General features: G+C 39.7%; 1 protein-coding gene and 1 pseudogene across 6 annotated transcripts; both read right to left on the bottom strand.

Moving 5' to 3' along the window:
* Positions 1–13371: 13371 nt before the first annotated feature.
* On the bottom strand, positions 13372–34805 carry LOC308607045 (ATP-binding cassette sub-family A member 10-like; annotated as a pseudogene). The gene is made up of 18 exons: positions 34572–34805; positions 34119–34222; positions 31915–32130; positions 27532–27673; positions 27009–27115; positions 25200–25903; positions 24868–25115; positions 23126–23206; positions 22301–22421; positions 21305–21422; positions 20844–20929; positions 19631–19839; positions 19322–19397; positions 19166–19260; positions 18493–18617; positions 18158–18304; positions 14559–14638; positions 13372–13644 (listed from the first exon to the last, which is right to left on the bottom strand). The product of its transcript is annotated as an ATP-binding cassette sub-family A member 10-like (transcript).
* A 14931-nt stretch (positions 34806–49736) lies between these two features.
* On the bottom strand, positions 49737–114431 carry ABCA5 (ATP binding cassette subfamily A member 5). 5 transcript variants are annotated; one of them, XM_081220467.1, is made up of 40 exons: positions 111159–111210; positions 110405–110505; positions 103144–103263; positions 101863–102067; positions 99900–100061; positions 98916–99004; positions 96927–97156; positions 94865–95006; positions 93341–93529; positions 91766–91913; positions 89715–89883; positions 88302–88360; positions 86985–87095; positions 85414–85589; positions 84774–84893; positions 83575–83713; positions 82299–82389; positions 81971–82110; positions 80911–81030; positions 77952–78153; positions 75528–75697; positions 73077–73204; positions 72546–72683; positions 69739–69852; positions 68224–68394; positions 66892–67005; positions 66371–66505; positions 64878–64952; positions 64017–64108; positions 58260–58386; positions 57836–57953; positions 57643–57734; positions 56441–56616; positions 55995–56070; positions 55316–55410; positions 54258–54377; positions 53016–53165; positions 52546–52625; positions 51210–51265; positions 49737–50686 (listed from the first exon to the last, which is right to left on the bottom strand). In XM_081220467.1, the coding sequence occupies exons 3-40, from the start codon at positions 103243–103245 to the stop codon at positions 50579–50581; spliced, it is 4929 nt and encodes a 1642-aa protein (XP_081076593.1). In that variant the 5' UTR covers positions 103246–103263; positions 110405–110505; positions 111159–111210; the 3' UTR covers positions 49737–50578. The 5 variants fall into 5 exon arrangements, with proteins under 5 accessions (XP_081076593.1, XP_081076592.1, XP_081076594.1 ...); XM_081220466.1 differs by lacking the exons at positions 110405–110505; positions 111159–111210 and adding an exon at positions 114349–114431; XM_081220468.1 differs by lacking the exons at positions 110405–110505; positions 111159–111210 and adding an exon at positions 103397–103429.
* Positions 114432–139999: the final 25568 nt, after the last annotated feature.

Below are 139999 nucleotides of genomic sequence, written 5' to 3' on the forward strand. Positions count from 1 at the left end.
CAATTGCATTAAGATTCACAACTACAATATGAACAATTAGTTAAATATATTTTACTAGTTTTACTTCTTGTCATTATTTCTTGTGTATTCTTTTTATTCCTCTTTCTTGACTCCTTTACCCTGATTTATTTTTATTTTAGGGGCTATTTTCCTTACTTAAACCCAAGGATTTCCCCAGAAATATGACCGAATATGATAAGGAAGTGCCTGCCCTCCAGCTAGAAGCACATTGAAATAGTGAGTAAAATACATCTAACACAGATGTTCAGATGTATAACCAACTTTAAAAAGGAAGAAGAAAAAATAAAGGAGAAAAAGGAAGAATCAATGGAAGAAACAGAGAGAAATGAAGGCACATTGCCAGAAGCTAAAACTGAAAAGAGAAATTAAAGCCAGAACTATGAGTGCTATGTCAGAAATACAATAGTCCAAAGAGGTATTTCAATACCCGATGACCAGGACTTGGTCCTTGACAGGTTGTAAAGCTGGGCTTCATATCTCTGCATGAATCCAGAAGCTTCACAGAACTGTTCAGTGCTAGAAAGAGAAACTAGAAAAACCTCACCTACTACCCAAAGGAAAAGTAGGGATATGTATTCTTTGCCCAATCTCTGGGTTAAAAAAAACAAGTTTCCTCCATAGAAAATGAGAATCCCGAGTATATGTCACACATGTCAGGTACAGGAAAGAAATCTGAATTTACTGTCCCTGCACAGCAATGTGTCTGAGAACAGTATCATAGCAGTTAGTGTTACATACTCTGGAGCCAAGCTCGGGTTTGAATTCTGGCTCTGCCATAGCTGTGTGACCTTGCATAATCTATTTAACAACAGCCCCTCAGGTTTTCTCATCCATAAAAATGGAGATAACACTGTGTGTGCGTGTGTGTGTGCATACATTATGTACATGTGTGTGTATATATACAGTTAATAATATATATAGTAAATAATATATATAGTTAATAATGTATATAGTTAGTAATATAGTTAATAATATATATAGTTAATATTACATATAGTTCATATTATATATATAGTTCATATTACATACATATATATATATATAGTTGGGGGGGAATTAAATTCATTAGTATAAGTAAAGTTTATAGAACAAGGCCTGATCTAACAATTCCACTCCTGGGTATACGTTTGAAGAAAACAAAAACACTAATTCAAAAAGAGACATGCACCCCAGTGTTCATAGCAGCATTATTTCCAATAGCCAAGACATGGAAGCAATCTAAGTGTCCATCAACAGATAAATGGATATAGAAGATGTGGTATATATATTCAATGGAATATTACTCAGCCATAAAAATGAATGAAATTTTTCCATCTGCAACAACATGGATGGACCTGAAGGATATTATGCTTTGTGAAATAAGTCAAACAGAGAAAGACAAATACTGTATGTTATCTCTTGTATGTAGAATCTAAAAAATAAAACAAACTAAAAAAAAGAAGAATGCCTGGAAAATCATAAAAGCTCAAAAAATGTTACTTGTTGTTGCTGATATTCTTTCTTTCCTCCTCCTCCTATTATCCTGGAGCCCCAGAGAGAAGACACGAATAATTCTATAGAAATATGTCCAGAATTCAGGGCACAAAGCAAGAGAGGTAAAAGTAAATATTCCTCCTGGAAGCTAAACTCACCATCAAAATCCACCATGAAAGAGAATCAGCAGACCAAAAAAAAAAAAAAAAAAAAAGGGGGGACTATTAGCAATCTCAAGTACTGAAGATAATAAAAATTATGATAGAGATTATAAAATATATAACTAAAAGGTTAAAGAAGTAATATAGGTTAGTTAAAATAGGAGACAATGAAAAGGAAGACTAATAGGAAAACAACCCATTATAATTTAAAGACACTTACAGTGATTAATAACAGTTAAGATTAAAAACTTACAGATAAGTTTTATAGCAGATTAGAGACAGCTAAACAGAAAATTAATAAATCAGAAATACCACTGAAGAAATCATATGAAATTTAGTGCAAAGACAGGACAAGATGGAAAAATATTGAAGAGAGATTAAAAGACATGAAAGACAGAATGAGGGTGTCCAGCACATCTAATAGGCATTTTATTTTATTTTATTTATTTATTTATTTATTTACTTTTTTGCGGTATGCGGGCCTCTCACTGTTGTGGCCTCTCCCGTTGCAGAGCACAGGCTCCGGACGCGCAGGCTCAGCGGCCATGGCTCACGGGCCCAGCTGCTCCGCGGCATGTGGGATCTTCCCGGACCGGGGCACGAACCCATGTCCCCTGCATCGGCAGGCAGACTCTCAACCACTGCACCACCAGGGAAGCCCTAATAGGCATTTTATAATAAGGAAAATAAAGGGAATAAATAAGAGGAATTGTTCAGAGATAAAATGTATGAGATTTTTGAGGAAGACATGAGTCCTCAGATTAGAAAATCAATGTATCCTGTGCAGAGTTAAAAACAAACAAAAATCCAACAACTATGTTGCAGTAAGATTTCAAAATATGGGATAGAAAGAAAGAGGAGAAGGGGAAATATTAAAAAATAATAAAATAGAAAAAGACAGATTATCAACCCAGGATCAACAGCCAAAAGATGTCATAAAACAATAGAATAATACCCTCAAAGAGCTGAGAGAAAATGAACCATTAACCTCAAATTCTGTACCCAGCTAAATATGCATGAAATAAAGATATCTTTATAGCTCATTTATCCTGTGCAGCAGGCTGAAAGAATACTAAAGGAGATACTGTAGTTTAAGATAAAATCATAGTTTTTTAAAAGTAAATTGAACTCAGACAGAAAAAGCTGAGTGTCAGAGGGTTTGACAGATAAATTGCCAAAACTAGGTATTCATTTACTGTAAACAATTTTGTGGAAGAGGAAGCAGAACTTCCTGTCATCCTACACGTTTCTTCAGCCTCTGCTGATGAATCTTCGAGATTTCTATGATTTTGTAGAGCTTTAATTGCTAGTTGAGAACACAGATGGACTTGGCATGGGAATGGATAATATTAGGGTTTTCACATGTGTATTATGCCACTGTTTTCCTCAGAGTTTGTTGTAAGGGGCTCAAAGTTATCTGGATTACTGTCTTCATCTATTTGTCACTAGAAATCTTCCATTTCACCTAAAAAGCAGCCCTTGTGAGCCCCTGTGGGAGGGCAGGCGTTTGACAGAGCGTATCCTTGAGTGGGGTGGGGGGATGGTGGTAGAATCAGGAGCACAGGTGTGGATTTTGGCCTTATAGAGAAGAATGTTATTCATTCACACTAACGGGAATTAAATTCACATTAATGGGAAGAAAGTCAGAGTCTATGGGTCCAATGAAACCTGGTTGGTTGCCGAAGTTGTGAAAGCTTATGAAGACATTCTCTTTTAATTGCTTCAATTTCACAGTCAAGTGGAAAGCAATGTCTTCTCCTGAGAGTGAAAGAAAAGAATGAGGTGTTCAAGTGTGAGAAGCAATATACTTGACTGTCATTTAATTAGTTATTCAATCCAGTGAAAGAGTGAATATATTAGGGAGACATAGTGGAGTTGGCAGGCAGAAAACCATGGCTCCACTTGAAGCCAGTGTTCATTCATGTAAAGTGAGACTTTACGTTCATTTTGTTCACGTGTGTCTTCTACCAGTGTTGATCTCCCTAATACAGGTTTAATGAAAGTTGGGGTCTTCCCAGGCAATTACGATGAAGGGTGAGAGGGTCAAGCATTGAATGTACACATGATGGAGGGGCTCCTGGATGAGGACCCCTAAGTGGAGATGGTAGATACCTCTTCTTTCTTGCCAACTTGATTTGGTCCACTGGCTCCTAGATTATGTTTTCAAGTCCATGGTAAGAGTGTGTTCTCCCTGTGTCTGGAAAGATGGTGAACTTTGGGTGGCTTGGCTGTCCAAGGTTACATGCAAGCTTTAATGAGGTAAAACAAAATATGTGGTCATGATTCACCTTCTAAATAATGAAACTTTCAAGTAAACTAGAACTTAGCAGTTTAGCAGCATATCAGAGCTAGCCACAAGTTTCCTGGAATTTTAGCTGCAGCAGGATCTTTAGCCGTCTATTTCTTCTTTTGCATGTTTTTCTCTTACAAGCTTCTGTATTTTGCTTATCTGCTTTATGAAGAACATATACAGATATCCATCTGTGGCCAGAATGACCAGGATTAGATATCAGGATTATACCAGCATTGCCCTAGGACAAAATGTCAGCCCCAGGGGTTTGTAGATATCTCTGTAGAGCTGCCCCAGCTGCAAGCATGTCAGTGCTCACTCAGACCTCTGGGACAGAGCGCGAACGAGCTCGTCTGGGTTTGGCACTGCTCTGGCTCCAGTCTGTTGTTATCCTTAGTTTGGAGGCACATGATGTAGGTGCAGCTGTTAGAGGTCCACCCCGTGAGTCTGCCAAAAAGAGATAAAGCTGTCCCCAGAAAAGGGGAAATTGTTGTGAGCTTGGCAAGCACTTCGAAATGTGACTCATATAGAATTCTAAATAGTAGTACTTTTTAAGAACTTCCCTGTTTCTGCAGTTAACTGTGTTACTTTTTTAGAGCACCTTGCTGATTATTCTACTAAGGTTCAATCTTTCTATAGTTGAATTCTCCTCATCTGGGCAATAATTTTTTCCATTAATGGCCCATATTACAGAGGTCTAGATTGCCCAGCATGATGGTCAGTTGTTGTGGACACTCTTGGCAACTGATTAGGTCAATGTTACTCTTCTTTTTTCTTTCTTTTTCTTTTTTGTGCAGCGTTCATAATGTACTACGTGGTTATCACCGTGATGGTGTTATCTGGTGAGACACATTTTTCTCTGCTACAGGGATAAGCCCTGCCAAGCCAATGATGTAGCACAGATAGACCGTAGACAGACCAGTCTCCCCAGGCGCAAAAGAGAAACCTAGTACTTTCATTACAATTCTTTATAGGTTGAAGTTTACAGTCTGGTTTACACTGAATGCATTTCAGGTAAGTTCTTCCCTAATGACATATGGAAAAGCAGAATAATCAGATGCATAAGCTGCTTCCAGATCCAACTTCTAGGGCTGGCCTGCGGACTGAAATGTAACTGATGGAAGTTAGACACTAATGACGTTTAATTCCAAAGTGCCTGGGTATCCTTGACCTTAACTTTTTGATCTTTTTCTTCCAGTACTACCACTGTACTCATCTTATTGAAGTCTGCGGCATTGCCCACTAAGCACAAAAACTAGACATGAACATTTTTAGCTGCATTATGTGCCTAGCACAGAGGCTCATAGGGTAGGTGGTTAAATATATGGTGAAATGAAGTAAATTTTAAAATATATCTGCTTCATCAGAAAGTATTTTATTTTTTTAAGACACAGGAAAAAATCTTTTAAATTGTATTAAAAAGGAAATTATAGGAACAGCCTCTCAACTCTATTGCTGATCAGTTCAAAAGCTCACAAGGGCTTTAGGTTATAACATAATAGGTAGTCCCCCCTGCCCCCCTCGGATCTCTGATAGCCTCTTTCAGTGTCATAAAATATTCACTATCAGATGAAACCTCTTGTCAATTTTCAAAGCTGTGAAGTCCTGTATGTCAGCTTCCACTATAAAATAATGACCTTCGGTAACCTTTCTTTCTTTTTTTTTTTTTTGCGGTACGCGGGCCTCGCACTGTTGTGGCATCCCCCGTTGCGGAGCACAGGCTCCGGACGTGCAGGCTCAGTGGCCATGGCTCACGGGCCTAGCCGCTCTGCGGCATGTGGGATCTTCCCGGATCGGGACACGAACCCATGTCCCCTGCATCGGCAGGCGGACTCTCAACCACTGCGCCACCAGGGAGGCCCCGGTAACCTTTATCAGTAAATCTGTGATAGGGATTTCTGGCCACAGAACTCATAGACTTTGTTGGTTGATGTAGGCTCTTATATTTACTAACTACTGCCTTGTTGGTTTCTTTACTAACATCATTAATTTGAAAATAGGATAAGCGAGATTTCATACATGCAGGAATACCACTGCAGAAGTTATAAATGGCGTTCTTTAACACAGTATTCACAGCACTCCTTTGTTCTTTGGGGAACTTCTTTGTGAGTGTAGATTCTTCGATTTTGGTTCTTCTGTGTCAAGATCATGTCCCTAATAAAGCTTTAGGTTACTCTTACTTGAGGCAAACAGGGAGGACTCTTTTCTTTCAGATGTTCCACATTTTTATAATCTTCTTCAAGAGATTCATAGTGGTCTTTGAGTGAATTGTTAGTTTTTTTTTTTTTTGCGGTACGCAGGCCTCTCACTGTTGTGGCCTCTCCCGTTGCAGAGCACAGGCTCCGGATGCGCAGGCTCAGCGGCCATGGCTCACGGGCCCAGCCGCTCCACGGTATGTGGGATCTTCCCGGACTGGGGCACGAACCCGTGTCCCCTGCATCGGCAGGCGGACTCTCAACCACTGCACCACCAGGGAAGCCTGAATTATTAGTTTTTCATACTGAATTTCCAATTCTAATTTATTTAGAAGTTCATTCGCTACAATGATCTCATCTCCATATTACTTCATATAGTCTTTAAGGTAGGTTCTTGGCCACAGTTTCTTAATGACAGTTTTTAAAAAACATATTGCCAATCTTATCATTAATATGCGAGCATAATTGTTTCAGATCTGAGGTCATCCTTTACGCTTCTCATAAAGTCTAGTAGCAAAGGCCAATGTTATTTTTTTTTTTTTTTTTTTTTTTTTTTTGCGGTACACGGGCCTCTCACTGTTGTGGCCTCTCCCGTTGCGGAGCACAGGATCCGGACGCGCAGGCTCAGCGGCCATGGCTCACGGGCCCAGCCGCTCCACGGCATGTGGGATCTTCCCGGACCGGGGCACGAACCCATGTCCCCTGCATTGGCAGGCAGACTCCCAACCACTGCGCCACCAGGGAAGCCCTATTTTTAAAAAAAAACATTTTTCCTTTTTGTTTTTCCTTTTTTCGGAGGTTGGTAAGCTAACCCCTCTCTTTGCCTTCCCCTCCCTTTCTCTCTGTAAAATGAGTAAATACAAGATTCCTCAAAACAGAATTAAATTGCACTTCACTTAAACTGCAACCACAGCCTGGGGATGGCTTTAGCTGAGTATCCAAAGTCCTTCCTAGTATTTTTTTTTCACTCTATGTGATCCTCAAGCTGGCTCTGAGGAGGGAAAAATACAACAATATGGTGGTCCCCGGTAGAACAAACATTTTCGTCCTCAGACTAACCTCTGCCATCTCTTCAGTGCTAGATGAGACTTTCCTTTAGCTTGATCGTGCTTCTAGGACTCCCCCCACCCCACTGAGGAGGGAGAACAGAATAGGGGCTTTCAAATTCTGCTTCACTTTTTACTAATCTCCTTGCTCATCCATTGGAGAAGTGTATGTGTGCTGACTCCTGGTATCTTCCTTTTAGTTCAGTAAAGGATGTTTGGGTTGCTTACAAAATTATTTGGGGTTTATAATGAGAGTCTGGGACCTTTTGTAGTCCCATTATAGATGTATATTTCTGCCATCTTTTTTGTTTTTTTTTGTTTTTTTCATTTTAGTAAATAGAGTAAGGGTACTCTGGAAATGGGCACTTGACTTGTACTGATGTCCAACAGTCTCTAATTCCTTCCTTTCTTGGGAGATTCCTGCTTTAGAGGAGCTGACTTTCACGTAGAGTCAGGGACCTGGCTGCAGTGTACCGGGAAACTCCTTGGAGATTCCTGTGTTGAAAGCCTAGGCATGTACAGAACCTTTGACCCAGTCATTCTAGGAATGTACTCCAAGTGATTAGGTAGAGAATTGCCAAAGACCTACGTGCAACATTCTTAGTTGCAGCATTGTTTACAAAAGGGATGTTTAGAAAGAACCTATATATCTTTCAATCAATTTTCAACTAAAAAATGTTGGGTACATCCAAACACTGAAATAATACACAAGCATCACAAAAAATGACATAGATATATAATCAACTGTTAAGGTGTGATGTTCACAGTATGCTGTTAAATAAGACAATTACGAAACAGCAGATATGCTATTATCCTGCATGTATAGGATAGAAAAATGTATTAGCTAAGCAAGAGAATTTTCATACTTCAGACCGGTTTAACTTTGTATGATTTTTTATAGCAATCATGCATTAAGTCAGAATTATTTTAAATTATCTTTTTAAAAATCAAAGGGATTAAATTTGCCATTGTAACTATTTTTAAGTGTACAATTCAGTGACATTAATTACATTCCCAATATTGTGCAACCATCATCACTATCTGGTTCCAAAACTTTTTCATTATCCAAAACAGGAAATCTGTGACTATTAAGCAATAACTCCCCATTCTCCCCTCCCCCAGCCCATTATAGCCTCTATTTTTCTTTCCACTTCCATGAATTTGCCTATTCTAGATATTTCATATAAGTGTCCCTATTCAGACAACACCTATGTTTAGTTTATTTCAAGAAAATCATGTTATATGTATATTTACAACAATTAAAAAAATCAAATAGATTGAGACATTGAGAATTTCTGGGCAATAAATGCCCATTGATTTTGTTTGTAACCATGAGTATTTTTAATCCAATCCGGAGCCATCCCACTAGGTCTTCTGAGGCACTGGCTTTTGTATTCATCCCATCTGCATCGTGCACTGCTGTGCTTCAAACGCCCACATGTTGCACGCATTCAGGCATCAGGAACTGCCTTTGGGCTCTGCTTCCAGCCCGGCATCTCACTGCTGCTTCTCACTCCTTTCAGGGTGGCTTCTGCATCAGTTGGTTCTCCTGCCACGTCGGGGACAAGCCACATTTTGCAAAGATCTTGTTTGCCTGAGCTCCTGTTCCTCCTCGGTGCTCCACAGATCACTTTTAGGCTGACTTTCTCCCCAGCTTTATTGTAAGTTTAAGGTATACAAAGTGTTGATCTGATACACTCCTATATGGCAAAATGATTACTGTGTGTTAGCTGACACCTCCATCACGTCACGTAACCATTTCTTCTCTGTGGTGAGAAGATTTAGGATCTACTGTCCTAGCAACTTTCAAGTATATAATACAGTACTGTTAACTACGATCATTGTGCTGTATACTAGATCCCCAGAACTATTCATCCTATAACTTGAAGTTTATACCCTTTGGCCAATATCTCCACATTTCTCCGACCCCCTGGAAACCACCACTCTACTCTGTTTCTGTGAGCTCAGCTTTTTTTGACTCTACATTTAAGTGAGATCATGCAGCTTTTGTCTGTCTCTCTCTGACTTATTTCACTTAGGGTAATGCCCTCAAGGTCCATCTATGTTGTCACAAATGGCAGGATTTCCTGCTTTCTTGTGGTTGAAAAATATTCCTGTGTAAGTGAGTATGTGTGTCTATGTGTGTGTGTGTGTGTATGACCTTCTTTATCCATTCACTTGCCAAAGGACGCTTAGGTGGTTTCCACATCTTGGCTATTGTGAATAATGCTGCAAAGAACATGGAAGGGAAGATAGCTCTTCAATATCCTGTTTTCAGTTCCTTTGGATATACACCCCCTAGTAGGGTTACCGGATCATATAATTATTCTGTTTTCAACTTTTTAAGGAACCTCCGTACTGTTTTCCACAGTGGCTGCACCAACTTACACTCCCACCAGCAGTGCACAGTGTTCCCTTCTCTCCACATCCTCGCCAAAACTTGTCACCTCTTGTCTTTCTGATGATATAGGCTGACTTTTTCAGTTGGGATTCCCGGACCACATGGATAGTATAAATTCTTGCCCTGCTGCTTAAGCATAGCTCAGACCTTTCTTTTTTACAGCCGGTGTCTGGAACAGCTTCTCCAGGCGGTAGGCACTGCCTCTCATATCCCCTGTCCCAGCCTGGGCAGCCTTTCGTAGAGGCTGGTTTCATGCAGCAATCATTGTTCTAAGTCCTCAACGCCAAACCACGGCTCCTCATGTGGGCACACAAATCCCAGCCTCAGTCTTAATGGTTGCCATCCAGGTACAACACAATACTGGGCCACTGCAACAGAAACTGAAGCTTTTTGCTCTCATGGTATTTAAGTGGCTTTGTCTTATTTTACCCGGAATTTCATGCATTTGCAATGGGAGGAAGGTCTGTGTGAAAGGATAAAACTCTATGTAGGATTTAAACTCCACATGGGTTTTATTGAATATGACAAGCATGGTGCTTCCCAGCTGCATGGCTGCTTCATGGGAACCTGCCCTCCTGACGGATGAGGCCAGGGTTGTTCTTAATGGAAGGCTGACCGTCATTTGTATCGTGGGCCCAAGACCACAGCGCGTTTAGCCTATATGTTGTTCGTTGTAAAAACCTCAGCTCAAATAGAGGCAAAGGCAGTCACAACCTTGGCTCTCTGGGATTTGAACTGGAAAATGCAGAGGAAGATTAAAGATGCCCGCAGAGGCAAGGAGGCGGGAGGGACAAAGGAGGCCAAGGGGTAAGTTAATACTCGAAGTAAACAAAAACTTTCAGTAAAAGCAGGAGGAGCAGGCTGAGCAAAGACGTAGCGAGCAATGCGCGCCGCAGCCAGTTAGCTGGGAGGAGAAGTAAGCCTGTCACGAAGCACAGCCGGGTTGAGGACACCAGTGAGGTTGCACAATGTCCGGGTCACGGACATTCCTGGTGCATCTTGAATCTACAAGGACCTTCAAGCTGGCTCTTTCAGTCCTGTTCTTATTCTTAGATAAGCCTGGGATTACAACAAGCCCCTCCTTCCCTGAGCTAACATGTGTGAGTCTATTCCTTGCAACTGGAGACACCCTGGGAGCCCAGAAAATACTACCAGGAATATAGAGATTTGTGAAATAGGAAATCACCAAGAATGTGGAGATTTTGTAATTAGTTAAGACATAATGGCTGAAAGCACTGAGAATGTTCTACCTATTCCAAAACTGTGTCTTCTTGGTAGTCATACCATGACTTCTTTGCGGCCATGGGCAAGAGCTGCAAAGCGACAATTTTAAGGGTGTAAGGAAAGAAACCGAGCAGAGTTACATGCTTTTCATCTATAGCAGTAGGAAATTTACAAAGTTAAAGTCCAGGGTGCCCTACTCAAAGCAGCTAAAGAAATCTGTTAAAGGAAGTGCTTTTATCCGGCAGCCGACGGTGTTCATTGGCAAATAGCTAGCTGTATCAGAAGAAATCACAAAACCTGTTGCACCTTTCTTGGCCATTTCCTGTTTGACAGGAATGAGAACATTTGTGGAAAGTGGAAGGTGTTATTTTTCACCGAGCCCCTCATTTTAACCAGTTATGAGAATCCATCACAAGTATGAAGCAAACCCTCCCCCTAGTGTCCTCCCACCCATCTCTGCCCCCATCCACATTAATTTGTGTTAACGTGGAGTTAATTGTAAATGCTAAATGCTTTATTTTCATTTCTGTTCATTGATGTTCTCGGTATATGACTTTGTCCCATACTTCAAGGGCTACTAAGGACAATGTCTTCACTCTTTGTATCTTCAAGGACATATTTTATCCATGAGAAAACATATAATGTATATAAAATAATATTTGGCTTGAAATGTAAGTCAAATTTTTATGCACATTTTAAGCATTCTTATAAGTTAGGAGGACTTGTGTTTTTAAAGTGGAAGGTGTTGGGACTTCCCTGGTAGAGGAGTGGTTAAGAATCCGCCTGCCAATGCAGGGGACACGGGTTCCAGCCCTGATCCAGGAAGATCCCACATGCCATGGAGCAACTAAGCCCATGCACCACAACTACTGAGCCTGCGCTCTACAGCCCGGGAGCCACAGTTACTGAGCCCATGTGCCACACCTACTGAAGCCCTTGTGCCTAGAGCCCACGCTCTGCAACAAGAGAAGCCACCGCAATGAGAAGCCGGCACCTCAGGGAAGAGTAGCCCCTGCTCGCCGCAACTAGAGAAAGCCCACGCGCAGCAACAAAGACCCAACACAGCCAAAAATAAACAAATAAATTAATTAATAATAAAATATTAAAAAAGACAAATGGAAGGTGTTACTTTTCACTGAGCTCCTCTTTTTGACTGACTGTGATAAGCCATCACAACTATGAAACAAACCCTCTCCCTGCTACCTGTGGAAAGAGTCATTTGTAAGAATCAAGGTAAGGGGCCAAGTCTTACCTTTAAATCAATGCCAAGGTGGAGGTAAAGGAACTGACCACAGAGCAGATAACAGAGTTCAGCTGATGAGCAAAGTCAGAGTCAAGAACGAGCCTGAGATGAAAAGTTCCTGGGGGGAATTGAGAAGCTTAGGATGGACACTGAATTTTTCTATGGGTCAGAGGACAAAGTTAGCAAAATTTCATAGAGCAGCAAGCCAGTAGTTGATATCCAAGCTACTTACCCTAAGACTCTAACAAAGAAGACATAGGAGAATCTCATCACTGCTTTATTTATAAGAGATAAATGTGCATGTAACCAAATGTCAGGCAACAGTAAAAAGGTTAAGCAAAAACCACAGTAGTACATCAGAGGAATGCCATGGAGCCATTACAGAATACAGAAAGGCTATAATGACAAGGGAAAGTTCATGAACTATTAAGTGAAAAAATATAAAAAACTACTGTGCTCACTGATGTCAACTTTGAAAAAGTACTCACAAAAAGCACGTTGAATATAGGTCAGCCAAAATATTTACTGTGGTGTTTTACTACAGATTACTGTTATCTTCATCCATATAATTTCTATATATCCTGAAATTAGCAAATATTTATTTTATCAACAGAATACATAATAATTGGGCTTCCCTGGTGGCGCAGTGGTTGAGAGTCCGCCTGCCGATGCAGGGGACACGGGTCCGGGAGGATCCCACATGCCGCAGAGCGGCTGGGCCCGTGAGCCATGGCTGCTGTGCCTGCGCGTCCAGAGTCTGTGCTCTGCAACGGGAGGGGCCGCAACAGTGAGAGGCCCGCGTATCGCAAAAAAAAAAAAAAGAATACATAATAATTATATCTAAAGGTTATACTGTGTAATTTCATCTATCAGCTTATTAGATCTTCTGACAGTCCATGTCACATTAAGTTGGTCTTTAAGCAAATCATGCTTTAAAAAGATGATATACTTAAAGTTTAGGTTTAAAAAAACCTACAGTGTTTTATTTGTAAAATGTGCTCGGCGGTCAGTCTTACTGATAATAACAAAAAACTTGTCTAACATTTGTGATTTTTGAATGAATGTTAAGCACAAAATAGGCCTATATTAGTGATTAATATAATGTCTGGTTATGTTAATTTTGTCTGCTACCTTTTCCTATCTTTGCCTCTTCCCTCCATTCTAAAATTTTAAAAACCACTTAAAACCTTAATCACTATTGGATGTTTAAACTACTGAATGTTTTGTTAATTGCAGTAATAACGAAAGATTATTCTAGAATTATGGAAACTAAGAATGTAGTAAGACCTAAAATCTAATATTAGGAGATTCAGGGTTTTAAGGCTCTTCCTGCAGGAGAAGTTTCCATCTAACTCTTGTATCAACTTCATCATCAAAATTTCCCAGCTCCTGCTGTTTGGAGAGTTCTAAGAATACCTAAGTAGGAGAAAATAAATAAGAAAACGAAAATGTCAAGGTGTTTCTGAAAGATGGTTGCACCCAGAGATTCACACAAAGTTTACCTGGATTGATGCTCTCTGGTTTAAAAACTCACCTGTTCCCAGGTAGCCTGAGAGAGGCTGTATTCTTCCAGGTCAAAGGTCTGTTTCACTGCATTTAATGGGACTGACGTTAGTGGCTCACAAATTTTTCACCAAAAGTATTTTCAAAGTAGGCAACATAAATGGTGACTTCAAATCCATGAGGTACTTTAAGATATAGGCCAAGTAATTAAATTTTCTTGAAGGATAAATTAGAATGCTGATACGGATAATCAAAAGATAGCAATACATTCATGTATAAATTACCTGTAAGCTTTCTTGTTAAGGAGTACCTTGTGTCCTATTATTTCAGTATTTAGCCTTTTGATTCTCTGCACATGTACGTTTTGGACTCCAGATCAATTGTTGGGTATTCCTTTAGTCTACATTTATAAAACCATGGAGTATACTCCATGCTGGTCCCCTTTTAATGAATCCCATGCTTCTTACATGTCAAGACCTCGTAAGTATCTAGCGTGCACTCTAGTCAATGTCTCTGGAACTAGTTCAGAACCCCCTCATCAATCCTGACTTCTCATCCCTCTGTATTTTCCATGTAGTTCCAGTACTAATATAAACAAATGGATCAATGGGGTAAAAGAGAGTATTGACAGACTGAGTCCATGGTCCATAGTCTTGCTCCTTGAGCCTCTGACTTTGACAAACATGGAGATGCCAGAAGCTCTCCTTGGTGTTCTTTGGGCTATCACGCTGATAATTATGCTCCAACAGTATGCAATGGAAGCAGGACAGAATATTCTGACTTATTTGCAGCTGGGTTTCCTCATTAGCAGAGGGGAAATCAGTTGGAGGAAAGCCAAGTCAAGGGGCACCAATACATTCCCTTCAAAATTTTTAAGACTATTCCAGTGGAAATTTTCCAAGGTTTGATTGATGTTGTAAGTTTTCTACTTGAAGTTATCTAATATGTATTCCACGTGAAAATATGCACCGTACATTAAGTCTTAATATGTCTAAACTTACCTGCCTCTAATTTGGAAAAGGCCTGAGATAGAGGGTGAACATCCTCGACAGGTAATTTAAATGCCATCATGGAGGAATACCTGGGAGGAGGAGAGAGTGAGGGTTACTGTGGTTTTTTTTGTTTGTTTTTTTACATCTTTATTGGGGTATAATTACTTTACAATGGTGTTAGTTTCTGCTTTATAACAAAGTGAATCAGTTATACATATACATATGTCCCCATATCTCTTCCCTCTTGCGTCTCCCTCCCTCCCTCCCTCCCTATCCCACCCCTCTAGGTGGTCACAAAGCACCGAGCTGATCTCCCTGTGCTATGCAGCTGCTTCCCACTAGCTATCTATTTTACATTTGGTAGTGTATATATGTTCATGCCACTCTCTCACTTTGTCACAGCTTACCCTTCCCCCTCCCCATATCCTCAAGTCCATTCTCTAGTAGGTCTGTGTCTTTATTCCTGTCTTACCCCTAGGTTCTTCATGACATTTTTTTTTCTTAAATTCCATATATATGTGTTAGCATATGGTATTTGTCTTTCTCTTTCTGACTTACTTCACTCTGTATGACAGACTCTAGGTCCATCCACCTCATCACAAATAGCTCAATTTCGTTTCTTTTTATGGCTGAGTAATATTCCATTGTATATATGTGCCACATCTTCTTTATCCATTCATCTGTCGATAGACACTTAGGTTGTTTCCATGTCCTGGCTATTGTAAATAGTGCTGCAGTGAACATTTTGGTACATGACTCTTTTTGAATTATGGTTTTCTCAGGGTATATGCCCAGTAGTGGGATTGCTGGGTCATATGGTAATTCTATTTGTAGTTTTTTAAGGAACCTCCATACTGTTCTCCATAGTGGCTGTACCAATTCACATTCCTACTGTGCTTTAATGTTACAATATTGGAAAGAACTTGACAGCTAAAATAACCAAAGAATTTTTCAAGAAGTTTCCTTTAGGGACTTCCCTGGTGGTCCAGTGGCTAAGACTCCACGCTCCCGATGCAGGGGGTCTGAGTTCGATCCCTGGTCAGGGAACTAGATCCCACATGCTGTAACTAAGAGTTCGCATGCTGCAACTGAAGATCCCGAATGTCACTACGAAGATCCTGCATGCTGCAACTAAGACCCAGCACAGCCAAATAAATAAAAAAGTCTCCTTTAAATAAAAAGGTAAATAGTTTAAATTTGATAAAGCATGAATCTGAGCCAAAATATTTGTCTTTAGTCATAAAAATTTGATTACAACAAAAATCTGATTGTCCCAAATTTAATGTCCAAGATAAATTCTTAAAAATAGCTCTGATAATCTTTCTTACTCAGCCTGTGGTATCTTTCTTTTGTGTTATAGTTCTTACTCTCAAAAGCCCATCTTTCCATGCTCCCTGGGACCTTTTTATCAAATTATTTTCTCTGCATTTAATTTTCAATCTCTTATACAAGAATTAAAACCTGTTGAACTCTCTCCTATTAAAAAAATTCTTTCTTGACCTCTAGCCCTCCCGCCTCCAAATAAGCTCATCCAGGACCACCATGTTGCACAATTCAATGAACATTCTTTGGTCCTTATTTTTTAGGCTTCTCAAAAGAATTAAATAAAATTGTACACACCCTCCTTAAAACTCTCTCTCTTCCTCTCTCTCTCTCTCAGAGCTTCTTTTATAATTTTCCTTCTAACTTTCTAGACCAGCTCTGTTTAATATGTTAGCTAATAGCTACACATGGTTATTTATATCTAAACTCACTAAAATAAATAAAATTTAAAATCTGAAGTGCTCAGTAGCCACATGTGGGTATTGGCTGCCATACTGGACAGCACAGATATAGGACATTTCCATCATCACAGAAATTCTCTTGTTCAGGGCTGTTCCAGACATGCTTTGCACACTTTAGTATTTGTCCTTATGGTTGCTGCTGAGGTGGTGGCAGTTTCCCCTTCAATCCACTCTCAATACTGAGAGTTCCTGGGGTCCATGCTAGACCCTCTCCCCTTTCCATCTCTTTTTTGACCTTATCCATTCTCCTAGCTTAATGGGCTTATATCTGTGTGTTAAAGATGCCCCACTTTGTTTATTGACAGACCTGATCTCTCAATGACCTTTCCCTTCTCTTCTGAGCTACAGGCCTACATCTTTGTATATTGGCATCTCCATTTGGATATCTCTTTATACATCATGGATATAAGCTTTCTTTCCATCCTATGCACGTAGAGCTCATTCTTGACTTAGATTCTTTTTTAAAAAAATTTATTTATTTATTTATGGCTGTGTTGGGTCTTCGTTTCTGTGCGAGGGCTTTCTCTAGTTGTGGCAAGCGGGGGCCACTCTTCATCGCGGTGCGCAGGCCTCTCACTGTCGCGGCCTCTCTTGTTGCGGAGCACAAGCTCCAGACACGCAGGCTCAGTAGTTGTGGCTCACGGGCCTAGTTGTTCCGCCGCATGTGGGATCTTCCCAGCCCAGGGCTCGAACCCGTGTCCCCTGCACTGGCAGGCAGACTCTCAACCACTGTGCCACCAGGGAAGCCCTGATTTAGATTCTTTACACGTGACGTTTTCTCAAAAGAGTGACTCTTATCCCCATTCTTCGACTGGCCAAACCCTGCTCAGTCTTAAAGTCCTACCTTAATGTCATTTCCTCATTTGCATCTTCATTTGCTTAACACCCTTGCCTCACAAAGAAAGCAAGCACCATAAGAACCTTGTCTATTTACTGACTACTCTATACACAGTCTCCAGCACATGGTAGGTGCTCGGTAAATATTGTTTTCAAAAATGAGTAGAAGTAGTATATAAGAAAACTGTACATCTTTCAGTTAAATTCAACCTTATTCTGCTATTCACGTGGATTTGGTTATCCTTACTTGTAACTCATAGCTGACCTCATACAACTTTAAAGGAACCATTGGGAGGATCAAATGATTTATAGTCAATTAATTTAGGATAGAGTCAATCTTTCTGAAGCATGCGAGGCTATTTGAACTCTTGGGGCAATTTTTATTATTATTTTTTATTTATTTATTTATTTTTTTTTTGCGGTAGGCGGGCCTCTCACTGTTGTGGCCTCTCCCCTTGCAGAGCACAGGCTCCGGACGCACAGGCTCAGCGGCCATGGCTCACGGGCCTAGCCGCTCTGCGGCATGTGGGATCTTCCCAGACCGGGGCACGAACCTGTGTCCCCTGCATCGGCAGGCGGACCAACCACTGCGCCACCAGGGAAGCCCTATTGGGGCAATTTTATATTTGATAAAATGCTATAGGCTGATACAGAATTTTCATTGTCTATTTAAAACACCATTAAATTGATGGGTATATTTGTTTGTACTTCCTAACTCTGTCATTCCACCATTTACACACACACACACACACACACACACACACACACACACACACACACTCCATGCATCTATTCTCAGTATGAAACACTCACTGAAAATAACTTTTCGATTGCTGTCTTTCTTCTGTACTTCCTAGTGACCCCCAAACAACTTGTTTCATAATAAACAAGCAGCTGAGGCTTTCTTCCTGTCCGGACCAGTGTAAGACTAAGCCATGCGTGCTGGAAAGTCCTTATACCTGTCACCCAAGCCAAAAGCATCCTCACCTTTCCTGCCGAGCAGCCTGTGGAAAAAGCTTCAGAATCTCTGTGTGGAGAGGCCCCACCTGGGTGAGTTCCTTTACTTTTACTTCTAGTAAATAATCTTTACCAAACTTGCTTTGCTTTTTCAGATGTTGAATGGAACCAATACAACTAGTCCAGGGAAGAGAAAGAAGAGCTGAAAGAAAAAAATACGTGTCTCTTCATTTCTCCCTCAATTGCAGATGCAGAGGAAGGTGTCTGATCATAGATCAAGGAGCTAAGAAGCATCAGCTGTTCACAGTGAACAGACACTCTCTCTACAGGAACTTGGGGGTCGGGTGCTGGCTCTGGAGGGGAACCAACTCAGCCTTCCGGATACCACGACGGCCACGCAGTCACACATGGCCTCGGCCTTGGCCGCGTAGTGGGTGGTCAGGAGGGCATCCCCCTCTCAGTGTGTTTAACCATGGCCCGAATTGCCAGCCTAAAGATGAAGTAGGGATTGTTTGAAAGTAATTTGGGAAAAATAGATGAATGGGAATGAAAAAGAAGCCTAAACAGAAAATGTTTGATTTGGTTACAAGAAAAAAGAAATCTTTGCTCTAGAGAGAAAGAAGAAAAATTGTACCACATTACATAATTATATCATCACATCAATAGGCCTCACAGAATGAAAAGTAGCTGCCTGAAAATTGAGTAAAATAGTGTTTGTTAAAAAAAAAAAGTTGAAGTACAGAGAAACACCACACTGTAGGATTTTCAATAACTGAAAAATAAAACAGAAGAAGAATGAGGCAGGGGGAAGAGCAGCAAGAGGAAGAAAATTCAGTCGAATACATTCCAGAGGCCACGTGGTTCTTAAAATGTCTATTTTTCCTCCCCTGAGGAATTCTGAATACTGTATCAAGTTTCACTGAATCAAGTAATAGAGGGTGTGGGTCTTAAAGGTTAATGGAGCAAGACTAAAAACTAAATGAGTCATCACTGTAGACTTATACTATCGACTTGGGCACTTCACATGAAGCCCCTCACCACATGTGCAGCTGCCCCTCAGGGTCCATCCCTGTCGATGGCTCGTCCTGAAGCGCCACCGCTGGGCTCCCCAGGATGCTCAGCGCGCAGCATAGCTGGAACGAGAGGAACCACGTCTGGCACCGACCTGGGGGTGGACCCCAAGCCCCGTCCTACCTTTCCCTTCACTCCCTCGGAAAGGCCTTGGGGGGAGCTTCAGCTATAGTCCTGCAGCTTCAGTGCATCCACCAACCTGCAGGAAACACTGATATGTCCCTACCTAACACACTGCAGGTAACCCTAGCATTTTCAATCTGAAAAGAGTACACTAAGCCCCATTCACATTGTCCCAAATAATAAATCTTATGATTGGGTTCTTATTCAGATTTTCAACCACTTTATGTGCATGAAAAGTAAAGACATTGTTCATCAGCTCCTTTCCATATTTAATGAGCAATTTCTATATCCCTCCCTTCCTCCAGCTACAAATAGTGTGAAGGAGGCTTCTCTCTGTACCTTGAAATACTAAGAGCAGCATTCTCTTCGCCCAGTCCTTTCACTGCCGAACACAACTCCAGGTGTTCTTTGACTGTAAGATGGGGCCACAAGGAGTTCTCCTGGGGACAGTACCCCAAACACCTGATGACATCATCTTCCTGTTGCTTCCGAGGTGTTCTGCTGCCATTTAAAACCACCTACATCGAACACTGAATGTCAGATTCACATCTGGCTTTCACTCCAATCCTCCTCCTTCTAAGGGAGATAAAAATGGCCATTCAGCTGCAATCTTTTTTGAGCATGCAAGAGATATTTTATAAATTCTTTCATCTGTTTATCCTTCTTATTTAAAAAAAATCATTTCATGCTGGAGAGGGTGTGGAGAAAAGGGAACCCTCCTGCACTGTTTGTGGGGATGCAAGTTGGTGCAGCCACTGTAGAGAAGTTTGGAGGTTCCTCAGAAAATGAAAAATAGAGCTACCATATGATCCTGCAATCTCACTCCTGGGTGTATATCTGGAGAAAACTCTAATTCAAAAAGATACATGCATCCCAGTGTTCACTGCAGCACTATTTACAATAGCCAGCACATGGAAGCAGCCTAAATGTCCACTGACAGATGAATGGATAAGGAAGGTGTGGTATATTTATACAAAGGAGTATTACTCAGCCATAAAAAGAATGAAATAATGCTATCTGCAGCAACATGGATGGACCTAGAGATTCTCATATTGAGTGCAGTCAGACAGAGAAAGACAAATATCATATGATATTGCTTATATGTGGAATCTACAAAAAGGCTACAAATGAACTTATCTACAAAAGAGAAACAGACTCATAGACATAGAGAACAGACACGTAGTTGCCAAGGGGTAGCAGGGCATGGAGAGGGGTGGACTGGGAGTTTGGGGTTGGCAGGTGCAAACTATTACATTTAGGATGGATAAACAACAAGGTCCTACTGTAGAGCACAGGGAACTATATCCAATCTCCTGGGATAAACCATAATGGAGAAGAATATTTAAAAAAGAGCATCTGTATGTGTAACACTGAGTCACTGCTGTACGGCAGAAACCAGCACAACACTGCACATCAACTATACTTCAATAAAAGAAAATCATTTGACTGACTGCTCGGAACACTGATATTTAAGAGGACATCTCCCCTGGCCATGAGCTTGGCCCCCTCCCATGCCATGTACCCCTCCCGCGGTGGGCTTTGTTTCTCCAGCTATCATTTTAATAGATGTACTTCTCCCAGCTCCATTGTGTCCCAGCAAGCCCAACGCTTCACGTGGGGAAAGGTTCCCCATCACTATTTGTACTGTGGAGGTCAACTAACCTAAAATCACTTAGCTCAGGAACGTTTTGAAACAAAATAACATTTCAAACTGCACCTTCATCATTTTCTATATTACGGAAAGACTTTGGATTTACACCAGAGAATTTGGTCTTCTGGATCCAAAATCGGTTGGTTTTCTTGCCATTTGATTTGAGACAGGATTTGGAAGTAAAAACGTTTCTCTGCTGACATGTCAAGTGGTTTTCTAATCACATGTTAACCAAGATATATGAACAGACTCAAAGAATGGAAAATTATTTCCTTCATAGTCCTAAGTAAAGAGAATAAAGAACATTCTAATAGAGGAAACGTTATTGAAACCTTTGTCAACACAGAAGGAAACATTCCAAATGGCTCTTTTCTTCCTTCTTGTTGAAAAGCAACTTTTCTTTTTCTCTTTGTATTCCTTGTGTAAACAGCTTGCCATTATTACTGGTTTCTGAAAAACATGAGAAAGCATGATTTTCCTGTTAAATGTCACATATTTTGTGCACTCATGTTTTATCTTTCATTTCCTAGGCTATGAATTTAACCAGATTTTGTGTTAATAGTAATTCAGCCTCTTTTTTCAAATAAAACACCCAAATGTATGTTTATGAACGAGGACTTCTCTGTCAACTCCTTCTAAAAGTAATTCCTAATCAAATATGTTCCCTTTTTGTTATGCTAACCTTGCCTTTTGCATTAACTCCATGTCTAGCCCATTTGTTATTGATTTTCATACAGGGTAAATTCACTTGCTCTTTTTCATACGTTATTTAGAGTTGTTGACGTTTCAATATATTGCAAAATGAAATTGAAACTCTTGAAAAAGATGTGGGATTTTGTTAAAAGCTGATAAAAAAATATAAGAATTCTTGAATTGTACTGATGAATGAGGATTAAAACCCACAAAGTAATGGAAGAAGAGAAAATTAAAGGAGTGATGACAGGGTAAGTACTCCCAAAGATAATGATTTGAATATGACCTACACATGGAAGTATTACAGAAACAAAAGCAAATTTTCACGCTAAAACCAACAGTTTGGGTTTCTCTGGTGGCGCAGTGGTTGAGAGTCCGCCTGCTGATGCAGGGGACACGGGTTCGTGCCCCGGTCCGGGAAGATCCCACATGCCGCAGAGCGGCTGGGCCCGTGAGCCATGGCCGCTGAGCCTGCATGTCCGGAGCCTGTGCTCTGCAAGGGGAGAGGCCACAACAGTGAGAGGCCCGCGTACCGCAAAAAACAAACAAACAAAAAAAAACGAACAGTTTATCCACTCTACAGGACAAGCTAACTATCCCATTATTTCATCAGGGGTTGAGTCACTTGTTTTCACCTCATCCAAGTGGGAAGTAGTGAGTGCACTTGCAGTTTTCACTCGTTCAGTTTGAACATCTTCATCTTCTTCTTCTGGCTCTTCTGGATTTGGATAATTTTCACTTCTTCTTGGAGAGATTCTACAGAGAAAATCAAATAACATTAAAATGAAATTCTATCTGTAGAGCAGCTACCAAGAGAATGTTGCTTCCATTATTAACTCATTATTCTTTGCTTTAAGAGAATATAAATGATTAATTTATTACCTACAAGGTTCCCCTGGACAGTAATAACCCACTCAAGTAGCCAAGTCCCGTGAAATACTCTTTGACCATTTATTCTCTTTAAAACCTTTTATCCCATCGGTCAACCAGCTCTCTAAATTCTCTCAAATACAGACTTATCAGTCTTTTTAGTCTGTTTGCATCCAGATCATCATCACACTACATCATAAATGATCACCTTAACTGGCTTCTCTTGCCTTTTCAAAACATTTCACAACAAACTCATTCTTCATTATTGTGTCTTCTACTCAGAGACCTATACTTGCCACAAGCAGGAGAAAAACAAGCTTTGATGCTTAACCACTGCATATATAGTTCACAAGATAAATACTCAACTTGCCTAAAATCAGTAAGATCCATGACTTAGAAACTATATATCACTGCATTCAGTGTAATCCCCAATTTTTGTTTTTATTTTTGTTTTGTTTTTTCAGAATAACACTGTCCAGTGGGCTTAGCCAAGAGGTGGATAGTAAATCCATCCTAATAAAATGATGTTCAATGTACTGCTGTAAACATTAAATATTTAAATTATATTCAGATGTTAATGTTCTCCCAACCTGAAAACTGGATCTTTCCTCATTGTTTCTTTTCCATACTTCATTTCCAGACACCTTATTAACAAAAAGGAAACTGATGCTCTGAAGTTACGGCTAAAGGCAAAGAAAAAAATAGAATTAGCGTCGTTATGGGACTCAAACTCCATGGGTAATATATGCCTTCTGCCATAGAAGATTTTATCATTTTCTTATAAATTTGATACAAATCTTAAAAAATACTTCTCACATGGAGACGTTTATTCAAACCAACCCATATATGTGCTGCCTACAAGAGACTCGCTTCAGATCTAAAGACACACACAGACTGTAAGTAAGGGGATGGAAAAAGGTATTCCATGCAAATGGAAATGAAAAGAAAGCTGGGGTAGCACTACTTATATCAGACAAAATAGACTTTAAAACAAAGACTGTAATAGGAGACAAAGAAGGACATTACATCATGATAAACGGACTGATCCAATAAGAAGATATAACAATTGTAAATATATATGCATCCAACATAGGAGCACCTCAATACATAAAGTAAATATTAACAGACATAAAAGGAGAAATTGACAGTAATACAATAAAAGTATGCGGGGGGGCTCCCCTGGTGGTTCAGTGGTTAAGAATCCCCCTGCCAATGCAGGGGACACGGGTTCGAGCCTGGTCCCCACATGCCACGGAGCAACTAAGCCCGTGCACCACAACTACTAAACCTGAGTTCTAGAGCCCGCAAGCCACAACTACTGAGCCCAACTGCTACAACTACTGAAGCCCGCGTGCCTAGAGCCCGTGCTCCGCAACAAGAGAAGCCACCGCAATGAGACGCCTGCGCACCGCAACAAAGAGTAGACCCCACTCGCTGCAACTAGGGAAAGCCCGCGCGCAGCAATGAAGACCCAACGCAGCCATAAATAAATAAATAAATAAATAAATAATTTTTTAAAAAAATAAAAATAACAGTAGGAGAATTTAATGTCACACTTATATCAATGGACAGATCATCCAGGCATAAAATCAATAAGGAAACACTGGTCTTAAATGACATATTAGACCAGATGGACTTAATAGATATGTGTAAAAAAATTCCATCCCAAAGCAGCAGAATACATTCTTTTCAAGTGCACATGGAACATTCTCGGAATAGAGCTCATGTCAGGCCAAAAAACAAGCCTTGGTAAATTTAAGAAAATCATATCAAGCATCTTTTCCAGCCACAACTCTATGAGACTAGAAATCAACTATAAGAAAAAAACTGCAAAAAGCACAAACATATGGAAGCTAAACAAAATGCTACTAAACGACCACTGGGTTACTGAAGAAATCAAAGAGAAAATGAAAAAATACCTGGAGAAAATCAAAGAAATGAAAACAAAAACACAACGATCCAAAATCTATGGGACACAGCAAAACCAGTTCTAGGAGGTAAGTTTATAGGGATACTAGCTTACCTAAGGAAACAAGAAAACTCTCAAATAAAAAACTTAGTCGTACACCAAAAGGAGCTAGAGAAAGAACAAACAAAACCCAAAATTAGTAGAAGGAGACAAATCATAAAGATCAGAGCAGAAATAAATGAAATTGAAATAGAGACTGCTAAAAATAGAAAACGATCAAGGAGAGTAAGAGCTGGTTCTTAGAAAAGAGAGATGAAATTGAGAAATCTTTAAGCGGAAGCATGAAGAAAAAGTGAGAGTTCACAGCGGCAGAGCACGAGGATGTGGAGCTCCTGCCCCACAAACACATCACATCACACCTACCTGGGGAGCCGCTCTCACGGAAAAGCACCTGGAAATCGGAAGAGGAACTCGTGTACAACCAGAGCTGCAGGGGAGACGTCCACACAGCTGAGCAGGGCCGAGGACAGGCGCACGGTCGGCACCTCCGCCCCCGCAGGGCGTGATGTGCAGAGAAGGCTCGCACCGGGGTCCCTGGCCCGGGGGAGCGAGCGGGTCCAGCCACAGGCTGGGGTCCTGGGGTCCTCCGCAGAGGAGACAGGCCCCCTCGGCTGCCGGGGGAACCGCAGGCACAGACAGAGGGGCTGGGACGCCTGACTCCACTCACAAGGAGGGCCGCGCGCAGGCCCGCCCACAGCCAGGGCCAAGGGAGCTTCGCGCTCGCAGCTGCCGCCTCCCCGCCGCCCTCACTCCCGACGGAGCCAGCCCCGCGGCCCCCGTCGCTCCACACCGCAGCTGGGCCAGCCGGGCCCTTGGAACACGCCGCGGCTGCCGGCGCAGAGACAGCCGGGCACCAGCGCGCACGCAGGGCAGGCGCGCCCCGGGAGGAGAGGTGCGGATCCGGCAGCCCCAGCCCAGGAACGCCCGGGCCCCAGCCGCTCCACGGCCCAGCCTTGCCCCAGACCGGGGTGGGAGGGGGCGTGGAGGACGCAACCTCGGGCCGCATCCCGGCAGCGCCGCGGCCGCGCGCGCGCGCGGCGGCACATCAGCCCTCCGCGACCGCGGGCGCCTCACCTGCTGCGGCGAGCCCCGCTCTGGGGCAGGGGGCGCACCGAAGGGGAGCGGAGCCCGACTGAGCCCACCCTCAGGGCTGCAGCCGCCGCAGCCGGGGGACAGACCCCACCCCTGACAGGGTGGCAAGAGCCTCCGAGCGGAGAGGAGGTCCCGTCTCACGTCCTGCACAGGCAGAGCCCCTGACTCCAAGCACACCCCCTGCGAAGGTGGCAGAGGCCAGGACACTCCGAGGAAGACGTGGCTCGTGTCCAAAGCGAAAACTGCCCTCGCACCAGAGACGCCGGGCACACGGCCTACACAGGGGCGCTCCCACGGCGAAACAGCCCTTCAAGACCACAACAGGCAAGGGTTTCCCCTAAATTCATAGAGACAGAGAAAGGCGGAGGAACTACTCCCAATCAAAAGAGCAAGAGAAATCCCCTGAAAGAACACATGATGAAACGGAGCTCCCCAGTCTGCCAGACCCGGGGTTCAAAAAGGTGGGAATAAAAATGCAAACTGAATTAAGAAAGATTCTCTGTAGAAACAGAAACGTCTGTAACCAGGAACTAGAAACTATAAGGATGAAGCAATCAAAAGATAGATAATTCAACTTCTGAGACAAAAAGCAATCTAGAAGCAATGAATAGCCAACTAAATGGCACAGAGAAAGAATAAATGAACTGGAAGATAGAATAATGGAAATCACACGATCATGGAGAGCAAGGCGTTTGTCTGTTGTGTTAGCCAGAGTTTTACATTTTAATGAATATACGTCCCAATCAAACAGCTGTATAACTTGAGCATTTATTAATGGTCAGTAACAAATGACGACATATGGAACGTCTTTGCATATACTGACAAAATAGGAAGAACACACATTCAATATACAAACACCCGTGTGAAAATGTATATAATTTTATAAATTTATGAATTTATAAAAATTTTGGAAATTTTCTCCCTTAAACTTTTCTGCCATTAAGAGAAAACAAGAAGTCTGTAATCCATTGTGTATCCCTGTTCTGCCTCATTTACTATAATGCACGGAAATAATATTTATATTTTGTTTCAGCATCTTTTCCCAGTATAAAATTCCACTTACTTTTTTCTCTTTATTCTTCATTATTCAAATTAGCTTATTTCTTTAATCCATATTTAAAAGATTTTTGGTCACATAGCACCTTTGATATTTCTTATAAACCACCTCAAATTGTCTTGGGATACATATATCAGCAACGTATAGTAATAGTGATAATAATAGCAATCTAGTCTTTAGAATTTCTGGTATATATTATACTGTCAATTACTCTATATAGAAATATACCTTCAGGTTTTACGACCATTACATTTGATTGTAGAATACAGTAAGAGCAAGTATTTGGGGGATATTTAAATTTCCCATTCTTTGAATAAGAGCAAGCATATCACATGGTTATAAATCCTATATATACAGGTAGAAATATTTTCTTACTATTGAGATTGTTAGGAGAATGATTTCATCAGTTACACTTTTTCCATTGTCCTGACTTTCGGAGTTCCCCTTATACATAGAGGACAACTGTTGAAGAAAAACAAGGGTTATATGAAAGTTTCTTTGCATTATGAATATAACATTTTTACATTAAATATGCCTATATTGTCCTTGATGGTCCATGGGACACTAGGGAATATTCCGTGAAATGGGATAAGACTTGTTCTATGACACTAAAGTCTGTTGTGAGCTGACACCCTTCAGAAAACCCGGGCTATCTGAAGGAAGAGAGAAAAGTTCCAGTGGGTATATTTTTTCCTTTGAGAATCTTGAATAGGAATATTCATCCATTTCTCACATTGACAAAAACTTTCTCAAAACATACAGAAACCAGAATACAAAACAAGTAGCTCTAGACTACCAGTATCCTGAAGAAATACTATTTTTTGCTCATATATCTGAGACCTGAAACAGGATGAGAGATACATGTTTTGACAACTCACCAAAGACAGGCCATACAGGATAAAAAGTATGAATAGCACCATGAAGCCAGTAATGACTACAATTTGGATAAATGTTACAACCAGAGCCATGAAAATGGACATGATGAAGATGAAGCCAGCATACATCAATGCCCAGGAGAGCCTATGGTAGAAAGAAAGGATTAATTCAGAATGTCGCACAATAGTTCAGAGTATATATTGCAAAATATTTCAGCGTACACATTCTGCAAACCAATAGACTAGAGTCAAATTTACTATAAAATGTGGCTACGTACATTCTAGCTATGTGATCAGGGGCAAGTTTCTTATCTTTTCTCACCTCATTTGTAAAATGGGGTTAATTGTGATAGCTATCTCCTATGGTTGTTTCAAGGATTCAAGGAAATAATGCACATGAAGACTTCAGCCTAGCAATTATTATCATTATTTTTACAAATACAGAATGAATTTTAAAATTAATATGATTACATATAATTTGGTTTTAGTCAAGTGACTACATAAATGTCAAGGGAAAAATAATAATCTCACCTTTAAACTCCCTTTAACTAAACTTCCTTATATAATTGTTCTGAACATTTAATTGAAATCTCCCCGGTTTAAGTAAAGCCCATTTTCATTTTTTTTATCCTTATATGGCTTTGGACATTAGCCACTCAGCATATGTTTTTAAGAATCAGAATACAGCAGTGCTGCTAAGAAGCACAAAACTATAATAAAGCAAAAGGTGTCATGGGGGTTAAAGGTGTACAGCAGTGATCCTATATCACAGTAGTCAAGGCTGGTTGTTTCTGACAACCTGTGGAAATAGATGGAAAGAGATGTTTTAAACAGGATAATGACTTCACTTTTAAAAACTGACCTTCCATGAAAACACTGATAAACTGCAAAGTTCCCTCTGGATTTATATAGGGTTTTCAGCGTAAGTGTGAAACTTTATATAGATAATGCATTTGGAAGTCTTTTATAAACTTTTGGGTAGCACAGAAAAGTAAGTTGTTATTACTATCACAAGTAAACAGCATTTCTCTGTGCACTAACAGTAAGCTTAAAGGATCACAGTTTTCCTAACTCTCCCAAGTTCTCATTACTTAATTTGAAATTTTAAAAATCTTTTACAAATCCAAATATATAACAATCTTATTCAGTTGATTTTGAAGATAAGGTAAATCTTTCGTCTATGAAGATATCTATTCCTATTAATTAAAGGTATTTTTTGAAAGAGCGAGCCACAGATTGAGGTAAAAAGAGCATGGAATATAAAGATTAGTTAAGGAGAAAAGAAATGAGAAAAAGTGAACAAATTTCATGTTCACTGAATTTATAAGAACATCAGATATATGTAAATATATAAATAAAGGCATAAACCAAGTCAAACACAATTATTTTCTATAATCCATACAAAATGGCATGTCCATTATGGAAAACAGTTCTGCAGTTTTTTATGAAACTAAACTACCTTACAACCCAGCAATCATACGGGTAGGCATTTATCCCAGAGAAATGAAAACTTCTGTTCATATAAATACCTGGATGAGAACATCCATAGGAGCTTTATTTGTAATAGCCCCAAACTGGAAACAACCCACATCTCCTTCAAAGGTTGAAGGGTTAAACAAACTGACAGTCAGTCATCCCATGGAACAGTATTCAGCAATAAAAAGCAACAAACCATTGATAAATGCAGCAACTTGGATCAATTGCCAGGGAATTGTGCTGAGTGAAAAAACCAACCCCCAAAGGTTACGTACTACACGACCCCATTTATAAAGCATTCTTGAAATACCGAAATTATAGAAGCGGGGAACAGATCAGTGGTTGCCAGGGGATCGGGGGCAGGGAAGAGAGAGTGGAATGTGGTTGTACTCACAGGACCGTTCTGTATCTAACTGTACAGATGTCCATAATGTGGCCATGACTACAATGCTTTTACTAGATAGTATCTTTGGGGGAAATCTGGTAAAGGGCACATGGAGTCTCTCTAATTATTTCTTACAACTGAACATGAATCTGCTCAAAATAAAAGTGTTTAACTGGAAAATACTGTAGTTACCTGTAGAATGATGGCTAAACTGTGTTTAAAAAGAAAAAAGCATAATATGTACCTTGTCACTATAGATACAGTACAACTATAAAAAACTGAGGGATTGGAGAGAGCATAGGTTAAAAAAGTATTTTTTTGTTATTATATTGAAGTAATACTATTAATGTTGTGAGACTGTTGTATGTATATTTCTGGATAAAACAAATGAATAATTAGGGATATTTTAATTTTAATATTCTCTGTATTTCTCCTGGAGAACCAGAATTCTCAGTGCATCTAAAAAAAGATACAGTTCTAATATGGAGGAAGTTAAGTAAAAACCCTATAGTGCTATGTTTGAACTGTGTCAGTATGAATTCATAAGACATCTTTAATGTGTGTGTGTTAGTCTATATATAAAATTTAGAATACACAGTTAGTCTCTGTCTGTCTGCTGAGAAGCCTAGAAACAATGACCAATCTCACAGCAAAGAATATTTCATTCACACAATGGTCTTGAAATATTTTCCAACTATAAGAAACTGGGGCATCTTGTCACACAAAATAGCAAGGAAACTATCAAAATAAAAGAAAACAAACAAACAAACTCAGAAACCAACCCGAAGCAGCTCCCTTTGGCCAAAGATGGAACAACTGGAGTTTCAATAAGAATAATTACAGTGGATTGAAACCTAATGTTTAAAACTTGTTCATCTTTCAAGGATTTTAGGGAAACAGTTAATTATCTTAAAAACTAATACAGGGGAAAATGGAGCAAAAATTTTGTTTTTAACCCTTGTTTTATCATTTTTTTCCCTATTCCACCCTCTTTTAAAAAAAATTAGCCCCAACAGGAGCTAATCTTAATTCATGTATATTCAAACCAAATTCTCCCAATTGTTAAGGTTCATAGAACTGAAAGTACTAGAATTTCATATAAGAGAAATGTACAGTTGCAAAGGGATTACTATAAATAATTTCAAGGGCTTCCCTGGTGACGCAGTGGTTGGGAGTCCGCCTGCCGATGCAGGGGACATGGGTTCATGCCCCGGTCCGGGAGGATCCCACATGCCGCGGAGTGGCTGGGCCCCTGACCCATGGCCGCTGAGCCTGCGCGTCCGGAGCCTGTGCTCCGCAACGGGAGAAGCCACAACAGTGAGAGGCCCGCGTACAGGAAAAAAAATAATAATAATAATAATTTCATGATCTATTCACAATGTTTTATACAAGAAATTACTCTCAAGATTCTTTGGGAGTTCTGCATTCTTTGGATTAAATATATTATAGCAAAATTTATGCCTGATCAGGAAGAATGTGGAAGAAGTTAAAACATATAAGAATTTTATAAGAAATATATCATGGGACTTCCCTGGTGACACAGTGGTTAAGAATCCACATGCCAATGCAGCAGATACGGGTTTGAGCCCTGGTCCAGGAAAATTCCACGTGCCGCGGAGCAACTAAGCCCGTGCACCACAACTACTGAGCCTGTGCTCTAGAGCCCGTGAGGCACAACTACTGAGACCGTGAGCCACAACTACTGAGCCCACGTGCCTAGAGCCCGTGCTCCGCAACAAGAGAAGCCACTGCATTGAGAAGCCCGCACACCGCAACGAAGAGTAGCCCCCGCTCACCGCAACTAGAGAAAGCCCATGCTCAGCAACGAAGACCCAACGCAACCAAAAATAAATAAATAAATGTATATATATGCACACAAAAGAAAGAAATATATCAGTTTTACCTTAATACCTAGGATGCCTGCATCTGGTAATGGGGTTGGTTCTCTTGGAAGTTAAATTGTCAAAGCCACACTTTTTATGCATATTGCTTATTTTTAAAATCTCTATTTCTTGTCTTTGAAGAGAAAGAGGGGTAAAGAGCATATTTACGCAAACACCCTCCCCAGTAACTAATGCAATATTAACTGAATTTTAAAAATCTCTAGCCAGTGCAAACCCTGCTACCTTGGACAGTTCTGTATCAGGAAAACTTTCTGCTGCTAACTGATACATGCATCACATTTTTTTTTTCTTCAACTCGGGGAAGCATAAGCACAATCCTTGCTTATTTTCTACTGCTATTAAAATCTAATACAGGGAATTCCCTGGTGGTCCAGTGGTTAAGACTCCACGCCTCCACTGCAGGGGGCACAGGTTCGATCCCTGGTCAGGGAACTAAGATCCCACATGCCACGCGGTGCAGCCAAAACAAACAAATTAATTAATTAATTTAAAAAAATAAAATCTTAAACAAGTGAGGTCATTAAATTGAACTCATGCAAAAACAACTAGTAAATGTATCTCATTTCTTTATAACCTAATGAGTTTCCCAATGTATTAATGTGTAATACACAGGTAACTTACCAGAAGGCCGACTCTGGGAGACCCATCACTGTCATCTTAAATTTTTTTCATTCCTCTGTAATGTTTAATGATGTATACAAAAGGGGAGAAATAAACTGCACAAATAAAAATAAACCATTCAATTGTAGTTTCTTCCTTAGAAATGAAAGGGGGTATCCTCATATTTATTCCAATAACTGATGTCAACTCTTCCATCACAGAACGATTTGTTGTGACCTAAATTGGGTTGTCAACAAACAAATGCATTATGTTAACTACAGAAGAAATACACAAGAAAACCATATTTTGTTTCTTTCCATTTTCATATAGAAGCATTTACATATTTCTATCAGCTTTTTAAAAATATGGTGAGATTCATAAAAAGGAATGAAATGGTGACATTTGCAGAGATGTGGATGGACCTAGAGATAGTCATACACAGTGAAGTAAGTCAGAAGAAGAAAAACAAATATAATATTGCTTACATGTGGAATCTAGAAAAATGGTACAGATGAACTTATTTGCAAAGCAGAAATACAGTCACAAATGTAGAGAACAAACTTATGGTTACTAAGGGGGGAAGGAGAGGTGGGACAAATTGGGAGCTTGGGATTGACATATATCCACTACTATATATAAAATAGATAACTAACGAGAGCCTACTGTATAGCACAGGGAACTCCACTCAGTGCTCAGTGCTTCCCTAAATGGGAAGGAAATCCACAAAAGAGGGGATATATGTATACATATAACTGATTCACTTTGCTGTATAGCAGAAAGTAACACAACATTGTAAAGTAACTATACTCCAATAAAAAATTAATTTTACATGTTAAAAAATTTTTTTTAAAATATGGTGTGTTAGACAGATAGATAGATAGATAGATAGATAGATGAGGCTGGAGGAATAAATTACTCTCACAGTTCAGGCAAGAGATGCTAACGTCTTGGACAAGTGCTGGTGGCAGAGCTGAAGAGAAGTATGTAGATTTGAGCTTAGAATTAACAGGGCTGGATGAGAGATGGGATGTGATGGGTGAAGCAGAGGAAGTGATCTCTGATAATTCCCCAGTTAAGTGCATGGCTTTGGCATTCACTGAGATAGAGAAAAAAATTTTAAAGGCTCAGTCACATTTAGAGAAAAACACCCACATTCAGTTTGGAACATACTAGCTTGAATTGCTTATGGGGCATCAAAGTAAACAGTCAGCTACTTGGGACTACAGTAGAACAAACCTCGTCCACCACCCGTGTTTGCAAATAAAGTTTTATTGGAACCAGTTAAGCACATTGGTTTATGGCTGCTTTCACATTACAACAGCAGAGCTGAGTATTTGCAACAGAGACCGTCTGGCCCCCAGAGCCTAGAATATTTGCTATTTGGTCCTTTACAGGAAAAGTCTGCTGGTCAACAAGTTGAAGCAGGGTTCCTGGAGTTACCATCATGTAAATTGTAATTAACTTTATGTAAATGGATGACATTGTGTAGAGAAAGTATATAGGGTGGAGAAATATGCCTTGGATAGAACCTTGTGGAACTACAGATTGAAAGAGGTGGGAGTGTAACGATGGATAAGATTGCAAGAAGACTGAGAAGGAATGGCTAGAAAAGTGAAAGAAAGCCAGGTGAATGCTGATATTTAGTTAAAAGATCAAGTAAGACAAGGAAGGAAACTGTCACTTGTTGATTGACATGAGAGTTGTTACTGACCTCAGAAAAATTCCTTTTGGTGGTGTGGTGGCAATAGAAATGATAATGAGTTGAGTCGAGCCTTAAGTGAAGGCAATCCTTTCAAGAAGTGGAGATGTTACAGGGAAGGAGAGTATTTGCTTGAAGAGGAAACATGGATGAGAGAAGGTTTTGGTAATAAGGGAAGAAACGGATAATTTTAAATACTGAAGAGAAGTATCTAGTTGAAAGGGGGAAGCTGAAGAAAGATGACACAAAAGGGAAAATCTGTTGTGCAACTTTCCTGATAGAGTTGAAGGGATAAAGTTTCCAGCCTTTGAACTGAGGAAAAGGGTGAGTGTAGAGAGGAGTACGGCCATAGTTTGTCAGGGTTTGTGTTGGGAAGTTGGGGAGTGTTCCCATCTTACAGGTTCTATTTCCTGTGAGAAGGAGAGGCAAAGCATCATCTCCTAAGAGTGTAGGGGTAGAGGGTGGGAGAGGAGGGAGAGACTACAAGTGAGGGAAAGGATACAGAAGACTTAAAATAGGCAGTTACTTCTATAATTGCAGCATGAATTGCGGTTTGAAAAGCCACAAACCCTCTTTGCCAGTATGTTGTCAAGGAACAAAAAATTTCATCACGCATAGCCCAACAATGTTCTTTAAAGAGGAAGAAAAACATTCCCATCATTATGCACTGGAAACAATTAATGGAATTAAAACATTAACTTTGGCTCTAAAGTGAAACATCTAAATGTCTGCTCCAAGTCCATGGTTACACAATCTAGAGCATTTCTAAAGCACTCTGCAAAACTGGAAGAAAGAAGAATATTATTAAATGGTTGCCACAGTAGTGAGACTCATTCTGTAATAAAAACTTACCATTAAGTTCAGGAACAAAAAGTACATTACTTCCTTTCTTGATTTTATTAATTTTTCTATCAGTCATTCCCAATAGGGGATTCCATGAAGTAGCAAAAAAGATTGGAATCAATTCTCATGTAGTTACCTGAGTATTCAAAGTGTTCTCTCATAACTGGGACTCTATGTCCCCAACTGAACTTCGGCCAATATGAGCAAGTATCATTAAACACACTTCCCACCATTTCAGAGTAGTTTTTTGCAAGTACTATGTCCATGGTTTCTTCATCAGGGGTCCCAACGATTGTTCTTCCTGCCATGTGTAAAAAAATATAATTAATCATATGAACTTATTACTAGAGGACACAAAACCAAGTTGCAATTGTTTAGGTTTCCCATAAAATTATTGGTGTTATATACTATCCCAAAGAGGTGCCTCTAAGTTAAGGGCTGAAAGTCTTTCGTATTGTTTTTGTTTGTTTGTTTTGTTTTTTTTCGCGGTACGCGGGCCTCTCACTGTTGTGGCTTCTCCCGTTGTGGAGCACAGGCTCCAGACACGCAGGCTCAGCGGCCATGGCTCACGGGCCCAGCAGCTCTGCGGCATGTGGGATCCTCCCGGACCGGGGTACGAACCCGTGTCCCCTGCATCGGCAGGCGGACTCTCAACCACTGCGCCACCAGGGAAGCCCCTTCCTATTATTTTAAGTTCAGTGTGAATACGTGAGAAGCTGTTAATGATACACCATTGACCCTCAATAGTGGAGGTTTCAACTGCACGGGTCCCCTAATACATGCATTTTTTTCAAAAGTAACTGCATTACTACACTACCCAGGAATCAGTTGAATCTGAGGAGGCAGAACGGGGGGGGTGGAGGAACCTCGGATGCTGAGGAAACACAGATACAGGGGGCCGACTATAAATTGCTTGGATTTTCGACTTCCTGGAGGGTGGGCTCCCCTAAACCCCCTGTTGTTCATGGGTCAACTGTATTGTTTTTAAAAAACCAACTGGCAGCATATTTTTTAGCGTAATCATAATCCCCATTTAAGTAAATAAAAACGGAGTTTGTGTGCCTATGTGCATAGAGTAATATATGTCTATATATGTGACCATGTGTATGTTTGTGTGCATACTATCCAAAAAATATACACACAAATTTATAGGGAAGGAAGTGGTGGCTAGGATGAAGGCAAAAGCTCTCATTTTTTGCTTCATACAAGTTTATATTGCTTAACTTTTTTAGGCTGGCTATTACTTTGGTAATTAAAATAATTTTAAAATTAGAAAGAAAAAGTATTTTAAATAACCAATAAAAATACTTGAGAATTTGGTGGGGTTTTTCCCTGCCAAGATTAGAAACTGACTTCTATCATGTGAAAATAGTATGCCAGTAGAAATAAATTGCATGCAAAGAACCAGAGTACAAAAATCAGAAGTAAAGTTAGAACCCACAGAGATTTTTTAGAGTCAAGGACACTAACTTAAGAATTAAGCTCATACAACATTTACAATGAATGAGTTTACAATCTGCAGAAGCAATCCGCCCAACAGGTGGTTATTAAGTCCGCTAATAATTTAAGAGGTCCAATTTATGGCCTCCTTTTTAATACTTTTTTATATTTGCATGTTTTATGTCCTAACACTTTTACTCCTTTTAGCACAGTGTTTAAATCTCATGCAGGGTGATGTCTACGTGAAGAAACAGATACTCATTTTCACAGGGCGGCTGCATCTTTCAAAACTACTCAGCCTTCCCAACATAGAGTAAAAGACTGTGAAACTTTTATGAGGACAATGCAAATTTCACTGATTTTTCTCTAGAGGTTATACAAATCCTGTCAAGGTCAGAACAGCAAGAGTTAGAAGAATACAGACCGAGACGGTGAAAGAGGTGCTGTGACCAGGCTGCGCTGGCCTGGTAGCTGGCATTGGGTGTTTCTATAAGAAAAGGAGAGAGTCCGATGAGCCCTGAGACTCGGGGCTGGAAGCAGCAGACGGCTTGCTGCGTGCAGCAGAGACTAGTCCCTGAGGCTATTGTAAATGCTTCCGGAGTTACAAAGAGATGAAGTCAGGGACCACACGGAGAATGCACGGAGCACCAGGTCTGGGCAGAATCCACACTGGGCAGGAGAGCCCGTGCCCAGCGTGGGTAAGCGAGGCATGCAGAAGTCAGGGCTCCAGAAGCTGCAATGAAGAAAAAAAGAACAGGGCAAAGTGGCCAGGGGTAAAGTGTGCAGTCATCTTGCATAGGGTCCAACCTTGTTTTCCTGCTCCAACCTTACTTTTTGGAGCATGCAACATACACACAATAATAATGACTCACGGGCTTCCCTGGTGGCGCAGTGGTTGAGAGTCCGCCTGCCGATGCAGGGGACACGGGTTCGTGCCCCGGTCCGGGAAGATCCTGCGTGCCGCGGAGCGGCTGGGCCCATGAGCCATGGCCGCTGAGCCTGCGCGTCCGGTGTCTGTGCTCCACAACGGGAGAGGCCACAGCAGTGAGAGGCCCGCGTACAGCAAAAAAAAAAATAAATAAATAAAAAGAAGTAAGTATGTCAGATACATACAGATGAAAAGCAGAAACATTGGTTAGCTAGTATGATTGGAGTATATGATATGCGTAGAATCATGATGGGTAACAGGGATCCTTCTGTGTTTTCAATTTAAAATTCCAGAGATGATCATTTGGTATCACAGCTCTGGTGACTTAAACGCATTTGAATAAATGTTGATGTTATATACAAATTACAATGTTTAGAGAACTTGCTGGATTTCCTTTTTTTGATTAAAAAAAATCATCTCTAAATTCTAACGTGAGAAAGTGTCTAAGGAAAAACACCCATCTTCATGACAGGGAGAAGCAACTTGCCCTAACGCACACACATTCCCAAGAAGTTAAACTGTGCAAATTCTCAGACGGCCAACCTGAGAAGTGTAAATCTGACACTCAACAGTATTAATTATATTTACAGACACTTCTGAGTCTACCTTCCATTTTACTATCATGCTAAAATACTATTTTACTGAGTTTAAAAAATTCAATCACTCCTTAGGTCTACAATATAAAATACAGAATAATTTAGAAATATCAGAACAAGATAATAACTTAACAATGTCCGTCAAGATGCTTGGCACTGGCTATGCCCTTTGTGCCTTAATTACCTTATACAGAGTAAAAGGTAAAAACAACAAGTTTGACTTACTGTCAGGAAAATAGGAGTGAGGAACTGAGAAGCACCTTTGATTCACTGGTTTCTTTTTGTCCAGAAGAACAGTTAAGAATCCTTCAAGGACTTTTCCACAAATGTTTGCCTCTTTTAAAGCTGTTTTCATTCAGTTTGGCTTCTGAAAACAGGCCATGGTCTGTGTGCAAAAAGCCTGCCAAACACATTTTTACTTGATAAGTTGTTCTTTTTCCCAGGTCTTTCTTCTAGTCCAGTTGTGCCACAGGAAGGATGCAGCTGTGGATTGGTCCCTAAGTGTGTGTCACGTGGTATTTGTTTATTACTCTACTTTTCTGGCATATGCAAAAAAGTGATCAGATTCAAAAAAGGAGAAACAAAACCCCCAGTTCTGAGTAAGTCTATATTAACTTTGAATGATTAAAAATTCAACAGCCACGACAAGAAACAGCAGATTCAAAAGAAAGGACGTTGAACAGAGAAAGAAAGTGAGGATCTCAGAAATCAGAGTAATTTAACACGAGAAAACTTTACCGAAGACTTCACTGCAGTTCAGTTAAGTGGTTCTTTGTACTGACTGATTCCTATGTGCTAGAAGGTATGCTAAGGGTTTAAAATGAATTATTTTATTTACCCTCAAAGCAAAGCTGTGAAGTTGGTACTATATTTGTACACAGTTCACAGATTCGAAATGCGAGACTGAAAGTCGAAGTAATTTGCAGATGCTCAAATAAAGGCAGAGTCAGTATGTGAGTCCAGAACAGTGTCTGGACTCCAAACCCACACACTCTTAGCTACCACTGTGAAAATTATGCTAATAAAAACAACGATATCTAACATTCGTTTAAATAGCTTAATAGTTTAGACTTGATGGGCAGAATATATATATTTTTTTTAGCTACAAATGCTGGATGTTCCCAGAATTAAATAACCCCTGTTTATCAACCCTGAACATTTCCTTACATGATTTGAACTGTAATCAATACATTTCTTGGGATGTGCACACAAGTTAATAACCACTCATGAAAGTGAAGGACAGAGAGAGGGTGAAGCACTCAGAGACTATTCAGGTGACTACCACACCTTCTTGATCCAGTCCTCTGTCGATGGACACTTAGGCGGCTTCCACGTCTTGGCTACTGCAAACAGCACCACGCGCCATGAACACTGGGGTGCGCGCATCTTTTCGAATTAGAGTCTTCTCCAGAGGTACGCCCGGGAGTGGCACTGCACGATCACATGGCGGCTCTGTCTTTAGTTTCTAAGGGCCTCTGCGCTGGTGTCCACAGCGGCTGCATCCGTCTGCATCCCCACCAACCGTGCAGGAGGCCCCCTTTCCCAGCTCTCTGTTCTCAATCGTCTCCTTAGCCTTCTTCCTCCCTCTGGGTCCTGGGCCCGAGGTCTGACCCTTTGCTCCCGGCAGGTGCATCTACCTTCTCCCCTGCAAACCCAAGCCCCCGGGGGAGGGGCAGCTCAGCACCCTCCGTCTTGGCTTCACGGAAACGTCCAGAGACGATCGGCCCGTCCGTCCTCCCCCAGTCAGAGGCCCAATCTCAGCAGAAAGCACTTGACTGCTGAAACATGCCAGCCAGCCGCTGAGCCTCTGGGGGGGAGTCGTAACCTTTTGCTGGACGAGGGTCTGGAATATTCGAGAATCACCAGAGCGCGGGGCGGGCACGCGCAGGGCGGGGAAGGGGCAAGGGGCGGGGCCTCCGCCGCCAGAGTCTTCCAGGCCTGCGCAGGGGCCTCAGTCGCGTCCTCACGGCCTCAACGACACACCACGCGTTCTGTTCGCTCGCAGGGCCGCGCCCTTGGGAGTCCCGCCGGGCGGGGCCCGCGGGCAGAAGGCACCCTCTAGGGTGGGGAGGGGCGGGGCGGCTCGCGGGTCAGCCAGAGGTCACGTCCTCCCCGTGACCTCCCCCCGACCCTAGTGGCTGTTGGCCCTCACAGCTGAAGTTTAAGAGAATTCACTTCTGTATCACCGTGAATCCCGCCCTCCCCGCAACGTGATGAAACTCGTGTCTTTGGGTCACTTTTACGTCTTTCAAGAAAAGTCACATGTTTTGCCCTCAAAGTCTTCCGTGTCATTTGCAAGATGCGTTCCTACGTAGCACAGAGTTTCCGTTATTAACGTGATAGGATCTATTTTTTAACATTTTCTAGTTAATTGTTGCTTGCCTGGAGGAGCAGGGTTTATTTTGCACGTTAGTTTTGAGCTCTGCGGAGCTCTCTTGTTTATTCTGATTGGAAAACTTCAGAATTTTCTAAACCAAACATTAGTCTGCGTAGATGGACAGTTTTACGATTTCCGTTTTCTAGCAATTCTCACGATTCTCTGAAGTTGAACTCCTGGGATAAATCCGATTGTTCCTGATGTAGTCTCACCCTCTGACTCTTTCATAATATCCTGTTTCTTTTCACGATGCTGTATGAATTGTATCTTTTGTAGTTGGTATTTCCTTCCACAGTCTCTGCTTCCTCCAAATTGCCTTTTTTTCTCCCTGTTTGCTCATTAATTTTAGAAGCACACAGCAAGCTATGCTCAGATTTCTGACCTAGAGAAACTGTGAGTTGATTAATGTACATTGTTTTAAGATGCTACATTTGGGGATGATTTGTTATGCAAAAATGGATAAGGAATACACCAGTTACTTCTGTGTAACTCCCCAAAACACTCTAAGCCCTGTAAAGTCAAGACTCTGTATCGTTAACCTCCGTTTCCCCAGCTCCTAAGCTAGTGTCTGGCCCAATGTAGGAATTTAAGCACAAAAGAAAATGAATGTAATCATTGACAGACTGACCCACTACAAAGCCTGTGACTGAATTTCAGTCCAGCCTGGGAGCCGTTCACTATACTCCAGACACTCAAACACCTCAGAGTGATGTAAGACTTCTTGGGGCTTCCCTGGTGGTGCAGTGGTTGAGAATCTGCCTGTTAATGCAGGGGACACGGGTTTGATCCCTGGTCTGGGAAGATCCCACATGCTGCAGAGCAACTGGGCCCGTGAGCCACAACTACTGAGCCTGTGCGCCTGGAGCTTGTGCTCCGCAACAAGAGAGGCCGCGACAGTGAGAGGCCCGCGCACCGTGATGAAGAGTGGCACCCGCTCGCCACAACTAGAGAAAGCCCTCGCACAGACACGAAGACCCAACACAGCCAAAAATAAATAAATAAACAAATGTGGGGTTCACAAAAAAAAGACTTCTTTACCACGGTAAAAGAATCTTCTGATTATGGATTCCTCACAAATGTGTCTTATATCATTGAGGTAACCAAACAGCATTTAAGTCAGGTACAGTTAATTTTCAGGAGCCTCCCAGGGGAAGTTGCTAAAAACTCCAGAGAACGGTTTCCTTCTTCAGGCCTTTCACAACTTTTGTCCAGACCCCTCTGGTTTTGCTTGAATCAGGATCTTCTCAAAGCAGGCAATTTGGATACATTCAAGTCTGAAAATCACCGCTTTAGCTAATGCTGATTCTTATTCTAATGTGCATTTCACAACCGACCACTGCTGACTGATTATCTTCAGCTGACTTGGCAGGAAGACAAGACAAATTGTGGGACTTCAGCCACCACTGGCCACCGTTGGCGACGTGCACCCCACCTGTGTGTGGGAGTGTGTGAACACCCCGAGAGGTCTGCCTATCACGTGTGGGGCTCCCACTAGTGAATTCAGTATTCTGCAAGTATCGCAAGACAGAAGCTAGATGACATGACAGGGCTAAGTGTCACTTTATGGAAGGAAGGGATGGAGAATATAAGCCCTGAAGTCACACTGCCTGGGTTCAAATCCCAGCTCAGCCACTTAGGAGCTCAGGGTCACTGGGTAAATCACTTAACTTCTCTGGCCTCAGAGTTTCCAGCTGTAAAGTGGAAGGTGAAAATAAACGTCCTTCTTTCTCGGGGTTGATGTAAGGATGAAATGTGATAGTCAACACCAGTGGCTCTCAGACTTGAGCCGCATCAGAATCACCCAGACAGTTTGTTAAAACACAGATGGCTGGATCCCACTCCTGGGGTTTCTGATTCCGTAGATCTGGGGAGGATCTGAGAATTCACACGTCTAACAAATCCCCAGCTGATTCTGATGTGTCTGGCAGGGAATCATGAGCCTACAGAAGTGCATAGAACAATGCAACAACGCCCTGCACAGAGGGCATCCTTGATAAATGTCAGCAATTACTCTTTCTAAATCTTAGTTGTTATACATCGAGTCTGCTTTTAAAATATTCCAATAAAATGACACTTTTGACTCGTCTTGATGCTTTCTCCCGCCTGAAAATTATCATGGACATTCTTAAGTCCTCATTTATATGGGAAAAAGATAAACTGAATTTTCTCAAATGTGTGGGTATCACTAGTTTTACTATTTGAAGCAGTAAAAATCAGACTGTGATTATATCTTTATTGCCAGTGACCCCCTGAGAACCTGTTTCCTGGAGGTTCTGTGTCACTGTCTCTGCCCATCCCCGTTGTCGATAACATCTACTTCCGGGATGAGAGATAACAGAGGGCTCCTTGCCTGCCTTTTCGAGAGTCCCTGAAAGGTTTACTTTTTGTGGCTCCTTAAAGGGACCAAAGGAGAGATTTAACACTGATGATTGAAAACCCAGCCTCAAGCGCTTGCTGCACACAGCTCCGGTCCTTTCCAACCTCTGGCTGTCCTGCGGGGACTTCTCTGGCTCGCTCCTCATCACTTGTTCTTTGTTCTGACATTCTGAACCCTGCTGTCTCCTATTTCCCAAATGAACTAGCACAAGGATGACCCTTCTGCTCCGTGGAGTTTAGGCTCCGGCTTCCCAGGCTGACTTGCTGGCTCCAACTTGGACTCTTCTTGGGCCACGGCTCGCGCTGCCTCCATCCACCCCTTTCTGGATGCGGACGGGGCCCCTGCAGCACAGCCCTCTGCTGCCATCTGGTGGCCGGAGGCTTCCCATTTTGCCGTGTCTTCACGAGACACTTGCAGCCTGTACTGTGTTGCTTTCACACCTGGCAGGATTGGAAACTGTGCGGAAACTGTGCCTCTAACCATCTCTGCGGAGGTGGGCGGGGAGAGACAGGACCTTAATTATGAAGTTTGAGATAAAACGTTTTTGAATAAAAAACTCCCTGGCATTGCCACATTTCCAGTGTGAGATTCATTCCCCTCCAGCTTTGAATTTAAACTGTAAGCTGTTATTCTAATTTCTTTTGACTTTCAATTACACTAAAATGACCGAGAAACTTGCAGTGGCTTTTTAATACAATTCAATCCTCAATTTTATTTGCTCAGTAGTCTGCTGGATAGGCTTATGAATCTCCTACTGCATGAGAATATCCAGGAAGCCCAAGATCCTAGGGTTTGCATCTTGCAGTAACAATATATGTGTTGATTTAAATGACTGTAAGTCAAATAGAGCCAGTAGGATTTTTTTAAGGTTCTTACCTTGAACTTCAAGATGTAAGCAAAGATATACAGACGTGTGGGTCTGTATAGACAGTTATGTTTATCTCGGGCACACACTTCTAATATTCATAATGAAGGCTTGTAAATAGTGACCCCCCCCAAAACGAACAGTCCCAAATTGGGAACCTCATTAAGAAATGGCTTAAGAGGAGCAGATAAATAACTTGACATGTAACAAGAAGATAGGTCACAAAGTAACCAAAAGATAATCCAAGATTAACTCAAAACAGCACTAAGAGAAGCCTTCCAATATGCACACAAAGACCTTCAGAATAAGTTTGCAGACGGATTCTATCAAACTCTAATATAACATCTATATTTTAAAAATCAGAATTTAAAAGATGTGTCTTCTACCTCAATCCGAGTGGACCAGAACCAGGAACCCACCGCCCTCGAGCAGAATATGGAACATTACCTGTGTATGCAAAAACCACAGAAATGTGTTAGAGATAACTTTGCCATGGAAACCTTTGGGTAAATCAATCTATTTTCAACTCAAATCTATGCATTAAATCGGTGTTCTCAAAGAGGGATATTTTCTCCTGAGGGGACATCTGACAAAGCAGGTTATGCCAACTCCCAAGTGTGTTTATTGTGATCATAAATTCAGGGACTGCAGACAGAAAGCCCAGAACATTGCAGACATGAGAACACTGGGTCTCAAATGTGTTCTCGGAATTTCCTTTCTCAGGATGGGATCCTTGACTTCCGGCATCGTACCTGAATGTTATCCATTTTACTACTGCTAAGACATCCTGCACTTTTTACGCCACTGTGATTCTCAGCTTAGGAGCCGGTGCCGAAACCAACACTGCTTCAGATGTTTATTTCCTTTACTTACTGGACACCTCCACTCAGACGTCTAACGAGCATCTCAAACTTTAAAACTTATTCCCAATCTTTCCCCCACATCCTTAAACCTGAACTTTCATGCTCTTCATCCCATCTGACATTAAAAGAACATGAGGTCAAAGAGATAATAACTGAGGACAATTCTACCCTTCCAGTAGCTCAGACAAAAACAAAAAACAAAAAAACTTGAGGCCGGTGACTCTCTTTCCCACAGTGCCATCCTAGCTCTACCTTCAAAACGTTGAGAATCCAACCATTTCTCACCACTTCCTGACTCAACTCATCTGAACCTCTTGCCTAATCAGATGTAGTTGCCTCCTACCATGTCTTTCTTTCTCCCCCTTCCCCTCCCCACCACTGCATCCCTTTTACGTTCAACACAGCAGCTAAGTTGCTCCTGTTCAAATATATCAGATGATGTCCCTCCTCTACTCAAAACCCTCCCGTGACATCTGGTCGCACACAAAGTCCACACAATGTCCATCACAGCCCCTGGGGTCTCTCTCTGAGCCCATCTTTTACTAGTGCCCCCGGCTTGATCGGTCCACTCAAGCCTCACAACTCCTGCTGCTCTCAAACAAGCCACACACTCTGCCTCGGAGCCTTGGCACGTGCCGTCCCTCTGTCTACACTGCTCACTCACCAGCTCGCCGTCTCAGTGTGATGTTACTGTCACTCACCTGCGACATCCACTCCACTCCAACATTCCTTATCTTCTTTTTTCAGCATCTAATGCATTATATACATATATATTTTTTAGTACTTTGTCTCATTCTGCTATATTGAAAGTTCAGTGAAGGCAGAGATTCTATATTTCAGCTATGTATTCCCAGTGTTTGTAAGTGCTGATTCAAAAGAGGCATGCAATAAAATATTTGTGAATACACGAATGATACACGAAAAGCAATCTTCGTTTAAACCTTAAAGATTCTGGACACTGTCACAGTTCTCAAGGACTACCTAATGCCTTGGTTTGGGGAAGGTAAATTCTGAAGCATGCATACTTAGTGGTTACAACCACCCTTTTAAAGTTGTATTTCTTTAACCAGCCAAATAAAAGCTAGACTTGCATATATTTGAAGACCAGAACTCCCATTTTTTAGTTTGTAGGAAGATTTATTCTTACCTTAAAGAGCAGAAGAGCAAGGATGACTTACTTTTTTAGTCTTTACTTTTTACTTTTAAATTTTGAATCTTGTTGTGTATATTGCCTATTCATTAAAAATTAAAGCAGGGACTTCCCTGGTGGCGCAGTGGTTAAGAATCTGCCTGCCAGTGCAGGGGGCACGGGTTTGAGCCCTGGGAAGATCCCACATGCCGCGGAGCAACTAAGCCCATGCGCCACAACTACTGAGCCTACGCTCTAGAGCCCGCGAGCCACAATTACTAAGCCCACGTGCCACGACTACTGAAGCCCGCGCACCTAGAGCCCGTGCTCCGCAACAAGAGAAGCCACCGCAATAAGAAGCCCGCGCACCGCAACGAAGAGTAGCCCCTGCTCGCCGCAACTAGAGAAAGCCTGTGCACAGCAACGGAGACCCAACACAGCCAAAAATAAATAAATTTATAAACACTAAAAAATTAAAGCAAAATGCCTTTAAAAATTAAGAAATATAGTTGACATTAGAATTAAGGGTTTATCAATTTGTAAAGCTGGACCAAGAACACTTGTGATCTCATTCAGTCACAGACTTGATTTCACATACTTTTGACGTGTTTGGATGTAGTCAGTGGAAAACAAGTATCAATTACATAATAATTACTTTAATAATGTCAACAGTATAATGTGGCCAAAGAAATTACGAGCCAATACATAAACAAGAGAATTAGCATTCAATATCTTTTCCTACAATAAGAATTAGATAATGTGATGCAGAACAATAATGATACACACTGTTAATAAAATGACTACAGTATTGTGGTTAATGAGACATAGAAGAATTACAAATAAAAAGGGAAATAAAACTGCAATCCAAGTGAGGGATTCATTTAGCCAGTCTTCAACTAAGAAGGTTACACTATAGTTACAACACAGAACTTGGAAAATCCTATTACCATGAATTTAGATGCAACCTGATGATAAAACTTAAGTGATATCTTGTCTTAGGAAAAAGCACTGGGTTGCAAAAACCTGAAACTGTTAAGTCACAGCTAGAAGCTCAAAAAGTCAAAGCTTGAGCATAAAAAAGCAGTCACCTTAACAGTTGCCAGCTTACTCTTTGAGGGTAGATCCAGGTTTTATGCTTATGTTAGCATTTACTGTAATTACGCCCTTGAGCAGTTCCAGTCTTTACCTGGGCAACCTCACTAGCATCACCCACCTCTTAGTCTCAAGTTATCAAGAGTTGAACTTCGGTGACCCGAGATGGCTCTTTTATTGGCAACTGTTGTGACCCTGGGTAGGTCTGTGTGTAGACATGGGATGAACTGGGAGATTGGGATTGACATATATGCACTACCATGTGTAAAACAGATAGCTAGTGGGAACCTGCTGTAGAGCACAGGGAGCTCAGCTCGGTGCTCTGTGATGACCTAGATGGGTGGGAAGGGGGGAGGGGGGAGGGAGGTCCCAGAGGGAGGGGATATATGTATACATATAGCTGATTCATATGGTTGTACAGCAGAAACTAACACAACATTGTAAAGCAATTATATTCCAATAAAAAAAATTACTGATTTTTTTGGAATTCTGTATTTATGCAAGTGTGGTAGCAAGCTTTCTAATCATGTAGTTTTGTGTATGCTATTTTTAAGGTGCTTAAAATTATTAAAGTTGCTTAATCTGATGAATTAGATTTGCAAGAGCTGCTTTAGGTGCTTGAGAAAAATTGGTTCATTAAATTTAAAATCTTATCTAAGTGTTAAGAGAATCAATTTATTCAAACATTCTAAGGAAAATGATAAATATGTATTAAGTATTTGGGAATAATTTAATCTGTTAAATGTAATAAAATGTAAGTAAAAATGCTTGCTTTATATTTTCACAAAATAGATTTGAGATAAAAAGATCTACAAGAATATCTAGTTTAAGATTAAAATATGAATGTGAATTAAAACACAAGTAACTGTCAATGTTCCTCCTTGAACATTCTTGTAAAAACCAGACAGATACTAAAAATAAATTACTAACAATTCTAGTGCCAGGTTTTTTCTTCATTTTTAATATGAGACACTCATTATTCATTTATCGACACTAAATAACAAAGAATCCATTTCATACAAAATGAAGGGTTGTCTTAAGTTTTCAGTTCTTAAAGCTTATTACTAATAACATAATCACATTTATTTTTCTTAAATGGCAGCATAGAGAATTACTTACATATAACACATTATGAATGAAAAATAAGTAAACTTTTCCCTTATAAGAATAGCTGATATAAAAATTATTCACCTGAGAATAGATTCTTTGATTTTATGTAACATGTTCTTTCAGGAAGGAAAATGAAAAATCAATGTCAGGAATATTAAAAATACATGAGGGGTGGGCTTCCCTGGTGGCGCAGTGGTTGAGAGTCCGCCTGCCGATGCAGGGGACACGGGCTCGTGCCCCGGTCCGGGAAGATCCCACATGCCGCGGAGCGGCTGGGCCCGTGAGCCATGGCCGCTGAGCCTGCGCGTCCGGAGCCTGTGCTCCGCAACGGGAGAGCCCACAACAGTGAGAGGCCCGCATACCGCAAAAAAAAAAAAAAAATACATGAGGGGTAAGCATTTCTATTTAAAAAAAATTAATGTGTATTTATGTTACATAAAAATACAGCATGATTTTTCCTCAAATTCAGAGCACATTTAGAAGAAAATGTTGTGTGACCAACAGAACCATAAAAGCATGACAACACTTACCCTAAATAGAATTGTGCCCCTATAAAATAGTGTTACTACCACTAGCAAAGCATCTGTCATATTATATTAAAGTACATAAGTATCTAACCTCTTCCTACTAGACTGTAAGATCTTACATGGCCAAAGTGGATAGTTATTGTTCTATCCAAAGAAGCCATTGCTTGAAACTTGATCACTAAGATGTCTGTTGAATAAAATTACTCTAAAAACATTTTAATGATAAAAATATTGGTTTTAGATAGTTTGGGCCAATTTAAAGGAAAAAACGGCTTTAAAGAAAACCCACGGCCTTTTACTGAGAACAAACTGGAAGAAAGATTAAGAGCTTACAAAGAGAAATGTAAAGGATGCTCATCATCATGTTTTTCAGGCCTTGTTCCTAACGCTGCAGATGTTTGCTTTATTAGTCGTGAACCACGGTCGCTCCGTGAAGTCCGGGTGTTCACTTTTAAGATTTGATTGTGGGTGGAAAATAGAAGGCAGGTGATGCGGATTTTTCTAATTTTTCCTAATATATGTATTTATATTTATTTGTATTGGTACAGAAAAAAAGTTTTGAGATTATAATTTAAGACATTTTGAACTATACACTGTCTATTAAGATAAATTTCATATTTGACCTGCTGTGTCCTTTTCTTCCCACCCCACTTACCCTTGTTTTCCTAAGTAGTAGTTAAATTATACTTCTGAATAGAAAAAATTCTCTTACTGTGAAAAAATGGGAACAGAACACTCCTACATTTTAATTTTAATTAAATTAAAATAATTTAATTCATGACCAAAATATATTCACTCTAAGTACGTAAAAACTTTTTAAAAAGTCCTTTTAAAAAAAAAATGCTTACAAGAGCACAATAGTGAAGTAACTGAATGAACTTAATAGATAGGAAACGTGATTATGATTGGTCAGCAGAGCTACAAAAACACCCCCCCCCCAAAGAGAAACCCTGGGTATTTACATGAATATTAGACACTAAAAGATATCTCTTTACGGCACTGGTTAGCAATGACTTGCTTAGAAAATACAATGCACTATTTACTAATTTATCTACAAAGGTAAAGATTTTCTTTCCAAGGTTTCCTTGTCTTCATCGTGTAGTACTATAGTTTAAAAGTTACAACTTTTACTAAAGATGGAAAAGCGAGATTCTCAGTTGAAGAACCAAAAGGTAGGTATCATGAGGCAAGTGCCTTGATAATAAAAGATTAAACATACTAGGCCAACTGAATCCTACGAGGGGAAGTAACTTCGCTGCAGGTTGTGGAATCCAACCAGAGGCTGTAAAACAGCTCATTTAGATTAGTTAGAAGACAGACCTCTGAGACGGCAGGTAACGTACCTGCACTGTTAGCAATGTGGCCAAAGCAACAGAGGAAGATATCAGTCATGTACCTTGTACGGAGGCTGAGAAAGGTACACTATTGTACATCAGCTGCTGGAGCCTAAAAGCACAGCTGTCTTATTACACGGGACGGCGAAAACTTAAGTTTCACCTACGTTAGTTAACAGCTTCATTAAAGGGTTTGGATCTTTAGAGTAGCTCAGTACCAAATCTTTCTGCTGTGGCTGCTGTTCTTTAAGACTCTTCGTAAAGCAATAAACACACCCCTAATATATTTGTTTTCACAAAGTTAATAACTTTCACTCATCTGGTTGAAATATAATGTCCACTAGTAGGATTTATATTATATTATACCTATAGTCCACACGTGGGATCTACAAGGAAATATTTCTAAGACTATCTATCTCGACCATAATCTTACTTCAACTCTGTCAGAGAGTGAAATTCTGGTTTCTTATTAAAGGGAATTATGTATAGTTTACTTATCCTTAATTTAAGGCCCAAAAGTTTATTTACATTCCACCACGTTCCAAAGTGAATCTGAGATGAGTAACTAAATAAATCTACATAGTGATATAGTTAAAACTCTATAAAGGAGAGAGATATTCAAATAATATAGTTTATTTCTAGAATAAAAAGAAGATGTGTCCTTTGGAAGGAAGATGACAAAAAAATTTCTATCTTCCACGAGGGGTGGAGGAGAAGGTATGGCTTAATTCTTGTAGCTCTATAGATGTCTGTCATTCTAGCCACAAACAGTCAAAAATCAGACTATTACATAATAAGATTCTACACATAGTCTTCCACAATAATGGAAACACCTCTGAATTTTACCGTAAGCAAAAGAACCGTAACAAGAGCACTGTACCAGAGTTACTTATGTCTAAAATCATCTAACAGAACAAGGTCTCGTTTCAGTTATTCTGGCTGATGAGTGCCACCCAGTGAATGTCACTTCCTGCAGACCTCTATGTGCACTGAGACTGTCCAGCGTTCAGGTTTTTAGGACGCCAACTTCCATTCAGTTTCTTTTAGAAATTAAAAAGGAGAAGCAAACTTTTGCTTTATGTCTCTGTTCTATGTGTTATTTATGTATTCGTTTTTTATTTAGATTGGGGTATTACATACTTATGTAACAAGATGGTATAAACTTAAAAGAGAACTGTTCAAAATAAAATGATCCTATCACTATTGCTTCAAATCATAAAATCACAAGCACTGTTTCTGAAAAGTGAAAAAGTACCTATTCAACTTCACATACAGACTACAGTGCAGTATACTTCAGATACAAACGTGCAGTTTCAATGCATTATACACAAGTTTTATTTGAAGAAAAGCAAAACACACAACCAACAGCATTTCAATTAACGAAGTCAGGAAAATCCCACGTGCTTTCATGGTTCTCCAATTACCGTTCAAGCAATAAACGTTTAAACCAAAGTTAAAATAAAGTGAAAAAGAAAGAAGGCAGTAAGAGACTGAGCAACACAAATTCAAAATACTACTCTGTCTTCCTGTGCTCTTTCCCACCAAAGTGTGCTGTTCGGAGTACCACAAGTGTTATCTTCTTCCTCTTGTTCTTTAATGAGTTCTACAAAAACCTAAATGAAAATAAATTAATGAATACAATATTCTGTTGTGCAATTATCTTACAAAAATTTAAACTAAATCAGCAATGGCATAAGGCAATACCTAATTACATTAACGATTCAAGTATCAAGAGATATACTGCCATTAATATTATTTAAACAGAATAATCTCCACTAATCCCACAAAAAGATGAATGTTACTTTAGAGGATTAATAGATTATTTGTTTTTTGATTAATATATTAAAGTAGCATCATAAAAAATTATAAATATTTAAGCAATGTAATTTCAGATGTGCTAATATGAAATACCACCCATCATGACTAATTTTCTTCGAACTGAAGAAAAAATACTGAGCTATTCAAAATAAGCAGATGGAGAACCTCAAGTTGTTTAAAATTTACAAAGTTTAGGAATATTCTATAGCGATTGGTCTCTGGCTCACAGTCTCCTTCCCTGTCCAATATATACCTAAACAATTAGATACTGGACACTTTCTTCTACAGAAGAACTTTTAAAATTTAACTTTATAGTACCTGTTCCAATGTCGCTTGAGAAAAGCTGTATTCTTCAATGGCAAAAGTATGTTTCGCTGTTAACATATAAAAATAATATTTCACTTATTAATATTTTTAAGTAATAAAATGGCAATAACTACTGAGTGGCTAACAATCTGTTTTTTGTTGTTGTTGTTGTTTTAATCTCTATAATCAACTCATTTCAATTTAAAGCTGCCAATACAGGTCACTTTCCTCTATCTGCTTCCTTTCTCTCCCAGCCGCCCAATTCTCTACGGCCCATATTTCATGGGACCGACTTGCCTTATTCACCTTTTCCAAGCAGCCCCTCTTTCCCCTCCTTTTTCCTTCTTCCTCATGACTCCTGTTTTCATGTTTCTGTTGCTCCTGCTCTCTCTCTCCCATCCCCCAGTTCCAGTACAGTCCATTCTGGACTTCTTGCACTAGATTCTGGATATTATTGGCCACGCGTCCATATGCTTTTCTGTATTTATTTTAGGTCCCTTTGTATTCTGTCCCAATACCAAATTTCTGGTTTTCTATTCATTCCTTTAATTCTCCCTAATTACTTCAAATGTTCTCTTTAATCATAAAGAAAACACTAGGAGGGAATTCCCTGGTGGTCCAGTGGTTAGGACTCTGTGCTCTCACTGTGGAGGGCACGGGTTCAATCCCTGGTCGGGGAACTAAGATCCCACAAGCCGCGAGGTGCAGTCAAAAACCAAAAAAAAAAGTATATTTAATGAAGTAACACTTTTTTTTTTCTTTTAAAAAGAAAGCACCAGGAAGTTTCATAGTTTACAAATGCCGTAAAATAACCTGTACATGAATACGTGCCCCATCCAGGAGACTGCCTCTCTCTGCTGGTGAGGTATCTTTATCCCACCTACCATTTATTTTTAAAATGCCAAGATCCAATAAACTTCTTTAAAGTTTAGATTTAGAAATGCCTACCCTCTTGCACTATGAATTCTCCTCTCCCTTCTCTGCCTGCCACTGGTGTCTTGCTACTATTGCTACCTCTCTGGTCTAATACGAAGTAAGGATTCACGAAATTCAGTGCTCCCACTTCTGGACTGAACTAGTGAGGGCTAATTAAGATGAACTTTCTCAGAGATGCAACGTGAAAAACCACGGTGATGTCCAGAGTGAAAGGTTTACACTACTATACAGTTAATCTACAAAATCCCTAGCGTGTGAGTATTTACCTACAGTTTACATTAAATTAGTAAAAGGTCATCTTCCTACTTACCATAGTTTCTACAGTAAACTTGAGTCCCAACTTCTAAACTTTTAAATAAAATTCTTTAATAATTCGAAAGCCACCTCACAATGTTTTTCAAATATTACTTACCTTCTTCCAGCTTAGAAAAAGATTGTGAAAGGGACTGAACATCTTCCTTAGGAATTTTATAAGCCAAAATAGAAGAAAAACTGAAAGCAAAGATAAAATACAGGTAAATTCAAAATAAGTACTATGCATTCTGAAGCTAAAGTTCAACATTTTGAAAGTTCAAAATAAAACTCCAATAACTTATTTTGATACTTATTTAGATAAAACTTATTTGAAATCTTAAAATATTTCCATGCACAATAAAATAACTCTCTCATTACTCCTGGAAAAGAACTTTGAAAACTTTAAATACTATTACATGTTGAAAGATCTAACATTAAAAAATAAGTCAGCTTCATAAAACTCCATTCATCAAACTACATTAGTCCAATATTGGTTATACTACATTTTTCATTAATCCTTAATATAATAACCACTTTTTACGATTATTGCTGTACAAAGAAATGTAATTAACATTTTTAAACCTTTACCTTTCCTGACGGCTTGCATTTGGGAAAATACGCTGAATTTCTCTTTGAAGACGGTCTACTTCTAGATTTTCTATCCAGTCCTTTAATTTGATTTCCAAAAAGTATCCTTTTCCAAATTTACTCTTTAGATGTTGGACGGTCCCAATACACCTGTAGTAATTTTTAAAAGGAAGTACAGATATAAGATAACCTGACAGTTTTGAAGATAATTTCTCACTTAAGAATGATTTAAATAAAATTCCTACGTTGGAATACTTGTCAATTTATATAAAAGTTGCAAATATAAGAGATAATACAAGTCTTCATATACCCCTCCCCCAATTTGTTTCCCTAATACTGTCATCTTGTATTACCATGACACATTTGTCAAAATTAAGAAACCAACACTGGTATATTATTACTGAGTTTACTGCCTTTACTTGGACTTCACCGGTTTCTCCACTAATGTCCTCCTTCTGCCCCAGGGTCCACCCAAGATCCCACTGTGCTGTGGGGCCACGCCTCCTCAGTTTCCACTGCTCGGGGACACTTTCTTATTCTATCCTTCTTGGTCTTGGTCATGACTTGGACAGTTTTGAGAACTGTTTTTGTAGAATGTCCCTCAATTTGGGGTAGTCTGATGTTTTTCTCATGATTAGACTGGGGTGTGGGTTTTTGGAGCAAAGAACACAGAGCTGAAGTACTTTCTCATCACGTCTCAGGGGGCATGTGATGACCACGTGGCCCTGCCTGGTTAGGGTGGTATTTGTCCCATTTCTCTGCTGTAAAGTTACTATCCACCCCTTCCCATACTTTAGAATACAGACTGGCTAAGTCCAGGCGACGCTTGGGAGATACTACACAATGTGGCATCTTTCTGTAAAGAGATGTGTCTCTACTCCCACATTTATTTACTTACTCCATCGCTTACCTATATGAGTATGAACTCGTATATTTATTTTATACGCTGGGTTACAATCCCATACAATGCCTACCAATTTTTTAAAATAGCAAATATCATGCCTGAAAATAACACTCTCAGTTGTTGAATAATTAAGCCAATTCCAAATGCAGAGTGGCTGGCCAATTTTTGGGAAAAAGAAACATATTTCCAAGTGATTCTACAGAAAGCTGATAAAACAAGGGAGCATTTTTTAACATTTAAGCTAATGTGTATTATTATAAGTTTCTGAAATGACGGCGTTCAAAATCCAGACGCGTGCCCCACCCTGCGCCCCTCCCCTCTCCGCGGCAAACAGCCACCTTAACTGCCCAGACACCAGGATAGCCACTCGGTCACAGACAGCCTCCACCTCCTCCATGCAATGAGTGGCCAGGATAGCTGCCCGCGTTTTGTTGTTAAACGCAGCTCTAATTGCTCTCCTACAAAATATAAATAAAATGAAAAGAAGGAAAGGTGGCACCTGAACTTTCATGAAAATACCTGAGTTTTAAAAATCCAACTTTTTGGTTAATTTAAATTTATCAAATATCATTGCTATAATTAGTATATTCTGCCCAACTGTGATTCTTCTATCCCAACTCATTTTACCTTATTTTTGAAAGCTTGTCAAATGGAAAGAAAGTTCACAATTTCAAGCATTTCTATGGGTTATAAGTATGCTAACCAACCGATTACAGAAACCGATGGCTTTTCATGTTATGACAAAAATAGCCACAGAATCATAGGGAAACCTTAACATGCGTCTGAACCAAACCTCACATTTTATAGACATGGAAATCTAGGCTCAAAGAGTTGGTCAAACAATGATGAGTGCCTGGAAAGAGAGTTCCAATGGACATTTAGGACAATACTGTTATGAGATGTTTACTTACATATGTTACTTTATATAGGAAAAAAACCTTTAAAAAACTATTCAGACAACAGTACTCTCATTTTTGTCCTGGCATATATAATATACTGTTAACAGCTGATGAAAAATATGATCAGGTTTAAAAAGTTTAAGGGGATCTCGAGAAATTTTTTTTTTTTTTTGCGGTAGGCGGGCCTCTCACTGTTGTGGCCTCTCCCCTTGCAGAGCACAGGCTCCAGATGCGCAGGCTCAGCAGCCATGGCTCACGGGCCTAGCCGCTCTGCGGCATGTGGGATCTTCCCAGACCGGGGCACGAACCCGTGTCCCCTGCATCGGCAGGCGGACTCTCAACAACTGCGCCACCAGGGAAGCCCTCGAGAAATTTTTAATTACGATTTCTCCTTTTGTGCAGGATGTTTAATTGATACGTGTATGTAACTAACACAAAACCACCCATGATGCTGCTACAGCACAATGGGTCTCAAGTGTCCCTGATGTCATACTTACCACATGTGCTGTTTGGCTTTAGGGTCCATACCTGTGGATGGTTCGTCTAGCAGAATAACGGGAGGGTTCCCCAGCATACTCAGAGCAAAACACAGCTGGACGGAAAGAAAACGGAGCGTGGGGAGGCTATAAGAAACTCTATCAGGTGGACCTAGAGTCTGTCATACAGAGTGAAGTAATTCAGAAAGAGAAAAACAAATATCGTATGCTAACACATATATATGGAATCTAAAAAAAAAAAAAGGTTCTGAAGAACGTAGGGGCAGGACAGGAATAAAGATGCAGACGTAGAGAATGGACTTGAGGACGGGGGAGGGGGAAGGGTAAGCTGGGACGAAGTGAGAGAGTGACATGGACATATATCACTACCAAAAGTAAAACAGATAGCTAGTGGGAAGCAGCTGTACATAGCACAGGGAGATCAGCTCGGTGCTTTGTGACCACCTAGAGGGGTGGGATAAGGAAGGTGGGAGGGAGACGCAAGAGGGAGGGGATATGGGGATATATGTATACGAATAGTTGATTCACTTTGTTATACAGCCGCAACTAACACAACAATGTAAAGTAATTATACTCCAAAACAGATGTTAAAAAAAAAATAGAATCTGAAAAAAGAAAAGAAAAAAGAAACTCTACCAGGCACCAGACTATACACACACTTGTCGTTTAACAAAAGTACCTTTCGCTTGATTCCTGCAGGTAGTTTCTTTACCGTTTTCTGGAGATGTTCTTTTAAATCAAGTGCATTTGTTATTCTGCAAAGTACACAATACAAAATGAGTGTACCATGATGCACATAAATACAAATATAAAGTGATCACTGACACTGTTTTTTTCCTAGAACAATTACTCTGTTGAAGCTCACTTTAAATAAATTAATATCTTGATTAAAAGGTTCACTTTAAAATATGTTTCATGACATTTATAGGTACATTCATTCTGTATTTATAAATAAAAATGTTTCATTTTCATGGCTGTCATCATTTGGTAAAGAATATATGAAAAATTAATGATCTTCTTCTATGAAAATTATGATCCACGGAAAGGCCTGTTATGAAATTTTAAAGCCGTGGCATGTAAACCTTTCTCCAGGTAACAAAAGGGTTCTAAAGACAACTATCTTACCGAATTATGACCTCTTTCATGTCACTGGCACTCATTCCTTTCACAGCTCCATAAATTTCAAAATGTTCCTGTAATGTAATCTCTGGCCACAGTGGGTTTATCTGAGGACAGTAGCCCATACACTTTACGGAATCATCATCTCCAGCTGGGTCTGAAGAATAGTCTCCTAGAAATACCTGCAGAAATATAAACCAAGTGTAATGACTATTTTTGCTTAACTTACATCGTAAAGGAAGTGGCAAGTGGGTTAATTCAAACTCCTTCCAAACTCCTGACTTCCTAAAGTCAGGGTCACAGCAGGTCAGATTCTCACCCCTTTCTGATGAAGAAACGACACACATGGCTGCGTCAGAGATGAGTGACATGGCCAGAAAAGGTGGCCAGGGATGCCGGGTTGGGTGGGAAGGCAAGGTCCATTTTAACCAGGAGGATCAGGGGGCCCCACGGAAAGGTGATTTTTGAGCCAAGGGAACAAGTGAATTTGATCATCTGGTTTTCTCTGGGGTAAGGAATAGCCAACATAAGGAATACCTAAGGTAAAAGGAAAAGAGTAAAGTGTGCCTGGCATTTTCCAGCAAAGCAATGAACCAGCGTGGCTGGTATGAAGGAAGCAGGTTCCTGTAATCAAAGGCTAGCTGACGGCAAGGCCAAGATTAGCTCCTCTATTTCCTGAAGTTAATACAACGGGCTCCTATTAAGTCAGTGGACAAATCACCCATGCTTGTAATCAGCATAAAAGCAGAAATACTGTACATGTGTGTGTTCTGCATGTGTGCATGCAAATTTGACTATGTACATTATTCTCACAGATAACCAAAAAGATCATAATTTGATCAAGCTATCTTAAAAAATTAATACTAAAAACATGAAATTTGAGCATCAAAATCCCATTTGTCACTAAGATATTTATTTTATTTTATTTTATTTTTTTTTTTATTTTTGGTGTGTGGTATGCGGGCCTCTCACTGTTGTGGCCTCTCCCGTTGCGGAGCACAGGCTCCGGACGCGCAGGCCCAGCGGCCACGGCTCACGGGCCCAGCCGCTCCGCGGCACATGGGATCCTCCCAGACCGGGGCACGAACCCGTATCCCCTGCATCGGCAGGCGGACTCTCAACCACTGCGCCACCAGGGAGGCCCAAGATATTTATTTTAATTAAACATATAAATCATATTCAATATATCCCACACCATTATACCATACCTGGCCTGAAGTTGGTTCTATATCACCAACCAGAATATTAATAATTGTACTTTTGCCTGCACCATTTGGACCCAATAGTCCCAAGATCTCTCCTAAAGGAATTAAAAGAAAAATTGTCATATGTAAATCAAACTAAAAAATGAAAATTACTCTTCCAGAAAAGTTATTCAAGAAAAAATACTTAAATACCGGCCTTTTTTCACACAGAAGGAGACATATTTATTTGCCACTTTCTTTAATTTTCTTGTAGGAAGAAAATCTTTCTTTTCTTCATATTCTTTATGCAAATTGTTGACCATAATGGCTGGCTTCTAATAAGGGAAATAGGATTTAAAAAAAGAGTTATAACTCAGATATCCATCATTCAATGACAGGCCGTACACAGCTCATGGCCATATCATAAGAACTATATTTGCTAATAAGGGGTACTGCATAGATAACTATCCATTTATGACGGGAATAATGGCTTGTTCAAAAGAAAGTGGACCAACATATTTTTTCAAAGACAGATTTCTTGGAGATCAATTCATATAAGGGGACAATTTTCGAGGCTAGCCCTGTGCAGAGGGGCTGTTCACTGCTCACCACACGTGGCTCAGCAAGAGAGACTGAGTTACCTCCTCGTGGCGCTGGCAGCTCAGCAATTCTTTGACCTTCACCCTTTCAGCTCTGACATCTTCATCTTCATCCTCATTGTTTGGTGGTTCTGGAAACTTCTTACTTTTGGACTTTGTTGTAAGGGTCCTGAAAGTATAAAAAGATTTTCAAATAATTAAATGGTAAGAAATTGAAGCACTACATAGAGAAAAGACTGAAAAAAATATAGCAACATGAGATCTGTTGTCGGAGATCAGTTATCGCTTAAAGGTAGAAATTACAGAGCTATTTTTCACTCACTGACATCATTTGGATGATATTATCTAAATTCATTCATTTATTCAACAATTATTTATAACCAGTATGTGTCAAGCACTAGTTCACAGAAAGATAAAAAAGATTTTAAAAAAAACAACACAGACCCTGCTCTCAAAGAATTTATGTCTTGGGTGTACATGAGATGACCCAGGCAGCATGGACAGAGAGGCTGAAGTCAGCATCCGTAGCAACACCATAAAGGTGGGCAGAGGAAAGAGTGCTTCCAAAGGAAATTCTGAAGTACTATTAAGAGAGGTAAAGAGGCAAATAGAAGTTGACATTATGTGGAAAAAAAAAAAAGAAAGAAAGGAGAAAAGTTTAAGGAAAGAAGTTAGTCACATTTAAGGCTGTAGATCAATTAAAGAGGGTGAGCCTACTTTACCAGACAGAGAGGAGCCGTTAGTTACCTTACTGCAAACAGGAGCAGTCAAGAGGTGAGGGCAGGAGCCAGATGGCAGGAGTTAGGGAGTGAAAGGGACATGAGAAAGGAGGTGACAAACTGGAGGTGGAAGCTTTCTGGCTATAAAAGGAAAGAGTCTGTCTTTTCTCCATTGTATATTCTTGCCTCCTTTATCAAAGATAAGGTGACCATATGTGCGTGGGTTTATCTCTGGGCTTTCTATCCTGTTCCATTGATCTATATTTCTGTTTCTGTGCCAGTACCATACTGTCTTGATTACTGTAGCTTTGTAGTATAGTCTGAAGTCCGGGAGACTGACTCCTCCAGCTCTGTTTTTCTTTCTCAAGATTGCTTTGGCTATTCGGGGTCTTTTGTGTGTCCATACAAATTGTGAAATTTTTTGTTCTAGCTCTGTGAAAGATGCCAGTGGTAGTCTGATAGGGATTGCATTGAATCTGTAGATTGCTTTGAGTAGTATAGTCATTTTCACAATGTTGATTCTTCCAATCCAAGAACATGGTATATCTCTCCATCTGTTTGTATCATCTTAAATTTCTTTCATCAGTGTCTTATAATTTTCTGCATACAGGTCTTTTGTCTCCTTAGGTAGGTTTATTCCTAGGTATTTTATTCTTTTTGTTGCAATGGTAAACGGGAGTGTTTTCTTAATTTCACTTTCAGATTTTTCATCATTAGTGTATAGGAATGCAAGAGATTTCTGTGCATTACTTTTGCATCCTGCTACTTTACCAAATTCATTGATTAGCTCTAGTAGTTTTCTGGTAGCGTCTTTAGGATTCTCTATGTATAGTATCATGTCATCTGCAAAGAGTGACAGTTTAACTTCTTTTCCGTTTTGGATTCCTTTTATTTCTTTTTCTTCTCTGATTGCTGTGGCTAAAACTTCCAAAACTATGTTGAATAATAGTGGTGAGAGTGGGCAACCTTGTCTTGCTCCTGATCTTAGTGGAAATGGTTTTAGTTTTTCACCATTGAGGACGATGTTGGCTGTGGGTTTGTCATATATGGCCTTTATTATCTTGAGGTAAGTTCCCTCTATGCCTACTTTCTGGAGGGCTTTTATCATAAATGGGTGTTGAATTTTGTCGAAAGCTTTCTCTGCATCTATTGAGATGATCATGTTTTTCTCCTTCAATTTGTTAATATGGTGTATCACATTGCTTGATTTGCATATATTGAAGAATCCTTGCATTCCTGGGATAAACCCCACTTGATCATGGTGTTTGATCCTTTTAATGTGCTGTTGGATTCTGTTTGCTAGTATTTTGTTGAGGATTTTTGCATCTATGTTCATCAGTGATATTGGCCTGTAGTTTTCTTTCTTTGTGACATCCTTGTCTGGTCTTGGTATCAGGGTGATGGTGGCCTCGTAGAACGAGTTTGGGAGTGTTCTGCCCATACACAATGGAGAAAAGACAATCTCTTCAATAAGTGGTGCTAGAAAAACTGGACAGCTACACGTAAAAGAATGAAATTAGAACACTCCCTAACATCACACACAAAAATAAACTCAAAATGGATTAAAGACCTAAATGTAAGGCCAGACACTATCAAACTCTTAGAGGAAAACATAGGCAGAACACTCTATGACATAAATCACAGCAAGATCCTTTTTGATCCACCTCCTAGAGAAAGGGAAATAAAAACAAAAATAAACAAATGGGACCTAATGAAACTTAAAAGCTTTGCACAGCAAAGGAAACCATAAACAAGACCAAAAGACAACCCTCAGAATGGGAGAAATTATTTGCCAATGAAGCAACTGAAAAAGGATTAATCTCCAAAATTTACAAGCAGCTCATGCAGCTCAATATCAAAAAAACAAACAACCCAATCCAAAAATGGGCAGAAGACCTAAACAGACATTTCTCCAAAGAAGATATACAGATTGCCAACAAACACATAAAAGAACGCTCAACATCATTAATCATCAGAGAAATGTGCAAATCAAAACTACAATGTGGTATCATCTCACACTGGTCAGAATGGCCATCATCAAAAAATCTACAAACAACAAATGCTGGAGAGGGTGTGGAGAAAAGGGAACCCTCATACACTGTTGGTGGGAATGTAAATTGATACAGCCACTATGGAGAACAGTATGGAGGTTCCTTAAAAAACTACAAATAGAACTACCATATGACCCAGCAATCCCACTACTGGGCATATACCCTGAGAAAACCATAATTCAAAGAGAGTCATGTACCACAATGTTCACTGCAGCTCTATTTACAATAGCCAGGACATGGAAGCAACCTAAGTGTCCATCGACAGATGAATGGATAAAGAAGATGTGGCACGTATATACAATGGAATATTACTCAGCCATAAAAAGAAATGAAATTGAGTTATTTGTAGAGAGGTGGATGGATCTAGAGTCTGCCATACAGAGTGAAGTAAGTCAGAAAAGAAAAACAAATACCGTATGCTAACACATGTGTATGGAATCTTAAAAAAAAAAAGGGCATGAAGAACCTAGGGGCAAGACTGGAATAAAGACGCAGACGTAGAGAATGGACTTGAGGACACGGGGAGGGGGAGGGTAAGCTGGGACAAAGTGAGAGAGTGGCACGGACATATATACACTACCAAATGTAAAATAGATAGCTAGTGGGAAGCAGTCACATAGCACAGGAAGATCAGCTCAGTGCTTTGTGACCAGTTAGAAGGGTGGAATAGGGAGGAAGGGTGGGAGGGAGATGCAAGAGGGAAGAGATATGGGGATATATGTATATGTATAACTGATTCACTCTGTTATACAGCAGAAACTAACACACCATTGTAAAGCAATTATACTCCAATAAAAACGCTAAAAAAATAAAAAATATACGTATGATCAAAAAAAAAAAAAGGAAAGAGAGGGGATAAGAGCTAGAGAGGGACTCAGGTTTCAATGCGATTGACGAGTACTTTGTTTTATATGGGAGGAAGGGGACTCCCTCCCAAAGGGAAATATACCCTAATAAGATCCAAAAGGGAAAGACACAGAAAGTGAGAGCTGACTGAGCAACATCCTTAAGCAGACAGAACACAGGAAGACTTGGATAACAAGGGGGACACCTTCCTCTGGGGCTGGGAAAAAGCAAAAGTGACAAAAGATGTGGACAAGTGTGTACACATTTTATAATTTATAATCAGGTGCTTCTGTTTCCTGAGACATATGGCAAGATCATCCACTGAGAAGTAAGAAGTGAGGTGAGCTGAGGTGACTCTGAGAATCTGAGGGATACAAAGAAGGCCTGCAAGAACTACGGAAAAGAAAAAGATAGGAGGGGACTTCCCTGGTGGCACAGTGGTTAAGAATCCGCCTGCCAATGCAGGCGACATGGGTTCGAGCCTTGGTCCGGGAAGATCCCACATGCTGTGGAGCAACTAAGCCTGTGTGCCACAATTACTGAGCCTGCACTCTAGAGCCCATGTGCCACAACTACTGCAGCCCGTGTGCCTAGAGCCTATGCTCTACAACAAAGAGAAGCCACCGCAGTGAGAAGCCTGAGCACCACAACAAAGAGTAGCCCCTGCTCGCCACAACTAGGGAAAACCCGCGCACAGCAATGAAGACCCAACTCAGCCAAAAAATAAATAAGTAAATAAAAAAAAAAAGAAAGAAAAAGATAGGAAGGTGCTGAGTAGGTAAAGGCGTAGGGTTGCCAAACAGCGTTAAAACAGAGCTGAGTTTCTATGGGATGAGTATGTAGCATCATCAATGGCTCTGATGCAAACAGAGGGTGAAGTGGAACAGAGACAAAAGTCACTGGCTTGGAGAAAATCAGAAACTGAGGGGCTACGGTGTTGGAAGGGTTACCTGTGTGTTTGCTGAAATCTCCCCCAAAACGAGAGCAGGAATAAAGGCAAAGACGCAGAAGGAGAGCCAGACACTGTGCCTCAATGGATGAGGGGCGGGTCCAGTGGCTAGTGAATAACCACTACACATTTTCCAATACTTTCCAGTTTTCTCCAGAATGTGAATATTCAGCAAATAAACAAATACGTGAGAAATATAAAAAAGAAATTCAGAACCAATTTAGTAACAATGGCCATATTAACTCTTCTTCAAATTTAAAACATCCTTTGAAAAAAAATGCACAGACTTGGAGAAAATATTTTAAAATATATCTGATAAGAGATTTGTAACCAGAATATATTAAAAAAACTCAAAATTCAATAATATAAAGACAACCCAATTTTTTAAATGGGCAAAGGATTCATATTGACATGTCTCCGAAGTAGATATAAAAATGAACAATAAGCACATGAAAAGACATTCATGATTCACATCATGAATCATCAGGGAAGTGCAAATAAAAGCCACAATGAGACACTAATGTGCACCCACGAGAATAGCTAAAATCAAAAAGACAATAACACGCATGGGCAACAACGTGAAGAAAACAGAACCCTCATCCATTCCTAGGAGTAAAATGGTGCAGTCACTGTGGAAAACAGTCTGGCAGTTCTTGAAAAGGTTAAACATAAAGCTACCACAATGACCCATCAATTCCACTCCTAGGTATCCTCCCCAGAGAAATGAAAATATATGTCCACACAAATACTTGCACCTAAATGTGCATCGTAGCATGACTCACAATAGCCAAAAAGTGGCAACAGCTCAAATGCCAATCAACTGATGAATAGATCAAATGTGGTATATACATACAATGTAATATTACTCAGCAAAAACAAACAGACAAAAAGGTAATGAGGTACTGCTACATGCTACAACGTGGTTGAACTTCCAGAACATTATGCCGAAGTAAAAGAAGCCAGACAAGAAAAGACCCCATCTTGCATAATTCCATTTAAATGAATGTGTAAAATACACAGATCTATGGAGACAGAAGGTAGATTAGTGGTTACACAGGGCTGGGGGCCAGCTGAGCGGGGAAAGGACGTGACCAGCGGACACAAGGTTTCTTTTTGGGGGTGATGGAAATGACCTACAGTCAGATTATGGTGATGGCTGCACAACTCTGTCAATATACTAAAAAAAAAAAAATTAAAATTAAAAAAAATTAAACCTGAAATTTAAAAAACTGACCTGAAAAAGGGATCCTTTCTTAATGATCTGCCTCCATATTTTTTCTCGTAGTACTGTAAGAGGAAAATCCACAGCACACACTGCAGGTAAGGCTAAAAGAAAAACAGGTTACAGCTCGTGACTGAATCATTTTGTTTTTTTTTTTTTCCCCGTGTACCAACAGAACCAAAACCACATACATCAGGTTCCTTACCATCACTGAAACACTTCATCACAATTTTTTTTTGCATGTCGTACAATGAGTTAAGAATAAATGTCAATAGATGGACATATATACACTACCAAATGTAAAATAGATAGCTAGTGGGAAGCAGCCGCATAGCACAGGGAGGTCAGCTCGGTGCTTTGTGACCACCTAGAGGGGTGGGATAGGGAGGGAGGGAGATGCAAGAGGGAGGAGATATGGGGATATATGTGTACATATAGCTGATTCATTCTGTTATACAGCAGAAACTAACTCGACATTGTAAATCAATTATACTCCAATAAAGATGTTAAAAAAAAAGAATAAATGTTAATACAAACCAAGGTTGATTTTTAGTAAAATGATCCTTCACATACTTTTCTACCTCTGTAAAGTTCATCTGTTGTCAGCTTCAAAAATTATAATTTTTAAAAAGCTTTGTTTTTGCTTCTATGGAAGCCAGAATTATCATTAAATAGAATTAATGACGTGAAAAAAACAAGTACATTAAAGTGGATGTATTCAGTAAGTGAAATGCACATTAGCTAGCATTAACTAACACACTCGACTTCTTATGCACCTTCATTTTTATGCAACGGAATAAAAACTAAAAAGAGAGTTAAAACCATATGACCAAACCACTCATAAGATAACATGCTAACACAGTTATTTCTTACCGATATAACAGCCACCAAAAGACTATCCCATGGGTTGTAGGTGTCTTCTTTTCTTTGAATATTCTTCCAAGAAATCTAAGACAAAAAGTTTTGAAAATTTATGTGGCTGTGATACTGTGATATAATGAAATGTGGTCTTTGACCACAGTTCCTGGCACAGAACTTCTAAAACCCTTGGAATTTCCTGAGTGACAGAGGGGATAGGAGTGTGTCTCATCGTATAAAACAAGCCCCTCTCAACCTCAGCTGAGTCTATGCTAATGAGGGGACTCTCAGAGGAGGATGGAGGCTGACTGACAGAGGACCAGCCAGACTAGAGAGCTGGAACTTCTGGCTCCAGGTGCCACCACCAGGGAGGGGAGAAGAGCGTGGAGACTGATTAGCTCATCCTGCCCAAGTCATGGGACCTCCACAAAGCCTCTAACACGGGGCTCAGAGAGCATCCTCAGGCTGAGAAGATGACTCACTCCGAACTGCACAGGGACAGGAGCTCTGCCCTTGGGACCCTTCTGGACCCTGCCAGCTAGTTCTAGAGCAAAGTACTGACCCCCGACAAGGGGTCCAAGTCAGACAGAATGTGGGTGGCCTGGGGACCCACGACCCGTGACTGGAATCTGAAGCGGGGGGCTGCCTGAGGGACTGACCCCTGAACACGTGGGGCCTGCGCTAACTCTGGTCAGTGTCAGAACTGCTGAATGTCAGGGAAAACCCACACGTTTGGTGTTGGAAGCGCTGTGCGCAGAGGAACCAATTTTCTTTTAGCTGCGACGTGTAGAGACGCTCGATTAAAATGAAAAAAATATATTTAACAGCAAACACGTCTTCTTTATAAATTAGCTACCTGTTAATATTTATAGCCATGTTTTGTAGTTAGATTAAAATCTTCCTCACCCCAAAATATGCCTATCAGAGTAGGTATAAATTAAATTATAAACTTAAGCCAAAAAAAAGGAGGGGAGATAGGTAAGGAGGTGTGTCAGTAGAATTAATCAGCAATCGTCCTAGATTAATAATTCATCACTTAATTTTTTTTTCTAACCACAGAAATTGTTTTCAATTAACCAGGCTTAATAAAATTAATTTGTTCCTCTACTTTTTTCTCGAAAAAAAATCGCTCAAACTTTATTTTTCCTCATCCCTGTATAGTACAATACACTTGAAAAACTCCCCCAAAACACTCCCCACAAACTCCCCAGTCCAACACATATGGTCTGCAGTCAGATCATACTTCTAATTTATGTACATCGTTTTGGGCATGAAAGACCATGTAATGAACACAGTCCTTCTCCTTTGAGAATCTGGAGTTTAGAAACATGCTTGAAAAGATTCCACAGTAATTTCACATTTACTGCTACATTAATAATATTTAAATCAAGTACTAGCAGCCAACGTGATTTTTTTTTTACTACTTCAGTACAAGAGCTAAGATCCCAAAGATTAGGCAGTAATTATTTACCCTTTTAAAAAAATATTAGAACACCTAACAGACCTACCTTTATGAAACAAATCAGGCAACCTAGAAGTGGATAGATTGGAATGGCTATGCACAAGGCATAATGAAGGATAGCTGTAACTGTATATCCCATAAAGTAAGTTATTTCGGTGACTGCAATGCAAGCCATTGCTGTCTAAAGAAAAAAATGAGAAAACAAATGAAAAGATGTTTAGCAATTTCAGACAAACTTACTGGGTGCCTCAGCATTAACTATGTCTTTAATCTTCTAATAAAACCTGGAACCACAGCAGATACTTAGCCAGAAAGTGTCAGAGCGCGGATACCAGTTTTTTGTAGCTGGCATCCTTGTCATGCTAGTTGTTAAATGCAACAAAATATCATCCCTTCATGGAGTGGATGGGGCTGAAGACGAATACACTAACAGACGCTGCTAGCTAGCTAAGTTCTGAACTTAGAAAAGACACAGTAACCCTTTCAGTATAATCATGAAAAGAGTTCATGACTTTCAAATAACCTGCTAGGAAAAGCTGAGACAAAATAATATAAAATGTGACTTACCACAGAATAGATAAATGACCAAAATTCTTTGGTATTTACAATGTTTTTAAAAGTGAAAGAAGTAATATAGGTAAACAGAATAACTGATGGAACATAACCAATAAGGCAAAAAACCTGGAAGACAGAAATGTGTATATTTATTTAAAAATATGAGTAGCTAACCGTACATATGATGTAAAATACCAGTCACATTAAATCACTAGGGAATAATTACTCTTCAAGTTTTATTGCTCAACAAATATCTCCAAAAAAAACGGAAACTGTAGCTCCTTGAGGAGTTACTCCTAAATCAATAAAACTCATGTTTTTAACTGCTAACACAATCTTGAATAAGCCATTTAAACTAAATACTATTTATAGCTCTTTTTTAATGTCAAGTAAAATACTGTCTCTTACCATTTTATTATGAAAAGCAAGCATAGCTTGTTACGGCTTTATCAATCTCCATCAACTATTAGCTTCCATTTTACTGTACAGCACTTAATGCACTTTGTAAATTTTTAAGAAAAACATTTATTAAGTTATAAGGTGGAAATTAATCTGTAAGGTTAGGATGGCCTCTGGCAAAGCTCCTAAGTTGACTTTCAGCAACCCCAACCTACCAAGCTCTGTTTTTGCTTTTTTCTAATATAATTCATAGGAAAGGATCTAGTGTCAGTCATTGACATATGAATATGAATATGAATACAAATCACACTCTTCCTTAGTATTTAGTATGGCTAAAGTATTTAAGCCATACTTTAAATTATGGAATAAAAGAGCTTCTGCTTTGTGAAATTATTTTCAGGCACAGAGACAAAGAAGACATTTAAAGGAAGGACTGTTTAAGTATTCCTGATTACATACAAGTAGGCAGTCTACATGAAAGACCACCTCAGTTTCAAGGAATTATTTCATAATGGTAAAGTTATTGTTTTTTTTTTTTTTTTTTCTTTTTGTGGTATGCGGGCCTCTCACTCTTGTGGCCTCTCCCGTTGCGGAGCACAGGCTCCGGATGCGCAGGCCCAGCGGCCATGGCTCACGGGCCCAGCCGCTCCGCGGCATATGGGATCCTCCCAGACCGGGGCACGAACCCGTATCCCCTGCATCGGCTGGCGGACTCTCAACCACTGCGCCACCAGGGAGGCCCAAGTTATTGTCTTTAAAAATCACTTAGGGCAATATAAACTGCATTGATTATAGGTATCGTATACAAAAATTAAATAGATGTCGGTTCTGTTTTCTGGAACGTCACAATTACTCAATCAGACAATTATCACATTTATAAAGATCTGGCTTTTTAAAATACCATTTTATTCATAAATAGCATGAATACAACTGATGTTAACTTACCACAGAAAGGAACTTGACAGCATAAAAATGTAATCCATAATGAAATGAAAATAAACTGCCTAACATCAAAGTAAGAACCACAGAGAATAAGGGAACGTCAACAAGAGCCTGTCCAATCCAGTATGCAGAAGGCAGAAGACCCGAAAGTTTAAGTTGAGTGTAAGCTTTGATCTAAAGAACAAAAAAAAGCAAAAATTGATTGTAATTTTAAACATCTTGCAAACGAAAACCTCTAGCAAATGACTGTAGAACTTTTAATTTTACATCAACAAAAAAGGTCACATTCTGTCAATAGGTAATAAAAGCCCTCCTACAGCTAAATATAAATTCCATTTAGCCTGTAATCTGGCTCATTATTTCTGAGGTGTAAACATTTCAACAAAATTTTTCAGCATCAGGCTACAGCAGTGCTGCTAAGAAACACAAAACTAAAATAAAGTAAAAGGTGTCATGGGGATTATAGCTGTGCAAATAGTAAGCAGCCAAAACATAACTGCTTTTGAAATTCTGTGGAAATAGAGAGAAAAACAGGTTTAAGAAAAAGGATTCTCACTTTTAAATACTGACCTTTCATGAAAGCACTAATAAATGGCCAAGTACCCGCTGATTTACACAGGGCTTTCAGCTTAAGTACTGGTGATGCATTTGAAAGCCATTTACACACTCCTGTGTATAAAAAATGTTAGCTGTTTCTTATTACCACAAGGGAATAGCATTTGCAAGTGTACAAACAGTAAACTTAAATGATCATTGTTTTCCTAACCCTCTCGTTATTTAATTTGAAATTTTAAGAATCTTTCATAAATCCAAATATCTAACAATCTTATTCAGTTGATTTTTGTCATCTATGAAACATCTGTTCATAATAATTAAATGTGTTATAAGAAAGAGCTAGCCATAGAGGAGGTAAGAGAAGAGCGGGCTATAAATATTAGTTAAGACAAAGAAGAGAAATGATTTAAAAAATGGACAACTTTCATGTTCAATGAATTAGAAGAAGGAAAATATAAATTTTAATGTAAGTATAAAAACATAGACCACGTCAAATGCAATGATTTTGGATAATCCATGCTTTTGTCATTCACACATTGCTGGTAGGAATGCAAAATGGTTCATCCACCCTGAAAAACAGCTCAACAATTTCTTATAAAACTAAACATGCAATCACCATACGACACAGCAAGTATACTCTCGGGCATTTATCCCAGAGAAATGAAAATTTACATTCACAGAAAAACCTGGAGCAAATGTCCATAACATCTTAATTTATAATAGTTAAAACTGGAAACAATCCAGATCCACACCATGCAATACAACCCAGCAATAAAACTTTTAAAGCACATGACGAGTACTCAACTAATAAGTGAGAGTTATTACTATTACCGTAATAAATGTATTTATACTCCATTTACTTCTTCTTGAAATAATAATTGCACTCACACAAGGCAGGTTAACTTTTTGGCTAAGATTTCTTATTAGTCAACTGCACCTGTAATTTTTTAACTGAGTCATTACCTTATGATTCTCTGCATTCTCCATGGCAAAGTAAGGTGGCATCGCGGTAACAATAACCCCAAGTAAAGCTGCTTGAAAATACAGCTCAATTTTAAAAACTATGTCTGTAATTTCCTGAAAGACAACCACAGAATAAGAAATAGAACTGGGAATCACTTTATATCATGTTACTACTTTCTAAAAGACTATCAAAACCTCCAAAGAAACATGTTAGGATAGCTACCCTAGACAACAGTCGACATGAAGCAACAGGTGGCAGAGTTAACACAGCGGGCTGTAGTACCAATTTGACACATTAAATAGCTATAGGATCCTGAGCAAATTACTGTCCTTCCATTTTCTTATGGAAGTACACAGAATAATACAGCATATTAATTAAGGTTCACCATTTAGTTAAAAATAATACTGTACGTGAGCGCAGTTAACCTGTCTACCAGTGGTTCTACGCAACGAACGTGACTCTCTGAGAATGACCTTGATGCCTTCACCGGTGCTTGGACTGGACTATGAGCCAGCTGGGATCTAGGAACCCTCCTTTTCTCCACTGGGAAAAGTCATACCCAAGCTCAGCTTCCTATGGAACCAGGAGCTTCTTATTCCCAGCAGGGGGGACTGTAACTCCGATAGGCCTGCGGATCCAGGTGCGGACAGCAAATGTTTCCAGACAACCTAGTAAACAGCTGGTGTCCCAAATGCAAACTACCCGGAACCACTCTCAGTGCCACGGGGTGACGTGGAAAGAGGCTGCGTTCTGTCAGCCCCGGCCTCCTGAGTTTCTAGCAATAAAGCCAGTTCCTTAATTTATGCCATATGACGTTGTAGAATTTGTCCCAAATTCTGGTACCTTACAGTGGAAGACCCAGACAGAACCAACAAATGTGTAAGCTGAGTAGCACAAGAAGTGGAGATTAACGAGATGACAGTTGGACTCAATTACACAGAATCTCATCATCGAAGGGGAAAAACGTGGAACGTGAACAAGATTATATCTGGGAATAGGGAACTTTAAAAGGTCTCACTCTTTCCCTCTGGTTTTAAACAACGGTATGGTTGTATGTCAGTGTTTGATGGAAAATGTTTAAGAAGCAAGATCTTCTGTAATAGTTACAGACACACACAAATGTCGTAACATCATAAAGACGTGCACGGGAATTAAACATTTTGAACTGTGGAGGACAGAAAACAAGACTGGGGAGGGACGCACTGGAGGTTTCACCTGTGTCTTTAACGATTTAATAACTAAGAAAAACCAAGATACTAACATTTGAAATATGTGGGTACTAGACACACAGTTGTTTATTTTCTGTAGGATTGAAATATTTCACAACAACAGCAACAAAAATCACAAGGGATGATCTACAACTTCGATGATGATTTCTATATCACCTATGCACTGCTGACTCACAAATATTTATTTCCTGTCCAGAAATCTCTCCAGATTCATACCTTCAAATGCCACCAGGATAACCAATCCCTCCACAGGCTCAAAGCTGAAATCAGGGGCTTCCCTGGTGGCGCAGTGGTTGAGAGTTCGCCTGCCAATGCAGGACACACGGGTTTGAGCCCTGGTCTGGGAAGATCCCACATGCCACGGAGCAGCTGGCCCCGTGAGCCACAATTGCTGAGCCTGCGCGTCTGGAGCCTGTGCTCCGCAACAAGAGAGGCCGCGATAGTGAGAGGCCCACACACCACGATGAGGAGTGGCCCCCACTTGCCACAACTAGAGAAAGCCCTCGCACAGAAACGAAGACCCAACACAGCCATAAATAAATAAATAAATAAATTTTAAAAAAAGCTGAAATCAGTATCTCCATTCTACCAAAACGAAGCCAAAATCTCTCTTCTGCCTATATTTTCAAAATTGGTGACTGATACTACTACTATGTACCGCTTTACCCCCAAAATGTAAGAAATACGATGCCTCACAAAAGCAAGAGTGATAGAGTATGTCACGTTTTTTTTTGGTTTTTTTTTTTTTTTTTTTTTTTGCGGTACACGGGCCTCTCACTGTTGCGGCCTCTCCCTTTGCGGAGCACAGGCTCCGGACGCGCAGGCTCAGCAGCCATGGCTCATGGGCCTAGCCGCTCCGTGGCATGTGGGACCTTCCCGGACCGGGGCACGAACCCGTGTCTCCTGCATCGGTAGGTGGACTCTCAACCACTGCGCCACCAGGGAAGCCCATATGTCACGTTTTTTAAGAGTTGCAAAACTCTATGAACATAATAAAAACCACTAAATTGTACATTCATATGGGTGAATCAGATGGTGTTTAAAGTACATCTCAGTAAAGCTTTTGAAAAACAGTATGGCAACAGAAAGCAGAAAATACTATTACCGAAAGATATTTGTCCATTTATTTTTCAACATATGAAAAACAATACCAGTATTCAGAGAAAAATGTTGACTATTTTCCTGGAGACTTAAGTGGCTTTTCATTTCTATAATCCAACTGTCTGTCCTAGAGGAAAAATGACTGGGTGACTTCTCAAGGTTCAATACCCAGCATCTAGATTTCAGATGAACAATATTAATTTTTAATTATCTAAATTTTTCTTCTCTGACTAATATAAAAGCTACTCATGCTTTACAAAAATATCAGTACCAAGACAGAACCTCCTTGACCATGAAGCGAACTCATACTAGAGACTCCTAAACCCAGGATGTGAACAATCCCCAGCTCAAGTTTTAAGACTAGGAGATGTCACAAGATGAATTTCTACAGATTTCATCTGTTATTATCACTTGGCTTTTAATAGTTACTTTATGCACACACGCACACACGAATAAATATTTTTAAGTTTGCTTACTTGAACGAATGGGGTATTCCAGATCTGGATGCTTTCAGTCACATTTGAATGATAAAGATAGTAGTTGCTAATGATATTCATCAATACAGGTAAAGAATAAACCATAGTACTGTTGAAAACAGCAGTAAAAACATAGTCCTACAATTCAAAAAAATAGAGTTATTATACAGTATACATAAATATAAATGAATATATGACTGCTATGTACCAAGCTTTTCTCACCAGCTAAGTTAACTCTCACTAACTGTACTGAAAACTGGTTCAACAAATCATAGAAATAATACTCAATGATAGATAAAAATAACCTGATTTGGAATCTAGATATTTTGATATTTTAAACAAAAAAATAACATAAAAATAATTAAATTCTTCAGAGCTTTATTTATTGGTCCTCCATCAGGGCATAAAATATATCCTAAGTAAACACAGCCAGCTATTTCCAAGAGTAAATTTTAATTTCCAACTAATAAGGTCAAATCAGCAAACAACTGATTTTAGAGAAAATATCTTAATCCCACACACTACTCTTACCTTTTCTGACTGCATCACATTTAAAGCTGCGCTGTGCGGAGCGGCAGACACGTAGTCACTGTCATTAAACATCGTCACCATTATGTTCTGGTTGGTGAAAAAGCTAAGAAGATCACTGATATCTGAGTCTGGTATTAGAAGATAAGCAAATAACAAAGATTCAGTTTAAATGAGAAACGGACACAGGCTTATAGTAACATTTAGAGCTCTCTTTTTGAAGAAGTATTTTCTCTCCATTAGCTAAGACATGATTAAGAACATTGGCTCTGGGACCAGTCAGCATGAATTCAAATCCAGGTCCAGACACGCAGACCTCAGAACAGAGCCTGACACACAGCAACTGTGCCCATTTCAGCTGCTGCTGCTGCTACTGATACTACTCGCATTCAGAGTTTACCTATAACATGTGAGATCTGGTTAAACAGTAAGAGTAAAAATCTATCTGGCAATTTTATGTAACAAGGTAACCTGCCACGCACAGAGAGGTGGGAGCCAGGGTGTGGAGTTAGGTGGCATCACTCCTGGAGGACTGCTGCATGATTTGAACAGACAAACTGTACAAATGTCAACTGTGTTACTACTTTAAAATAGTAAAACCCATAACCAGGTCTCCATCTATATTCTCTAAATAGCCTGGAGCTAAGGGGGAGATTCTGAATTCTGTCCGAGGTCTAAATCTATACCAACATGCCTGTTGAGTGGAAACAGTTCTCTGTCCATAATCACAAAAGCCAGGATTCAAGGACGGACAAGTGTGGCTTTGAGAGAAATCAAAAGCAAACAAAGGAAAACACTAGCAGTAAGTGAGTAGCATGGCCGGTGGCTCAGACTCCGCAACAAACCTGAGTGTCAGAGAGGGAGGTGCTTTTAGTGGTAAGACATCTACTCTTAACCTAGTGCCTTAAGTGATCTCTCATTTCCAGATGCCAGAGAGGCTGTGTCCTCTCGAGAAGAGGGCTCTATTATAACTGAAGGAACTGTATCACCTGTGATAACAGAAAGCTTTGCCAGGAGGATAAGATACCACCCAATACATACACACAGAGACCAGTGAACCCTAAAGGAAATGTGGCTTTAGGACCAACAACAAGGTCTAGGAAAATGTGAGATAGATAGAAAGACAGACAGACGGATGTAAGCAACTCTAGAAATACTTAAACTTAACAGAGGGGACAAAACTTTGAAAATACTCTAATTTCTGCAGATCAGTGAGAGTGAACGCCAAGCAGAAATACTTGAGATAATGTACAATTCCCCAAACACACAAAAAAAGTCACAATATCAGAGTGTAAGGCTCCATGTAGTACTATCTTTCAGCAATGTGAAATGTATATTAAAACCCAAATAAGAATTCTAATGGGAGCAATAAATTGAGAAACATAACATTTTCTATTCAAGAGTATTTTCTATCACTAAATACCTTCTTCCTCCAAAAGAATAAAGGTTACATCACAAACAGAGAGCTAGAATTGAAGAGTGATGATTGTAACGGCCATCTGTAACTGTCCCTAACTGTGACTATTATTTTAACACCGGGCAAAGCTTTTCAGTTAATAGTGAATCAAAAAGGAAAGATACTAGAATACAGGTGAAGTGTTGGGAAATGTTAAACTCCAAAGAATTTGTGCGTGTAGAAAGGGTATACGAAATGCAACTTTCCAACATATTTCAGCAAGATAAGCAAATGAAGCTGCTTCTGTTTTACTGTGAACTACAGAGTTAGCTCACTTTCCTCTTCAAGAACCTTGGGACTATAAACTATCCACACAGATGGGAGATGGTGTAGAAACATCTAATTCACGTCAAATTCTGAATTAGGTTTTAATATTTTGAAAATCGAAGTCCTATATCAGGTTTTTAAAAATTTATTCTGAGGTTTGCGCAAAGCCGTATGTTTAAAAATTTCTTTCATATTTGATTTAATTATGTAATAAAAAGAATCAATAGCAAATCCAAAAATATCCATTACAAATTTAATGTATTTGATCATAGAGATTTCTAAGACAATTGTCCTTAGTTCTAGTTTTTCAGATAGTCCTTAAAAATTGTTTAAACACTTCTATTTAGATATATAACTGCATAAATATTACATGCCGTAACTCTTTCTAAAGAGGGTTTTTCAACTTCTGAAGTTTATTCTGCGCATCATAAACTCTTGAGATGAAACATGCTGCTCTGAGAATAATGTCGCTACTCTTAAAAAAGGAAATTTTATGATTATATACAGTATAAATCAGAATATTTTAAAAACTGTCATCTACACTTAAACCAAAATTTCATTTCTGTAATATATTACTCAGCATCAGTGAGGAGTTTTACTTAATTTAGGTTCATGCACACAGACCACGCCTTTACCATATATATATTTCTAAAATCCAAATCTCTGACCTATATCTACCCCTCACCCCAGGCCCCACCAACACACATTCACAAACCTGCACATACTCTCACCGGTAGAATTTTGAAGAAGCAGACTTGTTCTGTATTTATCAGGTTTATCTCCAGGTTTTAGGAAGTATAAGTCTGGAACAAGTTTGATAGGAACAACAGCATTTTTAAAAGAGTGATGCACCAAAAACATAAAAATCTGAACTGCGAAAAAAATTAAAAGCAGAAGCAACCTGAAAGGAAAAAAAATACACAGTTCAAGGCACATTAATATGTAAATCTACAAAACAGTCTTCCTTCACATGACAGTTAAAAGGTACTCATTTAAAAAAGAAAAAAAAGAAAAGAAAAGAAAGAAAAGAAAAGGAAAAAAAAAAAACTTGAAAAATTCACACTTGGGAGTAGAAATTCTACTCTCCAAAATGGTCTCATGACAATATTGGAAAGAAAGCCAATATTCAATGATAAAATTAAAAGTTATAAAAGTATATTTTAGATCAGAGCCACGCTGAAATTTTTATAGGGCATGTAAACCTGTAGTTATAACTTAAAAAAAAAAAACCACATTATGTCACATTTATATCTCTATTCTCCTGAAGGAACCATTCCCTGCCCTACCTCTATCCTATGTACTCTCCAAATATTTTAGAAAATATATGATACAAAAATATTTTAGATACAGTGAAGAAAATAAAAATACAGTGAAAACTTCGGATGACTGGTATCTTTGAAATGTCATCCTAACCACATGAATTTCCATTTCTCCTCTACAGTGAGTTATAAGGGCCATCATGGGCAGCTGGCCCAGCACATAATTCTACTAACCACTCAAAATACCCTTCCACCTGAGAGACAGGTAACTTTTCATCTCAGCCTGCAAAATATCTCTACAGTGTGTGTGACAGGTGTCACAACAGTGGGTAGAGAGAGCTTAGGTTATCACACATCGGCATTTTATAATTTTCAGAAACCCTGTAATTTTAAGTCATTCTTAAACTGTTGTAAGTAGACCTATATCAGCACTGCCAGAAGCATACTGCGTTTAACTCTAGTTCCATAATAAGTTAATGGGTGTTTTAGGTTAAAAACAAAATTCATGATTAAAAAATATTTGGAAACTCCAAGTTAAACAAAGTTGAAATAATTTCCTTACCATAGAAGGGCTCATGTGTTTTTATATGCTAATGGACAACTCTTAAAGAGAGGCAGTGTAAGTTACAATATTTTCTACATGCACGGTCAATGCAGATTTGACCATGGAACACTTCCTGTAGTAGGCTGAATGTCTGTCACTCTCCTCCCAAATTTATACGCAGAAGCCCTAACCCCCAAAGCGATGGCATCTGAAGATGAGTCCTCCGGGAGGTCATCAGGGTCAGGCAGGGTCACGAGGGCATGGCCTCATGACGGGATTGGTGCCCTTAGAAGAAGAGGCCCCAGAGAGCTTGCTCTCTGGCTCTTTCCCTGTGTGCACACACAGCGAGTGAGCTGCAAGCCAGGAAAAGTCCTCAACAGAACCCGACCACGTGGACCCTGACCTCACTCCCAGTCTCGGGAACTGTGGGAAAATAAACTTCTGCTGTTCAAGCCACCCACACTTTGTTATTTTGTTATGGCAGCCAGAGCCGAGATTCTTTCATTGTTTTTTAGGGAGTATTTTAAGAGAGTAGTGTTCAATTAAATAAACGGACACATGCTGATTTAAACAAAGGTTTTTCTCTCACTAATGCTGACACAGGAATAAATCATGATGATTTATGATGATAAATGATTTATAATGACAATGATACGTGATTGACATTTCTTTGATATTAAATAAGTCTGGGCAAAAAGCAAATGAATTCAGCATATTTCAAACATATAACAACACTCTTATTCTTGATTATTAAGTTTTATTTCTACCGCCATTCTGGATCTAACAAGACAGCGTGGTGTATAAAAGTCCTTAACGTTACTTCTAAATAATTCAACATGTAGCAGCCCATGGGAACCTAACTGACAGAGACAAGGCTAAGTGGAAAAGACGTCATTTTGATCCCAGTTCTACCAGCTACAAGCCCTTTTTTATATTTCCGTTTCTTCACCTGATAAGGATAAAACTTATTCTTCCTGCTGTTTACCAAAAAAAGGTCATAAATATTAGTAATAGAGGCAGAACAATTGTGAAAAATGTAAATGCAAAATAAAATTTAAATACAATGACAGTAACTCAAAAATTACACAATTAGAGAAAATTATTTGTCACTCCCTCATTTTATAGAGGAGACCAAAAAAATGCTAGTTTTAAAAAAGAGTTAAGGCTCTAATGATATCCAATGAAATTACGAGAGGTATCATTTTTTTCTCTGACATTGTGACATTACCATTTTAATCTTTCAAAACTACACAGATTATTTACATATGTCTACATTTTAAAGACTAAGATGGTAAATCTACTTTGTATCCGTAAAAAAACAACTCATCAGATGGAAGAGCGATTATACTTACACTGATCTCACTGATTTGCTTTCACGTTTCAAGGTAAGGAAGTGAAACTTTGCAATTTTAAACACCTGCTGTTTCCAAACACTCATGGTGCTCACCAGAGAAGCCTTGGTTTCAGAAAGAATAAGCAAGCTCTGTTCCATTTCATCGAAGGGTTTTGAATGCGATTCTTCCTCTGGTGGCTGCTGAGCAAATACACTATAATCTATTTGCCAAACCAAAACGACAGACACTTATGTTATGTTCCTTAAAAAGATGAAAATCTTTCTGAAGCATGTAAATTTCAAAGCCGCACACACCTGGCAGTGATACAGGACAAAGGGGACAGTCCTATACTTTGGCAATATTATCAAAACTGAACATGTGCACAGCTTATGACCCAGGACATTCTCTCTCAGGTATAAATCCAACAGAATTATGTACAGAGGCTCACTGAAACACATGTACAAGAATATCCTTAGCTAGTACCCTATGCAATAGCCACATGCTGGAAAGAACCCAAATGTCTATCAACAGGTGAAAGAATAAGTCATGAAATATTCCTGTAATAGAAGAGTGTAAAACAATGAACGTGAACAAACTATTGTATAACCATAGTAGCTTGATCTTACAAACATTACATTAAGTAAAAGAAACCAGAATAAATATAAGCAAAAGAGACATGCTATATGACTGATTCCATTAGACCAAAACCTGACAAAACTACTGGATGGGGATAGAAATCAAGATACGTTATTTTCGCAACAGTGATTCAACTTAAAAGAGATGAAAAATAATAAAAAGAGACGAATACTGGTTTCGGTATGAAGAAGGACTTAGGCTAAGTTTAAGAAATGAGTAGACATTAAAAATTTTAAGAGTGGAGCAGAATAATGTATAAAATAATATTTAAGCACAACCTGGCTATCTTGGCATCTTACCAACTCAGCAGTCTGAACGATGACTCAGTAGATGGACAAGTCCAGGCCCTGTCCTCCCCTGACAGAGCGGCTAATCAAACTAAAAGCAGGTCCTGAGATACTGCATATCACAATCATAATGCTCAGTGGGCTCCAACTGGCCTTCTACAGAATTTGATATACACTAATGTTTAAAAAATAAAACAATTAAAATCGACCAAACTGAAAGCAAGCTGATGTTAGAGGTAAATTTATTTTGCATAATGGGCTTAAAGGTACTATAGAGAAAAGTGAATAATACCTGAACAGAGCTCACCCTTCTCATTCTTATTCCCACTTCCCAGACGTTTCTAGAAACTACTTCGTATGCCTCGAAGTACTGAGCACCACACACACAAGCACCTTCTCCCTCTAGCTCTCTCTGCCACCCTCGGTATCACAGACCTATGCACTGTTAACTCACTCTACATCCTGACCTCTAGCTCCCTTTGTTTCTTCCATTGCCATACCTTTATCTCTACTCAGTTTCATCAAACTGACGGATGCCCAAATTTAAGGTCTTGCTCTCGCTCCAACTGACCCAACATTTCCACGTGAACTTCCCTTCTCTAGCTGCAATCCGCCCCTACGTCCTCATCGTAAACTGGCCTTTCTTCCTCCACGTTTGAGAGAAACATCCCTTTCCCTTCACTCTCAGGACCCAGCACCACACCAGTCTCGCTACTCTTAACCCATTCTCAGCTTAAACCACACGGATCTCGACCACACCACTAAAGTCACTCGTGTCAAGGTCATGACCGGCTCCCACCCGTCCACATTCCCCATCTTCTAAGCTACCAAAACCCCCTTTTCTGCCGCCATCTTCCTCTTCACAGCAGTCAGCAGAGAACCGCCCACTCGCTCTTCCCTCAAACACCACGCTGCCCCAGCCCCCGCATCTCCTTTCATGAAGACAGAAAGAGCGCCACTGGTGCCCTCCCGGTCAGCCCTCCCTGGCCCTTTACTGCCCACCCTCGGGGCTTCCCTCCACTGCGTCCGCGCTCGCCACCGAAGCACCTCATCCAGTCCCACAGGGCCATCGGTACACAGGCGGATCCAGCGTTTGTATCTTGAGCCCAACGCCCTCCTTTAGCTCCAAGTGTGTGAATCAAACAGCCCACGGGTATCCTCTCCACTGGGATGTCTACTAAACCTCTCAACAGTATAACCAAAATTCACACCTGGAGTCCTTCTTTCCACAAACCTGCTGCTCCCCCTTTCTCAGGAAAGGGCAATTCCATTTCCAGTTCTCAAGCCAAAAGCTTAGACACTGTTCTTGACCTCCCGTTCCTCAGCCCCTAACCCATCATCAGCAAGTTACCGCAGCGCCTCTAGGAGAAGCCCGCGCTGTGCATGGTCCCCTATTGTCACAGCCATCCTAGTTCAAACTGAGACGAACTGCAATAGCTTCCTAGCTGCGCTTCTGCTTCCAAACTTCCCTTAAATCCACTCATCATTCAACACCCCGAATGCAGTTTCTAAAAATGCAAATCAGGTCACGCTACCCCTTTGCTTTCAAACTCTCTGGTAGCTTCATATCACACTAAGAAAACAAACAAAATGCTTTTCCAGACTAAACATGTTCAAAGACTAAATATGATGTGGCCCCGAGCCTCCAGCTCTGAGCTCACTACGTGCTACCTTCTCCTTGGCTCTCCACGGTGGCCCTTCTTTGTCATCAGAAACATCCAACCCATCCCTCAGCCAACACCTCTGCAGTAGCGAGTCCCTTTATCTGGAAGGCTCTGCAATGAAATCTCACTTTTCTTGCCATTCAGGCCTCACTTTGAATATCATCCCAACCCAGTCCGCCCTGAGATGCCATCTAAGTAAGCTACCTGCCTCCTGAGACCGCCCCACTAATCCCTTCATAACCCCTATCACTCTCTGTAAATATCTATTTACCTGTTTATTTCTACCCTTTCTTTCCCAAAATATAAATTCCACATGCTTCTACAATTATTTGTCTTGATCACTACCTGTCCGGCTCATTGCCTAAAATCTGCCGTTAGTTTTGTTTTTACCTGCTTGGTCAATTTCCGCTTCAACTTCTAGCTTTAAGAATACATCTTCCAAAGTCGTCATGGAAACACCATAAGAAATAACACCCAAATCTGAATGAGTGTCTAGAGCAGCGAATAAACCTAAGGGAGAAAAATGAAAGAGCGCTGTGTCATTAAGCACACTATCATGAATTATTCTAAAATGTCGTTTTAAAATAGCACACGACTGAATTTATCGTGCTGGCACAGTGTTCTCAAACTGTTTGGTCTCAGCACCCCTTCAACATTCTTAGAAATTGCTAAGGACCCCAAGGAATGTTTGTTTAGGGAGATATATATCTATTAGACATGCATCATAATATAAATTAAAACTAAGAAATACTTTATAGAATGATGGGCAGAGTACATTACGTTGACACATGTACTTCAATTCAGTTAATTAATGATTCCTTATTCTCAAAAGGAAACCACAGAAAACCGCATCGAAAATTTCTACCTAATTATAGGAATGCTATGGGAATTCTGCAGAACATATCTTCAACAGTAAGAAATATCCTTTTGTTTAAGTCATCTGTCAACAGATAAAGGATACTGAGTTTGAGTTCCTCATCAAAAAGCAGCAAACTAAATGTCACAAATAGCTCAAGGGTTTACCGTATAATAATGTAATTCATTATGAAATCATGAAACTGGAAAAGAGCTTAGGACTTATACAAACAACTGTGTGTGTATACACATTTGTGTGTGTACGTATGTATATATTTGTGTATATGTATACCTATATTCTTATTCCCAGTACAAAAAGAGGGAACAATTTCTTTCTTTCTTGACAATAAAACAATCATTTACGTCAGTTAACACACTAGTTGGAGTTTCTTGCATGCCGTTTATAAAAAAAAGAAATGTTAGCTTACAGCGTGTCTGATTTTCAAAAGGAAAATAAAGCAGAAACGGAATATTAACTGTGGCGACCTGCGAGCGCGTAAATATTATACGGAAAAATAAACCAAGTAAATTAAGAAAACTCATCCCCAACGCAAGAACCTGGTTCAGCAGTCAAGAAACTGAAAGTAAGGAATACCTGAAAATTTGTCCATGTCCTTGAAAGGCAAGCTATACACAAGCTGCTGGTCACTCTGTTGTAATAAAGTAGCTGCAGGTATATGTTGTTTAACCAGAGAAGAAAGAGATTCCGTGGCACAGTATCTGTCAATGTACATGCTAGAGAAAACCCCAAACCATAATTTTTTATGATTACTCAGTCAACAGCCCAAAGTAAATTCTGAATGCTTGAAGTTAAAGTTAGTGCCATACAAAAATGGCCAAAGCACATCATGGCAAACCTTAAACATAAGGAACAATAGGTCAAGAATATCATAAGGGACAAGTCAATAAAGAGTGAACGATACCTCAGGCGGTAGCCAATCCCCCATTTACTTTTGAGAAACATTGAAGAACCAACACATTTTAACATTCCTTGTGATATGACAGCTTTCCTATCTGCAAAAAGAGATGCGCGTTTCAATTTCAGAGTTAGTAACAGCATTAATAATTGGCATGTGTATTTTCTGGATTATCCTATGAGACACCAGGGTATGACCTCATTAAATTATCACAACAGCCTTATGAGGAAGGGATGGATTATCATCACCTGCCTTCTCAATGAGAACAGGAAGGCAATAAGAACATGTACAGTTGGCCCACGTTTCACGTGGCTATTAAGTGACAAAGCCAGGGGTCCCACCCGGGCAGTGTAAGTCTACAGTCTACTTTCCTAACACGCCCCAAATGTCTCGGACCCTTCCTATAAGGTTACTAACAGAAGCGCTTTCACAACTTCCTTAATAGCCAAATGTGAAAACGACAAGAAAGCAACAGAAGCAAAACGTTAGGTTTTTCTTAAACAAAGATACCACTGAGAAAATGAATGACACGCCCAATTTATTAGACTGTATTATGAACAGAAAGAGGCTGCTCGGGAACCTCGGAGCCTTGGACCTTGTCACAGCTACTAAAGTCATGTGCTGGTTTCAACCTGGATTCTTCTGTGTGTGAATGTGTTTAGCATTAGCCTGAGGCTGTTAAGCTTAGGAAGGCCTCTTACGAGGCTGGCTCCTGACCCGCGTCTGGAGACCGGCTTTGAGCAGGTAAGGCTGGCCCCCGGCACCTGCGCTGCACAGGCAACGCAGGTCATGGCTGACACCTGCTTCCTGCTGGGCGGCCGGCAGGTGGCCCGTGTGAGGCAGAGGGTGCCACAGGGCCAGCCCCAAGAACAAAAAAGAACAACCCTGGGCGAGAGAACAACTCGCTGCTGGATAGATGGAGCGCACCCTGGCTGACTCCGCGCGGATGGGATTCTTGGAAGCTTGCCCGTTTCTCCCGGACTTTGTCTCATGTGCCTCTGCCCTTTGCTGACTCTGCCCTGTACCCCTTCCATGTCACTGTAATAACTCACACCCAGGGGTGTGGCTGTGCTGAGTCCTGTGAGCTTTCGTGGCAGATTATTGGACCTCGGGTGGTCAGGGGGACCCCCCAACACAACACAAAAACATGTAAGTTTAAAAATACCTCTTTTTGTGAAAACGCACAGCTTCTTTATTTATTCCTCAGAATTTAGCATTTCTATGTCTAATCTCCCATTTGGCCCCATGACCTTAACCTTTAAAAATAAAGTTAAAATCTCACCAGCAAGAAGGTCAGCTTCATCCATGAAATGAGTACTAAACACTGTCACCCGATTAGCTTTTCTGTATTTAAGAAGATTCCAAACAATATGACGCGAACAAGGGTCCATTCCAGCCGTCGGTTCATCCAGCAACAGTACCTGTGTGCAAAGGGGTGGGCAAGGCAGGGAATCCTCAGGAAAACTAAAATATGTAAAATTCATGCAGACCCTGCAAACCTTCCCCACTTAAAGTTACTCTATCCAATCAGAAATGTATTAGGTTTGAGTTTTCCACTCATATGTGAGTTAGCATAAATTTAAAAAACTATCGGTTTGGCATATGAATACTTTCTTTAGTTTAATTTTAAAATACTAATGTCTGTAATGTGTATAAGACATAAGTATAATAACAATCAGATAGACAAACTAAAAAACAAAACACCGAGTATTTCGCTTTTACCTGAACAATTACATTTTGTAGATGTAACAACTGCTTGTTACAGAATTATGTTCTGTATTAGTTCAGGGAAAGAAATTTATTTTAAGACTATTTTTAATTTTGAAAATATGGTGGTGGGGATTGGGAGGAAGATAAATTAACACAAAGCCTGAACCACACTCCTCCCCAAGCTACAGCAGCAGGGCGTGTGGCAGAATGGTGGGGACCCAGGAGGCTCCTGGCCACAGGTGTGCACCTGGCAGCTTTCTAACACTGTGCAAAGCAGTGACCAGCTGGCTCTCTGTTTCTGCCAGACAGAGAAGAGCACAAAACAGACCAAAAAATCACATCAACAGAACAGTGAAAAACGGAACTATTCATTTGATTTTGTTCTTATTTTTAAATTTTTATTATAACCATTACAAATGTATAGAAAACTGAAGAGAATAATAAATATAACAATACTTTATAGTCACCACTGAATTTTAACGAATGTTATTTTACTTCAGATGTTCTTTCAGAGAAATAAAACACTGCAGATATAAAGAAAGTCAGTCCTATCCATTCCCCTTCCGAGAGATGACCACTAAATTAAAGATGCTGTACATCTTTCTGACTTCAGTTTTAAAACCTTATTACTATAATTACATCCATAATAACATATAGTATTTTATGTATGTTTAAAAGTTATACAATGTGTGTATGTATATCTTTCTACAACCACTTCTTTATTCAACATAATTTAAAATTATCTCATCAATGACACTAATATCTGCTTACCTTTGGATTCCCAAGAACAGCGATTCCTACAGACAGTCTTCTTTTCTGACCACCACTTAACTTTTTAGCCTGATTATCTTTGATAGCCTGCATGTCTAAATCCAGTAAAACCTTCTGCACCTATGAAAGTAAAGTGTCAATAAACGTTTTTTTAAATCACATCATTTACATAATTATCAATATTAGTTTTTAAGTGTTCCAATTTTAATATCAACTTTTAAAATGTTCTTTTAGTCCAGAACTTAATTTTGACATATATCCATGTATAATTTTGAAATAACAACTAAAAGGATTCCTGATGGGAAGGTCTGCTGTACTTTTGTGACCCCTGGGTGGTGGGAGGGGATCAGTGCAAAGGCTCCATGTGTGTCTGTGTGGCAGGGGAAGGGGGTGGAGGCGAAAAGAAAAGAAAAGAAACATCTATATTGAGAGACTAGAATCCTCCAGATGAAACAAGGACTATTTTCTATGTGCTAAAACTTTTGCTCCAATTTCTAATTCTTTATAATGACTTTCTGTTTACTGGCTCAGAACAGGTTTTATATTTAGATTTTCAAGCATATTTTTGTTACAGAAGTTATTGCACAAGGTTACTAATTTACAGCAAATAAAAGTAAAGATTTCTATATAAATAACGTACTTCTTGTATTACATTATTGGCTGGTACTCCTTTGATTGAAGCCAAAATGGATAAATTTTCTTCTACTGTCAAAACATCAAAGTGTATATCTAACTGTGGACAAATGCCAATCATTTTTCTTGCTTCAAACATTTCATCTATTTCTGACACTCTGTGTCCATATACAGATGCAAACCCTAAAAGCAAAATATATGTATTTACATTAAATATATTAAGTATCAAAAAGTATATATGTTTTAGTATATACTAATAATTTAGTTATTTGTATGTAATAGACATAAAATAAGAGTCAATATAAATTTGGAGGACACAACGCACCCTCATTTCCATACTGGTGGAAATCACCATCATACTGGTGATTTGCTGCCACGTATATTCCAATCTCATTTTCCTTCATTTTCAGGGCATATTACAGAGTGGAAAGAGCAAAGAACCATAAGTTTAATACTAAACAAAATTATCTATTGGTGCATTAACTAATGTTCCAGGAACAATTTTCCCTCATTTCCAGACATTATGCAACAGTAAAGAGAACAAAGAACTTAAAATTTACCCCTAACCAGCTGTGTGGCCTTGAGAAAATCACTTAATCTAAACTCAAGCTTTTTTCTTCTATAAACTGAATACTAACAAAAATAATAAATCCTTATATGAATGAAAGGTATTATAATTACCCTCAAAGAGTGACACAGAGATAAGCAACAAAATCAAACTAATTTTAGAAGTGAAACTACATCTAAAAAGATGCAGAATCAATGCACGGAAGTTTGGCCCTTTCTTAAATTAAAATATTTATTGTTCTGCCACTCTGTTTGGTTACTGTGGAAAAGTGGAGCTGCTGTACTGAATTCTCACCTACAGGGCAGTCACATGTAACAATTATACATTTGAGGTACTGCTCTTACAAATCTATTTTAGGAGATTGTACTGACACTCGTCATTCTTTCCTTTTGAACTACGGTTGGATACTTAGAAGCCTTTTATTTTCTCAACCAAAATGTCTACGGGCCTCATTTAATTTCCAATTAATTACTGATTTATCTTTCCTTGAAAATGAACAGTAAACAAAAACACAAGTAAAATATCTGATAAAATAGGTACAAAATTAGATCCTCTTTATTAAATGACTGAATCACTTTTATTTTCTATTGAAGAAAAAATAAATGTGTGTAATCAAAAAAAAAAGAAAAATATCTTTACAGACACAGAAGTTGATCCCAGATCAGTGACAAAAATCAATCGGTACAGGGCTTCCCTGGTGGCACAGTGGTTGAGAGTCCGCCTGCCGATGCAGGGGATGCGGGTTCGTGCCCCGGTCCGGGAAGATCCCACATGCCACGGAGCGGCTGGGCCCGTGAGCCATGGCCGCTGAGCCTGTGCATCCAGAGCCTGTGCTCTGCAGTGGGAGAGGCCACAACAGTGAGAGGCCCGCGTACCACAAAAAAAAAAAAAAAAAAAAAAAAAAAATCAATCGGTACATATCACAAGGATAAATAATTACCATGGTACCTTAGTTAATAACCCTAATAAAACAAAGTAAGAGATTTTTCTCTTTAAGTCAAAAAACTCACCATCCGAAGGTGGGCACAGTCCACAAAGAATATTCATCAATGTACTCTTTCCTGTTCCACTGTGGCCAAGTAACGCAGTAATCTGACCCTCATATATGTCAAAGGATAAACCTAGTTCAGGGAAAAAGGAGAAGTCTCAAATGTGATTTTTATTTCTGTTGAGCCATGTAAGATAATACACAATACTTGAGCAACCTTGAAAGAAGTCAATAAATTTAAAGACAGATTTAAAGTTACCAGCATATTTAATAACATAATATTTAATATTATAACACAATAATAATTCTTTGTTATAGTCAATGGTATGAACAATAAGAAAAATGGTACAAAATAAGTTTTTTCTTTTTTTATTACACTAACAGATTTAGAGGGGGCACAAAACATGGTGGGGGGGATTTCTGTGTACCCCCTTTGGGGAACTTCCAAGGGAATTAAAACAAAAGGACAAACAAATTTGTTCCCAAGGGTATTTAGAGGCATGTTAAATCTACGGGCAAAAAACTAGAGATTAACCAATAGCTTGGAAAAGGCTAAGTAAATGCTTTATAAGTTGAATTTAAACAGGAGTAAAGTAGAATGAATATCACCGGATGGATGTGTCAGTGTTTGACAGGAGACAGCAGAAAGGGGGCTGAAAACCCAGCTTCAAATAACTACAACCCCTGATCTGATGAAGGTGATCTCAGGCTGATAGCATCCCAAGACCTGCAGGCCAGACACAGCTTCAACTCCTGCCTGAGTGTCCAGCCTGCCAGCCCGCCCTACAGATTTCAGACTTGTCAAGCCCCACAGTCGTGTGAACCAATTCCTCAAAAATCATCTCCCCGCTTCCTGCCCGCCCCTCCTCACGGTGCTCTTACTCTCTGTGTATATGTGTGTATATATATTCTAACGATCCTGAAGAACCCTGATGGACACACTGCTAAACACGCCACAACTGTCAGGACAGCTTCCCACGACAAAGAACTATCAGGCCCGAAACATCAATAGTGCCAAGGCTGAGAAACCCGGTGTTAGGACAAAAGAAAAAAAAAAAAAAGGAACTAACATATATACACATGCTAATAATAAAATGAAAAAGGACTCAGATTTGTTCAAAGAGTTGACTATTTTTTCATCTTGATAGATATTACTTTTTTCTTTTACTACTTTGATGTTAAGTTTTATTATGACCATTAATCACATAAATAAGTGGAAGTATCCCTAAAGGAAAGAGAGAAAATTGTGGTAAAGAATTTACATTTCCCACAAACTACGTACGTTGTTTTTCCATTTGTACTTTAATACTATGGACTGAACACTAGGAAAGCTACTTACTTCTCAAAGCCTCCACATTTTCACCTTTCTTTCTGTATGTCTTCTGAATACCACTGATTCTGAAAAACACCATTTTCTACTTTATAAGTATTTAAAGCAATCTATAAGTATGTGTTTCCATGTATAATATTTTTAATCAAAGCTGTCATATTTAATGGGAATAATGATAAAGTATCTTCCTACTAAAACAATAAACCAAGGAAATCTGACATTAATAGTAAAAGTATTTTAAAGAAACTACAAGAGAAAAGTATAGTATTCCTCTCCATTTTAAGTGTTATTCATTCATTTTTCATGATAAGCCAACTTCTAAAAAGAAACTGAAACATCTGACTCAAGCAATTTATAGATTTCTTATTTCACAGTTGATTCTTTTCTGTTTGTATTCAATCAATATTTGTTTATCAGCTAAGGGAGATTAAAAACCAAGTGCTATTTCACATCAGCACTTGTCTATAAATGTGACGTGATTCTCTCCTTCCACTCTAAACGTTTTACATAATTTTTGAAGGAATGAATGGTCTTGTTCACCAGTTTAAATTTTACTCTTAAGAAGGCAGACCGGGGCTTCCCTAGTGGCGCAGTGGTTGAGAGTCTGCCTGCCGATGCAGGGGACACGGGTTCGTGCCCCGGTCCGGGAGGATCCCACATGCCGCGGAGCGGCTGGGCCCGTGAGCCATGGCCGCTGAGCCTGCGCGTCTGGAGCCTGTGCTCCGCAATGGGAGAGGCCACAACAGTGAGAGGCCCGTGTACCACAAAAAAAAAAAAAAAAAAGGCAGACCGCCAGCCCACTGACTGCATCTTAAATATCTAACTCTCCCTTGCTTTTATACATGTTTCTTAAATTTAAAAAACACAAATTATACTCCACTTTTTCTTTCACTTTTATTTCTTTTCTCGGTCTCATTATTTTTTTAACTTGGTTTTGACTGAACTAGCAAGGAACAGTAATGAATTTCTTTCATTCTCAGAAATTAAATTGATGTGACAAGTTAATTATGTCACAATTTCTAAGGGTCTATGAAATTAACAGAGCACAATTTAGTGTGGTGTATATCTCAGACAATGTAGCCTGAATGAAAATAGAAAGTTAATGTTTATTCTGTTTTAATCTACATAATGAGGAAACTTTAAAATAGCTTAATTTTATAAATACTAGGTTTTATTACTTTTAAAAATTTCTATTCAAACATAAAATTTCAAACCTAGCAGCAACCTTATTCTAAATGGCCGCAAAGAAAATAAAAATTTAAAAGAGAATTATCCCTTAACACTGTTTTTTAAAAAATCATGAAATGTGCCCCAAATCTCCAAAGATACCATAGTTACATGCATTATTTTAAAGATAGGATTTAAATGTGACACGTTCCATAAGCAGTTCTTAGACCTAAACTGCCAAAGATTAAATCATACCTTATGGCTTCTTTTCCTATAAATTCTGAAGAAACAGGCTCAACAATTTCACTAAAACTAATAGTCCCACTAACATTGCCCTCTGATAACTCCTTATAATTTCTTCTGCTCTTTGACCAATATGATGGCTTCAAAAAATAAAACGATGATCTCCGTAAACCAAATTCTCCTGAAAAAAAAAAAAAACTAAGTTATCCTAACAAATTATTTCTGAAAACTATTTATTAAATCATAAAGGCAGTCTGTGATACCTAAGACAATCTAGATGTAAAGTTTAGACATAAAATACTAAATTAATAGTGTGTGAAAAATAAAAGTTTTACTGACAAATAACTCTTGTCCATAAATAGTTTCAGAGTTGCTGAGAGTGTAGGGAACGTAAATGTAAGCAAAGTACATTTTCTGCCCTACAGAAACTTACATTGTTATGACTACATGTACATACTAAACGGCTAAAACACAACATACAGCATGAGGCATGCCACACACAGTGCAGAAGAGGAAAAGTTTACATCTGGATAGTCTGAAGGCTTGAATGAGTATCATCTTAGTCTTTGAAAACAGACAGTATTCAGACAAGTGGATATTGTTCATAAAGAAGACTTTTTAGAACTAGGAGAATAACAGAGCCACCAGGACTGACACAGGAGACTTAGCTCTGACTGCCCACACAGCATGTACGTATTTTCTCCCTTTCTCCCCAAGGAACCGACCCTCCCCGTCCTTTCTAACATTCACTCCTCCTCTAGACGAGCGTATGTTTCAAAGGGCTCTGATCCCAACTACAGAGAGATGCCAGTGGACCTAATGAGCCCCTGGCAGGCTCTGGTGGCTGCTACCACTGCAGCCACAAGCAGGTGCCAACCAGACAGGAGCGAAGGGTTTACTGGGGGAAAGGCAACCTCTCCCTCTCCCTCTCCCTCTGGACGGGAACAAAGAAGCACAACCCCGTGCAGCCAGGAGGAGAGCAAACCTGCCAGACTGAGACAAAGAGGCAAGAACACGGAGAAAGTGGGTCCCTGATGACACAGTGGAGCAAGTCCAACTGACCTGGGGTCCATCCTATCTTTGGACTTTAAATAAAACGCTTGATTTCCTTCTTGTTTAAGACAATTAAAGAGGTTCTCTGTTATGGGTAGCTAAAAATAATGTAATGGATACACTGCAGATGTGTTTAAATAGATAAATAGGACCGTGTGGATGGATGTAAAATACAATACAGAGGGGGACAGTGGCTAAGAAGTGACTAAATACATAAAAGTGGTGTGGAGGAAATTAACATATAACAAGTTTCTACTTGATTCACCAGGCTGTGCCCACCCAGCAAGGTGTTTGAGCAGGTGACTAGCTTGATTAGAGGGAATGGTGAGGTTCTTAGACAGACGTGCCACAGCAAAGCCCACCATGCCTTCCTGCAACAATAGAAATGTCCTCATCTGTGCTCTGCAGTGTGGTGACTAACAGCCAGGCGTGGCTACCGAGCACTTGGCATGTGGCTTGCGATACTGAGAAGGAACTGTTAGTTTATTTAGTTCTAAGTAATTCAAGTTTTAAAAGCCACATGTGTCTTTCCATATAAGACTGCAGGTCTAGCACACAGATAAAATGAATGAGGAACTCAGGGGGGAAAGGAAAGGGGGTGTTGGTTATTTAGTGATATTTTGAATCCACACAAGTTTGCTTCAGGGCAGGATGAGGGATGTGGGAAATGGGAGGGGTCACAAGGTTGCCCGTGGCGTGGCGTAGGAGCTTATGGGGGAAAATAACAAAACACTGTAGCCAAATCGATGGACGTGGGGAAGGACTGAGTTAAGGAGTTCAAGTAGGGACTGAAGGCTTTCAAAACAAACTGATCTCTTTTCACCCACAATCTCCTTACATTCGCTAGCAGTTAATGCATAAGGTACGAAATATACTTATTTAAAATTAAATTAAAAGCTGTAACAGTGAATACGACTTAGTTACAAGAAAAAGTTTTTAATTAAGTTAACCTTATGTGGGCAAAGTAACCTAAATGTCTTTACCATAAAATCCAATAACTACCTGCATACCTGGAATGACTTGATCAAGATAGACAGCCAGAAGGACATAGAATATGCTGTTAAGGGCCAGCATGATAATAGTAATAATTAGAGGATATGGCCCTTCAGTCAAATTAGAAAATAAAGCACCTTCATTAAAATCTTCTAAATGCATGACCTGAAAAACAGAAACACCAACTTTATTATATAAAAATGATAAAATATTTTATCATTTTATAAAATAGCTAACACTATTTAGAGTTTCTTATAATATCTAGAGTCAGTAAACTGGGCCTTTTAACAGATTAAACAGTCTACCAAATTAGTAACATGAATTTATAAAGAAAACAATAAACTTGACCAAACCATGAGTTTATTACAGCAACCCCTTTCAACCATGTTTTCAATGCTGTGCTTCTAAAACTAGTATACATCTATTCTTGGGGCATGTACAATAATTCTAATGCTATGATTATCAAATGAAATAAAAACTAATGCAAACAAAAGGGTTATGGTCCACAGAGCAGTCAGACAAATTAAGTATTAGAGGATAAACTTATGGTCAGCACCTTTCAACACTGAAAAGGGAGAAGGTACTATAATTAATTAACACCGCTATTAAATTATTCATAGTAGCTATATGTGATAGAGTAGAAGGAAAGCAATAGAGACTCAGGCCTCGTTTAGGTCTCAGCCCTGCCATTAAGTAAATAAACTTTAATTATGCTGTTCTGGATTTCAGTCTCCTCACCTGTGAAATGAAGGTGAATTAAATGACATTCAAAGTCCCTCCCACTCAACATAAACCTATGAATCTATAATTCTCCCTTCCTAAGGGGACTCAGTGGACTCTCAAAACATGTAATAACAGCTCTTAGGTCTCAAATAATTAAAATTCGTTTAACTCAATACTCATAAACAAGCAAAGTCTCACAAATCAGAAGTCTATCCAGCCAACATGAATAATCTCTTGTATTAAGTAATTACATTTTTTCTTTACACATTAACCAAATTTGTGTTCTAATACATAAAGCAGTTTCTTATAAGAATTTTCCCCTTAGAACCTGAGTGCCCCGTAAAGACTAATAAAAATCAAATTTATAAATCTAAATACTATTTAGGTAAAGATAATCTCATGAATGCTGGACGTATAAAATCCACAAGGTACTACTTTCACTACTACAAGAAAAATTTGTTCTGCTTCACACACAATTTTCTCCCAGGCACACATGTGAGATAAATTTACAATAGGGAGCAATAAAACCAGGCCACAGAGCAATCTAGATTACCTGACGCATAAACCAATGACTTCTAACAAACTGGGTTACTGCAGTGAAACAGATTATTGAGATACACTAAAGTGAAAAGTGGAGAACTTATTTATAAACAGGTCATATAGATAAAAAACTTTAAAAATGGAGAAAATATAAATGAAAGCAATATAAAATGTACTCCAATATTCAAATATCATTCCTTTTTCATGTTGAAAATTTTAAATAGTTTTTTTTGCAATCTAAGGGAAGTATTCATGGTAGTATAATATGCTGCATGGAAGTGGAGAGAAAAGAAAATATTTCGTGAAAGCAAGATATGTATATTACCTACCTGTGCAATACCAATCAAAAAAGTACACTGGCAGAAGGGACTTAGAAGCCACACTAAAGATTTGGGAAAACTTTCCATGAGGACTATCAAAAGGCCAACAAATCCAAAAGCCACAGTGACTAAAAATTCAACTATTCCCACATGTTTTGATTTTTTAAAAAGAGGCGTCAGCATTAAAGCGAAAAATACCTGTAAGATATAAATATTAAGGTTAAAGCATTGTTCATATACACTGGTATGAAAACAAAATTAAATTTTCCTTGTGAAAGAACAAGTTATTTTCATTAGAAAATACATTCATTAAAATACAATTAATTTCTAAAGGCCATGGTGAGATATTTAATTTTCATACAAATAGTGCTCTACATTAAAAATTTAAACCGACAAATAGTAAAAACTGCATTTTATCTATGTAATAGGCAAACACGATCTCCTCAGCACTGTAGAAGCCATAAACAACCGTGTGTTTCTGCAGTTAGATACGGACAATATGAGCAAAACAGTATGTCAACAGGCTCTTACACAGAGCCCATCTTTTCAACTTCACGTGTTGACAAGAAACAGAGCCAGTTAAAAACCAGGCAATTATACAGAGGAGCATATCAGTTATTTGTAAATTATCATGTTAAAGAGCAGGAATGGGACTTCCCTGGTGGCGCAGTGGTTAGGAGTCCCCCTGCCAATGCAAGGGACACGGGTTCGAGCCTTGGTCCGGGAAGGTGCCACGTGCCGCAGAGCAGCTAAGCCCATGCGCCACAACTACCGAGCCTGCGCTCCAGAGCCCACACACCACAGCTACTGAAGCCCGCGCACCTAGAGCCCGTGCTCCGCAACAAGAGAAGCCACCGCAATGAGAAGCCCGCGCACCGCAATGAAGAGTAGCCCCTGCTCACCACGACTAGAGAAAGCCCGTGCGCAGCAATGAAGACCCAACGCAGCCAAAAATAAATAAATAAATAAATGTTAAAATAAAAAAAGAGCAGGGGTGATAGTCAAAATATTTAACAATGGATACAGCATGGGCACATAAGCCAATCAGAATGGAAACTGGGACCACTTAAAACAAAAGCTTGTCATGAACATCCAACATTTAACCAAACTACCGAATGGAAATCGACACTGTCAAAGAGCTACATTTACAAAGTTATATCTTTACATGACATCATCCTGTAACATAAATTAACTTGAAACAGTCAGGATCTCATAAAAACAAAGGAATAAGAAGTCTAGTACCAGACAATCTTAATAGTGTATAATAAGCACAATTAAATGAAGATAGTGAAAGACAGACACAGAGGAACTGTATGTGGAATACATCATATGAAAACAAGTTAAATTTAAGCTTGAGAATATTCTGTAACTTTTCTAAAAATATGGAGGCACAACGACACAACTCATGTATCAGTAGCCTAGTAACAATCTTGTCTTTCACGGGAAATCGACTGTAAGTAAACCAAAGAGTAAGACTTTATTAATCAAATATTTTGACAGTTCTTTATCCCCATTTCAAATGCAAGTACTTACAGATGATAAGCCATACAGGAAAAAAAGTAGAAATATCACAAAGCAGCTACTTTGAGGAAATAAAGAAGAAGCTGTTGCAATGACTGCCATGAGAAGGGACATGAGAAAAATCAAACTTGTATACAGAAGGACCCAGGAGAGCCTGCAATGGGAACACAGATACATTTATGGCTAAAGATATAGGCTTTAACAATTAAAAAAAAAACAGAAACATTTTAAACAAAGCTTCAGCTTTATTTTAGACATTTTATTCTTAAAATTAAGCCAATCTCTTCATTTCTTTGTATGCTCATCTATTGAAAATTAAAGCTCTCATACGTAATTAAAAATACAGTATTGGTTGTCCGTAAAAGTATCATCTGACACAGAGATAAAATGGTGACTATCTTTCCAAGAGTCAAAAAAAACAACAAAACTGTACAGATTTATAGAAATTCATGATTAATTTAAATCTAAAACCCTCAAAAGTTCAACAATGCACAATATCTCTGATTTTCTTAAAATACGAAAGAGTTTAATGACTGACAATTTTCTTTATGGTACATGCAACAAACTGATGGCTTTTGGTACTTCAGACAGTAGAGGTTACCTTGCTAATCAACAACATAATTACTACAGGAACACAATGTGAGATCAGGAAGATCAACAATGGATTCACTACACGACTCAAAATTTCTCCTCATAATCAGAGCTCAGTGAAATCACCATAGTATTTAGTTTCATTTTATTTTCATTTTTCAAGTTAGCAGATAATTTAATGTATGCTATCATAAAATCACCAAGATAGGGCTAAAAGATATCTGAACTACCAAAACTAAAACCATTATTTTACAGAGGCAAAACTGAGGCACTGAGAAACAGATTTGCCTTCCAGCTACTGTTTCCTCACAGAATACTTTAATAACCAATGTATCTCAAAAAACAATCACTAGGGGCTTCCCTGGTGGCGCAGCGGTTGAGAATCTGCCTGCTAATGCAGGGGACACGGGTTCGAGCCCTGGTCTGGGAGAATCCCACATGCCGCGGAGCAACGAGGCCCGTGAGCCACAACTACTGAGCCTGCGCGTCTGGAGCCTGTGCTCCGCAAAAAGAGAGGCCGTGATAGTGAGAGGTCCGCGCACCGCGATGAAGAGTGGCCTCCGCTTGCCACAACTAGAGAAAGCCCTCACACAGAAACGAAGACCAAACACAGCAAAAATAAAATAAATAAATTAATAAACTCCTACCCCCAACATCTAAAAAAAAAAAAACAATCACTAGTAAAACGACAGGAGAAAAGAAAATGAGCAAAGATGCGATGTCATACAGAATGACCCCATTACATAAAGTGTTTTAACTGTTGCGTTGAGCTAAATGGAATAAAACGGTCTACAATAATAACTCACATGCAACAGTATTAACTTCCCCCCCCAGAAGAGGTCAAAATAATGTTGTTATTACATAGTGGAAAAAGTAAGAAAAATACACCTAGAATTATTTATAAAAATGCATGCCTCTATAAAACTATCATTGTATAAAAATGCTAATGTGCTCATTTGTGAACTTTTTTCATTTGTTTCTCTAGAAATTATTTGCATATTATCATCTTAAAAAATTCACAGAAGTAACTTTCTCCAGGGGAAAGAAAGCCCATATACTACATACACAAGCTTCTGTCATTTTGATTACATTTTAATAACATGTATATGCTATGATACCTGAGGAGGACTGTAACAGGCAATTAATTTCTAACTTTCCAAAATCTCCTAGTTTCTACACACTGAAATATACACTGGAATACATGGAGTACGCCTCATCAATTCAAACAAAATATGAAATAAAATTTAACTATATCATATCCACATGAGCTTTCCAAAGCTCACCTCCCTTATGTTAAAACAAGCCAATCAATTGCTGAAGCATTTTGATTGGTCTCAAACTCCGAGACAAAGGCAGTAACTGTGAGGAAACAGGATCAGCACCTCATCGAGTCAGGTGAACGACAAAATCACCATATTCTGAAGATCTGTATATACTTACACAATTATTAATCACACTGAATAACAAAGTCTTAATAACATACCAAAAGGCAGTGTCATGCAGTCCCATTATCTTTAAAAACTCTTTTAACTTCTTCTCTTTTTCTGCCACGATATGAATTGCCAAAAAGTATCCAAAAGGTGAAAATGCTATAACTAGGTATATTAAAATTACTCCTCGGGGAAAGGTATCTATTTCCACAACAGCAGTTTCTCCCATAAGGACAGCCTTAGTTGGCTCCAGCTCCTTCCAAAAAGAAACATTGGTCTTCAACTGTAATTAGAAAATGTAAATACACCCAATTTATTTAGTTCTGATAGTAGCCCCTAAAATAATGTGACAGTTATACCCCCAAATTTAATCAATAACCTCGTACAAATACCATTCTCAAAAAGCTACACACCAGAAATAAAGTGATTGACCCCCGCATCATGATACCTATAGAAAACTGCTTTTACTCACTCTGGAAGCATGTCATAAAGTTTAAAGTCTGAAGTTGGGAAGTATACAAATTTTTATTAAATAATTTGTCAAAGAAAATAAAACTGCACATTATCACCTTTAGCTGACAATTATATGCATCTTAATAAAAACATGCATTTATAAAATTGAGGAATTAAGGAATGATTACTAGTACTATGAAAGAATGACTCTTTTTAAAATGTTGTTTTAGATAGTAAGTCCTATTGTTTTAAAATCTATATATGCAGCACGCATATAGACAGAATAACAAAACTAGTTATGCCATACGATTCACTTCTACTTAACATTCAAATGAATGGCTAAACTGAGATCTGCTCTACCTGTTCATCTAGTATGGTCTGGGTTGTGGACAGCTAAGGTCTTTGGCCAAAACACAAATAAGTACTTTTAACACTGTCAATGTGATATGCCCTATATTTCACTGTCACTACCTTCATCTTCTGTGTTACTGAATACTGTATCTACAATACATTATACCACGTTGTGAGAGTTTATAAGACAACTCTATATATATCATCTCATATGGTTCTAACAACAACGCAGTCAAGTAAAGCATTATTTTTGTAGTCATTTTACTACATAGCAGTCTAACAACCAACAGAGACAGGTCTCTTATTCAAGGTCTCCTGTTCATTTCTGCTAAAATGTGAAACAATGGATCAGGTCTAAGCATGTCTTTAGAACGTAAATGCAACATTTATACACAATCTTAGTGGCGGTACAGTATTAAAATACAGAACTGGGAGCCCAAAAGCGATAGTCTGAATTAGCTTTGCCACTAATTAACTGAGTTTTGGAAAGTCACTTTTAACCTTCCTGTGCTTAAGGTGCACATATAAAATGCAGACAATAACAGCACCCTTTAACATAGGGGTGTTAAAGATTAAATGGGTTGATCTTAGTACATAACTTCTTAGAAATAATGTTTGGCGAACAAGTGATAAATGTTTGTTAAGTAAGAAATAAAATCTACCACTGTGATTAAGATAAAGATACTCACCTTCTTTAAACTAAGTTATGCTTATTCAAGGGAAAAAGTCTGCAAATGTAGACCTTTCATAAATATTATCTACAGTCCACACAGATATGATAATACTGGTATACAGAATGCTGAATCACATGCTTAGAAACCATCAAATAAGGTGGGTTTCAAAAAAATTAGGTCAGAAAATATGACTTCTCCCTTATCTTTTTCCATAAAGGAACTGTATTAAGTTATGTATTTTGTACTATTTTTTTTTTTTTTTTTTTTTGCGGTACGCAGGCCTCTCACCGCTGTGGCCCCTCCCGCTGCGGAGCACAGGCTCCGGACGCGCAGGCTCAGCGGCTATGGCTCACAGGCCCAGCCGCTCCACGGGATCTTCCCGGACCCGGGGCATGAACCCATGTCCCCTGCATCGGCAGGCAGACTCTCAATCACTGCGCCACCAGGGAAGCCCCTCTGTATTTTGTACATTTGACAGCAGTCAAATGAAATCCTATGGTAAAGACTTAGGGGATGATTGGTAAAATACAGTTTGACTCTATTTTCTTCCTTTTTCATATTTACCTGTATAATGGCAGCATCTATCGAGGCCTGTAAAACTGTGAACCCTGAGGACCAGTACTGAACAGCCTCACATGATTTGGAACAGCCAGCTATGGAGAAAAAAATGTGAGACATAAGATTCTGCAATATACACGTGTTTTCTTTAAAGGCAGCACACATGGGGTTACCAAAGTAATATAATCAATCAGTCTCTACAGGACCAAAGAAAATAAGCAATGGCCCTCCAAAGGCAAAGAAAATCTATCACGTTCCTTATTGTTTACTTCAAATTTTTGAAATTAAAGAGTTACATGTGTTAGGATACTGAATCGTAAGTGAATACAAATGGAAAGAAATTAATGGTAAACATAGTTATTTAAAATAAATCAGTTTTCTGTTTTAAGGCAAGCCATTCTACAATGACTTATCAGCTTTAAAGCTCTTCCAGATGCAAGGGCAAGTCCAGGTGAACAGCACAGAAAAAAAGAAAAATTCTATAAGGGCTTTGCGGGATCAAGGCACAAATACAGTACTTAACAGTGACTTTAACATTAGTCAAGAAGTGTTTGTGGTTGATAATTATCTTTGGAATTAGGCAGTGAAGGCTGTTTTCCACGTTTCCAACATAAAACTAATAAAGTTTATTGGTGGAAGACCTTGAGATTTTAAAGGTATGTGCCATACCACATATGAAAACAATTACGTGGAGAAAAGAACAGACTTAGAATGTCATGTAATTCAAGATAAAAGTTTGTTTTGTTACTGTAAACAATATAAATGTATTAAAGTTAAAGTGGATGTTACATAAATTATACTTCATATTATACATATAGATGTAGATAGATAAATATACACATATTTTTATGCTACAGTTGACAGTCTTCTTATCTGAATAACTATTATTTAAAATGCCAATGGTGGACACCATCAAATTTTGCATAGGAACTTAAGAGCAGCAAAAATGGGAATTTAATTCATTTTCATTGATTCCTGAGGGCCATTTACCTCTTGAATCCATATAAACAGAAGATACTGGAATCATATCAGGAAAAAAACGGAGTTCATAGGACATGGAGTCTTTGAAAACCACACCTACAAAGTTGCTGGATTTAGAAAGACTGGATGCTAGCAATCCTTCTTCACTTGTATATTCTTCGGTAATTATGACTGTAAAATAGGATAACAGTTTAGTGAGCTCACAAAGTTGAGTAGTTTATTGTAATACAACACACCGAGTTTAACATTATATTTGATGAATGTAATATTTTATAAGCACTTGTTTGATGCTCTAACTTCTTAGAAAAGGAATACAGCTCTCCTAAAAAAACCCCTAAAAAATGGACATTAACAGAGTGCAATTTTACAGACACTATTTCCTAGCTGTCATTTGATTACATAAATTATGTATGTGTCATGTAACGCATAAGTTATCAACATAATAAAATAGATCATATACTTTATATGCAATATATGTAGATCACTTATCTACGTCCACGTAAAACCGTACAAATAACTCCTTGACAAATGAGCGGATATTTTATTTTCAAATATTCCTTCTTATGAAGAAAATTCCATAATCCTTCCTCAGAAACTAAATATGTATTTTAGTAACTATGACACACTCTTCTTTGAATAAAAGTTGCCATTTAAACCCAATACTGCTTGTTCCTTTCTTAGAAGATCCATGAAAAAATACTGTAATCATCATTCAGCTCTTTTCACATCAATAATCTTAATTTTTAAACATTTTCTTGAAGTTTTATTTACAAGCAAGCAGTCTTCACTACAGGAGGTTCAGAACATGTCATGAAATGGGGAGAAAAACATAGGATCAGTACTTAACTTTACTACTTATTAGCTGTGTGAGAACAGGTAAGCAATTTAATTCCCTGAACTTTAGTATCCTCACCCACAATACCTAGCTGATCACAAGGGGGTTGTTAATATCAAATGTAGTTACAGACATGAAAATGCTTTGTAAATTATTAAGTATTACTTAAATGTTAATTCTCATGATTTTCCAGACCCTTGAAGGTGTACATGGAACTCCAGGATTGATCTGAAGCAAGAGGGTGTTAATCCAACACCCTACCAGTTAAGTTGCCACGTATGGATGCACAATCTCACGTCCAGAGTTCTGCCATTAAAAAGACAGAACTTAAAAAAAAAATCTACATACATTTCTACTATTCTGGCATATAACTTAATACACACTCACTTGGATTTCTTTAGCATATATACTTTGGTCCTACTCAGAATTACCAATGAATTTCATTCTCAACGTTTCTGATGAGTTCTTCTTAGCTGACATGCTAAATTCTTATGGGTACCATGCTGCTTATGCTTAATATGATAAACCAACAAGTGTATTCTATACTAGTAAGATAAAAATATTAAATAGTAATTCACCAGAAAGAAACCACTGGGGAGAAAGCTATCTGGCTCATGGTTGTATAAACGCCTTCTATTCAGTGACACATTATCCAATAATGTGTGACACACACTAGAAGTCAATTACAACTAACAATCCTATATGATGGAGGATAACAGGTTATTTTCTTATTTTCTACAATTCAGCATTTCATTAAATCAATCATCCTGGCATCGGCATTACTGTCTTTACCATGTATTTCTAGTTTCTTAATAGTTACGTGAGTCAGAATCAAAATGAAATATTCCTTCAAATCTTTTATACTATACAAATATGCTCATTTTATAAACGGTCTATGAATTAAATATAAAATATTAAAACATAAAATATGCTTCCTATTACCAAGACTACAAATTAAAGTTTCACAAGAATCATAAGGCAGCAGAATTAAATGATGTTAGTATTTCTATAAAACTATGTTTTGGTGAAAGGACATTTATCTAAATGTTAAGAATGGTATTTACTCAATAAAGCAAACAGCAAAATACTGAAGAGGCTTTCTGCAAGAGACAGAATACACATGTAAACTCACAATACCGTTAGGAAGGTGATCAGTAGAAACCTTCTGCATGATGTCTCTTGTAATATTAGTCACTGGTGTAAATCCAAGAATTACGTTAGAGAGGACAGATTTGTCCATGGGGTTAAGTTCCATGTCAGGCACTTCTTCATATTTCTTATTTGGATGCATCATGCTAACTAATATTAACCAAAATAAAAAAAATAGTGGAAAAAGAATTTCCTATAATAAAGGAAACAAACAAAATGATTACAAAATATAACAATGGCAGCAAAAATCATCAAGATTTCTATGAATATAACTAATACTAACAAAAAAACATGAGGAACTTGGGTCTCCTTTCTTAAGTACAAAAAATAAAAGCAATTCTATCCTAAAAGAAATACTGTGCTGAACCTAACCCAACAGCATATGAATTTTTCCTTTACATTCAATTTTACTAAAATATTTTAAAATTCAAGTCACCATAATACATTTAAATGACATAAAAGCTAACATTTAAACATCTTAGATTACTAATATAAAATATAATAATAAATTTACTCATACCTGACTTTATTCAAAGTAACTTACCAAACATCTGTAATAGGGATCACCATAAAAATGTCTTTATTCAAGTCTGAATTAAAACTCATGCTTTAATTACAGCTAAGCTTCTACTACTAAAACTATACTCAATTATATTCAGTAGTCAACTTTAATAGGGATGAACTCATCATTGTTCCATCTTGCTGTTTACTTGTTCTGCTGGCTTCAGGAGAAGATCAACAATACCATTCCATCCTTTAAAATCACTATTAACTGGTTAGCCAGAGTTCTTACTTTCTTTCACCTTTTAAAGTAATGTATGCCAAATAAATAAATAATAGAGTCATGTATGCTTGTGGGAACAAATATGTGACATAATTTTAGTAATTATGGGCAATTCAATCCAGAGTCCAAAAGATGGCCGGCCATAAGGAATAAACTGTGGAATAATGTTCCATGAAGTTATCTGCAGAATTTATTTTTCATTCCATGAAACGGGAAATGCATGCCTCAAGGTTCAAAATCAAGCACTGATATTAGAAATTAACTAATTTTAGACATCGTTATTAAAATTTTTGACATTCAGAAAACATGGGATAATTTAGATATTTTTCTGAGGCCAACGTACCAAGTTTTTACAAGCAAGTTAAAGGGACCTAAGAATATAAAATTATAATAAAAATGTATCCAGCAAAACAAATTATCTTTTAAAGATGGAACATATTAATGCAAAATAAACTGCAATAAGACATAATGGTCATTTAACTTACCTGAACGCTACTTTTTTTAGTCCTGCATTTAACTAGGTAATTCTTCAGTAGGAGTGTTCTGGTCTGTCTCCAAACTCCAACTTCCCGAATTGCAGTAGCCATGTTTTCTGGATTAGTTTACTAAAGAAAGGAGATTGGAAAAAAAGAAATTGGAACCACACAGTCAAGTATATGCCATTTCTAATGTCAAAGACAGACAGATTCTTCAGCCTCAGGCTGGATAGTTAAGCACACTCCACACTGTCTCTCCTACCCGGACAGAAGGCATGGAACGGTAACGTGAAGATCCTGAAAAGTAAATAGTAGCATGTGAAACAAGGGGGAACCGGAATGCCACTTCTTCTCTTCCAGTGTCCTCTAAACTGAACGCACTGGAAGTGGGCACTGGGACACAGAGAAAGCTCCGGAGGAAGCTCTCTAGTTCTGGCTCGGTAGGAAACGGAAGTCTTCTGCTCACGGAGAACGAGGAAACACCCAGTCTTTTATTCTTTTCTACATTCTCCTGTGCCCTTGTCCCCAAGCAACCCCGTTTACAGCAGTGTCAGACTGCAGTGATGAAAGATGAACCCAGCCAAACTCTCTCCTCTGAGTGGAGCTTCTTCCACAAGGGTTGGGGGACAAAGCCCGCCGCTTTCTGCTCTGCTTCCTTCCAGCCACAGGGCCCTGAATGCGGCACATGCAGTCGCCGAAGTGCGTGGCCCGGTGGGGCAGGAAAACCCTATCTTGGCAGCTGGAAGATGGAAAAGAGGAGCCACAGGGAATCAAAAAGTAGCAGGGAGAGCAAATGAAACGAGGAGTTCAGGGAAGTAACGCAATGAAGTTGTTTATTAGCTCCTGTACTAACACCCAATCTGGGTAAACGTGGATCTGATCCTGCTCTGTGCACCAAACACTTGAGGAACTGAATTCACAGACAGACCCACTGCCCAGATCCAGATGGGTCACTGGGCGGCACACACGGACAGATCCAAACTGCACTGCAAAGGCTTCTGAAAACTAAACCGAAATTAGAACCACAGTTCAGAGAATGTGGGCAGAAACTGAAGACCTGAACCTAACCAGGTGGACAGCACACTAAAAGAAGACATCGATGCTCTCTACGGGATGAAAACAAAACCCGCAGTCTCACACAACCCAAAATGACTCCGGTAATGAAGCATCTGAAAATGTCAACTCTACCCACAGGTGCCACTGCCAAGATGACACAGATTTTGAAATTATCTGACTAAAACTTTAAAGCAGCTATTTAAAAAGTGCTCCAGCAAACAATGGCAAGAAAACATTCATTTCGTTCTTGAAAACAATGAAAGTGTCAGCAAAGAAACAAGATATCAAGCAGCACCAAACAGTAATTTTAGAACAGAAAAACACAGCAACAAATAAACAAAATCCATAGAATGGGCTCAAAAACAGAATGGAGACAACAGAAAAACAGTCAGTAAACTTGATAGATCAAGAGAGGCTACTCAATCTGAACAAAAGAGAGAAAAGAGGTTTTGTTGTTGTTGTTGTTGTTGTTTTAACAATTAACAGTACCTCAGAGAACTGTGAGACAATAACAAACGGTCTAACATTCAAACGATCAGAGACCCAGAAAGAGAGAAGTGTGTTAATGCTGCAAAACATATTTACAGAATTACTGGCTGAAAACTTCCCAGATTTGGCCAGAGATGAAACACCTAAGAGTTTCAAGAAGCTTGATGAAACCCAGACAGGATAAATCGAAGGAAATCCACATTCAAACACATCGTGATTAAACTGCTAAAAATTAAAGACAGTGAAAAATCTTGAAAGCAGCCAGAGAATAACCACTGCATCACCTACAGGAATACTGCTTTGAATGAGAGCAAATTTCTCATAAGAAACTCCATGGCTCAACTGGGTACTCATACCCTGCTGGCGGGACTGCAAAGTGGTTTAGCTGCTGAGGAGAACAGTTTGGCCGTTCCCCAAAAGTTAAACAGAGTTCCTACATGATCCCACTATTCCATGGGGACTCAAACAAGTGCACGTTCACGCAGGGTCACAACTGCCAAGACGAAGAAACAGCCCAAATGTCTACCAACAGACGAAGGGAAAAACAAATCGTGGTGTATACGCACAATGGTTTACTATTTACCGTAAAGAGGAATGCAGTACTGATACATGCTACAACGTGGATGAACCTCCAAAACATTACGTTAAGTGAAAGAAGCCAGACACAAAAGGTCAAATAGGATTCCACTTATATGAAATTTCCAGAATACATAAATCCGCAGAAATGGAATGCAGACCAGTAGTTGCCAGAGGAGAAGGGGAGAAAGTGCTTAATGAGTACAGGGTTTCACTTTGGAGTGACGGAAACAAGTTTCACCTCGGTATACTTTTTGAGCTGTATGACCTAAATCACCGCATCACAGGCCCAGTAGCCCTCTTCCAGGCTAAGCTGACCCTCTGGAGGCCCCTGGGGCCCCTTCTGCGAGTGGACCTCTGTTGGAGCCACGTCGCAGGTCTTCAAAGAGGTTATATGCAAGCAGAAGCCAGCCTGGCCGGGCTGCCGAGTGCACTCTCCGTGGTCCCTACTCCAAATGGCTCGGCCCCGTCACCTAAAAAGGTATCGAGAGGGCAGCTTGGAGGAGACACCAAAAAAGTCCCACTAAGCCTTCTTCAGAGAGATATTTGTTCTTTGTTTTATCTAAAGCTATTTGATGGCAGCCACTGGTGTGACCCCCCTCTACAACAAGAACAGTCTGTTCCAAGCTGGCTGACTGTCTCCACCTGGATAAAAAAGCAGGCAACTTTTTAGAGGCAGCTTGTCTTACCCCCGAAAAGGCAATATACATAATTAAAGTTTGGATCAAATAAACATCCTCTTTATATGTACAGTAGAGAGCTTTGTCTTAAATTTAGCGATGAGATTTAGACAACTTTTATTCCTTCTGTGTTTTTTTCTATTTTCTCAATTTTCCCATCAATATGTGTTCCTTATATGGTGGGGAAAAAAAGTAATTACACAATTAGACGTACTGTAAAAATATTAAATGAGTAAATTAAAAAGAGCAAAATTGCAGCAGCCAAGAAAGGAGGATACACTCAATAAATTCTTCCAACAGCCTCATTCCTGTTAGATCAGATCCTGCAATGAGTTGGTGATCATCTCTAGGCCGATGAAAGAAAGGAAGAGAGGAAGGAGGGAAGGAGGGAGGGTGGAAGGTAGAGAGAGGCAGACGGATCACACTCATTCGAGGATGATTTACTATGAAACATAGAAACACTAACCAATTTAACAGCAAGAACATTCTCAAGTTATCTGCCAAAACACATTGATTTAGTGGGAGCCACTGAATTATTCATTCAAATTGAACGCTGCCTACTTGATGCTTCATTTTTAGAAAACAGGCCCCTCCTAAAGCAGCTGATGGACTCACAGTATTCTTCCTTCCTTTGAGAACTGCTCCCTGGACTCAGGGTTGAGTCTTTAACAGCCTTGCCTGAAGCCCATGAACCTGTGCACACACCCCGCCATTCCACCAGACACACCACGACTACCATCACCACGACCACCTCTGAGCGGTAGCACTTAAGTTTTCTCCGGGTAGAGAGGAATTTTTAACTAAGAGACCCAGAGACTGGGACTCATGGAAACAGTTAGATTAATAGAGGCATTTAAGAAAGTTCATACATTCTCGGTACTAAGCTTTCCCCTAAGGTTTGATACCTACTGTGTCCAAAACCTGATTCTTCTTCCTTGGACTATGTGAAATGCCCTATTATCTACCCAGTATATTTTATTTTCACTTAAGCTGGCCAGCTTAAGATCAGTTTCTATTTCTCGCATCAAAGGACTCAACCAGTGTAACAGTATAATGTGTTCTTAACTCCATGGTTAGAAAACTCCGAAGGATAACAGCGGTTTTCAAAGTGAAGTGTGTCAGGAACAAAGGGAAATGTTAAAGACCCACATGCCTCCCTGCCTACTAAGTGTACAATTCCACTGACGCTAACGGGAGTGAGCGTGCAGGGCCCGATAAAAAGTGGAGAACCACTGATGTAGTTTTTAAAGTAGCTTTAAAGTAATATTAACAGGGAAACGTCTCTGCAGAAGATGATATACAATGACTAATCAAAGGAGTCACTTCAGTGTCTATTCAGCCTCAGTTTTGTCCTTTCTTCCAAAGCACAAAATCCCTTCTGAAGCAAAAGGTGTTTTCATGCTGTTTTCCTTTTGCCCCTGAGCTCTATTCTAGGTAGATTTTTCTTCCTCATCATTTTTCCTCAGCCAGAACGTCTTCTGTCTCAGCGCAGAAAGAATTCAGGGAGAGGCAGAGTGAGAGGGAAGGAAGAGTGTGTGACGCTTGTGAGAGATACAAGCCCACAGGCAAGGGAGTGCCGCCCTGAGAACTCAGCGGGCTACATTTTTATAAGCAAAGGAAAAGTGGGGAGGGGGCAAAAGACCACCTTCTTTTCATTCTTCAAGTCTTCCACTATTAACTCCTCCTACATGGTGGGCGGGGGAGTTTTTGACCCCATATGGCCCAACCGGGATCGTCATGGCGCTATGGAAAGGAGCAAAACGGCGGCACTGTTCCACATACTATGATATTGTAAATTATTTCAGGTTTTGGTGTAATGTCACCTTTCCCCGATATCTCTGCTCTTAGTGCATGCAGACATGTAAGCCCCTTCTCAAGGATCATTAACTTGCCGGCTTCACTTGCCGGCAGGATGTGGGTCTCATGCCACCATTGTTTTATTGTTTGGGGGCATGTCTCGTGCGTCTGCTGCTTGGTTCTGTTGTTAAGCAAACCTGCTTTCTTGCGTGACTGTTAACTTACAGGGTCTCCCATACTTTTTGATTTATGATCCCCTAGTGGGATTAACTATTTAATTACCTACTTTGTGTCCCTACTCTGTTCCTGTCAGAATGACCAAAAGAATAAATACACATAAAGCTGAAAATGGTGCCTGGAACATGGCAAGTAATTACACATGTTGATCACTGCTGTCTATAAAAGTAGTATAACTAATATCCTCAAGGGATATCATACTCATGAAACAAGGACAAAGCAATGAAGAGAAAGCTGCGAGAGAATTTGGAAATGGAACAGACAGATAGAAATAAAATTCTTGCTAGCTGGGGAGAATGCCAAATTGGTGAGTTAGAATGAAGACGGAGTCAAGGAGATTCCCCCAGAATGGATGGCCAAAGGACAAAGGGAAGAAAATGCTGACCAGAAAGTACTCTGTTGTGAAGTATATAGATGAATCAGTGTTATGACTCACCTGCACAAACTGATGCTTCTTATATTCATAAGCTCCAGTCTAATCATGTGAAAAATGTTAAATTTCAATAACCTTGAACTTCCATCTACTCAAATTATTAAAACAAAACATCTTAAAGAAGAAAAATCAATTGACTGCCTGTTTTCTTCGAGAAAGTAAACACCTGGTTTGGGTGTTTGAAAACTAAAATGAAACATTCTTAACATTGATCCTTCATTAACTTTTAGTTTAATGTTCACCTAACCAGTACCTTCAAAGCTGTAGACAGGTTTTTATGAACTGACCACAATGAACCTCTTTGCCCACCTGGGCACCCACAACCCACAGAGTCTAAGCAGGTGCAATTTGAAGAGGGTCGTGGGGAATAAATCAGGCGAGGGTGGCTCTGCATCATGATGTGAAGCAGTAACTACTGTAAAAGGCTCCTTGCAAACCACACGTGCTGAGGGAAATATTGTGCTGCTTCTTCAAGTGCTGAGACCACAGTGTCTCTGAGAATTAATGTTTGTCCTTTGGGAGAAGACAGAAGGAAAAAGAAAAGAGGGGAGCCTGCACCTCCCACTGGTGGGGTGATCATACAGTCCCCTCTGCTGCCCCCGCCCCACACTGCTTTGCAGGGTAGGGAGGGGGAATTTGGGATGGAGGAAGGATATGGGAAGGCAGTGCTTTCTATACTGAAGACCTCTGCCGAAGATAAAGAGACGGTGTCTGAGCTGAAACCGAGCCCTATGGGCGGGGCAGTGAGGTTTCCTGAAAGAAAGGTGGAAATCCACCCCGCAGAGGTGACACGAAAGTGGCTCTTCTGACTCAAGTGCACAGCTGAAAACGGGGCTGCAAAGTTAGCAACGAGGCACGGCCAGCAAGGGGACATCTGTAAAAAGTTTAACTTGTCCTGTGCCTTTTCCTGGACCAAAAGAAAACCCATATTTAGCATAAAGCTCTAAATTTCCTCTTTCTACACTGTAATTCCCCTTAATTATCCCGAACGTTATAGCCTTATGTGGTGAGATTCAAAAGGACAAAAGCAAAAGGCAGTAAAGGATGCTTGGCCTGCCCCGCATTTAACGGCTGTAAGTGGGAAAAGAATCATACAGTCAACATCCAGCAGGAGTTTACTCACAAGTAACAGTTCACACAAGCCCAGGGCATTGTAAATAGAGACGACCAGACAACCGGAAAAAAGCAGCTTTTTGAGTAGACAACACATGTAAGACCTCTTTTGCAACGTATATTAGAAGAGGACCCTTGAAAGCACAAGTTAACAACTTAAGTACAATAAAACTTCTAACGGCATATTTTTAACAAATTGTACTTTTTGGAAAACTTATAATACTTGATACAGTTCCAAAGTCTTACCAAGGCAGTACCTTTAAAACTCTTTAACAAAGCCAATTCTTAACTGCTCAAGAACTATGACAAAGACATAGAAGTAAGGGTACAAAATTATTTTTAAGAATCTTTAAAGTGTCTTTCCATTGCTCCACAGCATATCTGGGCAATGTGTTAAGCTTGTTATAGAGCTTTAAATAATAATTAGTTTTATACACCTAGTATCACTTAAGGTTTAATTAAATATTTAACTTTTTGCTGGAGGAAGGAGGGAACGAAAAGTGCTCACTGAACTGAGAAAGCACCTTGAGACCGAAACACAAAACAAACGAGGCAGGCATTTCCACATAATCAATGGATCAGTTTATTACAGGGTAACTTACTCACAGGGTGGGCTCGGGATCAGGGGACAACGACCCGCAGCTGCACTCCCCACCGGCGGGCCACTGGGATGACTTTATGGTTAACCTAGAGTATGGAGGCAGGTGCTTGGAAACGGGACGTGTACTCCTAAGTCAAAATTCATGAATGGGTAACTAGTCTCGTGGGCGCCGGGAATATACATCATCATTGTTTGGGGACTAACGGAGCATAGAGGCCACCTGATCCTAACGATTATTAAAACAGTTTCTATTAACTGCAAAGCCTTGACAACAGAGAAGTGACTTACTGCACAGTTCAGTCCTGGGTAGGGTGGGTGAAAGGACAGGATAAACTGTAAGAGCCCAGGGTGGCGTCAGTAATGCTAACAGCCACATATCCATACTTTTCCTAGATAAAAATAATTCACATTAAATCTAATAAATTGCAAGAAAACTGAAAGCCCACTAAAGCCCATCTTCCTTTTCTAATGTATTAATAGTTGACTTAAAGACTAAATTTACATAAACCAAAATTCAGTATCAGAAATTCACTACTGTATTAAAGAAACACTGATTACTATATTATATGTGCTATGAAATATATTTCACCTTTCTCAAAGCAGTAAAAATGTGCATGACCTTTAGAAATAACTGTCAGAAAAAATTATCTAGAAAGTATTAATTTTAGTTCTGAGAGGAACAAATTAAGATTATATCCTATAAAACAAAGGAATTGAGCCATCCGAATGTTCACAGCCATCCTGGCAAAAGATGTGGTCAGTCACCTTAGCAAGTTTGAAAAGATTCCTGGAAAGGATCTTAGCTGAACGTATCCTCAACAGACGACTATTAGAGGTGACTTCTGATCCACCCAAGCAGAGCTGATTATTACTCCTTTGTTCCAATATATAAACTGTAATTGCAGTTACCATACTGTGTCATCATGATTTGTTTACATCTTAATCTTGAACTTGACCATGAAATCCGTGACAAAAAAAGATTGCCTTCTTTATCTTTGCTTCTCTACCACCCATGGTAATAATAAAACCAGTATCATCTTACCGCAAGTTCCTTTATCCAGATTTGCTGAGAGTCTTTATAGATCAAAGGTCTGTAACGGAGCCCGAGGGGGTTAAATCCAGCCCACAGCCTGTTTTGTACAGCCCAGCAGTTAGGAATGTTTTTCACATTTTTAAATGGGGGGGGGGGAATCAAAGAATAACAGTATTTTGTGACATGTAAAAATTATAGGAAATTCAAATCTCGAGTCTAGAAATAAAGTGTTCTTGGAGCAGAGCCAGGCTCAGCTGTTTTTGTGCTGCCTGTGACTGCTTTGTGCTACAACAGCAGAGCTCAGTATCAAGACAGAGACCATGTGGTCCACAAAATCTAAAACATTTACTATCTGGCTCCTCACAGAAAAAGCTTGCTGACCACCGTTACAGACAAAAGGAGGAAGAAAGAAGAAAAGTGGAATAGTCATTAAACATTTACTGAGGGATTTATGCACCAAACTTTAAAAAAAAAATACAAAACGGAGCTAGACACTGTCACTGACTTTGCAGATAGATAAAATTTAATATAATGTGATAAGTGCAACTGGGGGAAAGAGTCTGGGAAAGAGTGGAATGCAAATTCCAGGCAGGGAAAAAGAATGGAAGAACTAGACTCCCCAAAGGGGCTTGACTTGTGTAAAGAACAGGGAAACCTGCAATGAGGCAGAGGCTCGGGCAAAGTGAATTGGGGCAAAAAGGGCAGGCGTACCCTCTAGATGACACTGTTAGGACAGGCCCTGGAAACAGGTTGTCAAATACCTTGTATGCAAAATTAGACTAGACATCTTTGTGTACCCATACTTCCTTGAATGCACTTTTCATACCTAAGAATAATTGTTTAATTGCCTGGCAATCCCATATTTCACTAGTCCTTTCACTCTCCTAATCCCCAAACCCCCAAAGCTTCCACCCACAGCATCGCCCTCAAATGATGACCTTGATCCCCACTTCACTGAGAAACTGAAGCCATCAGGAGAAATTTCCAAAACGTTCCACTACCCCTTCTAGCCACCTACCTACAGCCGCATCAGAGATAATGTTATACATTTCAACAAGGTGCCATTTCGGCCTAAACCGAAGATTTTGTTTCCACTAGAACTCTGAGAGATAAAAGCTAAATGGAATCTGGTATCAACTATACCTTTAATTTAAGATTTATTTTTTAGAAGAAGAGGTTAAGAACATCTTTGGCAGATGACTTGAAAGAAGCTCCTGCCCAGCTACACACATCACTGGCTTCTCAACTAATAAAACAAAAGCACTATTGGGACTTCCTTGGTGGCGCAGTGGTTAAGAATCCACCTCCCAATGCAGGGGATACGGGTTCAATCCCTGGTTAGGGAACTAGATCCCACATGCATGCCACAACTAAGAGTTCGCATGTCACAACTAAGGAGCATGTGTGCCGGAACTAAAGGAGCTGGTGAGCTGCAACTAAGGAGCCTGCCTACCTCAACTAAGACCTGGCACAACCAGAAATAAATTTTTTTTAAAAGGCACTATTAAAATCAAGCCTTTTACAGGAATTCCATGCTGGTCCAGTGGTTAGGACTCAGCACTCTCACTGCCAAGGGCCAGGTTCAATCCCTGGTCGGGGAACTAAGATCTCACAAGCAGCGCAGCACAGTCAAAAAAAGAAATCAAGCCTTTTAACAGGGAATAAATTATAAATGTTCTCTTCTTCTCTAGTGTTTTAAAATTTACTGAAGGTAGTATAATAATAAAAGAAAATAATAATTGTCAATATGATTTAACCTAAATTTTATGACAGTATTTCTTGCTGAATGGGAAAATAATGCAACGGTACCCACATGACAAGTTATCCAATACCTTTTCTTATATATAACAGGTTCCTAAAAACTTGTGCTTAAAACTATTCTAGGATGATTAATTCACACACTAGCAAAGATTCCAATTTATGAGAATATTACGAAATTCTTTTATGCAATCATCTTCTCAAGCTCAAGGGCAGAGATTACAAATCGTATTCATCTTGGCATTCTTGGCACATAGCTTAGCATCTAGAATATAAAAGACACTCAGATAAACCTGTAATGTGTTAATAAACTTGCTTTGACCCTGAATGCAAGATTTCCCTATACTGAATCCTGTTTGAAGGAAAATACACTTAAACAGCACATATTCCAGGATTAATGCCTTACTAGTTAGCTTTTAACCCAAATACCCCCAAGAGCCCTAACTGCCCTAATAATGTTCTCTTGTACGGAGTCTTCCCTAAAAATATGTAACATCGCTCTCTGGATAGAAGCAAAATATAGGGCATCACGGACGAGAATTTAGAGTCTGGCATCCCTGGGTTGGAAGCTCAGCCCTTTTGGCTAGTTGGGACCGAAATAAGTGACTTAACTTTTTTGGGAAGCGTTTTCCACATCTGCCCAATAGAATATGACTCCTCCGACCTCCAAAGGATGCTGGCAAGGCTGAACGAGATAATACTGAACCTGGCTCACGGCTGGGAGTCCAACATACACTCCTTTTCTCCCCTTCCGTTCCTGCACAACGTCCTCGATGGAAAGTAAACGTGACTGCCTTTATTCTTTCCGACTTATTAATTTAGAAACGTCTGTCCAAGCCTTGGGAGCCCAGGAGCAACCCTCCTGCAGCTATTAGCGCCGGCAGCCTCCCGAGCTTTCGCGTCTGCTATAGTATCAATACTTCCACGCCTGGAGCCTTGCGTTTCAGGAACCTGGGCATTTCCCCCCAAACCGTGCCCCGATCTCTGCGCATCTCTCCCGAACTCCTCCTAGCGCAGAGTGAGGAGCAGCCCGAAGCCCCCAAGGGAACCCGCGCTCGCGGCCAGGTGTTCAGAGGGAATTTCCTTCCCAACATCTCCGCCCTCCGCAACGGCGCCCTGAGGATGGAGACCACCCCGGCCAACCCAAGGCGGGGGTCCCGCGGCGACCCCGGCATCCGCACCCCGACACCCCGGGAGCGAACAGTATCCTCCTCCACAGGACGCGCCGCAACCGCGCTCCCCCGGACCTCGGGGACCCTCCTGCCCCCCGGCCGCCGGCTCGGCCCCCTCCGAGCCCCGCTGCACTCCGCGCCCCAGACCCCCCGGCCGCACCCACCACCCCTCCCCCGCCGGCCGCCCCTCCTCGACCCCTCACCCCCTCCCAGGGGTGACAGCCACCCCGGCGGGCCTCACACCCCTCAGCCCTGGGCGACCGCGTCACCTCAGGGCCGGGCCGCAGCGCCGACCGGCCGGGACACGCGAGGTCTGCGGGGACCACAGCTCGGAACTGTGTCCGAGAGGGCGGCCGCGCGCGCGCGCCCCCGACGCCTCAGGACGGGGAGGGCAGGGGCGGAGAGGGCAGGGCAGGGGCGGAGAGGGGAGGGCGCGGCGCCGGAAGCCGCGCTCCGCCCCGCGCAGGACGCACCTGAGGGCGGGGCACCCCGAGGACGCAGCCCGCAGACGGGCGCGCTCCCGCCGCTCGGCCCCGCGCATCCCGGCGCAGGCGCGGCGAGCGACCCTGGGGGCAGGGCTGTTAGGGACGGGGCTGTTAGGGGCAGGGCTTCTAGGGGCGGGGCTGCTAGGGGCGGGGCTGCTAGGGGCGGGGCTGCTAGGGACGGGGCTGCTAGGGACGGGGCGAGCGGGCGCACCAAGGCCCGGGAGCCCTGCGTCCGCCTGGCCGCCCGTCTCTAAAGCGCGGCCTCGTGGCTCAGCCCCCGGGGCCCCCGGCGCCTCGGATCTGCCTCCTTCGTGGGGACCTCTCCCAGCTCCCCCCGGGACACAGGCAGAAACAACGGGCTTGAAGTCAGGGACTCCGGTTTGAGTCCAAAGTCTGCCGGATCCTGGAGTGTGACCTTGGTCCGCCGCCCCATCCTTATCTGCCTCCTGCGTCATACCCACTAAGAATCCTTTCTTCTCTGCCTCTCGGCTTCTGAGCGGTTCCCTCCCAGGTCTGCATTCCGCAGCCCCTTCTCCTTCCCGCCGCCCCGTGTGGGGTGCAGTATCTTCGTGCCATCAGACCCTGACCTAGGACATGTGGACATTAAAAGATGCTTTAGATTCCGAAGTGTCCTCCTGAGAGTCTGGGATGTGGCAGATCCTGAATTTTCCAAATGGCCTGAGACATACCGCATCTGTGGGAGATTCTATACCTCACTTATATTTGCTAAAAATGTAAACTGGTGTTTTGAGTTTTATTGCCCAAAGTGACCTAAATGGTGGTCAGAGTTATTGCAAAGGAAGAAAAGCTCACAACAGATTTTTACTCTCCAGATTTCTGTATGGTCACATTTCTTTGCACAGTTTTTTTACTTTTGGGGAATTTAACTATTTTAAGATCTTAAAAATTCCATTGATCCTGTATACATTTTTTTTTTTTTACTTATCTTAGTTTTTCTGCTTCTTAAATTTAAACCAAATCTCTCCAACAATCACTCTAAGTTCTACCAAAATAAACAAAAAACAAAAAAACAAGGAAACGTGTTATTTCTCCTACTGAATATGGATTAAACAGGAAATTCAAAGAGCTTTAGCGGAATCCATGATGATTAAAAATCTGGCAGTGAGAGGGGAAGGGAGATAGAATGTTCTAGGAATTACATCAGAAAACTGAAGAAGGCAAGTAGTGAAAACTATACATGATGTATTTTTTTCTCTTTTGGAATATCTAAGACATTTTAGTTACAAGTTCAGAAGAATGCATTCTTAATGGCCTAGGATTTGTGGGCACGTAAATAAATGGAGGTCAAAAATAAATCTACTTGTGAAAATGTGTTACTGAAATATACATTCACCCCAATTCTCCGATTGTACTTCTCACTAGTTGCCTCAGCCGCTTTAACTTCAGAAGTCTATGCATCATTTCTACCACTATTCTAGACATTTGTTTCCTGAGTTTCTTATCCTTGCAATGTTCTCTGTCATTCAGTCTGCCTATACTTCTCTTGCTTCAGGATAACATGACCAAAACCAAAAAAAAACCTCATCACCCCAGACAAAATGATCTCACTTTCCTCTCAACTGCACACATACTACCATCTTGTTCACGTGATTTTACTTATATACTCTCTTCAATCATATTGTAAGGAGTCTGAGATTAAGTGCTTTTTCTTATACCAATTTGAATGTCCAGGTCTTGTGCATCGTAATGGTGCACAGTAAGTGCTGTGGATACACTGCTGATGAGAAAACACATGTACAACAGTATGTAAACACTGTCATTATTATCCCCCCAAAAGGTCACCAGGCACTGAACAAAATCTACCTAATAAAAGAAAGATATTAAATTCTTCTTATGGATGGATGACAAAGTTATGAAAATATGGTTTGTGGAATCATATCACAGAGAGAATACTAAATAAGACCTTTTTAATAAAAAGACTGCTGCAAAGTGATGAACTGGCCATGACATGTTTTACTGTATCTTTGAGCCTGCTACTTAGCAGACTGCATGTACCTTGTGAACAATTTAGCCACATAATCTCGATCTAAATTTCCATAGTTACCAGGTCCCGGTACTAAATAAGCAGCTGCAGGAAAGATGTTCCTTTCCAAGCTTCTGTATCTAGGAAAAAGCAAACAAGCTATACTGCTTGGTTGTCATGGTGACAATCCAAATCCCCATATCCAATTAATAGAGTTCTAGACAAATAAATCACATGGGAATACACAGACCATAGAAGTCGTAGATTGAGATGTAACAAGTTGCCTAGTTGAACAAAATAAACGAGGACGCACCAGAATTTTCACAGTATTTAACGTGTATTTAACGTAGAAAAAGAGAATTTTTCTTGCTTGCTACTCTAAACGCCAACCTACATCCTAACCTCCTGCTGGCAAACAATGGATTCTATTTGTGTTGCTTTTTTACTTCCTAGAGACCAAAGCCTTACTTCATGGCTTTCTGATGCTACTTTATCCAAAATTAAGAGCAAAATTGCTAAGTTGTTAGGGCATGGTTTTTCTACAGCCAAATCAGTACATTATTTTGCATGATTATCAAGACACTGAAAATTACATAAACCATTTAAAAGATCTATAACTATTAAACACTATTTATTATTATTTGTTTTTAAGCATTTACCATTTCTACAAGCTAAAAAAATGTGCCAAGAGAGTGATGTGGTTTCTAAACTTAGTGTTTAAATGAGCTATAACTTCAAAGAAGTTCAAATTGGTACCTTTTTCTAGAATAAGGCAAGACAAATCAAGAAACACAGCCTTGACTAACAAAGCTGAAAGAGAATCTCATGTTTTTAACAATAGATTTCCAAACTACCATCTCAAGTGTGGCTGAGATTGTTAACAAATGGCTTAGGGAAATGATTAATAATTGGTGGAAGGTTGGAGAAGGGAATGACTTCCAAAGGTACTTTTAGTTGGTTTGGCGTTTAATACTGTTACTACTACTAATTATTATTACTGTTTTCATTACCCTAAAAAGAATTTCAAGTATTATATTCTTTCTTTGTGTTTCCCCAAATGGAAAAATTACTCAAGGCGATTAATATTTGAAGAATGTCTAGCCAAATTTGATACTTAAAAACTCAACCAACCAACAAATGTCTATGGAGTTCCTAGTAGTCTTGCTTAGCAAGAAGCCCCACTGTGCAGGGGAACCAAAAAAAGGTCAAGAAATCAACAATTACTCTAAGACCACAAAATAATAATAGTAATTAAAGAGCATCTAATGGAAGATAATACCTGTTCCACTGTTAAACTATGTGCTGCAAACTATAAAGTACCACAGAGAATTCATTGAGGTCTAGAGTTACCAGGTACCTTCAAGAGGGAAAGACAGGGAGGATGCTTTAACCAGAGTGGAGAATGTATCAGAGAGCACAGAGAAATAAGCCTGCATGGGTTTTTATAAACACAGGATTATTAATTTACCTAAGAGAATAATAGATAGGCTAAAAAAGAGATGGCTTAATCTGTGTGTTCTTTCCTTCTTCACTAAGGAACACGAACTTGAAAGTGGTAAAGGCAAAACAACATAGGAAGAGAGCTGAAACTTGAGATGGCTGAGGAGACGGTACGCAAACACCTATCTATTTCAAATAAGTTCATGTTTCTGGGCACAAACTACATCCCACAGCTGTTTATAGGTAACCTAAGACCTATTGCATTGCTGGTAAGTTCAGAGAAACTGTAAAAAATGAAAAAGATAATAGATCACCTGCTTTAAAAAAATGTTTAAAAGACACTGAAAACTTTAGAACAGAAAAGTAAAACTCCAGAATCCATCATTCAATATATTTTATGAACGTTTAGAAGAGAAGTTGGTGGTCACTAAGAACCAGAATCACTAAACTAAGGATGTCATGCTATATACTATACTTCTTTTTTAATCTTTGAATTAAAAATGGGAATTATATAGTCATGATAGAAATTAATTTCAGCAAAGCATTTAATCTGGCCCTTTATGATGTTTGTGGATGAGACTCTAAAATAAGGGCTTGACATAATAATACTTAGGTAAACTCAAAGCTGGGTAACTGTAGCCAAATTTTTGTTGATAATCTTTCATAACTTACAGAGGTTAGGATATAGGAATCATTTTCTGGTCAAATCAGAGTATGAAATAAAACCTATATAGCATAGAAAATATGACTGAAGACAGAACCAGGAAACAAAATTCATTTTAACAATTTGAACTCTGAGCTAAAACCTAAAAGATACAATTTAACAGAAATATATAACAACCCCCACATTTGTTCAAGTTGGAAAGAAAACTGCAGAAATACAAAATAGGCTAGGTCCTGGTGGTAGCCATGTAAACAGCATGCAGAGGGTTTAGTGTCTGCCCAGATCTATAGGAGTTACTAGTCCACTCAGGCAGCTGACAGTCATACCTCTAACCCTTCCATCTGAAAACACTATGCCCACAGTCACCTAGCCCTTGCTTTCCTTTGGGGATCCCTTTGCCAGAATTCACTGTTCCTCTGGAATAGGCAGAATAATGCCACCGTGCGCCCAAAGATATCCACATCCTGATCCCCGGAACCTGTGAACATGTTACTTTACACGGAAAAAGAGGATTACGTTTGCTAATCAGCTGGCCTTAAGACAGGGAGATTCTCCTGGATCATCCGGGTGGGCCCAGAGTAATCCCAAGGACCCTTAAAAGTAGAGGAGGGCGAACAGGTGACCGTCAGCAGGTTGTACCCTGAGGTCTGCCCACCACTGCTGGCTGTGAAGCGGCAAGAAGGAATGAAAAAGGTCAGGACGCTGATTCTCCCCCAGAGCCCCTGGAAGGGATCGCAGCCTTGCCAACACTGTGGTTTTATCCCAGAGTGAACTTTGTGTTGGACTGCTGACCTACAAGGACTCTAAGCTAATACATTTGTATTGTTCTAAGTCAATAAGTTTGTGCAATTTGTTAGAGCAGCAATAAAAAAATAATACGCCCCTTACAAGTTAGTTTCATCCTCTGCAAGGTGGCCCTGTGATTACGTAGCATCCAAACCTCCTTTATTTTCTTCTCTCCCTCTAGGTAAGCAACATGATGACAAAGAAGGGACGATGAATATTACTTAGTGTGGATTCAAAAATGTAATAACTGATGTAACTCCATAATATGGTTAGCCTCTATAATCATGAGTTTTCTCATTTGTAAAAAAGACTTTTGAGGGGGCTTCCCTGGTGGCGCAGTGGTTGAGAGTCCGCCTGCTGATGCAGGGGACACGGGTTTGTGCCCCGGTCCGGGAAGATCCCACATGCCACGGAGCGGCTGGGCCCGTGAGCCATGGCCACTGAGCCCGCGCGTCCGGAGCCTGTGCTCTGCAACGGGAGAGCCCACAACAGTGAGAGGCCCGCGTACCGCAAAAAAAATTTAAAAAAAGACTTTTGAAATACCTGCCTCCTTTGACTCTCTGGGTGGCTTCAAGGAGTTTATGAGATGAGGTGGTGAAAGAATAAAAGTGCCAACTATTAAACACACATGATGTGCTACACACTGGTCCACAGGCTTTATATGCAGCCTTTTGTTTAATCTCTACAGTAACACCATGAGCTATTTTCCTCTATTTAAAAATATTTAGTGCTTAACTATTTTTAAAATACTTAAGTATTTACTATTTCAAGTAGTATCTTAAAAACTATTTTTCCCCCACCAAGGTAGAGAGTAGCTAAGGACTCTGAAAATGATAAAGCACCAGAGATTATAAGTAAATGGACTTCATGCGCAGAATCAACATACAATGAAGAAAAATGTTTTTCTTCTACTAGTAATTTTCCTGAAAATATTTTCTCTTTGCGTTTAAGCTTTACTGATATGAACTTTCAATATGTGTTCCTTGGACATTTCTATCACAGTTATTCTCTTCATTTATCTGTCCCTTAATTTTGTAAATAATATATGTGGGGTGCCTGTTAGATGGCAGGTACTACCCTAAGCATTACGGATAGAAAAGTAAACACCAATAGCATGGTACCAGCTGTTGAGGAGTTTAAACTGTAATGAGGTCTACAGACAAAAACGGGAAGTGACAGGGCAGTGTGGTCACGGCATCATGGAGATGGTGGCCGCTAGGAGGACATTAAGTGATTCATCTAATCCAGACCTGAGAAGTCAAGGGACACTGTCCAGAGGAAGTCACATCTGAATTAAGATCTGAAGGCAAAGTAGGAGTTAGGCTCGGGGGAGAAGAGAATATTCTGGTCGAATACCTGTACCTCCAGTATTTCAGCCTCTTCCTCATTTACATGGACTTGCCTTTTCTTGACTCTCTCTAGAAACTCAACTAGATCCTGCTTTAAGGTTCATTGCAAAATACAATTTGATGTTAAGTCCCTGATGTGAAATTTTCAAAGGTTTCACGTTTAAGAAGTCCTTGGTCTATAATCCATTTTTATCTGATCCAATATTCTCTTAAATCAGTGATAAAAGTTGCTTGAGACCACTTGATTTCCCTGTCCAGTTAGAGTGTGGCCCACTTTTATTAGCTAATCATTATATAAACAAGTGAAAATAAATGTTTTCTATATCGATTTTCATTCCAGTGCTTACCTGCTTTGGCCACTAGATGGAGCTTGTATGCCTGAGAGACAAAAATGCTGATTCAGTTTACCTCGGAAACTAGTGAAACTAAGCTATCAGGACACTGAGAAGAGGAAACCACTCAAACTAAATTTTAAGTGATCCTGGTCCTTAAGTTTATCCTTAAAAGGTAAAACCAACATCTTCCTTTCCTTTTAGATAAATAGGACGGTAAGAAATTTTAAATTAAATTAAATTAGTGCCCATCTTGTCCCACCTCATCCTGACCCAAGCTTTATTTTCATTTCTTTTATTTTGACATTCTAATAATACTGTCTTCTAACATCCTAACCTGGTAAATGGCACTACTTGCTGTTCCTTATTTATGCCCTCCACTCTCCCATCTCCTTATCTAAACGGATGCTTTTCTCTCAACCTGGAAGACTTACTTCCTCTCTTCCAATACTTCCCCCTCCATTATTATTGATACTTTTAGAAATCCCACTCATTATTCAAGACACATTTCAACTAGCACCTCCCCCATGAAACTCTTCCGGTTACTGCAAGAAAATGCTTTCTTTCCATTCCCTTTTCCTTCTTTTAACGAGCTTACTGTTTTGTTTAATAATAAATGTAGCATGCATTATTGCAAAGCGATATGCATCTCTCTAGCACGTAAAGATTTTCTGCCTTATGATTATTTATGAACATTTCTTCATCTCTGTACTGTATAATGTTTGCCTCTTGAGTGCAGAGACTATCTTAGTCATCTTTATGTTTCCTGAAATATTTAGCACAATAGTATTTATTGAGTTGATTTGAATAATGTCCATACGTTGTTGCCAAAAACTCTAAGAATCAGAAGTGGGATGATGATTCTTCGTGATAGTCTCTTGAATAAATTGGATGAAGTTCATTTAGCAAGAACTGTGGAACCAAATCGTCTTTCTACCTAGAAATGACGGTCGTGGCATGAGACTCCAAATTTATAGAAATGACAGGTACTGTGTAACTATTTTAAAATATAAAACTGATCTCAAAATAGAGAAAGCAAAAGCTTCAGATGGCAGAAATAAAGGTGAAATTCAAAGTCACAGTAGTAAGACCCAGGAATTGAGGTCTTAACCCAATGAAGATGTGGCCCTAGAGCCACTTAATGAGAAGCTGAACTGAAATCCCTGTGTAAATTAGAACCCCGAAGAGATTTTCACTTTCTGAAGGCTCAGGAAGTTGCCAAGCTTATCCTCTGCTCAGCACTCTCAGCTGAGTAGGGAAAGTAATGGTTCCCATGGAAATTCAAAGTCCTAGTCTGTGAGAGTGCAATTTTACATGTTTGGGGAAACTAAATGAGTATTGGTTGTGATAATAATGCATTCTAACCAAGAAAATTAAAACATCGTAACATGAAAGAAGGAGAGGTTACAGTTGAAACATTTTGTGTTCCTAAATTATGGTTTTTCTGAGAGGAGGCTACAATCAATCATTGATTAATTTCGAACATTGTAAAATCAAGTATGCATGTTTAAAATTTGTAATCACCAGCCGTGTGTTTGCTGCAACATTTAAGAACATTCAATTCTGTAATAGAAAAAGAAAGAAAGAAACAATGAATAGATACACAGATATGTTGCTATAGGTAAAGAAAACAGACTATATGGGTACTGAACATACAGACAGAAAGGGATGGGAGGACCAGGTTAGCACATTCATGAGACATACAAGACACCAAAAATTCATGAGGATTTACTGTGGCCCCGTGTGCCCTCTGCTCAAGCCAGGTAGATAAAATCCATGGATGCTCGGCAAGTTATCAGGGTTGAGTTACAACTCTAGCCAGTCATCCCAGTCCCTGAGTCTGGTAGAGAAAGTATGAACTGGCTCCAGACACCTTCTATCTGCTCACCCTCAATGCTGGTCCTCACAGCCACAGCGTCAGAGAGAAAGGCTGGTGCAGAAAAACGGGGGTTGGGCCACACGAATGTTTCCCTCTCCGGGATTCAGGTAACTTGGTCCTTCCATCTCAACTGCAGCCTTTCCTAAGAACACCATTAACTTATTCCCTCTCTTTTCCTTTGTCTCTTGCTATCGGCTTTACATGGGGTCAACAAACCGTGTGATTTCAGCATCTTAATTTGTTCTGTGAGCCTTTGCAAGTTAACCCCTTGGTAGTGGCCTTGGAAGCTACCATTGCATCACAGTAATTCCCCACTGACGTACCACTGAGAAATAGAGATAAACATATAACTCATAAATAAAGAAGGGAGGAAAAGAGAAAGAAAAAAATCACTCAAACAGAAGGCAAGAAAGGACTAAAGGGAATTAAGAAATGATATTTATAAAATTAGATTTGATTACCTTCTCCTCTATTTCAAGAATGGACAACCAGTTTTTCTTTCACATGCTGACTCACATGGCTCAGTAGTGGCTGAATAGGACACCAGGTTAAGAAGGAGTCTAAAACCAATCCTCTTCGTGAAGAAAGAGGACCCTCATCTATTAGCAGTCTGCTAAAAGCCACTGGAAATGAGAAGAAATAATATGAGGAGCACATATTTGCCTTTCCTGGTCCAGGTTTTTGAAGCTTAAAAATATCACCACCAATTCCTAGGGCTTTCAACAACTCAATTATATTTTCTTTTAGTGTGTGTGTGTGTGTTTTTTTTTTCAGGTGGTGCTGTTACACTCAATTCTTGTATCTAGCTAGGAGAAAAGTGAACTTATATACCATTAACTTAAATATGAATATTTATAATATCCACAACCTCATCAAAATCATAAGGTAACACATATATATGTACGTATGTATAGTGCTGCAGCATAGGCAAGAAGGTACAATGATATGCTTATACCTGGCAAGAGATATCAGCCGTTATTCAGTTTAATTCTACAAATGGTCATTGAGTTCTTACTCTGACATGTGCAAGGCACTCTACTATAGCAAAGCATAGTTCCTGCCCTCAAGAAACTTCATTATAGTGAAGGAGAAATCCATGCACAGAACCAACTGTAAAACAGAGTATGATGTCAGTAGATACTAAATCTAACTTGGCATCATGGTCATCCAAAAACCTGTTTTTTAAATCGAAATATATTTAACACACTGTGTAAGTTTAAGGTGTGTAGCATGTTGATTTGGTACATTTATATATTTTGCAGTATAATTGCCATTGCAGCATTAGCTAGCACCTTTCACTTCACATCCCATCCCATAATTATCATTTCTTTTTTTCTGGTGGGAATAATTAAGATCTAGTCTCTTAGCAAGTTCGATGCTTATAATGCAATATTGTTGCCTTAACACATGAATCATAATTTAGCTGGGCACAGAATTCTTGGGTAACACTCTTTCCCCCTCAAAACTCTGTAGATACACACATTGATGTTATTATCCAAATCATCTGAGAGTAAGTTGCACACATCAAACCCCTTTACCCCTAAATATGGTGTGTATCACCTAAGAACAAGGATAGTCTCCTGTACATACAGACATATTAATTTGCTGACCTTCAGTCCTTCTTCTAAGAATATGAGCCCCACAGGGGCAGGAACTACTTCTTTCTTGGTCCCCGCAACATCCCCAGGGGCTAGGAGAGTACCTGTCAATTAAAGCACAGGGATAGGCAAAGTTTTTCTTTAAAGGGCTAGAGATATGTATTTTAGGCTTTGCAGGTCAAGAGGCAAAATCTAGGCTATTCTATCGACTCTTCTATAACAGGGAGAAAACAAATTTTCACAATTTTTTAATTGACGGAGTTCAAAATATAAGGATTCTAACTGAACACAATGTTTTAGTAACACTACAGGCTGGATTAGGAGGCAGCAGCGGGCAGGCAGCAGTGGTTTGGCCAGCAGAGGATCAGTGACGCAGAGACAGTTCTTTGGGGGAGGAGAGAACAAGGGAACGCAACAGACAGCAGCGGACGCTGGGGGCCTCGTCCACACCCGCAGCCCGAAAGGGGCTCTCAAGGGCTCCACGGTACTCAGAGAACTAAGGTGGCATCGGAATCCTTCCAGTCACTGGGAGTCTGGTTGGGGAGGGGCGGGGGTGGCGGCCAGGAACGAGCCGCGATGAGATACAGCAACGAGAAGGAAGGTGGTAGAGGGCAAGAAGGTTAGATCAGGTCTCTGTAGCAACTGAGCAACTGTTGTAGCAGGAAGGCAGCCATAGACAATATAGAAACTAATGAGCGTGGCTGTGCTCCAAGCAAACTTTATTTATGGATGCTAAAATTTGAATGTTGTACAATCTTCCCATGCCCCGAAATATTACTTTTGTTTTTTTCTTTTTTAAATTGCTAAAAATGTGAACATCATTCTTGGCTAGTAGGCTATACAAAAACAGGATTGGGGTTAGATTTGGCCCCTGTAATAGATGCTCAAATAGAAGGAAGAAATAAAGCGTTAAAGAAAAAAAATTTAGGGCTTCCCTGGTAGCGCAGTGGTTGAGAGTCCACCGGCCGATTCAGGGGACACGGGTTCGTGCCCCGGTCCGGGAGGATCCCACGTGCCATGGAGCGGCTGGGCCCGTGGGCCATGGCCACTGGGCCTGCGCGTCCGGAGCCTGTGCTCCGTGGCGGGAGAGGCCACAGCAGTAAGAGGCCCGCGTACCGCAAAAAAAAAAAAAAAGAAAACAAATGTAATGGTGAAGTCATGAGTCATATACAAATACGACGTGAACGTACATCAAAGATTTTATTTAACTCATTAAATTATGGGGGAAGTCAGTCAGACGTTACAACTGGTTCAAGGAAGAATTCAAACACACACACACAGTCACACACACAATTAGGAATGCTGAAGTAAATTTACTCATGGATGCAAAATTGGGCGGTATCTACAGGGCAATGATCCTTTGTATTCCTCTGCACAAAATTCGTCCGCATTACTCCAACTCTGAGTTGTAAACTAGCTCAAAGACAATGAGAGGCCCTGGGCCCTTCCATTCAGGGCTACATTTGGGAAAATGAGACCACTTACCAGTTAAAAAATCAAGTATTCTGAAATCTTAAGCATGTACTGGTTTCAAAATATCAAATGTGTACTTTGTGCTGCTTTACAGGCAATGCTAAAAATTTATTTGTAGCCAGTTTGTTCATAAACTATCATAACATTTTAAGAATATGGTAGTTGCAGAAACATTTTATTCCAAATCCTCCAACCCAAGCATACCACCTGTGGCCTACAAGACTTTATGTAGGATCAGGGGCTTCCCTGGTGGCGCAGTGGTTAAGAGTCCACCTGCCAATGCAGGGGACACGGGTTCGAGCCCTGGTCTGGGAAGATCCCACATGCCGTGGAGCAACTAAGCCCGTGTGCCACAACTACTGAGCCTGCGCTTTAGAGCCCGCAAGCCCCAACTACTGAAGCCACGTGCTGCAACTACTGAAGCCCGTGCGCCTAGAGCCCGTGCTGTGCAATAAGAGAAGCCACCGCAGTGAGAAGCCTGCGCACTGCAACTAAGAGTAGCCCCCACTCGCCACAACTAGAGAAAGTGGACACGCAGCAACAAAGACCCAACACAGCCAAAAATTAATTGATTAATTAATTAATTAAAAAGAAGACTTTGTGTAGGATCAGGAGCAACAGAGTAAAGTAGCTTTTTTCAACATGTAGATTCTGGTCACAGGTCCAGCACGTACTGTCTGTGGGGTCTTGGGGGAATAAGTTTGACATGTCTCAGTCTCAGTTTCTTCATCTGTTACTTGGGAATAATAATAGTAACTATTTCAGAGGACTGCTACGAGAATTACATGATATAATACAAGTGACACACTTAGCATACAGAGTAATCACACTACACGGTTATTCTTTTTCTTTGAGATCAGGGCTTGGTAACTTCTAATTTGTCTAAAATTTGTGTAGGACCACATACCATTTTGGGGCAGTCTTGATAAAGCCATGAGTTACTATTTTATGGCATGTTTGTATATTATGAGAGAAAGTTCCCTTTTCTGGGGGAATACCAGTACACTTAAAACTCTGGATCTTAACTGAACTGTAGTGATGTGGAATTGCTGAGCTCTCCTGGTTACCCCATCTCTCAGAGGCATGCATGTCAACAGAAAGAGGAGAAACACCACCTGATTTTCTGCAAAAATCAAAATGTTCTTTGAATTAGACACAAGTCTTTTCTAAAAGTCTCCATTGAAACTATGTGGGTATTATTCTCCAGAATGCATTCAATTATATTAGATCCTAATATTAAAAAGTCATCTTTTTCTATATGGCTGTTAAAAAACTGGCATCTCCCACACTACAGTGGGCACAGAAGAAGAATTAAATTTGAGCCTAATTTCATTCCAAGTACATTACACACTTAATTACATCTTTTTCTGTTCAATTTAAAGAGCATTCGATATTTAAGAAATTAGAATTGCTATACCTGCACTTCTAAGTTGAACAAAACAAGCGTCACTGAAATGGCTTTTTTAAAGAACCACAAGAGTTTGGGTTTTTTTTTCTGAAATAGAACATTTTTCTATATGAAGAACTGGCATTTTTACTCCGTACCCTACCCATTCATCACTCTGCTCAAATTATCATTTCAATTCCTCAACTCAGTGGTTTGTTGTTATTGTTGTTGTTGTTTCTATTTATGGCAGATGAAAACCAGTACTGATGCTATAAAAATAACATTAAGATGCAAACTCAAACCTCATAAGAAAAACTTTCTGAGCTGAGGGCATTTCTGGCTGGGTTTTCCATAAAATGAAAGTCCCTTAAGATTGACTCTTGAAATATCCTTTGTTTGACCTTGGATTGCTCTCTTTCGCCCACTTGGTCAACCCAGGTGAATTTAATTTTCTCTCTCCTCTGTGCCATTATCAACTCTGCAGGCAACGCTTCCATGGAAATCCAAACTGCTGTAAGAGGACCCAGTAGGGCAGAACTGCCCTTGAAATGGTACAATGGGGAAAACAGCTTGAGAATGTTATGAGGCAAGACAGACTGACGTGAAAGATATTTTCATCTCCACTCACTTGGTGCCAGCTCAGGGCAAAGCTAGGAAAACAGTGCACAGTGTACTGTAAAGTAATACTGTATGGAACAGGTGAGTTAAGAATGGAGAATGGAAAAGTGAGTCAGACATAAGTCACACCATTGTGAATTTATCCTCAAGATAAACTGTCAGTGGCAATAACTGGCAAATTTCTGTTACCGTTTAATAGGAGACTAATTTATGCTATGAACATCTGCATTCTGCACAGAGCACGGTACGATGTTCTTAGTATAAAAGTAGATTAAAAGTGGAATTTAGCTCTCAGATCCAAGCTGTCTCTTAAGTTACTGGTTTCTATTGCAAGCCGAAGGAAAGAAAATTATCGTTCAGGAAACATAAACAGTCTAGGGTGCATAGTGAGGAAAGGAGAATGCTCTGCTAGCCAGGGCTCTATGTAAGAGCATGATAAAAAGTTACTGAAGGGGCCTCCCTGGTGGCGCAGTGGTTGAGAGTCCGCCTGCCGATGCAGGGGATACGGGTTCGTGCCCCGGTCTGGGAGGATCCCATATGCCGCGGAGCGGCTGGGCCCGTGAGCCATGGCCGCTGGGCCTGCGCATCCGGAGCCTGTGCTCCGCAACGGGAGAGGCCACAACAGTGAGAGGCCCGCATACCGCAAAAAGAAAAAAAAAAAAAAAAAAAAAGTTACTGAGGGAGAGTATGTTTTCTGTGCATGTGACAATTTTTCTACATTACTGTTTTCCAACAAAAATGATGTCTTTGGGGACTTCCCTGGTGGTCCAGTGGTTAGGAATCCGTGCTTCCACTGCAGGGGCAAAGATTTGATCTCTTGGCCAGGGAACTAAGATTGCACATGCCCCACGGCGCGGCCAAAAAGAAAAAAAAAATGACATCTTTCATTGCAAGCTAGATGAGGCCTTCATATTGAAGAAAGCCTACATCCCAGGTCTTTGATTGTCAATCCTATTAACAAATTGCCCTGAAACCATCTCAGGTTCCTAGTTCTTAGCTTTTCCTTTCCATGAATATAAAATGGAGATGATGAAATAATGGAAATTTTTTTAAAGTTTTTTTTTTTTTCCTTATGTGTTTGCTTTAGGATTCCTGAGTGGCCATTTTTACCTCTATGAAACACCACTAACACCAAGAACTTCAAAATACAGTGGTACATCCATGGGCAATGCCATAGAAGCTACGTCTATTTGGATGAAATAAAACTTTAAAAGAACAAGCTTCAGAAAACTTTAAAAGAGGGAATTCCCTGGAGGTCCAGTGGTTAGGACTCTGCTCTTTCACTGCCAAGGGCACGGGTTCGATCCCTGGTTGGGAAAATAAGGTCCCTCAAGACCTGAGGCGTGGCCAAAAAAAAAAAAAAAAAAAAAAACTTTGAAAGAATAGAGAGATAAATGACTGATACATAGATACATCTTGAAAGAATAAAATTTAAAAATGTTTTGAATGTGCTAGTGAGAGTACAGGGCAATAGGGCTCCTTACATACTGCTGGAGAAATGTATATTGGTAACAACTTTCTGGAAAGTAATTTATCAGTATGTATAAATAACTTTTAAAATGTGTTAGTCTGCTCAGCCTGCCATAACAAAATACCATAGTCTGGGTGACTTAAATAACAGAAACTTATATTTCACAGTCCAGAGACTAGAAGTCCAAGATCAAGGTACAGCAGGTCCGTTTCTGGTAAGAGCTCTCTTCCTGGCCTGCAGACAGCTGCCCTCTCCCTATGTGCACACGTGGTGGAGAGAGAGAAAGATTTCTCTCACTTTCTTTTCTTAGAAAGCCATAGTCCAGTGGGGTTAGACTTACTCCAGGACCCTATACTGCGTGTGAGGTGAGGGTGTGGATCAGGGAATGGTAACTGGAATGTAGCCCTATATGAAAACTTAAAAACAGTCCTTGTATTGTTTATAATGTTAAACTATGAAAACAAACACACTGCTCAAAAAATATTAATAGTTGAGTATGTTGTGATACAACATAAGACAGAAAATTAATCAGTCAATGAAAGGGTTAAAGTGTTTTTCCTATCCATGGAAAATACTTATTTTACAAAGTACAGGATGAAAAATTATTTAGGTACTATGATATCAACTATGAAAATATATGTATAGATGCATAGAGAAAATCCTTAAGGAATATATAACAAAATATTAAAAGTTATTATGTCTGGGTAGCAAGATTATGCCGATTCTTTTCAAATTTTCTACAATAAGCATATATTACTGCTGATAATATAACAATCTTCTTTCAAAGTCAACAAATATGTAAATGTAGGGTAAAGCAAAGACAGGAGAGCTAAATGTGTATTATCTAGGAAGCTCACCAACTACCTTAATAAGAGTAATTAAAGAATTTTATAATGAAATCTTATGCAAATAACTTGGGTCTACCCTTTTTTTGTAAGCCCAAAAGGGGCATTTTCTTCCTCATTTTTCCCATGTATACATGTTGCAGATAGGAAAATAAGGGAGAACTGCTTCTCTATCCGATGTCTTCCCTCATATTGGACTATTTAAATTACAGTACGTAAATCTAATTTATGTTCCTCTCAGATGCGGCTGCTGAGTGGAACACACAAACATTTATTTTTTTGTTTTGCATCTAACACTTTATGCTTTGCCTTATTTCCAACATTGGGGTGCTGGAATTTTCTAAACACAGTTGAATTTCAAGCTTCAGTGGAAACAAAAACGCGTCTGACATTATGCTACTGAAGAAAGCTCTTTCCTGTTCCCTATCCTTCAGTTGGATGTAGTCCCTTCCGAAATTAAACTTTCATTAGTGTTACAAAAACTTCAGCCGGACACTAAAAATACAACTCTTGGTCTTGTGGATCGGTTGCCTTTGCCCCTAACCTCCTCGAGTCTTTCTAGAGGAGCACATTCAAAAACAATTTATAAGGATTTGCATCTCTAAGTGATCAATGCACATACCTCCAAACTATTTTATGTTTTACCCTTATAAGATGTGAGAATAAGTCTTGCTACTTTGTTACTTAGTTGTAAGTCGTCTGGTAACCAAGTAGGTACATGGGCTCACTCTTAAAGACATACACATATCAGGAAGAGCACAGGGGAGAGAGCCCCAAAGGCAGGTGTTTGTGATGAGAATTTATTTTTCTGAATACTTAATCCCTATAGAGTCCCCAGTTTGTCTGTTGGCTGAGAAGGCAATCTAATAGCTGCTAAATAAAGTCAAAGACTTCAGTCGTTTATCCCTGCACTCAGGTTTAACACCGTCAGTCCCTTCAGGATGTGGCATCTTACTCACCGCCAGCACGGATTCAGGGCTCAGGGTATAAGGATGTGGCAGGCTAGCGGGGCTCCCACAGAAGGGGAAGAGTTTGGGTCTGCTCTCACCCTCTCTCTTCCACTGGCCTCTACAGAGAGGCAGTTTGTCAACTCAGGTCATCGATTTGGGCTGCACCCCTGCTATCACCTCATCACGTAGTCTGGCCCATCACTTACAGACTCCAGGTTCATCCCATGTTATCTTCATCCCAAACAGCTCCACGACCTTGCTTCCTGTTGCCATTTTGATGACCATCAATGAGAATGGAAAATTTTAGTCCACGCCCCCTGGGCTATGTCAGAGTCAAGTAAGACTTAGGCAGCCACACTGGACCTTCTCTGTCCAGAGGTGCCACAGCACCACCCTTCCCTGACTGCCACTGAACTCTGCTGGGTGGAGATTCTTCTTTCATGGGACTTGCCACATCCTTGGGCTTTCTTGGGAAGCAGGACATGTAGGTCCTTTCTACTCCCAGATGTTCAAGCCCACAACTGTACCAGTCATAACCTCCTCTGGGACCAGTTACGAGGAGACAGGGTAAAGGACCTTAGAGTTCACTCAAACCAGACCCTCCTCCTCCCCCAACCCACAGAGACTCCTTCCACACTTTGGGCAAACTTGGTCAAGTTGAAGATGGGGACAAGGATACCTTGGCTGTTTATCTATTCTCTCCCTCTCCCATTTATTAGTCTTACATTTTAAATGTCCATATGTTTGAAACTCAAAACACTATCGTCTTTCCAAAACCCAGCTCTGAAGATGAAAAGTCTAGAGTTCCAAGAATATTTCCTCATGTGTATTTCAAGGGCTTATCTTCGAGGTCAAATGCCACGCATTTTATGGTTCCATCTCTACCCCCAGCATAATGAGTAGTTCAAATTTCACAGTGCAACTTACAGGGGATGAGAACCACCTCAGTAAATAACTCAAACTTACCTAACTACCTATCCAAGACCCCCACCCATTTATTCAACATTTATTTATTGAGCACCTATTGTGTGCCACGCACTGTCCTAAATACTGATGTGTATATTGCAAAAGGTAGACATACAATTGGTTTTCATAACATAACTTTGTAATGTTTATAAATTTCCTGAAATATTTTGAAAAGATAGTGGTGACCAAGCCACAAGCTGTACTAGATTTACCATGAGTTGAAAACCAGGCAGCTGTGCTCTGGGCACCTAGGCAACGTGGGCATATCATCTCCTGAATAAAAACCATGAGCTAGTCGCAAAAGCAGAATCCCATTAGATTTCCAGGCTGGCATCAATGTAAACCAGAACAGTGTTGCAAAATTCAAGTCAGGCACAGCAAGAAATTAATGAGCTAAAAATTCAAGTAAGTCACAAAACTAAAGGGAAACCAATGCAGAAGGAAGTTCCAAGTAGGGAAAAGGAAGGTGAAACTGGCATAATTCTCTGAGCCTCCTTGAAGTGTTCATCAAAACTTTTTTTTTTTTTAATTGTGTTGGTGACCTCAAGCCTGAACGTGCTATGGTGTAACCTCTTTTGGCTTTTGCACTTTCAAAACAGTTATAAGCAACACTATTTCAGGAACAAAACAAGTAATACTTATGCACAGAGTAACAATTAAATTCTGAAACAAATTCCTCTTTGGCTATTTCCTCTATTTGCATAACCTCAATAATGACAATTCACAAATCTGTTACCCTGAAGACCCAGCGCAAATGAATGCCCTGACACATCTTGCGAATCTAGTGATGCATGGCCAAATGCTTGATGCTCATTTCCCTCTGATTGTTTTGGCATCTCAAACTCATTTCATCTCAAGCAGAAATCATCTCTTTCAGAGAAAGGTGCTTACCACCCTGAGATCTTTATCTCTCTTCATCGCATTCCTGCCCCTGGAGCCACCCAAATTCAGAACCTCCAAGCTGTCTTTGATTGTTATGTCTTATCCTCCGGTCTTCCTCCAGCTCACATTTCCCATTCAGCCTTGGGTTGACATTAAATTAAATTGAGTTATAAATAACAGATGATCATTATATACTTTGTCTTTTTATTTTTCTGTGCTACAGAGAAGCTATAGCTTTGGGTCATATTAATCAATGTATTCTTTTTTTTTTTTGCCATTTTAAGACCATGTAAGAGATGTATGTGTGTCTTAGCCTGTTCAGGCTGATGTAACAAAAATACCATGGACTGGATGGGTTCCACAACATTTATTTCTCACAGTTTTGGAGACTAGGAAGCCTAGGATCAAGGTGCTGGCAGATTTGTTGTCTGGAGAGAGCCTGCTTTCTGGCTCATAGTTGGGCATTTTCTCTCTGAGTCCTCACATGAGTGACATGTCCTCACATGGGTGATGGGGTGAGACAGCTCTCTGGGGTCTCTTTTATAAGGGCACTAATCCCATTCATGAGGGCTCCATCCTCATGACCTAATCACCTCCCAAAGGTACCATCTCCTAATATCATCACATTGGGGGTTAGGATTTCAATATGTGGATTGGGGTGGCGGGACACAACCATTCAGTCCATAATAATACAGCTGCAGAAAGTTATGTGTATTCATGAGTGCTGCTAGTCTGTTAAAAAAGGCTTGTGTCTGATAGTTCTCAACTGTCCACTCCCTGCTTTTCTCTGTGAGATAGAAGCTCATCACTTTCATTAAAGGTTATAAACAAGAGGTTGAAACTATACCAAGAAAAAGAGTGACAGAGAAATACCACTGTTCTTTCACTTTTCAAGGAAGACTAGTTTTGTTCTGAAGCAACAATCTTTAGGCTTTTTAGTCTCTGAGTTACTTTATACTTTTAGGACCTGTTGAGTATCCTAAAGAACTTTTGTCTGTGAGTTATAAATATCAAGACAATGTTTTGGAAATTGAAAAACTGAAAAGTTATTTGATTGGTTTGAAGATAGGAATAATGAACATACTGCATATTTAGTTAATGTCATCCTAGTATTAATATTAGTATAATTTTGACATCATACGCTAAGAAACTATTGTCCTAAAATGTCAGTTTGTTCCAGAATATGAAAGAGCATAATTAAGCACAAAACTCTGAAACTGAGTTTATCTGCTTTGATTTATTATACCTGAGTCTCAATAAAAGCTATGAAATGTTAAAAATTATAACAAAATTTTCTCAATTCTGATGGGCTCTCTTCCTTGGTTTACCAATTGTTGCCTTCACCTATGATATCAAAGTTTATTGTTTACCTGATGTGTAATCTGCCTACAAAGCAGAGAGTCTGTGTCTTAAATAATTTTCTTCATTTTATATTGACATTATTATGAACTTGATTATTCAAGAAAAAGAAAAGCAAAGATCCTTGCTTATGAAAGAGCTAAGTTCTGTACAATAATGCTATTTCTATGCTTTTAAAAAAATAATTATTTAATAAACCATGGAAATTTATTTCTCACAGTTCTGGGGACTTGGATCTGAAGCCCATGTTCAGAGTGCTGGCAGATTCTGCGTTTGGTGAGGGACAACTTCCTGGTTCACAGATGGACATTTATTTTCTATGCTTATTTTTATTTTTGTTTTCTTTCAGCCACATCACGTGGCATGTGGGATTTTAGTTCCCCAACCAGGGATTAAACCCATGCCCCGTGCAGTGGTAGTGCCAAGTCCTAACCACTAGACTGCCAAGGAATTCCCATCTATGCTTATTTTTAAGTGTTATACTGTCACTTTGATTAAATAGTTTCTCAGGCACCCATTATCCTATCTTAATCAAGTCCCCCAATTTCCTTTGATAACATTTTTTATATAGAATTTTCTTTTTAATTTCAGACTATCTTTTATAATAAAACCATCTGAGATTTCCTAGAGGGCCTCTGGAAAAGCACAAAGGTTTGTGCTTTTACTTTATGAAAAGAGAGATGCTAGAAATAATTCGGTTAAGTTTGTTTGATGTGTTACAATAGTAAGAGTTGCATAGGAATATTTTTCAAAGTAGAAAGTGCACACAGCCTAGCCTAGGTTAAATATGTCTAGGTAAACCGTTATCAGTATAAATATTTCAGAAATCAAATATGGTAGAAAAGCCTGGAGATTCGTTAATGCCTTTGCTGATGATAATGTTTTACACTCAGAGTGAACACAGACAATCAAAATGCATTTTAAAAAAATAAATTTATTTATTTATTTATTTTTGGCTGCGTTGGGTCTTTGTTGCTGTGCACGGGCTTTCTCTAGTTGCAGCGAGCGGGGGCCACTCTTTATTGCGGTGCGTGGGTTTCTCATTGCGGTGGCTTCTCTTGTTGCCGAGCACAGGCTCTAGGCGCATGGGCTTCAGTAGTTGTGGCACACGGGCTCAGTAGTTGTAGCTTGCAGGCTCTAGAGTGCAGGCTCAGTAGTTGTGGCACACGGTCTTTGTTGCTCCATGGCATGTGGGATCTTCCTGGACCAGGGCTCGAACCTGTGTCCCTTGCATTGGTGGGGGATTCTTAACCACTGCGCCACCAGGGAAGTCCCAAAATTCTTAAGAAATAGTAATTCAATGTTCCCCGATAAATTCAGTATCTTCCATTATGATATCACTGGTTATAGTAATAAATTAGTGGGACAATGGCTTGGACCAAGGTGAGGTGGAGGTGATGACAAAAGTCCGTTTCTGGATAAATGTTGAAGGTGGAGCCTACAGATTTATTCATGAATTGGATCTGCGTTCGTGAGAAAATGAGAGGCTGTACGGTCTACGTCAACTAAACATGGAACTCAGGCGGTCTCTGCATTTACTGAATCACTAACTCAGGATTAAAAATCATTTTTCTCGGGCTTCCCTGGTGGCACAGTGGTTGAGAGTCCGCCTGCCGATGCAGGGGACACAGGTTGGTGCCCCGGTCTGGAAGGATCACACATGCTGTGGAGCGGCTAGGCCCGTGAGCCATGGCCGCTGAGCCTGCGCGTCCGGAGCCTGTGCTCCGCAACGGGAGAGGCCACAGCAGTGAGAGGCCCGTGTACCGCAAAAAAAAAAAAAAAAAAAAAATCATTTTTCTCTTCTCTAGATTAAATCCCAGTTTCATTTAACCTCTATAGTCTGTATACTCAAATCCCAATTTGCAATTTTAATAAAGTTTTCGACAGACCCAAAGTGTTCAATATAACATTCAGATGATGGTGTCTAAAACTCGTCGTGGTGCTGGAAAGAGAACCAATTAAAATTGCAAGTACAGTGAAAAGATTTCACAGCAGTCCCTCCAACATTTTTGATTTTTCCAAATGCAAGATGTACCTGAAGAGAAAATCTCATTATGTTGGGAACGTTTATGCCTTTGCCAGCACAAGTCATTTTTTTAGCCAAGCATGTACTAGCCCAGGACAGATGATCTCTATTCCAAAGAAGAGATTGCAACACTTTTTCCTTGTTCACCAGATGTGCTCCAGCCTTTAGGTCATAAAAGACCTAAACAATCTTTCTCCAACACTAATGTTGACTGATTAGTTGCTACTTTGGTCAGAGGATTGCTTTCTCAAAGTCAGAGTGAATGGTTTTGGAAAACAGACATAGATTAAGTAGAAAAACCAGTTATGTGATTCACTCCCATGCAGGAGCCTTTGCCTATTTCCCACAACAGAAAGTTATTGCATCTGTTTACTTACTATTATACAGGCAGAGCTTGTTTTATTGTGCTTTGCTTTATTGCGCTTCAAAGATAACGTATTTTTTTTACAAATTGAAGGTTTGTGGCAACCCTTCATCAATCAAATCTGTTGGTGTCATTTACCCAACAGCAATATTTTAAAATTGTTATCCACATTATTTTTTATTGCATACTTCACAGACTATAGTATAGTGTAAACATAACTTTTATATGTACTTGGAAACCAAAAAAATTCATGTGACTCGTTTTATTCCAATATTCGCTTTATTTTAGTGGAACTGAACATGCAATATACCTGAGGGTCTGCCTGTCTTGACAACTACAATGTGAATAAGCAGATCAATGGATCTCCAGGGCTTTCCCACTTGTGAAAGTATGTTAAATCAAGCTGTATTGATTACCTATATGTGCATTTCAGTAGCTTAAGTAGCAAAGAAACACTGTAACAAACTGATTTGTTTTTATATATATATATATATGTACATATATATGAATAAAATCTGAACATGACTTGATTTTTAATTTAAATATTGTAGCTCTCAGGTTGCTTTTCTGTTGGATTAAATGTCAAGTACATCCTTAATTTACTAAATCAGTGTTCAAGTCTGTAATTGAAGTAATCTCTTTGATAATGTGTCCTTAAGGCAGGGGAATACTTTGACTTAATTAAAAAGAGAATGTCAGTTGATGAGCATGACTTTTCAGAGAATGTCTCCTGGCAGGTATATTGAATCAAAGAAATAAGACTCAGTTCAGTGAAAACTTACAGTTAAAGAAAATATTTGTAATCTTAAAATGAACATACCGTTTGTGTCATCAGGCAGTGTGAGTTTGTCACTTTTGCTCTGATGGGAGAAAATAGGTTTTCTGATACCAACACAGTCCCTGATCTTATCCTGAACTATGACCTTAGGGAATTTTCCTAACTGATATTTGCTTCAGTTCATTTTTATCATAGTGAAACTGAGTCCCCCTAAAACCGAGTTCCCCTGCCACGTTTATGATTAACTTCTCTATCCAAAACTGTATTCCTTTTCTTGTCCCACCCCTGGTTCCCCTAGGATTGAGGAATATCAGAGAAAAGGGGGGATTAAAACTGACCAGGACCCTGCAGGGCCCTCCTGAGTACAAAAGGTCCTCCATGTCCCCTGTTTCTTGTTTGGAGAAAGAGGCTTAATCTTCTAGGCCTTCCCTGAGTTCCACAGAGCAGACCCAAGCAGTTACTAATTAGGGAAGTGAGGGAATGCAGAAACAAAGGAAAAGCAGCCAAGCAAGAAAAGGAGTGATGGTTTAAACAACAGTTCAGTGATAAGGCAGAGCCCTACTTACCCCTCAAGGGCTACACATAACAATCTGACACTTATCTTTGAGTTGTTCTGCAGAAATTAGTCCCCTACTCAGGTGGAGGGTGGTGACTGCATGCCGACCACAAGCACATGGACCCCCAGCCTGGGTGGAACCAGAAGGTTGATGATTCCAGAAGCATCACCCTGTTACCTCACCACCCACCAGTCAGAAGAAAGTCATGCACCCTGCAACCCTAACTGAAAACATGGCCTTTAAAAACCCTTCTGTGAAAGCCATCAGGGAGTTGGGGTCTTTTGAGCATGAGCTGCCTGTTCTCCTTTCTGGGTGCCCTGCCATAAACGCTGGACTTTCACTCACCACCGCCCAGTGTCAGTAGACTGGCTTTGCTGTGCCATGGGCGAGCAGACCCCAGTTCATCTTGGTAATGATAGAGGGGGTAATTTTTGTTTTTCGGCCGTGTGGTGCAGCATGTGGGATCTTAGTTCCCCGACCAGGGATCGAACCCGGGCCCCCTGCAGTAGAAGTGTGGAGTCTTAACCACTGCACCACCAGGGAAGTCCTGAGGGGTAATTTGTTAAATGTAATATATCTAAAGGTAATTCTAACACACAAGGTTTTAAAAATTGTTTGTTTCTCTTTATTTTAATAATACTCTAGGAGAAAGTCCTGGTTTCTCTGTTCTTCTCTTGACCTGCCAACACCCAACTTTATGACTTTAGGCAAATTATTTAACCTCAGATTCTCTCACGTATAAAATGTGAAGTTTTATCTGCAACGTTTGATCCAGATCTAATATTCTGTGATTACTTGCTTTATTTAAAGATCATCTTTTGTTTATCAAAAATTTGAAGATTTTATTTATAGTAAACTGATCTTTTATTCCTATGCATTGAGTTCTAAAACCTCCAAAGTTGGAATCATGCTGTCAGGAAAACACTGAAACAACAATAGTAAAAGACTTTGAAATGGATGAAGAGTATTGGGTGACCTGTCTAGCACAACCTTCTGGGTTATCTCTAACTTTCACTGTCCTTGAGCTATTTTTTTAAATTTAATTTTTATTTTTTATGGAGCATAGTTGATTTACAATGTTGTGTTAGTTTGAGGTGTACAGCAAAGTGAATCAGTTATACACATACATATATCCATTCTTTTTCAGACTCTTTTCCCATATAGGTTATTTCCTTGAGCTATTTTGTAACTCCACAAGATGTAAAATACTGATAGTAATTCAAATAAGTCTTGTCCATATGCAAATTGTGTCTATGGAAATGTAATTGATCATTGTCTTTGGATATTAACCTGTTTTACATTTATTTGTAAATTCATTTCAGTACTCCTAATTGACTACATGTGTGTAGTTCTTTGAACTGTTCTTTGAATCAGTTATAACACCTTATTGGTTTCCTCGTTTATTAATAAGTTATCATTGAATAAAATGCATTAAATAAAATAAATGGACATGTGTGCATTTTATATTTGTATTAGGGTTATGATTTAAACCTTTAAAAAATTACCCTTCTAATTAGCTAAATAGGTTTCTGGGGGGATTAAATGAGATGACACGAGTGAAGTACTTGGCATATAGCACCTGAGACACAATGATGATGATTTTTCATGTTTAGTTTAATGATCAAGTGAACTTTGATTCTAGTGAACAAGTGTCTTCAGAGTTAACTGGTAAGAATTCAAAATAACATAAAGGATTTAGCTGAGGTGGTTTGAAGCTATATTTGTTA

Source organism: Mesoplodon bidens (genome assembly GCF_964165515.1).
Source record: "Mesoplodon bidens genome assembly, chromosome: 19".
Lineage (NCBI taxonomy): Eukaryota > Metazoa > Chordata > Mammalia > Artiodactyla > Ziphiidae > Mesoplodon > Mesoplodon bidens.

Bases quoted from the DNA above. Each gene is read 5' to 3' on its own strand.
- ABCA5 (XM_081220466.1), bottom strand. From the start codon at position 103,245: ATGGCTACTGCAATTCGGGAAGTTGGAGTTTGGAGACAGACCAGAACA. The intron at 89,884-91,765 runs GTATGCAGGTAG...TTTTTTTTTCAG, and splicing joins TCTTGATCAAGTCATTCCAG to GAGAATTTGGTTTACGGAGA. The intron at 57,735-57,835 runs GCCGGTATTTAA...TAATTCCTTTAG, and splicing joins CTCCTTCTGTGTGAAAAAAG to GAGAGATCTTGGGACTATTG.